This window comes from Rhinoderma darwinii, chromosome 12 (genome assembly GCF_050947455.1).
Source record: "Rhinoderma darwinii isolate aRhiDar2 chromosome 12, aRhiDar2.hap1, whole genome shotgun sequence".
In the NCBI taxonomy this organism is placed as follows: Eukaryota; Metazoa; Chordata; class Amphibia; order Anura; family Rhinodermatidae; genus Rhinoderma; species Rhinoderma darwinii.
In genome coordinates, this window is record NC_134698.1 from 30,640,814 (window position 1) to 30,784,992 (window position 144,179).

General features: G+C 43.4%; 1 protein-coding gene across 2 annotated transcripts; it reads left to right on the forward strand.

The window, feature by feature from the left end:
• The first annotated feature begins 10,882 nt into the window (after positions 1–10,882).
• IVD (isovaleryl-CoA dehydrogenase) lies at positions 10,883–108,129 on the forward strand. 2 transcript variants are annotated; one of them, XM_075843338.1, is made up of 12 exons: positions 10,883–11,176; positions 23,005–23,094; positions 31,902–31,953; positions 44,344–44,513; positions 51,021–51,114; positions 62,503–62,639; positions 63,618–63,714; positions 64,493–64,586; positions 67,845–67,926; positions 97,115–97,219; positions 98,302–98,374; positions 107,562–108,129. In XM_075843338.1, the coding sequence occupies exons 1-12, from the start codon at positions 11,039–11,041 to the stop codon at positions 107,693–107,695; spliced, it is 1,266 nt and encodes a 421-aa protein (XP_075699453.1). In that variant the 5' UTR covers positions 10,883–11,038; the 3' UTR covers positions 107,696–108,129. The 2 variants fall into 2 exon arrangements, with proteins under 2 accessions (XP_075699453.1, XP_075699454.1); XM_075843339.1 differs by lacking the exon at positions 10,883–11,176 and adding an exon at positions 20,653–20,750.
• Positions 108,130–144,179: the final 36,050 nt, after the last annotated feature.

Below are 144,179 nucleotides of genomic sequence, written 5' to 3' on the forward strand. Positions count from 1 at the left end.
AAAGTCCAATATGTCCAGCTGAACCTGCAAAACAAAAAAATTCATGCAAAAGGAGCCCCGACCAAGTATTGAGTGCAGATACTGTACATACTTTTCAGTAGGCCAACATTTTGGTATTAAAAATCATTTTTGAAATTGGGCTTATATATATAATATTCGAATTTTTTGAGACACTACATTTTGGCGTTTTATTAACTGTTAGCTATAATCAAGATTAAAAGAAAATAAATGTTGGAAATAGATCACTCTGTGTGTAATGAATCTATATCCTATACGAGTTTCATTTTTTGAATTGCTGAAATAAATTAAACTTTTGATGATATTCTAATTCATTGAGAAGGACATTGAGTAGTCCCTTACTGTAGGGTAAAGGATGCGCCAAGGGTCTGTTAGTTTGCGTGTGTAAAGTAGGCAAATTAGGCGCCGGTTTAGAGACCTAGGAGGGTTGGGATGTGACGTGGTAGTGTCTAGGGATGAGTCTAGTGGTAAATTAAAGTCACCCCCCAGTACCAGAGTCCCCTCACCAAACTCCTGAAGAGCCACATGGGTGTCCTCCAGGAGCGTCAGTTGACCAGTATTGGGGAGGTATAGGTTATCGAATGTAAGTGTGGAATTTGCGATCTTACCTTTGAGAAACAGTTATCTACCCGCCTCATCTTTGCGACACCCCAGAAATTCCCACGGTAGGGAACGTGATAATGGACACACCTTTGGTTTTAGAGTCCGGAGAGGTGCTGTGGTAAATATCAGGGAATCTAGAGTTACGCAAAGACGGTAATTGGTTTGAGCGGAAATGGGTCTCCTGAAGGAATGCCACTTGTGCCCTTTTCTTCCATAGGAGTTGAAGTAGGGAGGACTTCTTTTCCGGGACATTCAGGCCGTGAACATTCAAAGCGACAACAGTAAGGTTAGCCATGGTTAGACAACGTTAGCCAAACTAAGGTGTGGGAAATGTGGAATAAGAAAAGAGGGGGAAGAAGAAAAAAAAAGGAAGGGGTTGGGGAGGAGTAAGAGGGGAGGAAAGAGAAAGAAAAAGGAGCAGAAAAAGGTGGAGCCCAAAGACTCCAAGTGACAACTGTGAGTTGAGAGACCCTAAAAGTGGAAGACAGAAGAACACAGGTCATTAAGTGAGAACGTGGAAAGGCACAGTAGCAAAAAGGCCTGGAGACTCCGAAAGATAAAGTGCATGTACCGCTATTACAATTACAACAATTGTATATGCTATCATAAGAGTAGAGTGGGAAAACATGGCACCTGCTGAGTGGACTGTGAGCTAAGACCAGTATACATAAGCCACCATCGTGTACAATAAGCAAACAGTGAGGCTTGAACATGGGGTACCGGCCCTCTGAGACAAGACACTGGCCTTGGAGGTCGCGCCACCACATCTTGTCGAGCTGGTAATGGAGGAGGGGGTAGTGTCCAGTCTGGGACTGGGACAGGTTCCGCTTCCAGGAAAATGAAGGCATCAGCCATTCGAGGGAGGCCTCTGCTGGACGATCTAGCATTTTGTCATAGACGGATGTTACTGCGTCATGTAGGTGCTCCGAAGCTGTAGATTCAGGGATACACCGCAGTTTCAGGTTATTACGTCATCCCCAGTTCTCAACATCGTCGAGGTGAAAGGCAAGGTCCTTCATTTGCATTGCATGTGTACTCACAGTTGTGGCGAGTGTCGTGAGTTTGGAGGCAAACGACAGGTTGCAGTTCTCTAGGTGAGTGACCCATCATCGAGCAAGTGAACGGCCAGCGAGACTTCTTGTATGACTTTTGTAAAGGATCTGCCAGGCACTACGTCTGTGGATACTCCCAGGGTTAATCAGTCGACACCTGAGGCCAGACCTCTTAGACTGACACCGGCTCCCACCAATCAGGGTGGCAGGCTCAGGAGTGGGAGAGCCTATCGCGGCCTGGTCAGTCGGAGTTAGCTCCGCCCCCTGTCCATTTATACCTGCCGTTTTCTCTTCCTCGTTGCTTGTTATTCTTCTTGGATTCCTGGCCCCACTGCTGCCTTGCTCCAGCCTGCTTCTGCCTTGCTTCAGTTCCCGCTTATCCTGCTTCGCTCTGCCCCTGGCTTGCTTCCTGCTCCGTGCTCTCGTTGGTATACTCCACTACATCCTGATCCTGACTGGCTCGTTCACCACTCCGTTTCCTCACGGTGTTCCGTGGGCTACTGCCCCTTCCCTTGCTTGTTCCCTGTTTGTATCCCCTTGCACTTAGTCAGCGTAGGGACCGCCGCCAAGTTGTACCCCGTCGCCTAGGGCGGGTCGTTGCAAGTAGGCAGGGACAGGGCGGTGGGTAGATTAGGGCTCACTTGTTCCCTTCACCTCCTTCCTGCCATAACATAATAACAAGCCCATACCTAGTCTACCATTTCTCCTACGCTGACGCTATCATGGACCCCCTTGAGACCCTGACCCAGCAGATGCAGGGCCTCTCCCTACAGGTCCAGGCCCTGGCTCAGAGGGTCAACCAGTCTGACGCTGCCATAGTAGTACCCCTCACCTCACCTCTAGAACCAGACCTCAAGTTACCTGACCGGTTCTCAGGGGACCGTAAGACTTTTCTCTCCATCCGGGAGAGTTGCAGACTTTACTTCCGTCTAAAACCTCACTCCTCAGGTTCCGAGAACCAGCGGGTGGGTATCATTATATCCCGACTCCAGGAAGGGCCCCAAGAGTGGGCCTTCTCCTTGGCTCCTGACGCCCCTGAACTTTCCTCCGTCGATCGTTTTTTCGCTGCCCTCGGACTCATTTACGACGAGACTGACAGGACTGCCTTAGCCGAGAGTCAGCTGGTGACCTTACGTCAGGGTAGGAGACCTGTTGAGGAATACTGTTCTGATTTTAGAAAGTGGTGCGTAGCTTCTCGGTGGAACGACCCGGCCCTAAGTTGCCAGTTTAGGTTAGGATTATCTGACGCCCTGAAGGATCTGCTTGTTAGCTACCCCTCTTCTGACTCCCTAAACCAGGTTATGGCCCTAGCAGTACGACTTGACCGACGTCTCAGGGAACGCCAGCTTGAACGTTTCAATGTTTTCCCCTCTGACTTCCCTGCGATTCCCCCCGAGGTCCCGTCTCCTCGCTCTTCCACGGAAGACTCGGAGGTACCTATGCAACTCGGGGCCTCCATGTCCCCTCGATAACGTAGAGAGTTCCGCAGGAAGAATGGTCTCTGCTTCTATTGTGGGGGTGACAAGCATCTACTGAACACCTGTCCCAGGCGCAAGAATAAGCAGCCGGAAAACTTCCGCGCCTAAGTGATCATCGGGGAGGTCACTTGGGCGCACAGGTATTTCCCGTTAATATGAAACGCAATAACATTTTGCTTCCCTTTCAGGTCTCGTTTGCTGGCCGGTCTGCCACTGGCAGTGCCTTCGTGGATTCTGGCTCATCTGCTAATATCATGTCTGTGGAATTTGCTATGTCTCTAAAAATGCCTTTTATTGATTTGCCTTATCCTGTCCCGGTAGTGGGTATCGACTCCACTCCTCTTGCTAATGGTTATTTTACTCAGCATACTCCTGTTTTTGAACTCCTTGTTGGCTCCATGCATTTGGAGCAGTGCTCTGTACTGTTGATGCAGGGATTATCGTCCGATCTGGTATTAGGTCTTCCCTGGTTGCAGCTGCATAATCCCACGTTTGATTGGAATACTGGGGATCTCACCAAATGGGGTAGTGAATGCCTGACATCATGTCTTTTGGTTAACTCTATTTCTCCCCGTGAGGAGGTGAACACGCTACCTGAGTTTGTTCAGGACTTCGCTGATGTGTTTTCTAAGGAGGCCTCCGAGGTGTTGCCCCCTCATAGAGATTACGATTGCGCCATAGATTTGGTACCTGGTGCTAAGCTTCCTAAGGGTAGGATATTTAATCTTTCATGTCCTGAACGTGAAGCTATGAGGGAGTATATCCAAGAATGCCTGGCCAAGGGTTTCATTCGCCCCTCGACTTCTCCTGTAGGTGCTGGCTTCTTCTTCGTGGGGAAGAAGGATGGTGGTCTTAGGCCGTGCATTGACTATCGGAACTTAAATAAGGTCACAGTAAGGAACCAATATCCCCTTCCTTTGATTCCGGATCTTTTTAATCAGGTTTAGGGGGCCCAATGGTTCTCTAAGTTCGATCTACGGGGGGCATATAACCTTATCCGCATCAAAGAGGGGGATGAGTGGAAGACTGCGTTCAACACGCCCGAAGGTCATTTCGAATACCTGGTCATGCCCTTTGGGTTGTGTAATGCCCCTGCCGTCTTCCAGAATTTTATTAATGAAATTCTGAGAGATTACCTGGGAAATTTTCTTGTACTGTACCTTGATGACATACTGGTGTTTTCCAAGGACTGGTCCTCCCGGAAAATAATCTGTTTGCGAAAACCGAAAAATGTGTGTTTGGGGTACAGGAGATACCATTTTTGGGTCAAATCCTCACTCCTCATGAATTCCGCATGGACCCTGCCAAGGTTCAGGCTGTGGCGGAATGGGTCCAACCTGCCTCCCTGAAGGCGCTACAGTGTTTTTTGGGGTTCGCTAACTATTACAGGAGATTTATTGCCAACTTCTCGGTCGTCGCTAAGCCTCTTACGGACCTCACTCGCAAGGGTGCGGATGTCCTCCATTGGCCCCCTGAGGCCGTCCAGGCTTTTGAGACCCTCAAGAAGTGCTTTATCTCGGCCCCCGTTTTGGTTCAGCCCAACCAAAGGGAGCCATTTATTGTGGAGGTTGACGCGTCCGAGGTGGGAGTGGGGGCCGTCTTGTCCCAGGGTACCAGCTCCCTCACCCATCTCCGCCCCTGTGCTTACTTCTCTAGGAAGTTTTCGCCCACGGAGAGTAACTATGATATTGGCAACCGCGAACTTTTAGCCATTAAATGGGCTTTTGAAGAGTGGCGTCACTTCCTGGAGGGGGCCAGACACCAGGTAACGGTCCTTACTGACCACAAGAATCTGGCTTTCCTAGAATCTGCCCGGAGGCTTAATCCTAGACAAGCTCGATGGGCGCTATTCTTTACCAGATTTAACTTCTTGGTTACCTATAGGGCTGGGTCCAAAAATATTAAGGCTGACGCACTGTCACGTAGTTTCATAGCCAATCCTCCTTCTGAGGAGGATCCTGCTTGTATTTTACCCCCTGGTATAATAGTTTCTGCCACTGATTCTGATTTAGCCTCTGACATTGCGGCTGATCAAGGTTCAGCTCCCGGGAACCTCCCTGGGGACAAGCTGTTTGTCCCCCTGCAATACCGGCTAAGGGTACTCAGGGAAAACCATGACTCCGCACTATCTGGTCATCCTGGCATCTTGGGTACCAAACACCTCATTACCAGAAACTATTGGTGGCCTGGGTTGCCTAAAGACGTTAGGGCTTACGTCGCCGCTTGTGAGGTTTGTGCTAGGTCCAAGACCCCTAGGTCCCGACCTGCGGGCTTACTACGTTCATTGCCCATTCCCCAGAGACCTTGGACCCATATCTCCATGGATTTTATCACCGATTTGCCTCCATCTCAGGGCAAGTCGGTGGTGTGGGTGGTAGTAGACCGCTTCAGCAAGATGTGCCACTTTGTGCCCCTTAAGAAACTACCTAACGCCAAGACGTTAGCTTCTTTGTTTGTTAAACACATTTTGCGTCTCCATGGGGTCCCAGTCAATATCGTTTCTGACAGAGGAGTACAATTTGTTTCCTTATTTTGGAGAGCTTTTTGTAAAAAGTTGGAGATTGATCTGTCCTTCTCCTCCGCCTTCCATCCCGAAACTAATGGCCAAACGGAAAGGACTAATCAATCCCTGGAACAATATTTAAGGTGCTTCATCTCTGACTGTCAATTTGATTGGGTCTCATTCCTTCCCCTCACCGAATTTTCCCTGAATAACCGGGTCAGTAACTCGTCAGGGGTCTCCCCGTTTTTCTGTAATTTCAGGTTTAATCCAAGGTTCTCCTCCGTTTCTCCTGGTTGTTCCAATAATCCCGAGGTAGAGGACGTTCATCGGGAACTGTGCACTGTCTGGGCCCAGGTTCAGAAGAACCTAGAGGCGTCCCAGAGCGTACAAAGATTCAGGCGGATAGAAGACGTTCTGCTAACCACCGGTTTGTCGTCGGGGATCTGGTGTGGTTGTCGTCTAGGAACTTGCGCCTTAAGGTCCCGTCCAGGAAGTTTGATCCCCGATTTATTGGGCCTTATAAGGTCATTGAAGTCCTCAACCCTGTATCCTTCCGTCTGGAGCTGCCCCCATCCTTCCGCATACACGACGTCTTTCATGCCTCCCTCCTTAAACACTGCTCCCCGTCCTGGTCCCCCTCAAGGAAACCTCCTGTTCCCGTTCTCACCCCTGAGGGGGTGGAATTCGAGGTGGCCAAGATTGTGGACAGTAGGATGATCCAGGGCTCCCTCCAGTACCTGGTCCATTGGAGAGGATACGGGCCGGAGGAGAGGACTTGGGTACCTGCTCGAGATGTTCACGCTGGGGTATTGGTCAGGAGGTTCCACCTTCTCTTCCCCACTAAACCGGGTCCTCTTAGTAAGGGTCTGGTGGCCCCTCATAAAAGGGGGAGTACTGTAAAGGATCTGCCAGGCACTACGTCTGTGGATACTCCCAGGGTTAATCAGTCGACACCTGAGGCCAGACCTCTTAGACTGACACCGGCTCCCACCAATCAGGGTGGCAGGCTCAGGAGTGGGAGAGCCTATCGCGGCCTGGTCAGTCGGAGTTAGCTCCGCCCCCTGTCCATTTATACCTGCCGTTTTCTCTTCCTCGTTGCTTGTTATTCTTCTTGGATTCCTGGCCCCACTGCTGCCTTGCTCCAGCCTGCTTCTGCCTTGCTGCAGTTCCCGCTTATCCTGCTTCGCTCTGCCCCTGGCTTGCTTCCTGCTCCGTGCTCTCGTTGGTATACTCCACTACATCCTGATCCTGACTGGCTCGTTCACCACTCCGTTTCCTCACGGTGTTCCGTGGGCTACTGCCCCTTCCCTTGCTTGTTCCCTGTTTGTATCCCCTTGCACTTAGTCAGCGTAGGGACCGCCACCAAGTTGTACCCCGTCGCCTAGGGCGGGTCGTTGCAAGTAGGCAGGGACAGGGCGGTGAGTAGATTAGGGCTCACTTGTTCCCTTCACCTCCTTCCTGCCATAACAACTTTGAGCTGATTCTCCTCCAGGCGCGGCATGTGCACATCCATATCTACCCTGGTTGGGAGAGCTCTCACCATCTCCCACAGTTTGTTAAGGGTGCGAGCTGCCGGAGTACATGCGGTTGCCACAGCACACGAGGCCGCCACTGAGGCTGGTGGAGACGGACGGAATACAGCCGGACTGCCCTGAGAGAGTTTGGTGAGCGCAAGCACTCTGGGAGCAGGGGCAGCCGCCATCACCAGTTCACTTGGCGGGTCATCAGTAGCTCGTTGTTGTGTTGCAAGAACCAAGACAGGGAGAGTTCTCGTGAGGCACTGGTGGTTCCAGTCTTCCCTTTCCCCCTAAGCATGTTTAACAACGGGGGGTAAGTAGAGATATTAATAAAGTTCAGCTGTAAGCGTTCGGAGCTCCGGGAGATTGCTTCCTCATGCCGCCATGCCCAACCATTATCTAACTCGCATGGTAAACACTGTGAAAAATAAAGAATTTAAAACGCCCAAATCGCTGTTTTTTGGTCATCTTAGCTGTCAAAAAAGTACTAAAAAGTGATCAAAAAGTTGTATGTACCAAAAACTGGTACCAATAAAAACTACAGCTTGTCCACCAAAAAATAAGCCCCCACACCGCCCAATCGACCAAAAAAAAAAAAAAGTATTTTTTTTTAACAAATTGATTTTTCTTCGTAAAAGTTGCAAAATATAAAAAAAACCTATATGAATTTGGTATCACCGTAATCGAATTGAGCCACAGAACAGATTTAGGGCTTATTCAGACAAATGTATAATACGTCCGTGCAACGCGCGTGATTTTCACGCGCGTCGCACTGACCTATGTTAGTAAATGGGGCCGTTCAGACTGACTGTGATTTTCACGCGTGTCCGCTGCGTAAAACTCACGACATGTCCTATATTTGCCCGTTTTTCGCGCATCACGCACCCATTGAAGTCAATGGATGCATGAAAACCACGCACGGCACACGGACGAGCTACAGTAGTCAAAACTATGAATGAAAACAGAAAAGCACCACGTGCTTTTCTGTTTATAAACATAAAAACATACGAACTCCTCCCACAAAAAAATGAGCCGTCAAACAAATCTATTGACGGAAAAAGAAAAAAATTATGGCTCTTGGAAGGCTAGGAAGGAAAAATGAAAAAGCAAAAAATGGATCAGTCCTGAAAGGGTTAATTAATTTCTAATGTCCAAACCCCTTAAAAGGGTCACATGATCGCTCAGACGTCATTTTCTCTGCTTCTCTTTATTCAAAAATTACAATCCCCTGATGTCGCCTAGCAACACTCCCGTAATTATGGGTGCACACATGTAGCCATCCGTAATTACGAGAGACCCATAGACTTCTATGGGCCTGCCCGTGCTGTAATTACGGCCTGAAATAGGACATATTGTATATTTTTCAGCGGCCCGGGCACCTTCCCGTACGTAACCGGGAAGGTACCTGGGGCCAATAGAAGTCTATGGGCCCGTAATTACGGGCGCTCTTACGGTCATGTGCATGGGGCCTAATTCTAATAAATGCTGCAAAAGACCTATGGGGTCTAAATGCTCACTATACCCCTAGATAGCTTAAGGGGTGTAGTTTCCAAAATTTAGTCACTTTTGGGATGTCTCCACTGTTTTGGCCTCGCAGGGGCTTTGCAAATGCAACATGATGCTCGAAAACCATTCCATCTAAATGTAAGCTCCAAAAGCCAAATAGCGCTCCTTCCCTTCTGAGCCCTGCTGTGGGTTCAAACAGTAGTTTATGACCACATGTGGGGTATTGCCGTAATCGGGAGAAATTGCTTTACAAATGTTGGGGTTCTTTTTCTCCTTTATTCCTTGTAAAAAATGTTACGTTTTTTTCAGAAAGATTTTCATTTTTACAGACTAAGGCCTCATGCACACTTCCATCACTGTTTTCACTGACGTTTCTCACGGATCCATGTGTCCGTTATGGTATCCGTGTGTACTCAGTGTCCGTTCCGTGTTTCCGTTTCAAACAGAAGTTGTGCTTCTGTTAAAAAAACGGAAGGTATTGAACTTTATTTGAACTTGTCACATGTCCCAGTCTGTGAACTTTGGCACGCCCTTTCGTTGCTAGGGCAACGGATCTGTCAAAAACAGACGGCACACGGAAGCTTTCCGTGTGCCGTCCATTTTTTTGACAGACCCATTGACTTGTATGAGCCCCACGGTAACGGAATCACTGACAAAACTAGGACATGCTCTACTTTTGACGCAACAATGGATCTGTCAAAATAACGGAAGTGTGCATGGGCCCATTGAAATGAATTGGTTCAGGGTGCTATCGGTGAAAAATACGGATAGCACCCTGAAGGAAAAAACTGAAGTGGGCATGAGGCCTTAGGCCTCATGCACACGACCGTCGCAATGTGCACGGCTGTGATTTTCGGGTCGGATGGCCGCAGAGGCTGTGATTTTCGGGTCGGATGGCCACAGAGGCTGTGATTTTCGGGTCGGATGGCCACAGAGGCTGTGATTTTCGGGTCGGATGGCCGCAGAGACTGTGATTTTCGGGTCGGATGGCCGCGGAGGCTGTGATTTTCTATGTCACCCGCGGGCCGTGCATATGGCCGCGCCCTTTAATTTCTATGAGCCTGGACCATGGGCCAGGCACGGACCGTGGAAACCACAGTCGTGGGCATGGGTCCATTGAAATTAATGGGGCCGCAATTCACCCACAGACTTGCGGGTGAATTGCGGCTGCAAAAATAAATTTGTGTGCATGAGGCCTTATTCCAATAAATTTAGCAAAAAAAAATGTGGGGTCAAAATCCTCTAGGTGGTCCTTTTCTTCGGAGGCCGGTGTTTCAGTCCATAACCACACTAGGGCCACATGTGGGATATTTCTAAAAACTGCAGAATCTGGGCAATAAATATTGGGTTGCGTTTCTCTGGTAAAGATAAAAATTATTACGAATAAATTTTGGAAAAAAAATGATTTGTAAATTTCACCTCCACTTTGCTTTAATTCCTATGAAAAGCCTAGAGGGTTAAGACACTTTCTAAATGCTGTTTTGAATACTTTTAAAGGGGTGCAGTTTTTAAAATTGGGTGATTTATGGGGGTTTCTAATTTTTAGGCCCATTAAAGCCACTTCACATCTGAACTGCTCCCTGAAAACCATAGGTTTCTGTTTGCATCACCATTGATTTTCAATGGTGATGGATCTGGTGCAAATGGTTTCCGTTTGTCTCCGTTGTGTAACGGTTCTGTAGTTTTGACGGAGTGAATAGCGAAGTCGACTCCGCTATTGATTCCGTCTGAAAACCGGAAACCAGCCGGAATGGTGACGAACGGAAAGCATCAGCGATGTTTCCGTCACCATTGAGATCAATGGTGACTGAAACGGAAGCTGTGCTGTCACTTTCTGTTGCGGGGTTCACCCGACGTTACCCCGGAACGGAAATGAACGGTGATGTGAACAGGCAATAACATAAAGTACAAAAACAATCTCAGAATCGGTTGAATAGGTAAAAGCATTACCACATAAAATGTCCACAAGGCCAAAACTGGCTGTGTCCTGAAGGGGTTAAAAAGGCTGATTTGGTTTTTGAATGTGGGTAAGTATGTGAGAGAAGGGTGACTGGAACCATGTGATCACGGCTATTTATAAGGTAACTTGGTGACAGACGCCGTTGCCCATAGCAACCAATCATATTTTCAGTGCTGGATTGACCAATGACAGGCCGATGTGATGGTCGCTGTAGGCGGGGTATTAGTTCATAGCTGATGGTCGCTGTGGAGACGCCGTCAAGGACAAGCAGCACATAAGGCGGGTCCTGGGGCGCGTCATTAAGGCGGGAAGTACAGGATACGCTGCTCTCATTGGACGAGGCCTCTCCACCGCCACACGCTCCAGTGGTCTGAACTATAGCCCGTCTGTTACTGGATATCATGGCCGTGCTCCTCCGTAGGTTTGTGAGGGACCGCCGGCGGGACTGGCCGGTGCTAGCCCAATGCACCCGGTGGTGTTCTAGTGCAGGAGTGCCAGTGGATGACGCTGTGAACGGACTGAGTGACGAGCAGAGACAGGTGGGAGAGCGCGCAGGCTGTGACGTGTTGTCTGTGGTGCGGACGTAGATACGAGTCTGTCCGTATGTAAAAAGTGCAGCCGCTCGCATTGTATAGCGCGTTGTATTCTGTAAATCGTTCAACAGCCAAGTAAAAGGTGGCGCAAATCTATACAACCCAGATCTAGTGGCGGCGTTACCCATAGCAACCAATTACATTCCAGCAATCATTTCAACCAATCACATACCAGCTCTCATTTCAGGTGACCCTTCGGTAAGTTTCAACCTGATTAGTTGCTATGGGCAACACCATTACTTGTGTGAGTCTCTATTATTATGGACGCTAGTCTATAATAGTCTCCAAAGCAAGTGTGAACAGAGCCTATCTGCAGTTCCGTTAGATTAGATGACAAGAATAGCGCTGCATAACCGCGCTGGTATGTCAAAGCCACGACCAAACCCATTGACTTGTACTGCGGTCCGTCGTATGTAGACCGACAGTAGACCGTGATGGCCTATAGTTGTATCATTAATGATCGTTATGTGTAAATCTGGGAAAAAAACCTGAAAATTCTACTTTTCCCCTGTCCTGACAACCTACTCCCACTAAGTTTTGCTGATTTCCCACAAGCCACTGCTGAAGCTTATGCCAGGCATAGCTACCTGAGTTGCAATGTTTTGATTCTGTATAGGAAATAGCTCCCTCTGCTGGTAAGAGTGACATATAGACAATCTTGCAATGTTATACACTTTGCTCAAACTTCATGTGTCATAGGCATACATCAGACGTTTGGTCCAGTGGGGGGTTCGCGCGCCCGCGTCATCCGCTGTAATCGTCGCTCCCTATTGGTCTGAAGTCGGCTCACATAGGTCGTCTTCAGGCTGGTGAGGAGCGCTGGTCACAGCTGAAGATTCAGGACACCGCTCAGTACTTCTGCACCTCCGTTTCAGCAATGGTGGGGGTCTCCGCACCCAGTCCCTTGCGGCAGTCTTCTGGGGTGGAACGTCATTCCAGGAGGCCGGACTGCTAGCAGGCCGGTTAATGCAGCAGTTTTCCGCAGCGGACATTCCGGGAGAAAAACTGCACCACAGTTTGGTGCGCTATTTTGGCCGGAATTCCCTGCGGCGCACAGGGCGAATACGTTGCATGCTTTTACGCAGCGTACCGGCCCATGTGAACTCCGCCTTATTTTAAAAAATTAAAAATATATCATATTTTATCCACACCATCTATTTTGAGACCTTGTGCACTGTTAACCCTTTCCTGTCGTAAACCATTTTCAGATTTCAATTTTTTTCCTCCCCACTTTATACTTTTTTCATTTTTCCATCGTTCTAGTCCTACGAGGGCTTGTTTTTTGCAAGACCAGTTGTAGTTTTTCATAGCGCCATTTATTCTGCCTTATAATGTACTAGCTAACGGGGAAAATAATTATTTGTGAGGTAGAAAATAAGAAAAAACTGATTCCTCCGTTGTTTTTTGCGCTTCGTATTTACGGAATTCACCGTGCAATTAAAACAACTTCGTTCTGTGGGAAAATGCGATTACGGCGATACCAAATATATATATTTTTTCTATGTTTTACTACTTTTACAGGGGGAAAACGAAGTGTAAAAAATAAAATTTATTTTGATTCGCCAAATTCTGAGAGTCATAAGATTTTTTTATTTTTCCGTCAATTTTAAGCGGTGTGAGGGCTTAATTTTTTTTGTGGGAGATGAGGTGACCAAAAAATGATTCTGGCGTTTACTTGTTTTTTTACGGAGTACACTGTGCGGGTTAAATAATGATATATCGTAATAGTTCAGACGTTTACGGATGCGACGTTACCAATTATGTTCATTTTTTTTTTTTTTTTTACAATGCTTCAGTGGGAAAAGGGGTCTTTGAACTTTTATGTACATATTGAAACAGCTTTGATTTTACAATTTTTTTTTTTTTTTGTTAGTCCCCCTAGGGGACTCGAACCAGCTTTGATCGCTTGCACAATATACCGCAATACTGATGTATTGTAGTATATAGTTTTTCTGACCGGCTTCTATTAATGGTATGTTCACACTAGGGATGTCACGATACCAGAATTTGGACTTCGATACCGATACTTCGTTTAGTATTGCGATTTCGATACCAATTTCGATACTTTTGCCAACAGTAATAAAAAAAAAATTCTTCCGTTTTCGGATGTGAGGCGCGACGTGTGATGAATTTTGAACGCGCCTCACATTAATAGTAATCCCATCATGTTTCTCAGTCATATTGGGTTAATGTGCGAGGTACATGATGGGGTTAATTACTATTAATGTGAGGAACATGGAGGTTAAATTCATCGCACCTCGCGCCTCACATTAATAAGTGAATGAAAGCCGTGTTTATTTCATTTTTTTACAGCGTACCCATCATAAATGATGCAAAAAAATTGTTGTGCGCGCCATTACTGAATGTGTGAATATTTTATGTATTGAGACTTATTTTAATGTTTATTGTAAAAAAGGTGAATGTGTATTTTTTTTTTTAATTTAACAATACTTTGTTTTTACTTTTATTTTTTGTACTGACATATATCAGATATGTGCCAGTACATCAGCCTGTGGACAGATAGCACACAGGCTGTTGTTAGGACATACCTAAGTATGTCCTAACAACATGAAATATGGTAAGACAGCCCTGGGGTCCGTCAATAGACCCTGAGCTGTCTGCCCATATATGGTATGGCCCTCGATCGCGTCACAGGAATTCCCTGTGACGCGATCCAGGGGCATCCCCCCTGCTCATTTTCCCCTGAATGCTGCAGTCAGCTGTGATCGCAGCATTCAGGAGAATAACGGCGGAGATGAGAGGTTTCTCTGATCTCCGCCGTTTATAGAGCGGGGCTGCAGCTGTGTAATACAGCCATTGCCCCGCTCCTGACAGGAAGTGCGCGCACGGTCAGCATGAGGAGGTGCGGCCGGCGCTGCACTAATGAGCGGCAGTTCAGGCACTGAGGACAGAACACGGGGGTATTTTGTAGAGCGCCCGCCATGTTCTGTCTTCAGTGCCGCCGCTCATTAGTGCAGCGCCGGCCGCATCGCATCATCCTGACCCCGCAAACTTATCATGACTCAGGAGCGGGGCAGTGACTGTATTACACAGCCGCAGCCGCGCTCCCATACATTCATGTATTACTATACTGAGCTGTGCGGCTGCGCAGCTCAGTATCGAAATACAGGAAATAGCGGTATCGAACCGTTTAGGGATGCACAGTATCGAAACAGTATCGAAGTTTCGATGCACCGTGCATCCCTAGTTCACACGCTTAACCAAAAACGTCTGAAAATACAGAGCTGTTTTCAAAGGAAAACCGTTCCTGATTTTCGCGCATATTCCATCCTTATGACACGTGGTTTTGATGTTTAGAAAAAGAAAGAAATGAAGGAAAAAAATAAAAGCACTTCATTTATCTACTGTTGCGCGAATCACGCGGGACACACGGAAGTGCTTCCGTATGCTGTGCGTGATTTTCACATGCCCATTGACTTCAATAGATGCGTGATGCGCAAAAAACGGCCAAGTATAGGACATGTCGTGAGTTTTACGCAGCGGACATACGCCCCATTCACTAACATAGGTCCGTGTCACGGACGTAAAACACGTTCGTGTGAATAAGGCCTTATGCAGAAGCTTTTACCAGAGAAAAATAACTCCATATTTATTGCCCAGATTCTGCAGAAATATTCCACATGTGGCCCTAGTGTGATATTGGACTAAATTAAAGGGGCCTCCTTTTTATTAGAATATCATTTAGGCACCATGTCCGGTTTGAAGCGGACATGTGGTGCCAAAACAGTGTAGATGTCCTCAAAAGAGACCATTTTGGAAGTTACCCCACTTCCCCGAGGAATTTATCTAGGGGTATAGTGAGTAATTTTACCGCACCGGTTTTTTGCTAAATATATTAAAATTAAGCCGTGAAAATTTAAATTTTCTCATAAAATGTAGTTTTAGTTCAGATTTCTTAATTTCAATAAGGAATAAAGGAGAAAAAACACCTCAACATTTGTAAAGAAATTTCTCCCAAGTACTGCAATGCCCCATATGTTCTCCTTGGACGCACGGCAGGACTCAGAAGGGAAGGAGCGCTATTTGGCTTTTGGAGCACAAATTTTGCTGGAACAGTTTTTGGGTGACATGTCGCATTTGCAAAGCCCCTGAAGGGCGAAGACTGTGGAAACCCCCAAAAAGTGACGCCATTTGGAAAAGTACACCACTTCAGGACGTCCTCTATGGGTATCGTGAGCATTTCCACCCCACAGGTGTTTTGCTGAATTCATTTGAATTAGGCAGTGAAAATAAAAAAAATAATTTTTCTCTAATAAAATGTAGTTTGTTTTTTTTGTTTTTTTTTTGGGGGTTTTTGAAACCCAAATTTTGCTGGAATGGTTTTCGGGTGCAATGTCACATTTGCAGAATCCCTGAGGTAAGAGTACATTAAAAACCCCTGAGAAGTGACTCCATTTTGGAAACTACACTCCTCAGGGTATTGATCTAGGGGTGTAGTGAGAATATTGACCCCCACAGATTGTATTAAAATTAGGCAGTGAAAATGCAAAATTTAATTTTTTCAAAAAATATTTAGTTTTAGCTCCCAATTTTTTTTTCTTTGGTAATAGAAGAAAACAACCACTAAATTTGTTACTCAATATTTCTCGAGTATGACAATACCCTATATGGGGTCATAAATAGCTGTTTGGGCACATGGCAGGGGTCAGAAAACAATTCTTTTTTACTGGATTGCTGTTTGAGCGCCATGCCACATTTGCAAAGCACCTGAGATCCCAGTACAGTGGAAACCCCTGAGAAGTGACCCCACTTTGTAACCTACCTCTCAAGGCATTTCTCATATGCCTGGACATGTGACAGGGCTCAAGTGAAAGAGCCCCATGCCCATTTGAGGTCTATTTTGGTGGTTTTCACAGCATTGGCCCATACTTGCAGGGTTCAGAGGTGAAATAAACCTCCCCCAGAAGTGACTCCATTTTGGAAATGACACCCCTCAAGACATTTTTAAGAGGTGTAGTGCGCATTTTAACCCCACAGGTGTTTTATTAGAAACTAATGCACAGTGGATGGTGCAGAGTGAAAATTCAATTTTTACCCGCAGATATGTCATTTCAGTGCCCAATGTGGTGCCACTGTGAAAAGACAGCTCCCTAATTATTATGCTGTGATTCCTGGCTTTAGATACACCCTACATGTTCCCCTAATATTTTGCCTGGACGTATGACAGGGTTCAGAAGTGATAAAGCACCATGCGCATTTGAGGTCATTTTGCCGATTTATGCAGAATTGGCCGACAATTTCTGGGTTCTCAGGTCAAGTAGTAAAGCAAATCCCCAAGAAGTGCCCCCCCCCCCCATTTTGGAAACCACACCCCTTAAGGCATTTATCAAGAAGGGGTTAATGCGCAGCGGATGGTGCAGAGTGACGACTGTAATTTTCAATGTTATGCCACTGAAGTCAAATACCTCATAAACTGTTAATCGGGCGCCCGTTCTTATCCGCTTGTTGAACTCTGCACATTTTGTCTTTATATTCTGAGGCGCAGAACGTTTTTATCTTTTCTCCTCTGGAGCTGTGTGAGGGCTTATTTCTTGCCGGATAATCTGTAGATTTTATTGGTACCATTTTGGGGTACAAGCGACTTTTTAATCACTTTTTATAAAAATTTTTGCGAAGCAAGGTTACCAAAAAACAGCAGTTCTGATAGATTTATTTTTCTTATGCCATTCACCAAGCGCTACAAATAACATATTGACTTTATTCTGTGGGTGTCGATATGATTATGGTGATACCATATGTATATTGCTTTTTAATGTTTTACAGCGTTACCACTGTGGTCGCAACGGTACCACTGCGCCTCCATTTCTGTAGGTTCCAAATTAGAAGGGGTATATATATATATAATGCACGCGTGAGCTCGGTAAGTCAATCAGTCTGTCTGAGACAATGTTCTCAAAAACGAGTTCAATTTATTATCATATACAGCGTGTATTTATAAGGGCGGATTTACACGAACGTGGGTCGCACGGACCTGTGCTAGTCTATGGGGCCGTGCAGACTGTCCGTGATTTTTGCGCAGCGTGAGTCCGCTGCGTAAAACCCACGACAGGTTCTATATTTCGGCGTTGAAGTCAATGAGTGCGTGAAAATTACTCGCACCACACGGAAGCACTACCGTGGGACGCGCGTTATTCGCACAACAGCTGTAAAAAAATGAATGTAAACAAAAGCACCACGTGCTTTTCTGTTTACAAACATCCAAATGGAGTGTCATAATGGCGGCTGCGTGCTTTTCACGCAGCTGCCATTATGACACTCCATTTGGATGTTTGTAAACAGAAAAGCAGGTGGTGCTTTTCTGTTTACATTCATCCTTTTGACAGCTGTTGCGCGAATCACGCTGTTCGCACGGAAGTGCTTCCGTGTGACATGCGTGGTTTTCACGCACCCATTGACTTCAATGGGTGCGTGATGCGCGAAAAACGGCCAAAGAACGGACATGTCGTGACTTTTACGCAGCGGACCAACGCATATGTCTGCATGGCCCCATAGACTAATATAGGCCCGTGTGACCATATGAACATGACACACGGAGCTGTTAAGTGCCTTTTGCGCACGCAAAACGACGCGTTTTTTTACGTGCGCAAAGCGCACACGCTCGTGTAAATCCGCCCTAAGACACATAGAACAAAGACCATGACTCAGGGGGTAGTCTGCGAAGGGAGAAACCCTCCCTCTGACCTTGATGAATAAAGAAGAGTGAATTCCTTTTGTACTTGCATAAACTGTTTTACTGCCAAGAAGAAATAACTTATTAATCTGCAGAGCATCTGCAGATTATTACAAGGCAAACTAAAAAAACAAAAATGAATATTGCACTGTGCAGTGTATACTGACACAAAATACAGAACGTGGAATTTTGAAATGTATTCCTTCACACCACAATAAAATCTATTTTTTATTTTTTTTTAAATAGTTTAGTTTTTGAGTTGCCATATTCTAAGAGCCATAACTATTTTTTGCATTGACACGCCTGTGTAAGGGCTTGTTATTTTTCGGGACTACAGTTTTTATTGGTACCAGTTTGGGCTACATGTGACGTTTTGATCACTTTTCATTAAATTTTTTTGAGAGGTATGGAATCTAAAAAACAGTGATTCTGACAGTTTTGTATTTATTTTTCCCACACGGTGAACGCCGTAAAAAATGATGTTCTAGTTTTAATAGTTGGGGTGGTTACGGATGCGGCAATCGCAAATATGTGTACCTTTTTTTGTTTTTTCTATAATAAAAGATTCATTATGGGGAAAAAAATTCATTTTTTGTTTATGTAACTTGAAACTTTATTTTAATTTGAATTTTTTTATTTGTCCCACTAGGGGTCGTGCAGGCCTGAGGCCTTGGTCGCTATTCAATTACACTGCAATACATACTTTGTGTAGTGTATTAGAGCTGTCAGTCAAGCATATTATGTCCCGCATCTGAGCGGGGCCTACTAGGCTTCTGTACTTGGCAACCATGAAGCCATTGGTAGGTCTCCGGTTGCCATAGCAACCATTGGCACCCTTGTTAATGCGTCACAAGGGTGCAGATGGCGTACAAACCAACTAAATGCTGCTGTCACAATTGACTGCAACATTTAGGGGAAAATCGGCGGGGATCGGACCTCAGTCCTGTCCCTGCTGGTACAGCAGAGTGTCAGCTGTGATATACAGCTGACACCCGCTGGTGATGGAGCAGGCTCCACTTCTGAGCCTCCCGACGAATCCGGTCTATAGGCGAAACGCGCGTCAAGGCGCTTTTTTCATTTCTTTAGGGGACATGTTCGCGTTTAGGTTGTCCGCTTCTGAGCCTGCTCCATCACTATCCCGTACGGTTATGTGACTGCTCTAACCTTGGCAACGACCTAATAGTATGTGACACGTCGCTAAGGGCTTAAAAAAATCTCATCCATATACTGCAGAATATTTCTTCTCAGAAATTGACCTGCGGTGACTATTTTTAATTTGCAGAGTGTCTATTTATGCTGCAAAAATGTTGCATGTTTGTTGCAGACTTTCACCTTTTGAGCTCAATGGAAAAGTGAAAATCTGAAACAAATAGCAAATATTTTTATTTTTGCGGCGGAAAAGCGGCAAAAATCGCAAGCAGAAAAGGGGAAAAACCCCAAATATATTTCCACTTTAAAAAGTCAATACTCCCCTCCCCTGGCATCCTGTAGCGATGCCTCACTGGTCTGGCGTCTGTTCTGCCAGTATCCTGGGATGATTTTTGAGGAAGGGTTATTTTTTTAACAGGCATCCCATTGCAAAGCCTTCTTATTCTTATTGTTTTTAATAATTCCGGAGAATCCCTTTGTAATCAAACTATACTTAGAGGCTCTGTCACCAGATTTTGCAGCCCCTATCTGCTATTGCAGCAGATCGGCGCTGCAATGTAGATTACAGTAACGTTTTTATTTTTTAAAAACGAGCATTTTTGGCCAAGTTATGGCCATTTTTGTAGTTATGCAAATGAGGCTTGCAAAAGTCCAAGTGGGTGTGTTAAAAAAGTAAAAGTCCAAGTGGACGTGTATTATGTGCGTACATCGGGGCGTTTTTAATACTTTTACTAGCTGGGCGTTCTGATGAGAAGTATCATCCACTTCTCTTCAGAACGCCCAGCTTCTGGCAGTGCAGACACAGCCGTGTTCTCGAGGCTACAGTTGATTCTGCAGCAGCATCAGCGTTTGCAGGTAAGTAGCTACATCGACTTACCTGCAAACGCCGATGCTGCTGCAGAATCATCTGTAGCCTCTGGTGCCGATGTGTCCTCGCTCGTCTGACACGATGCAGGACCTGTGAGTGACGTCACCGCGTGATCTCTCGAGTACACGGCTGTGTCTGCACTGCCAGAAGCTGGGCGTTCTGAAGAGAAGTGGATGATACTTCTCATCAGAACGCCCAGCTAGTAAAAGTATTAAAAACGCCCCGATGTACGCACATAATACACACCCACTTGGACTTTTACTTTTAAACACACCCACTTGGACTTTTGCAAGCCTCATTTGCATAACTACAAAAATGGTCATAACTTGGCCAAAAATGCTCGTTTTTTAAAAATAAAAACGTTACTGTAATCTACATTGCAGCGCCTATCTGCTGCAATAGCAGATAGGGGTTGCAAAATCTGGTGACAGAGCCTCTTTAAAACCCCAAAAAAGGTATGACCACATTAAACCTTTAAGGAGTTTTTTTTTTTTTATAGGCTCCACTGCACATACTGAAGGACTGCTCTGTATCTGCCTGTGACATGGATGAAGACACGACACTGCAGCATAATATGGTCGCTTATTCTCCTCACCTTCAACTTGATGTAGTAGCCTGTGTAAGAGAACTGTAGCCATCTAAGGCTGGGTTCACATATAGCAGTTGTATCCGGCCAGATGACATTTTTGTGCACCTGTACGGCATCTATAGCCGGACGGAAAAAGCTGCATGCAACGTTTTTCTGCCTGGTGAAGGTAGAAATCTGGCATACCAACTGATGCATCGGATGCTGGAAAAGATCCCATAGACAAGTATGTGATCAGTTCTGGGATCTGTTTCTGCCGTATATATTTGGGAACCATGCCTTTATAAGTCTTGTGTAATGATGGGTTATCTGCGCAGTGTGACCAGTCCTCATCACTTCCATATACTATGTGATTACAGTAAACCCACGCGTTTCAGAAAGGGGTTGCTGACATTATTTAGGCCAGATTCACTCCGCATTTAGGCAAGTGGTTCTCCAAACAGGACTGTCTGCAAACGGTGAATGCAGTTCATCTCATGGGTCTCATTTGCAACTATTTTCGTTGCAGTTTGGAGCTCTGCGTTTTAATGAAGGAAATGATGGATAATTTTCCATGCATTAGTAAATGTTCTTCTCACAACTTCAGATCAGTGATCACTCCATATTAATAGCATTATCCTTGCTGTCGAACGTCATAGATCTTACCCCTCACCAGGGGCGTTGCTAGCACCGGACCTCCAGGGCCCAAGCCCCGGATCTTTGGCCCGGATCCCTGGGCGACTGGCGCTACAGGGGTCGCAATTGGGACCGTGCCGCGGCCCCTGCACCGCGTCTATAGAAACTTACTATAATAACTGGGCCCCATGTCATAAAATACACAGGCCCCCGTTACTATAGTAACGTCACAAATACTTGCCCTCCTTCCCGGGCGCAGCAGAAGACCTGACGTCTTCTCGCGTCATGACGCTGTGTGCCATGCATGATGTCACGACGCTGGATGGTGTCGCGACATCTGCTGCACGGAAGAGCTGAGTAAGTGTAACCTCATTACCGCCTGTTTGGGTCCTGTATCTAAGCCTGCCTTGTGGTAAGCTTAGATACAGGGTCCAACAGACCACATCACACATGGGCTTAGATACAGGGCCCATGTGTGATGCAATCTGTTGGACCGTGTATCTAAGCTTACCACAAGGCAGGCTTAGATACAGGACCTCAGCAGACAGTAATCTTATACAGTATAAGATTACTGTCCGCTGGAGCCCTGTATCCAAGCCTAGTATGTGGTAGGCTTAGATACAAGGTCCAACAGACATTATCACACATGGGCCCTGTATCTAAGCCTACCACATGTGTTACTAGTGTTTGTTTTTATTTTATTTTTTCATTGGTTTGGTCATTGGACTACGTCAGATTCGAGGACTACTTCGATGACTGCTTTTTTTATTTTCAATAAAATGGTTAATGAGGGTTCTATGGGGGGTTTTATTTCAATAACATATATATTTTTTCTGTCTTTTTTTTTGTATTTTCTTTTAAACTTTTATTACTACCGTCTTAGTAATTGGTTGATTGACAGCGGGTGCAGAGGCTAACACTGACCCCCATTATTACCCCGGTACCCACCGCCACCAGGGGTACCGAGAAGAGCTGGGTAGGATGCGGTACCCGACCATCTATAGGGATAGTTGGGTAGCTGCAGGCCGGTATTGTTAGGCTGGGAATTGCCAAAAACAGTGGCACTTCCCGACCTGGTAATGCTAGCCTGCTGCTGTGTTGCATCTGGCTGTTTTTTTTAATTTTATTTCTTTTGAATAAACGTGTGGTCCCTTCCATTTTTCATAACCTACCAGATACAACATAGCAGCAGCCTTACCAGAAGCATTACCAGGGTGGGAAGGGTCACTGGTTTTGGCCTTTCCCAACCTAATAATACCAGGCTGCGGTCGGGTACTGGATCGTACCCGGCTCTTCCCAGTACCCCTGGTGTCGGGTAATAATGGGGGTTAATGGTCGCCTCTGCACCGGCTATCACTAAGCCCCACCTTAGTAATGGATGCTGTCAATCAGCCAGCAGCTATTAATAAGGCAGTAGTAATAAAGTTTAAAAAAAATAATACAAGGACATAGAAAAAATAGTTTATTGAAATAATAAAAACCCACACAACCCTCTTTAACCATCTTATTTTGAATAAAGAAAGCCGTAATTGAAGTAGTCCATGAATCGGTAAAATATAGTAAAAAATATCAGCGAGCAGGGCCCTATAGCTAATCCTATCATGTGTGATACTGTCTGCTGAGCCACTGTATCTAATCGTATCCATGGCTATAGGTCGTAGTGCTATAGATGTGTGTGTGTGTATGTATGTATATATATATATATATATATACACTGTGATAACGTAACACACCAGAACCAAGAATTATGTATAAAAAAAATAACACCTCAGAACTCAAACTTACCTGTATTTGCACTTCTGTCATGATCTAACTGGCTGTGAGTTGATGGACATCTGTGTGCTAACCATAAGCTTTCCTTTTAGCTCCGCCATACCTTGCACAGGTTTCTTCAGGACCATCTGGCCCCTAAAGCACAAGAAATCGATCAGCAGAATGACTTCAAGGACATGAAGGTGAGTTGTTATAATGTTGGTATTTAATATGCTCCTTTTGCTGTAGAAGTAAAAGTTACTACTATATCCTGTACATGCTTGGGCCCCATGCAAACAACCGTAGATCTCATCTGTAATTTCGGATCGTAATTACGGTTCGCAATTACGGACCCATTCATTTTTATTGACCACGGACACCTTCCCGTATATTTACAGGAAGGTGTCTGGGTGTAGAAAGCTTCTGCAAAAGATAGGACATGTCCTATCTTGCTTTTTACGGACCGTGCTCCCATACTTTATATGGGTGCACAGGCGGAAAATGCGGCTTAGGGTCTGCTCACACGCAGTGTTCTCAGACATTTTTCGGGGTGTAAACGCCTCCAAACATCTGCCCATTGATTTCAATGGGAAAAACAGTGTTTTGTTCAGCCGGGGAGTCGATGGAAAAACAGCTCCAGAAAACACACACAAAAATTTGCTTTAAAAACGGCTAAAAATCAGAGGCTGTTCTTCCTCTGAAAACAGCTCCGTATTTTATAGCAGTTTTTAATTTAGAGTGTGGAGATGGCCTTAAAGGGGTTTTCCCATCTCAGACATTTATAGCATATCTAAAGCGTATAAATGAAGATCCGGCACTAAACAACTTTTGCTTTGAGTGCCGGATCTTAATTTATACCATATGGATTTGAACCCTATCAGAGTGCCATGGGTTCTTCAAGATATATGTACAGGGTATGTCATAAATGTTCAATAGATGCGGGTCCGACCTCTTGGACTCACACCTATCTCTAGATCGTAGTCGTCTTGTACTAGTCCTACCTTCTCCGGCTGTCGTAGGGCCGCCAGGTTTTTCCATAAACATCCAAACGCGTTTTGCTATGCTATACATAGAAGTCAATGGGAGTTCCGGAAAATGCGTAGCACTGATTCTATAGCTCCTGAGTTTGGGAAAGAGCGTAGATCAGCGTAGCTTGCTGTGCTACACTGTTTCCGTATCGCCCATTTACTTCTATGGTAGTTCTGGAAATATAGCTTAAACTTCCAGCATTCTTTGCTGCTTCTGTATCTGCACAGAGCTTAAAGTGGTGTTCACAGTTGGGCTTACATATTAAATTAAGGTCGAACTTCAAAATATGTATTTTAAAGATGTGAAAACATTTTGAAGTTTTATTTCTCTGTTGAGTTTCTATGCCACTTGTGAAAACTCCTGTTTTAGTTTTTGTTTTTCTCCCTATGACAACACTTCCTCCAACTGTACTCTGATGTTTTACAACAACTAGTCAGATAATTTTTTCATTTTCTTAAGTGTGTGAAAATATTAAAGTTGGATTCTGATTAGTTAAAGGGGTTTTCCCACGAGGGACATTTGTCATATCCACAGGAGATGTCGGATAGATGCGGGTACCACCTCTGGGACCCGCACCTATCTCTAGAACAGAGCCCTTTGGTAACTTTTGTGTGGGACTTAATGACAGCAAGCGTGATATCGCGAGATCACCCTGTAAATGACAGCACAACGTGATCTCTATGTGCTATGCTGTAAGTCCCACACAAACGTTACCGAAGTGTCGGGCTTGTGAATAGACTTCCCGTCCTGGCTGGAGGCGATGTCTATTCACTCTGAAGGCACTTCAGTAACGTTAATGTGTGAGTAAGTGACATCACGATGTGCTGAGTACATGGATGGAGAGAAGTGTGTGCTGATTTGTCAGCGTCATACACTTCTCTTTACAAGGCCCACTTGGTCAAAAAGTAAAAACACGCCAAGTTGTCTATTAAGAAAGTCATTAGCATAAATCTAAAATCGGTCCTAACTTGGTCAAAATTGATCGTTTTTCGAAATAAAAAACCACAGCTGTGATCTACACTACAGCGCCAATCACATTATGTAAGAGAGAGGGCACTTATAATGTGACAGAGCCTCTTTAAGCTGCATTTTGTGCCCGCAGTGCTCAATGACCGCGGCCAAAAAACGCAGCAAAAAAAGCGGCAAAGAGTGCAAGCAGGTCAAAATCTACCTCAAAATTCCTGAAGGAATTTTGAGGCAGATTTTTCCGCCTGCAAAAGACTGCACCTTAGGGCCAGTTCACACAGTTTTTTGATGCTGATTGAACCGCTGGGTATAATATATAGTTAGATATAGTGTGTGTATATGTATAGAGCTTCCAAAAGATAGCGCTGCTAACATCCAATAGAGGACAATCCAGTAGTTCAAAACACGATTACATTTATTGGAACAAACATAAAACGGACTACGCGTTTCTACACTGAACCGGCGTCTTGATCAGGTCAAATACCAACGGCGTAGAAACGCGTAGTCCGTTTTATGTTTGTAGTCTTGTTTTGAACTACTGGATTGTCCTCTATTGGATGTTAGCAGCGCTTTCTTTTGGAAGCTCTATTTTTTTGCATATATATATCTTCCATCTAGTCACTAGGAGGCATGATACTATGAAATAAAGCGGCTTCTCCTACAGGATATACCCTGCCCACAGACACTGAGTTATTCAGTCTTCGCTTAGGCCTCATGCACACGACCGTAGCCATGTGCACGGCCGTGATTTTCGGGTCGGCCAGCCGTGAGTGTCAGCCGTGAGCCGCCAGCAAATCGCCATTATTTCCTATGAGCCTGGACTGCAGAACACGGCCGTAATAAGGCTTGCCCGTTCTTTCTGCGGTCTAGGTTCCTGGGCCATGCACGGACCGTGGAAACCACGGTCGTGTGCATGGCCCCATAGGAATGAATGGGGCCGCAATTCTCCCATGGATTTTCGTGGGAATTGCGGCCGCAAGAGCACATTCGTATGCATGGGGCCTTGGTGTCATAGGAGGCAGACGCTTCTACTGACATCAGTAGAGTCTTTACCAAGAATTTTCTTTTTATTTTCTTAAATATTTTATTCTTTTCATCATGAAAAACTAGGGCACAGGGTCTCCCTGTGTTCTTCTTTCGGTAGGCACACCGTTTCATATGCTCAGGCACTGTTGTCCATACAGCCTATGAAGAACAGCAGCACAAGAGCGTCCGCTCATCTGTCACCCACCAGTCTAAGGATCACCTCTAACACTTCACCCACTAGTGTACCCTTCGAAAAGGTGGTAATACTGAGGGGGTGGTCCTCCTGGTCAGCATATCTGGGAAATGGAGAGCAGGGTGAGTGTTACTTAACACTCCCTCCAACCCGGGCCACCACTTGTTCACTGTAGCGGACCTCTGGACAAGCTTATTCCCTGGGACTTTCTTTTGGCCTATTCCGCACTCCCTAGCGCTTCTAGGTAGACTGCGCTATTTTTCCAGTGTGGCCGGTGCCATTACGAGCTTCACTACACAGCTAGGGGAGGGGCCATCACACTATCATCCCATAATGCTCCAGCGTGTTTTTCCTCTCTTCCCTCATGGGGGAGTCATGCCTCTCTCCTGATTGGCCAGTCTTCTCACATGACCGCCTGCGGCCAATCGTGGTGCTCCTCGATCAGGGGCTTCAGCGCTTTCCTCTGTTCTCCGTTTGGACGGATGCTACTGCTGCTGCTTCTTCTGACATCTTGAAAGCGGGTAGGATCAGCCCCTGCTTCTTTCTACTCCCCTACAGGTTCCCTAGCATATAGGCAATGAGTACATTTCCTGAGGGAACATACTCCTCTCCAACAGTGCCAGTTTCTGTTTAGTACACTTCTCTAGCAGCACTAGGTGAAGCAGCCAATAGTCCCTTAATAAAAGTACCCCTTGCTACGCAGCGTGAGTGATTTTATTATTTTTTTATGTTTTTTCTGCCTCTTCCTTCTTACTGCTTTAGTGTGAAGTTAAGTAACCCTCACTACTGCCGTGACTGACCCTTAGGGTATGTTCACACGCAAACGCAAAATACGTCTGAAATTACAGAGCTGTTTTCTGTCTAAAACCGCTCCTGAATTTCAGACGTTTTTGCAAGTACTCACGTTTTTCGCGGCGTCCATTACGGAAGGAATTGGAGTTGTTTTTCAATGGAGTCAATGAAAAACTGCTCCAAAAACATCCAAAGAAGTGACATGCACTTCTTTGATGTGGGTGTCTTTTTACGCACCGTCTTGACAGCGCCGCGTAAAATTACCTCATCTGAACAGAATATTGTAAAACCCATTGCAAGCAATGGGCAGATGTTTGCAGGCGTAATGGAGCCGTCTTTTCAAGCGTAATTTGAGGCGTAAAACGCCCGAATAACGTCTGAAAATAGGCCGTGTGAACATACCCTAAAGGGGAACCCTCATGCCAGACAATCTTTGCAATTTATTATGCCTGTTCCAAGTGCAATACTAAATTTCCTTGTGGTCAGTCTACTTCCTTATGTGATGCATGCCGGCCTCCTATCCAAATGCCTGCGGCCTCTTACACCTCTGCCACCCCCAGTGTTGCTCACTCCTGGTATGATGGATGTGGATCCAGAATGAGCGAACTCCCTTTTTCTGATGGTTGATAATCCGATGAACATTTCCCACTACATTCTAGGTGGCATGTCTTCCCGCCCTGCCAGACTTTTGTTCTGCCCTTCCTCACATGGACTCCCTGTCCATGTCTTCCCCTCATGGCCAACCCTGCAAGCTAACCAGGGCCTCTTGCATGCCTCCATTTTCAGTCTCCTCTTCTGTTTCACCTTCCACATGTGGACAGAATATTTTTGGTACCTGAAGTCCAGTCTGGTGCCTCCTCTAAGAGAAATTTTATCGGACGGTGAATTACCTGATTCCAACATGGATTCAGTTGGTAAGGGCTCTACCGCTCTTCCCACCTTGGTGGAGGTACTAATTAGAACTGTTCATGATACACTTCAGGTCACTGATTCTGCGCCCATCACTAACTCCATTTCTTTCCTTCAGCCCCAACATTCGCAGGCTGTTTTTCCAGCCCATTCAGAACTAGAGGGTATTGTCTTTAAGAGATGGAAGCAGCTGGACAAGTAGTTTTCCTACTCTAGCTGACTGGATGTTTTCTATTGTAATTCTTCCGCATGGGTGAGGACAGTGGTGGTAGATCCTCTAGTTTCTCGCTTAGCCAAGGCCGCTACCTTGTTGGTGGATTCCGCTTACTTCAAGGGTCCCTGGATCGCAGCATTATTTTTTTTAACTAAAACTATTTTTAAAAGCATCTGGTTATGCCCTTCGCCCAATTTTTGCATCTTTCTGCATTAGGAGAGTGGTCACTGAATGGGCACACAAACTCTGTCATGGCCTGCTCTGTTTCTCCTCAGGAGGAAGTAGTTGATCTATCTCCCCTTATCTCCAATGCATCCAAATATATCTGTCAAGCTGCCCTTGACGCTGGCTGACTGATGGTGCAGGCTTTTTCTTCCTCTGTAGCTATTCGCAGCCTACAGACGCTCCCTGACTGCTCTCCCTTTTCAGGGTATTGTCACTTTGAGCCTAGGTTGGACGAGATTATCTCTGAAGCCACAGCTGGCAAAAGCTCCCATCTTCCTCAGAATAGGCCTAAGTGCACTACTCCAGGCAAAAAGGCAGGTCTGCACTTACGTGGTTTCTATAACACCACATTCTCCCGGCCGCAGCCTCACCAGGATCAGAAGGCCAAACCTTCCTTCAAGTCTCAGCCCTCCTGGTCTCTTACCTCCACCTGCAATAATATGAACTGGCATCGCCACTTTCGCCTAAAGGTGCACCCCCACTCTATTTACCTCGGGTGGGGGGCAGGCTTCTGCACTTCAAGGATGTCTAGCTCTTTCAAATTTCGGATGCCTGGGTTCAGGAGGTAGTATCTTTGGGATATAAAATAGTGTTTGCCAGCCTCCCTCCAGTGTTTTTTCTTTCAGTCCGCTGTTCCACAGTCCTCCAGGGCGGTACCCTTTTTCGGCTAATCCACGGTCTGCTTCTTCATGGGGTCATTATTCCGGTACCCTTGAACCAAAGGTTCTGGGGCTTTTATTCCAACCTTTTTTTGCCGTCCCCAAAAAGGACTGTTCGGTTCATCCCATCCTGGATCTCAAATGCCTGAACGCGTGTGTTCAGGTCTGAGATCTTTGGATAGAATCTCTCCGATCAGTCATCGCTTCCATGGACCATGAGCGTTTCTTTTTCCTATGGACATCAAGGACGCCTATTTACACGTCACCTATCTGCACTACCCACCAGGCTTCCTGCGCTTTGCAGTACCGTCTCGTCATTACCAATTTGTGGCCCTTTCTTTAGGCCTGGCCACAGCCCTGAGAGTATTTTATGAAGGTTCTTTCTGTTGTGATGGCACTCCTTCGCACCAGGGGGGGGGGGGGGGTGTCGGTCACACCGTACCTGGACGACCACCTGATCAAGTTCCCCTTCAGGGAGGACAGCGAGATGGCTCTTCAGATCACTCTGGACACTGTCAGTTTGGTTGGCTCATCAACCGGGCCAAGTCCTGCTTATCTCCTTCAAAGCAGTTTTTTTTTTTGTTTTTTTTTGGGGGGGGTCGCATTCGACACTTGCTCGGCAAAGGTTTCCCTTCCTCTGGAGCATCTCCTGGTGCTCAGGACCACAGTGGACTCAATCGTTACTATTCCATTTGCGCAGTTCCACACGCGTCCTCTGCAGCAGGCGATCCTCTCCCTGTGGGACAGAACCTTGCAATTGCTAGATCTGAAGTTCATTGCACCCCTCTGTATGTCGCTCCCTTCAGTTGTGGATCAATCTCCAGCCGTTCCCTGGGGGCGCTCCTTTCTCCCGCTGAACTGGCTGCTCCTCTCCACAGATGCCAGCCTCAAGGGATAGGGGGGGGCGCCTTTCAGAACCTCACGTCTCAGGGGCTGTGGTCTCCACTGGAGTCTTCCCTTCCCATCAATCTTCTGGAATTTGAGTGTTTTTCCGAGCCTCCAGCACTGGACTCCGTTTCTGTTCGGACACCTGGTAAGGGTTCAAACTGACAATGCTGTGGCTTATCTAAATCACCAGGACGGCACTTTCAGTGATGGCCGAGGCTTCCAGGATTCTGGTCTGGGCGGAGGCTCATGTTTTGGCTCTCACAGTAGTTCCCTTTCCTCGGGTCAATAATTGGGTCATAGTCTCTCAGTCGCAAAATGGTGGATCCCGGGGAGTGGTCTCCACCACGAGGTGTCTTTGACCAAATTTGTCTCAGGTGGGGTCGCTCTGACGTGAACTTTATGGCCTCAAGGTTCAATTGCCAATCCCCCTGCTTCATCTCCCGAACTCGGTATACGGAGGCCTGCGCTGTGGACGCCCTTGTGGCACCATGGTCTGACTTCTTCAGTTTCCTTTACATCTTACATACTCTGCCACTTCCATGGCTCCTCCAGCAGCTCAAGGCAGACTAGGTTCCTGACATTCTTGTAGTTCCAGATTGGCCGTGCTACTGTTACGCGGACCTAGTTTCCCTGTTGGTCAATGTCCCGTTGTCTTTACCTCTCTGTCCTGACCACCTCTCTCAGGGACATCTTCCACCAGAATTTAAGATAGCTACATTTAACGGCGTGGCTGTGGAAGCCACTGTTCTTAGGGCTCGTGGTTTTTATGAGTGTTTAGCCTCACTATGCTTAAAGAGAAACTGTCACCAGCATTTCACCGATTAAACCAGCAATACCTGGTGGTAGTGGGTGAAAAATTTCTATAGAACCTATAATTATCTTCTTAGTCGGCGCTGTAGCTTTAGTATTCAGCTTTTGTGTTCCCACAGCGTATGCTAATGAGCTTGAGTCATATCTTCGTTCCTCAAGTCTTTCCGCGTTAATCCCACCTCCTTACTTTTGATTGACCGCTCCTCGCCTTCCCCCAGCACACACAATCCCGCGCTTGTGCATTGATGTCCTTTTCTGGTGTGTGCGCACAAAGGGACAACGGATTATTACTATAAAAGGCGCGAAATGTTGGAAGACCGTTATTTACAGTCGGAGGAGGAGTTTAGGAGAGGGGATAACGGTAATGAACATTTGATTGCAGCGGCCAGTGAGGGGTGAGTAGAGTTCAATAGGTGAATGCTGGCGACCGGTTCCCTTTAAGGCTAGGAAGTCTTCAGCACTCATTTACCATCGTACATGGAAGGTTTACCTTGGTTAGCGTGAGAATCGCAAGATTTCCCCCTTGCTTTTTTCCTTGTCCAGGATTCTATCCTTTCTACTGAGCGTCTTAGCTCCCTGAAAGGGCTGTGTTCTGCTCATTCCATCGTGTTCGGTATCCCGTTGACGTCTAAAGCTACCATTTAAGGCTTTTTTTTTGCTGGGTGTAGGCTCCGGTCCCTCCCTTATCGTTCTACCAGGTGCACACCTTCGCTTCTGCAGACTCTCTTCTATGGGTCGCAAGGCTTTGCAGGCGTTTGTGAAACAACGGTGTCCTGTCCCGCCCCTGGGGATTGCTCTAGGACCTGCCATGATCTGTGTCCCCTCCCCCCCCCCCCCATTGTAACGAACGAGAAAACAGGAGTTTGAGTACTCGCTGCAAAATCCTTTTCTCGTCCAGTTCATTGGGGGACGCCGCTCCACCCATTTGTTTCAAGGTTTTTCGTTTAGAGTTCTCAGTTTGAGGAATTCCCCTCGTGTTTTGATATCTCTTACCTTGTATTTGCTTCTCCTACTGCTTGCAGGCAGACTGAATAGCCCAGTGACTCTGGGCATGGTATATCCTATAGGAGGGGCCACCTGTTTTTTTTTTTTTTTATTTCATAGTGTCAAGCCTCCTAGTGACTACAGTATATACCCACGGTCTGTGTCCCCCAATGAACTGGACCTGAAAAGGATTTTATGGTGAATACTCAAAAAATCATATATATTTGCCTCAGCCTGACAATATCTTATGTAGTTTATTGTACTGACCATTTTATTTGCATTGTACGTGAATAATTATACATATTTTCCTCATAGAACTTTTGGAAGAAGCTTGGAGATCTTGGAGTCCTCGGTATAACCGCTCCTGGTTAGTACATAATTCACCCTTACATCAGCCCTTTATGGAGCATCATATAAACTTGCACAAGTTTTATGTTTAGTGATATGTTCTATTGTAGAAGTAAAATACGTGGTATGCAGGCTTTTAACATTGTTCAGTTTATAGATTCATGTTTTAGAGCATTTTATGTTGAGCTATTTTACATATATAATTCTGCAAAAGTTTGAAAAATTATACTTAAAGAGAATGTCTTATGTATTTTAATTTCTATTTGTAGCAGAAAATGTATCAAGTGGAATCATTTTATCCAATGTCTGAATTAAGGCTGGGTTCTCACGTCTCGGTTTAAATGCTTTTTTTTTTTTTTTTTGGCCGCAAATGGCGACCAAGGTCGCAGCATTTTTCCGTGATTTTACAGTCTTTGGGAAATAGTCCCGAGTAACTGTAGGTATAGTGTGGCTATTCTACCTTATCTAGACTTCCATCAGTACAATAGAGCTGTTTTTAATTTGCTGACCCTCTAATAATAAAATTATCATTTTGCGCATTCTGTACAACAAAGCCGACTAGTTAGTTAAGGCCCTTTTAGACGGGCCAATGATCCGACAAGCGAGTGTTCATATAATCGCTCGTTCCTGATCATTGCCTTTCTTATACAGGGCAACAATCAGCGAGTGACTGATTAAACGCTCCTCATCGGCGGATCGTCTATGCGGCATTAAATATTATGGTTGTCGACGGCACATCTCCCTGTATAAACAGGGAGATGTGCTGCCAACATGATGGAAATGTATGGGGACCAGCAATCGTAGCAACGAGCGCTCGTCCCCATACATAGCTAATCATTGTTTCTTGTGAAAAGAACAAACGAGCGCCGATCACCGAGCTGTCTCGTTGATCGGCGCACGTTTTGACAGCCCATATTGGCCTGTGCAAAAAGACCCTTATGGGCTTGTCCACACGTAACGGAATTGCTGCGTATTTTCCGTCCGGAATTGTGGACTGAAAATACGCAGCAAAATACAGTAGCCGCAAAGTGGGTAAGATTTATCAAAAATCATCCATACGCTGCGTAAAATTTGAGCAGAAATTCACCTGCAGTGCGTATTTTTCGTACCGCAGCAAGTCTATTCCTGCTGCGGAAAGTGGACGGAATTGCTGCAAAATCCGCACCGGTTTCTGTAGTAAAAACGCAGGAAATTTTTTGGGGTTTTTTTCCGCAGCGGAATTTCTGCTAGTTTCTGCGGAATTGCTGCAGAAATTGTCTGCAGTAATTCTGTTACGTGTGGACGAGCCCTACAGCAAAGAGGAAATATCAGCATATTGGGACTGCTGTAGTGGCCAGTAAAAGAACTTCAATATTTTTTTGTTCTCCTGTGTGTATAGTAACAAAATAAACGGCACAATTTTTTTTCAAAATGTTTAGAACAAAACCAAATTTAAATATGTAATTTTGTGACGATACATTCCCTTTAAAACTTGAAGTCTCCCGCTTAGATGCATGTTGGCGTCTCTTAAATCCACTTAGTAAACCTACAGCAGTACACATAAAGGGTAACAGAACACTTTGGACACTATATAAAACAATAAACCTTGTATTAACTCCTTCCCACCCACACCACGTAAATGAATAGCCTACGGAGCAGATCTTTGTGCCTGCAGCCTGTTAATTTACATGCTGTGTTTGTTGGCACTGTGCGCACCTGCATAAAATGCCATCGGCATGATCAGGCTGTCAGACAGCCCCATCCTGTTTTGTGACGGAACTGTAACAACCAGTTCCCTGTCACACGAAAACTCTCTAAACAGCGCTCGTATTGCGCACTTTGTTCCCAAATGCAGAAGCAACAGCTTCTGTTTTCGGACGGTTGCTAGGGATCCCTGTGACATCAGTTATGACATCACAGGGATTCCCTGTGCAGAGGGGGCTTAGAGGGATGTAGAAAAGATGAAGTGAGCTGCATGCCTGGCTATACAGATCACTGGTATTCGTGATCTAAGGGACCGTTCTCATTAGATCACGGTTATCAGTAAACTGTACATGGAGACAGCAGGGAAACGTATAGATAATGTGTTCCCTGCTAACCTGTGCCCCTATCGTTTTGTTTTTGGGGTAAATGTTGTACATTGAAAAAAATACCTTAAAACATAACATGAAAAACACTTCTTTTTTTTCCTTGTTGCTCACCATCTTTCCCTTTAAAAAAAAAACACCTACAAAATTAAGTGATATCCGCTACCATTTTAAACTGAGAAAGCCCTATGTGTTCTGCAAAAAAAGAAGCCAATCCTTTTGGGGTAGGCTAAGAAACCCCAAAAAAGTCACTTCCAAAATTTTTCCCAGGCCTTGGAAACCCAAAACACCCCCGGACATGAAAGGATTAATCATATTTAGGAAATTCATTTATTATGCATTATCTAAAATGTATAAGAAAAAAACAAACACAGTATGTACAAAGGATTGGCACAAAATTGTGTGTGTGTGTGTGTGAATCGGGGAGATTCGATTTTTGCTGTAATGGGGACAGTGGTCGGTGTCTGTGCGTACATTGTGTACACAGCTGCACGAGGTGCTGGCGCTATATAAATGTTAAGGAATCGCTACTTGAGCAATGTCCCGCAATGTGTGCTTATGGATTTACTTTAAGAGCAATTTCCTAAAAGTAGCAGGAAACTGTCTGGATCAGGCACGCAAGTAAATAAGCAACCTCAAATTTGTCACAACTCTGGTTGGAAGAGTCTAAGGCACCCGCAAGATTTTCACCAGAGACACTGTTTGACTGCTTGGGATCCGGGTTTGCGGCTGCAGAGTAAGATGGTAGACACGAGGTGCACTTGAAGACCAAACCAGAACAGAGAGCCAGACAGACCAAGGGAGAAGTTAAACTAGCCGAGTAATCAGGAGAGACAATGCAAGTCCCAATCAGAAAGCAAAGGGTTAATCCAAAGGAAAGCCAAAGTCCAAATCCAAGAATATGCAAAGTAGCAATGGCGTGCTTCAGGGAGTCTATCATAGCAAGGTCAGAAAGCTGAGAGACCAAGCCAGAGTTAAAGGAAAGGAAAGGTATTAATTTGTGTTTTTATTTAATACAATTTTATATGTACTTTAATAAAAAATAAAATAAAACATTTTATGTGAAAAAATAAATAACCATTTTTTACATTCCTGGGGGCTGCCATGTTTTATTTCATCTGTGTATGTGTCTCTTCACGACACATACACAGATGGAATACGGCAGCACAGTGCATAGGACATAACGAACGGGAGCAGTTTGTTACATCCTCTGTTTTTGCCGTCTCTCTCTACTGCGCATGCACAGTTAAGAGCGACCCAGCATAGAAGCTAGTTTGTAGGGGGAAAGCCGACGCCATTTTGGTGTAGCCGAGCGCACATGCTTGATGCATCGATACCGGAAGTATCGTGTCGCTACGCAACATAGTAAGTTGAGAGCGTGTTATGATCTCAGGATCCTCAGTGAGTATGCGTTGAGTCACGTTTAGTTGTCAGGCAAGAGAGAAGACATGTGGCAGCGTCGTGCTGTATCAATTGCATGGCCTCCAGTGCGCATGTCAAATCTAATCGCGAAGGCATCTAGTGTTGCCCAGCAACCGGCTATCAACTCAAGCGGATGAAAAAAATAGACTACGTAATGTACAGGATCCATACATCCGGGAAAGGGGGTGAATACACCACAACTAGATAAAGCAGTAAGCTATAGAGATATATAAACGTATAACCCAATTCAAGGATTATGGTTTATCACAATTGATTATATATATTTTGTTTGTCAAAGGTACGATACATACACACATACATACACACATACATACACACATACATACACGTATAGTCCACACGTGGACCGGAGGCCTCTGGCCACCCTTCTGTGGTCAGATCTCTTCAACCCGGGTGTGTGTAAATACCCAGTTCCACTTTTGTGTACCAGGATCATTACACAACAACCCAGAACGTGTAACGGACTAGCAGGTGCCTGCTACATAGCGGCTCAATACTGCGGCCATTAAAAGAAACCTTTATTTAAAAACTATATGGATGTAAATCTGTCTCCAGTGTGTTACCTCAATAAAAACTACAAAAAGACACAATTCTATCAAAATTCCCAATGATCAACAGGCCCAGAGCACAACTTGTATCGTAAGCCTTCAATATCACAATGAAGCATGATAATGGAGAGTGGTCCTGATATCCTACCATGGTGTACAAATATGAAACAAATTTTTTTTTAAATTACATGTGAATAAATGTACAACTGTGTGTCCAATATCTGTATATCACATATTGTACCAGAGGAGGATCTTACAAGGAGCAAGAGGGAAGGAGAAGGATGCAACTCCAGAAGTAATCCTAGCAACATTCAATTCAACAAAAACAATCCATTTCAATTCACATTTGTGTAGTAACTTATATCTTTCTCCGTTACGAAGCAGTGGGATATGATCCAAAATTATAAATTTAAAATATTTTTTTTTGTATGATTGTGTTCCGCAAAATGTTTCAAAACGGGCAAGTCCCGTTTCTTTCTCCTAATAGAGAATCTGATTGTTTAAACGCGTCTTAAAATCACAGGAGGCATTTCCCAAATACAGGACTGAGCAAGGACACCATAGTACGTAAATAACCCAATCAGAGTCACAGGTAAATGTATATTTAATATTGTACTGTCTACCAGTGTGCGGGTCTGTAAGCACGCTACCCCTACACATAAGGGGATCGGTAACGCATTTATGGCAAGGAAAATTGCCCAACTTGAGTGGTTTGAGTACTTTTTCGTTGTCCACTTTTAAGTACCCCCATCGTTCTGATCCTAACAAGTTTGTCACGGATATTTTGTGAACGTCTGTATGACGTAACAGGTGGATGACTAAAATTATCACTATGGTTACGGAGTTACATAGTTAGTACGGTTGAAAAAAGACACGTCCATCAAGTTCAACCAAGGGAAGGGAAAAGGGAAGTGAAAAATTTCTACACATAGGAGTTAATACTTTCTTGTTCTAGGAAATTATCTAACCCTTTTTAACCCCTTCAGGACACAGCCTGTTTTGGCCTTGTGGACGCAGGCGATTTTTTTCAAATCTGACGTGTCACTTTATGTGGTAATAACTCCGGATTGCTTTTACCTATCCAAGCGATTCTGAGATTGTTTTCTCGTGACATATTGTACTTTACGTCTGTAAAAAAATGTAGTCGATAAATTCAATATTTATTTGTGAAAAACACCAAAATTTATAGAAAATTTGCAAAAAATTGCATTTTTCTAAATTTGAATGTATCTGCTTGCAAAACAGATATTAATACCACACACAATATTTACTAGTTAACATTCCCCATATGTCTACTTTATGTTGGCATCGTTTTTTGAACATCCTTTTTATTTTTATAGGACGTTACAAGGCTTAGAACTTTAGCAGCAATTTCTCACATTTTCAAGAAATTTCCAAAACCTATTTTTTCAGGGACCAGTTCAGTCCTGAAGCAGCTTTGAGGGCCTTATATATTAGAAACTCCCCATAATTCACCCCATTTTAAAAACTTCACCCCTCAAAGTATTCAAAACAGCATTCAGGAAGTTTCTTAACCCTTTAGACATTTCACAGGAACTAAAGCAAAGTAGAGGTGAAATTTACAAATGTAATTTTTTTTGCAGAAATTCATTTGTAATAGAAAAAATTCTGTAACACAGAAGGTTTTACCAGAGAAACGCAACTCAATACTTATTGCCCAGATTCTGCAGTTTTTAAAAATATCCCACATGTGGCCCTAGTGTCCCAATGGACTGAAACACCGGCCTCAGAAGCAAAGGAGCACCTAGTGGATTTTGAGGCCTCCTTTTTATTCCAATATATTTTAGGCTCCATGTCTGGTTTGAAGAGGTCTTGTGGTGCCTAAACAGTAGAAACCCCCAAAAAGTGACCCCATTTTGGAAACTAGACCCCTCAAGGAATTTATCTAGTTGTATAGTGAGCATTTTAACCCCACAGGTTTTTTGCTGAATTTATTGGCGTTAGTCTGTGAAAATGAAAATCTACATTTCTTCTGAAGAAACATAGACATTTTTTAATTTTTGCAAGGAATAAAGGAGAAAAAGCACCCCAACATTTGTAAAGAAATTTATCCTGATTACGGCAATACCCCATATGTGGTCATAAACTTATATTTGAACACATTACAGCCCTCAGAAGGGAAGGAGCGCCATTTGGGTTTTGGAGGTCAAATTTTGCTATAATGGTTTTCGGTGCCATGTCCCATTTGCAACGCCCTCGAAGGACCAAAACAGCAGAAACCCCCCAAAAGTGACCCCATTCACTATCAGAATCCAAGAGAGCAAATGCCTCTTCAGTGGTATATAACTTGCGTGCCATTTTTTACGTATTTTTTTTTTAACTTATTTTTTGTAACAGTCCACTAATCCATTGATCAATAAATTTATGAACAACCCTAAGGCCCTGTTCACACAGTTTTTTTTACAAGTTTTTCGGCGTGGAAACCGCTCCGCAAAACTCGTCAAAAACCGGCCGAAAATGTCTCCCATTGAATTCAATGGGAGTTGGATGAGCTTTTTTACCGTGAGCAAAAAAACGCATCGCAGTAAAAAGAAGCGACATGACCTATCTTGAGGCGGTTTCCGCCTCCAAAACCCCATTTCAATCAGTCAGAAGGGTAAAAAAAACACCTCGACGAGTGTTTTGACGAGTTTTTGGCAAACCACTGTGCAAAAAACGTAACGTCCGGAGCAGTTATTGCAGGAGGAATTTTCCTCCTGCAAAAAATTCTGTGTGAACACAGCCTAACAATGAATCAATGTATTTAGAATTTACAGACGTGTAAAATATATGAAGAGATTTATATAAGTATATGTGTGTATACGTATATATTACATGTACGTATATATCTATATGATATAGATATACAACATCCCTAATTATTAATTTTTAGTATTAACAAATTTCAAATATATGTCTATATATAATATATATTACGTGTGTGTGTGTATATATATATATATATATATATACACACACACAGTATATAAATATATATCTATATAATTTTATAGATGTAAATATATAGAGAGACAGATCTCTATCTATCTATCTATCTATCTATCTATCTATCTATCTATCTATCTATCTATCTATCTATCTATCTATCTATCTATCTATCTATCTATCTATCTATCTATCTATCTATCTATCTATCTATCTATCTATCTATCTATCTATCTATCTATCTATCTATCTATCTATCTATCTATCTATCTATCTATCTATCTATCTATCTATCTATCTATCTATCTATCTATCTATCTATCTATCTATCCACACACACATTATAAGCCCTAATTGATTATTAACTAATTAATTGTCCTAGTCTGAGTACTATCTACCTAAACTATAACTAGCTGCCTAGACTAAACTATGTGGAGGTGTTATTTGTGTGTGTTTTTCACAGTCATTGTGTCTTTATAGGAGACACACAGCAGCTGCTCGGCACAGCTTCTTCTCCCCCACTGTCTCAGAACGATCTGACAGGGAGGGAGGAGAAACAGTGTAACAAACAGCACGAAAGTTTGTTGCTGCAACAAACTTTCCTGTGAACACCATGATAGCTTTATCATGGTGATCACGTCATCAGGACCGACACCAATCCGGCCCTGATGTCTTCTCTCAGCACTTAGGCTGCTAGTAGCAGCGTGTGCTGAGAGATTCAGAGCAGAGGGAGAGCGCTGTGCACTCTGTTCTGTCACCACGTGAATTAACGGGCTGCAGGAGAAAAGCCCAGCACAGCAGCACGTTAATCTACGTGGGCTGGTCGTGAAGGGGTTAAAGCCATCTACTGTCCCTGCTGTGACCAGCTCCTGCGGTAGGCTATTCCATAGATTCACAGTTCTCACAGTAAAGAAGGCTTGTTGCCTCTGCAGGTTGAACCTTTTTTTTCCAGACGGAGGGAGTGCCCCTTTGTTTTTTGAGGGGGTTTTACATGGAACAGGATTTCACTATATTTTTTGTATGTGCCATTAATATATTTATATAAATTAATCATGTCCCCCCTTAGTCGTTTCTTTTCAAGGCTAAGTAGGTTTAAGGGTATGTTCACACACAAACTCAAAAACGTCTCAAAACACGGAGCTGTTTGTTCGAGAGAAAACAGATCCTGATTTTCAGAAATTTTTTTTTAAGCCGCTCGCAATTTTCGCAGCGTTTTTTACGACCGCTCCAAAAACAGCTCCAAAAACGTCCCAAGAAGTGTCCTGCGCTTCTTTTTCGCGGCCGTTTTTTTACGCGGCCGTTTTTCAAAACGGCTACGTAAAGAAAACAGCCCATCTGAACAGAAAGCGTTTTTTCCCATTGAAATCAATGGGCAGATGTTTGGCGGCGTTCTGCTTCCGATTTTTCCAACTGTTTACAGCCCGAAAATAGTTTGTGTGAACATACCCTAACTATGCTGGATTATAGACCAGTGTTTGTTCAAAATTTTTGAACTCTCCACTAAGATCATTGAAAGTGGAGATAAAAGGGATTTGTTTGGGATTAGATCGTTTGGACAAATGAAATCTCTCTAGGAATAGTTTTAATCTTGTTCTTATATGCTTTTAGTAGCTTTCTAGGGTAGGCTCTATTTAAAGAGGCTCTGTCACCAGATTTTGCAACCCCTATCTGCTATTGCAGCAGATCGGCGCTGCAATGTAGATTACAGTAACGTTTTTATTTTTAAAAAACGAGCATTTTTGGCCAAGTTATGACCGTTTTCGTATTTATGCAAATGAGGCTTGCAAAAGTACAACTGGGCGTGTTGAAAAGTAAAAGTACAACTGGGCGTGTATTATGTGCGTACATCGGGGCGTGTTTACTACTTTTACTAGCTGGGCGTTGTGTATAGAAGTGTCATCCACTTCTCTTCACAACGCCCAGCTTCTGGCAGTGCAGCACTGTGACGTCACTCACAGGTCCTGCATCGTGTCGGCACCAGAGGCTACAGATGATTCTGCAGCAGCATCGGCGTTTGCAGGTAAGTCGATGTAGCTACTTACCTGCAAATGCTGATGCTGCTGCAGAATCAAGTGTAGCCTCTGGTGCCGACACGATGCAGGACCTGTGAGTGACGTCACAGTGCTGCACTGCCAGAAGCTGGGCGTTGTGAAGAGAAGTGGATGATACTTCTATACACAACGCCCAGCTAGTAAAAGTAGTAAACACGCCCCGATGTACGCACATAATACACGCCCAGTTGTACTTTTACTTTTAAACACGCCCACTTGGACTTTTGCAAGCCTCATTTGCATAAATACGAAAATGGTCATAACTTGGCCAAAAATGCTCGTTTTTTAAAAATAAAAACGTTACTGTAATCTACATTGCAGCGCCGATCTGCTGCAATAGCAGATAGGGGCTGCAAAATCTGGTGACAGAGCCTCTTTAAGAAATTGGATGTCATAATATCAATTGAGTGATTTATAATCCGCCTGATCATCAACCACACGTTTCACCCTAATCATCTGACTATACGGTAATGATCGTATCGTTCCCTTGGAATGGCTACTTTCAAATCTCAGGAGTGTGTTTGCATGATCAGGCTGATTATTATCACTCAATTTTACACCCTCGTACACGAAAGTGGAACTGGGTATTTACACACACCCGGGTTGAAGAGATCACAGAAGCGTGGCCAGAGGTCTCGGGTCCACGTGTGGACTGTACGTACGTGTGTGTGTATGTATATGTGTGATATATATATATATATATATATATATATATATATATATATATATACATAGTGAAGGAAATAAGTATTTGATCCCTTGCTGATTTTGTAAGTTTGCCCACTGTCAAAGACATGAACAGTCTAGAATTTTTAGGCTAGGTTAATTTTACCAGTGAGAGATGGATTATATTAAAAAAAACAAAACAGAAAATCACATAGTCAAAATTATATATATTTATTTGGATTGTGCACAGAGAAATAAGTATTTGATCCCTTTGGCAAACAAGACTTAATACTTGGTGGCAAAACCCTTGTTGGCAAGCACAGCACTCGGACGTTTCTTGTAGTTGATGATGAGGTTTGCACACATGTTAGATGGAATTTTGGCCCACTCCTCTTTGCAGATCATCTGTAAATCATTAAGATTTCGAGGCTGTCGCTTGGCAACTCGGATCTTCAGCTCCCTCCATAAGTTTTCGATGGGATTAAGGTCTGGAGACTGGCTAGGCCACTCCATGACCTTAATGTGCTTCTTTTTGAGCCACTCCTTTGTTGCCTTGGCTGTATTTTTCGGGTAATTGTCGTGCTGGAAGACCCAGCCACGAGCCATTTTTAATGTCCTGGTGGAGGGAAGGAGGTTGTCACTCAGGATTTGACGGTACATGGCTCCATTCATTCTCCCATTGATGCGGTGAAGTAGTCCTGTGCCCTTAGCAGAGAAACGCCCCCAAAACATAATGTTTCCACCTCCATTCTTGACAGTGGGGACGGTGTTCTTTGGATCATAGGCAGCATTTCTCTTCCTCCAAAAACGGCGAGTTGAGTTAATGCCAAAGAGCTCAATTTTCGTCTCATCTGACCACAGCACCTTCTCCCAATCACTCTCAGAATCATTCAGATGTTCATTTGCAAACTTCAGACGGGCCTGTACATGTGCCTTCTTGAGCAGGGGGACCTTGCGGGCACTGCAGGATTTTAATCCATTACGGCGTAATGTGTTACCAATGGTTTTCTTGGTGACTGTGGTTCCAGCTGCCTTGAGATCATTAACAAGTTCCCCCCGTGTAGTTTTCGGCTGAGCTCTCACCTTCCTCAGGATCAAGGATACCCCACGAGGTGAGATTTTGCATGGAGCCCCAGATCGATGTCGATTGACAGTCATTTTGTATGTCTTCCATTTTCTTACTATTGCACCAACAGTTGTCTCCTTCTCACCCAGCGTCTTACTTATGGTTTTGTAGCCCATTCCAGCCTTGTGCAGGTCTATGATCTTGTCCGTGACATCCTTAGAAAGCTCTTTGGTCTTGCTCATGTTGTAGAGGTTAGAGTCAGACTGATTAATGGAGTCTGTGGACAGGAGTCTTTTATACAGGTGACCAGGTAAGACAGCCGTCTTTAATGCAGGCACCAAGTTGATTTGGAGCGTGTAACTGGTTTGGAGGAGGCTGAACTCTTAATGGTTGGTAGGGGATCAAATACTTATTTCTCTGTGCACAATGCAAATAAATATAATTTTGACTATGTGATTTTCTGTTTTTTTTTTTTTTTTTTTTTTTTTTTTATATAATCTATCTCTCACTGGTAAAATTAACCTAGCCTAAAAATTCTAGACTGTTCATGTCCTTGACAGTGGGCAAACTTACAAAATCAGCAAGGGATCAAATACTTATTTCCTTCACTGTATATCTCTCCATATCATATCTTTGACAAACAAAATATATATATCAATAGTGATAAACCATAATCCTCGAATTGGGTTATACGTTTATATATCTATAGCTTACTGCTTTATCTAGTTGTGGTGTATTCACCCCCTTTCCCGGATGTATGGATCCTGTACATTACGTCGTCTATTTTTTTTTCTTCATCCGCTTGAGTTGATAGCCGGTTGCTGGGCAACACTAGATGCCTTCGTGATTAGACTTGACATGCGCACTGGAGGCCATGCAATTGATACAGCACGACGCTGCCACATGTCTTCTCATGACTCGACGCATACTCACTGACGATCCTGAGATCATAACACGCTCTAACTTACTTGTTGCGTAGCGACACGATACTTCCGGTATCGATGCATCACGCGTGCGCGCTCGGCTTTCGAGAACGCCAAGCAGAGTAAGCGCGCTTTGATAAAACACCTGTGGCTTTACTAGACCAATTATGCCGTCTGGATTTCGATTGGTGAGTGGTCCTGGAGTCCCCACCTTTTACAAACCTGCACATTAGTCAATTATTTGATAATTACGTCATTTTTGTATTCGATACATTCTTGCATGTATTTCTATTGATTCACTTGCACTTTCCATATCAACTGTATGTTGTTTGATATCTTAATCATGATTTCATCATGTCTTTATGAGATGTTTCACTTTTTAATGAGTAGTATGATATTGAATATGCTAATTAATGTATGCTATATAATTCACTGCGAAGTTGTATATCATTATACTGAAAAAGGTCCTATTAGAAAACTGTAATTCCAACTCTACAAAAAAAACAACTAGATAAGCCCTTTAAATATCCCACCCAGAACCAGGATTGGATGCAAAAAACCCAGCAGCTATGCTAGTAGTCATAGAAACCTTAAAGTGACGGTTGTTTCCGAACCATAGATAACTGGAAATCAATAATAAAACCATCAGTCTCATTAATTCTATTCTCATTTTCCTTTTATTTACTTATTCTTGTTTCAGTGGAGTATGGTGGTTCTGCCTTGGGTTACCTGGAGCACGTCTTGGTAGTGGAGGAAATCTCACGTGTGTCGGCTGCTGTTGGCCTGAGCTATGGCGCCCATTCCAATCTCTGTGTCAACCAGCTGGTGAGAAATGGAAATGAAGCCCAGAAAGAAACGTATCTGCCAAAGGTACTGCCCATAAGTGTTATTGACAGGCACTTGTTTCCTTGCATATTGTGGCTTCTCTTCTGTTCATGCTTATTTTATGTGTCTGCATGTGATGAATGTAGTTCAGTAACATGACCATATTTTTCGGACTATAAAACACACCCATGTTTTAGACCATAAAAAAAAAAAAATAGGAGTAAATTTAATATTTTACTACTCTTACAAAGAAAAAACTATTGGCTAAAAATAAAAAATAATTAGTTTTGGTTTCACCACATTTTGAGAGCCATAAATTTTTTTTTTTTTTTTTTTTTTTTCCCCCCCCCTCATCGTTTGAGCGGTGAGAGGGCTTATTTTTTGCGGGAGGAGCTGTGGATTTTTTTATTAGTACAATTTTTTTTTTATTTATTTTTTTTTTATATTATATTTCATTCTTTTTAGTGCTATGGTAACCAAAAAACTGTTCTGGGGTTGTACATTTTTTTGTATTTTTTTAAGCCGTTCACCGTGCGAGTCAATGCTATGTTGTAATAGTTTTGGACTTTTAAAGACGCAGCGATACCAATTGCGTTTTTTTTTTTTTTTTACATTGTGCTTGAGGAAAAATGGAAAACGTTTTTTGTTTACATTTTCAGGAGTGTAAAAAAAAATATGAATCTAAATTTTTTTATTTTTTATTTTTACATATTTTACTAGTTCCCTAACCAGCGATCACTGGTATAGTACACTGCAATGCATGGATGATTTACGGAAACCGCGTAACTTGCTGAGCTACGCAGTTTCTGTAACTATCACAGTAGTGAATGGCAGTTACAGAAGCAGTGTAGCATGCGGGCTACGCTTTTTCCGTAACTACTATTCAGTTCTATGGGAGTTACAGAAACAGCGTAGCTCAGTGAGTTACGCGGTTTCCGTAACTTGACCATGTTTGCTGTTTTCGTAGGTACCGAGTTCTGGAAACGACATAGCACGCGATGCTACGCTGTTTCCGTAATTCCCATTCACTCCTATGGGAGTTACGGAAACAGCATGTGAGCCCACTCCAAACCTCATCCCCTCCCCGCTCCATGATGTGCCGACACATCATGGGTCGGGTAAGTTTTAAGTAAGAAGCGTTCAGAGGGCCCGGCACTGCCAGATCCCTTGGCTGCCGACTATAAGACGCAAGGATTTTTTTAGCAAGATTTATTCTTGCTAAATACTGCGTCTCATAGTCCGAAAAATACGGTGAGTTGTCTGCAAGATGCCATAGTGTAAAGTAGCCTAACCATAAGTTTCATAACAATTCTACCAAATGCAGCCCTTTGTCTAGCGTTGGTTGGTTTCAACCCCCAAATGCTCATTGTATCTAGAAATGCATCAGTGCTAAAGTAGATTATCTCTGGAATCCACAGATCTATTCGTTGCTGCAGTTTGAACTATACGCTTGGTATTATCACTCATAACAAATAAACTATGGCACAATGTATGTATACCACATGTAGGTTTCCTCCTGGTACTCATGTTTCCTCCCACATTCCAAAAATCTACTTACTCTGAAATTATTCCTAGTGTTTTTATAAGCTAGGAAATCTAGGTTGTTCATGGCAACAATCTCTGTACAGCGCTGCAGAATATGTCGGTGCTATATAAGTAATATGAATAAAAATAGAGGGCCCACAGTCCCCTTTGCAAATCACAAGGAAAAACATGACGGTGTGTGAAAAACAAAATTGTATCAAGATTTCATAGAGGCAAAAGAATCTCTTGTTACATTGGGGGAAACCGACCGTGGGCATATGCTGTTGCCACTAGGGGGCTTGACACTAGGGCTCATTCAGCTGACCATAATCCTCGTCCGTGAGCGGTCTGTTGAAATAACGGACCCATTCATTTCAAAGGGGTTTTCAGACATGCGTGAGTGTCTGTTATGTGAAACGAATTGCATGTCCTATATTCGGGTGTTTTTTCGCACCTTGTTGCCCATTGAACTCTATGGGTGCGTAAAAACCACAAGACAGCACACTGACGACATCCCTGTGCAGTCCGTGTTTCACGCATTAGTTGGTAAGGAAATGCAGACCATTTAAAAAAAAATGAAAAGTGCTTACACAGATGTGAAAAAACGCATGCCACACGCAGAGCACACTGATGCCGCACGCAGGGCGCACGCACATGAAATGCATGAAATACTCTGCGTGTTTTATGCATGTAAATCGGACACGCTCGTGTGAATTATAATCTATATATAAACTCCAAAAGCAGTTATGTTAATGGCTGGGTAATGTTTATAATACCAACATCCCCCCATAATTTACCCTACAGGCAGCTCCATAACTATATAGACCATACAAGAAAGAACTAGAGAATATAGCCAAAAGTGTTGGTTCATATCGTTGTGGTCGCTGTAAGGCTTGCACATCTGTCCTCAAGAGCAAGACCTTTAAGAGCAATGTAACGGGGGAGGTGTTTTGACAATAGGGCTTTTATCAACTGCCTTACAAAAGGGGTGGTGTACCTTATTACCTGTAGCTGTGGGTTGCAATATGTGGGCAAAACTAAAAGAGTTCAGACGTAGAATCCGTAACCACATATGCGACATTAATGGCAAAGTTGATACCACGGTCTCAAGGCATGTTTGGGAGTGTCACTCTGGAGACTCCGCTGTCATTATGTTTAAAGGTATGGAATTGGTCAAGGCACCCACCAGAGGAGGGGATTGGGACAGGCGTATTTTGCAGAAGGAGGCACGGTGGATTTTCAAGATGCAGACTGTTAAAGAGGCTCTGTCACCAGATTTTGCAACCCCTATCTGCTATTGCAGCAGATAGGCGCTGCAATGTAGATTACAGTAACGTTTTTATTTTAAAAAAACGAGCATTTTTGGCCAAGTTATGACCATTTTTGTAGTTATGCAAATGAGGCTTGCAAAAGTCCAAGTGGGTGTGTTTAAAAGTACAAGTCCAAGTGGGTGTGTATTAGGTGCGTACATCGGGGCGTTTTTAATACTTTCACTAGCTGGGCGCTCTGATGAGAAGTAACATCCTCTTCTCTTCAGAACGCCCAGCTTGTGACAGTGCAGATCTGTGACGTCACTCACAGGTCCTGCATCGTGACGGCCACATCGGCACCAGAGGCTACAGCTGATTCTGCAGCAGCATCAGCGTTTGCAGGTAAGTCGATCTTACCTGCAAACGCTGATGCTGCTGCAGAATCAACTGTAGCCTCTGCTGCCGATGTGGCCGTCACGATGCAGGACCTGTGAGTGACGTCACAGATCTGCACTGTCACAAGCTGGGCGTTCTGAAGAGAAGAGGATGTTACTTCTCTTCACAGCGCCCAGCTAGTAAAAGTATTAAAAACGCCCCGATGTACGCACCTAATACACGCCCACTTGGACTTGTACTTTTAAACACACCCACTTGGACTTTTGCAAGCCTCATTTGCATAATTACAAAAATGGTCATAACTTGGCCAAAAATGCTCGTTTTTTTAAAATAAAAACGTTACTGTAATCTACATTGCAGCGCCTATCTGCTGCAATAGCAGATAGGGGTTGCAAAATCTGGTGACAGAGCCTCTTTAAGCCACTTTTCCCTGATACATCTTTGTGTGGGTGCGACTCTATTTATTGTCCCCGTTCTCCACCTTGAATTTGGTCTGCGGTTTGTCTGTGCGGTTTAGGTGTATCCATTCTCGGGTATCTATTGCTATACTCGGTGTGGTGCTGTCCCCCCCCTTTTTTTATTGGGGGGGGGGGTTTGCTCACTTTATCGGCCTGATTCGTGCTTTCTCTCTGTGACTCGTCTGATCTCCGCCTATGTTACTATGCAGTGTATTTGCTGCATTTTAATTGGATCCTGATGTGCGTACTTTATGTTATGTTTGTGCCTTGGCGTCGGTGACTGATGCCGGCGTCTGTCGTCCTGGCTCTCTACTCTGTGCTGTACGCGCATCCATTTACGGCCTTCGGGCTGTCATTTTCCGATTCTGTTTCCCTTGCTGTATCACAGCGTTCAGTTTGGTGCTATGTCGTCTTGCTGGGTTCGGCCACCTTTGGCTCCCCCCATGTTACTAACGATGCTGTTTGCATCGATCCCTTTGGCTGAGTGGTTACCAGGGGGCCGGCTGATCGAATGGGCGTCTGTTCTGACGTCTTGTGTTTTGATTGGCGCGGCTCGATCACGCCTCCGGCCAGGGAGGTGGGGCTTGATGTGCATAAGATCCCAGTGTTCTGCTGGCGCGTGTTGGGACCGACATCAGATGTCTCATACGTGCCGTAACTGAAATTTAAACAGCATAATACATGCTGACCGGCCCTTTACCAATAAAGATTAATAAGACCAGATATACCCCTGAGGAGGCTCCCCTACTTGGTGCAGAAACGCGTTGGGAAGTGGTCTTTTTATATCTGTGGCAGGCAAACCCATTCAAATATTTTGCCAGCACACCTAGCAGCTGTGAATGTGTGGGGTGTTTATTACATGCTAGGCACTTCTATTTTGGTGCTGACTACATGTTCACACCCCGCAAGCTATTGTGTGCAATCCGGATTTGCTTGCCAACGCCTGTAGCTGATTTCTTTGGCAACTTTTGCCCTACATTTTTTAATAATGAATTATGTTTAATAAAATTTGTTTTAAAACGTTTACACAGGCAGTTATAAATATAATGTGGGATTATGTGACAGCACAGCGTGATCTCGTGAGATCACGCAGTACTGCGATTACAGCTAAAAATGAATGGAGAGAAATGTATGACGCTGATTGGTCACAGTCATACACTTCTCTTTACAACACCCACTTTGTCAAAAGTTAAAAATGCCCAGTTGTCTATTAAGAAACGAATTAGAAATAAATCTAAAATTGTTCATAACGTGCTCAAAATTTATTGTTTTTCAAAATAAAAACCACTGTCACCTACATTACAGCGACGATCACATTATGTAGGAGACAGGGCACTTATAATCTGGTGACAGAGCCTCTTTAACCCCTTCCCATCATCCGCCGTATATATACGGCGCAAGCCGGGTGGGGGAATATGGAGCGGTCTCACGGGCTGAGACAGCTCCATAGAGCGAGTGTGTCGGCTCGAACACCCGACACTTTCGGGTAACGAGCGGGCTCTCGCTTGTTTAACCCGTTAAATGCCGCGTTCAATAGCGTTCGCGGCGGTTAAATGACTAAAAACTTAGGGGCGACACCCTGTAACGTACCAACGGCCTCTCCCGTGGCGAGATCGGGTGGAGCCGTTGGTTGGCACGGCTGCCTGGGGGCCTGACTTAAGTCCCCCAGGTCCGCCATCTTTTTACTCCTATGAAGCTCTGCCTCCGGCAGGGCTTCTTCGGAGACTGTCAGAATCGCAATATACTGCAATACATTAGTATTGCAGCATATCGTGCAAGCAAACTAACGATCGCTGGTTAAAGCCCCTTAGGGGGACAAGTAAAAAAAAAAAAGAAAATGGTAAAATAATTTTTTTTTTTTTTTTAACAAATATAAAAAAAAAAGAAAAAAATTAAAACCTCATAAAACCCCCATTTTTTCCCCCTCAAGCACAATGTAAAAAAAATTAAAAGCTAACATAACTGGTATCGACCCGTCCGTAAAAGTCTGAACTATTAAAATATATCATTATTTAATCCGTACAGTGAACGGCGTCAAAAATTAAAAACATCAGAATTGCTGTTTTTTTAGTCCTTTCTTCTCCCACAAAAAAATGAAATAAAAACACTCACGTTCCCCAAAATGTTACCAATATAAACTGCAGCTCGCCCCGCAAAAAATAAGCCCTCACACGGCTAAAAATGTTACGGCTCTCAGAAAATGGCGACAAAACGCAAGTTTTATTTTTAACCAGTTTTTTCCTTGTAAAACAAAGAAAACAATATGAATTTGGTATTGCTGTAATCGGATTGACCCGCAGCATAGAGTTAACATGCCGTTTTTACTGTATGGTGAACGCCGTAAATACAAAACCACGCAAAAGTTGAGGAATCGCTGTTTTTTTTTTTTTTTTTTTTTGTTTGTTTTTTCCCCCTATTCCAGCCACATATATTTTTATTTTCTAATTTCCCACTACATTATATGGTACAAAAAATGGTGCTGTGAAAATCCACAACTCGTCCTGCATAAAACAAACCCTCATACGGCAATATTGATGGAAAAATAAAAGTTATGGCTTTTGGAAGGTGGGAAGATAAAACCAAAAGTGAAAATCCGAAAAATGGCTGCGGAGGGAAGTGGTTAAGTCCCATGTCCATATGTTACTAGCCATTTGTGTAATTTTTTTCTTATGGCGATCTCAGGCCCTGGCGTTTGCAGGGCACAGTGAACCTAGGGGCAGGTAGGACGTGACACTTGAGACGTGTCAGGCTTGTTTGGAAGAATGAACATCCGCCATCCAGCAGAGTATAGGATGGATAATCACATGTTTGAGCTTTTTGCCACTATCCTGCCAATCCTCTGTTCTCTGTACAATTGTGTTTGTCATCTATTATATTATTGACAATATTCCACGATACTCATTTTTCTTTATTTTTTTAATCAGCTGATCAGCGGAGAACATGTAGGAGCGCTAGCCATGAGTGAACCAAATTCTGGTTCTGATGTGGTCTCCATGAAGTTGAAAGCAGAAAAGAAAGGTACAGTAAGTGCTCATGTGTATAATGAGATGGGACCTGTTTTCTCTGTGGTAATCGTAGTTTAACCCCTTAGGCGGGATTCACACGAACGGGTCGTTCCCGTGCCCGAGTGCCGGCCGGTAAAATCGGCCATTCTGCCCGGCCGGTTTGCATAAAGTTTTGCATCCGTGCCGGGCCGGGCAGATCCGGACAGTGACATCAGCGGCAACTCCTGAAGGGGAATCCCCATGTGTTCGGGGATTCCGCTTCAGGAGTTTCCCCTGATGTCACTGCCCAGATATGGACAGAGACATCAAGCGCTCTGTCCAGGAGCGGAATCCCCGAAAACACGGGGATTCCGCTCCTTCAAGGAGCTAAAGTGCGGCTAGCACATAGCAGAGCGGGGAGATACCTCCCCGCTCTGCTATAGTGGCGTCGCTACAGTAGAAGTAGCAGCAGCAGCTGCTGCTACTAGCGGCGCCATCGAAGGTGTCTCCGGGCCAGGAAAACAAGCAGGGGACGGGAGCCAGCGCTCCCTTCCACCTGCTGTACACCCCGGCCCTGCCACACAGTGTACAGCGATGCCATTCGTCAGAATGGCATCAACTCCTCCTCCTCACATGCACTCTGCGCTGTGAGGAGGAGGAGATAGAGCGCAAGCTCCGGGAAACCCGGCCATCACTCGGAACACATTCCGGTGATGGCCGTGTAATACCCGGCCCCATAGACTTCTATGGGGGCCGGGTACCCGGGCGAAGATGGAGCATGTCCTATTTTTTGACGGCCGGATTTCCCGGCCGTCAAAAAATCGGTCGTGTGAATAGCCCCATTAGGGGTCTATTATTCCTAATGCAGCCGGGTGCCGGGCGATTTTATGAACGGCCGGCACCCGGCCGGGAAACCCTGCCGTGTGAATGAGGCCTAAGTGACCAGCCTATTTTAGGCCTTAAAGGGAATGTGATACTAGAAAAAAATTTATTTTTTTTTTTTAGTTAAACATTGTTCTAATTTTTTTTATTTTTTTTCACGAGTCAGGAAATATTATAAATGAGATTCTAATTTATAACATTTCCCAGTGCTGGTCACTAGATGGAGCAATTCCCAAAATTGCAGCATTGCATGTGGTAAAGCAACCACATTGCTTTATGCTGCAAAATTTGAGAAAACTCACTCACTCTAGTGAGCTCTCAGAATCCCCCCCCTCCTTTATCCTGGCTAGTGCCGTGAGAAACGAGGGGATTGAACGGTCTAACCTCCTACACTGTGTGTCGCCATTTTTTGAGCTAACACACAGTGTAGTAGGTTAACATACACTAGTAATCACACACTAAAACACGAACATACATAGAAAACCTGCTCCAGCCGCCGGTCCATCCGCTCCGTCTGCTACCGCCGCTCCAAGTCCGGAAGTAGTAATCTTACTGTCCGGCCGTGACTTCCGGTCTACAGGAAAATGGCGCCGGACGGCGCACAGTTCAACTTGGACTGTGTGGGAGCGGCGCATGCGCCGTTCCCACACAGACGGCGTACAGCATAGTGGATGGAACGGGCCCTGTTTGCATTCACTATGGGACTGTATGTGCCGTATTCCATGTCTGTATGTGTCGTTAATCGACACATACAGAAATGGAAAAAAAATGGCAGCCCCCATAGGGAAGAAAAAGTTCAAAAATAAAAGTAAAACACAAACACACAAATATAAAAGTTTTTAATAAAACACTAAAATCAAACTGATGTAAAAAATGTGTTTTCCGTGACACTGTTCATTTAATGACCCAGCTATTTTCCATCGTCTCATTACAAGAGCTATAACCTTTTTTATTTTTGCGTCTACATATCTGTATAAGGTCTTGTTTTTTGCGGGACAAGTTGTATTTTTTAATAGCACCATTTTGGGGTACATAGAATTTATTGATTAACTGTTGTTAACCTTTTTTTTCGAGGGGGAATAGGAAAAAAAAACCTTTTTTTTTGCGTCCTAAATCTACACCGTTTACCGTGTGGTATAAATAACACAATAACTTTATTCAGCGGGTTGTTACGATTGCAACGATACCAAATTTGTATAGATTTTGTATGTTTTACTACTTTTGCAAAAAAAGTATTTACTGTGTAAAATTATTTGTTTTTGTGTCTCAATATTTGAAGAGCCGTAACTCCCCCCCGCCGATGCAGTTGTATGATGGCTTTTTTTTTTTTTTGCGGGACGACTTGTAGTTTTTATTGGTACCATTCTGGAGTACATGCGACTTCTTGATCGCTTTTTATCACATTTTTTTAAGGCAGGATTCACAGAAAACAGCACATTTTTCCATTGTTTTATTTTTTAAAACATTGCAAACAAAGCATTGGGATAAGGATCACATTTTTTACAGAAAAACAAAAAAGAAACCTACAAACAAAACTCCGGATCCAGACTCGGCAAATTGACCACATATTCGACTAAGGTAATCCTAAGAGTATGTCGGAGTAAGTAGAGTCAGTCCACTGATCCCATAAGGAAGTACGAGCGTAGGACCCTTGAATAGAGGCTAAAGCGCGTTCCATAACACAATTATTGTTAACATATAAAATCACTTCACTCATACTAGGCACTTTTGTAGATTTCCAGTATTTTGCAATCAATATTTTTGCAGACCGCAATACATGAAAAAGTACGTTTCTGACACCCGGAGAGAAATCCACCAATCCCACATGCAGTAGGGCTAGAGCAGGGGCGAGCTGAATGTCAACCCCTAAAAGAGATCGTAAGAAATCTTCTACTTGCTGCCAAAAGCTGGACAATACCGTACACTCCCAGAAAATGTGGAGGATGGTACCCTTAGAAGTGAGGCACCTCCAGCACCTATCTGATGATGTTGGATATATTCGCGACAAACGACTAGGAGTGTAATACCACCTATACATTATTTTCCTAGATGCTTCCAAATGTGTAGCGCACTTAGAGAGAGAGCAAGCTAGATTGTAAGTGGCTTCCCAATCCTGCGTACTTATAGGGATTCCCAGATCTCTCTCCCAATACCCCAGACAAGGAAATTCCTCCCGAAGCAAACCCTCACACAATACCTTATACATTTTTGATATCCCTTTGCATGTTTTATCCAGATTAGTGAATGACAATTCAAAAGGCGTTTTAGGGGAATCAATCAGAGGATCGCTTTTATAATACACTGCAATACTTTTGTATTGCTGCCTGTCTGTTTAAAATGGACAGGCATCTGCTAGGCCATGCCTCTGGCATGACCTAGCAGGCATACACTACAGGCAGACCTGGGGGCCTTTATTAGGCCCCCGGCTGCCATCGGAGACACATACACTCGGCGATCTTATCGCCGTGTGTCAGTGGGATGAGAGGGAGCTCCCTCCCTCTCCAAAACAACTCTGATGCGGCGTTCGCTATTGAACGCTGCATCTGAGTGGTTAAACGGGTGAGATCGATACTGATATCGAACTCACCCGTTCGTGCAGGGATGCCCTCCGCAACCTCTGGTAGCTGAGAGCAGGGAGATTTAACGGCTCCCTGCTCTGTTTATTTATTCTGATGCAGCGCTGTGAAAAGGCTTATGCATTAGAATAAATTCCATTAGTGGCCGCCGTGAAAAGATGTATTGGCGGTCACTAACAGGTTAACGTTCACTTCTGTTTATGTGAGAAACTACATGTGGCTGATTGAGCAAATTTTTGGGTCATGTACTTGTATGCATAAAAACACATGGCTGCTTTACCCAAAAGAGGTCATCACTTTACTGCTATAAGCAAGCATACATACAAGGACAGAAGGATCTATGGGTATAAATAGTTCTCCAAGCACCCTAACTATTGTAAAACAATTTCTCCCAAGTACAGAAATACCCCATGTACGGTCATAAACTTCTGTTTGGACACTCGGCAGTGTCACTCGGCAGTGTTTAGAATGGCAGGGGCAATATTGTGCTGGATTGGTTTTTGGCTACTGTCACATTTTCAGAGCCCCTGAAGTACCAGTCCAGTGGAAATCCCTTAAAAGTGACTCTTTTTGAAACTACACCCCTCTGGGCATTCATTTAGGGGTATAGTTAGGTGTTTCTTTGAGTTGGGCAGTGAAAATGAGAATTTATGAAAGAATTATGTAGTTAACTCCCAAGTTTTCATTTTCACAAGGGATAATAGGGAAAAAAACACCACATAATTTTGTTACTAAATTTCTCATGAGTATGGCTATCCCCCATATGTGGCCCTAAACTTCTGTTTGGGCACATGACCGGGGTCAAAAGAAGGAGCGCCATTTGGCTTTTGGAGCACAGATTTTGCTGGATTGGTGTTGTTGCAGAGCCCCTGAAGTACCAGAGTACAGTGGAAACGACCAAGAAGTGACCCCATTTTGGAAACTATGACAGGGCTCAGGAGTGAAAGAGCATCATGAGCATTTGAGGTTTATTTTGGTGATTTTTCACAGCATTGGCCCAGATTTGCAGGGCACTGAGGTGAAACGGTAAAACAAGCCCTCAGGATAGGACCCCATTTTGGAAATTACACCCCTTAAGGCAATTTTTAATAGGTGTAGTTAGCATTTGGGCCCAACAGTTGTTTTTTCATTAGCAATTAATGCGCACGTGATTGTGCAAAGTGAAAATTAAAATTTTCCACTGATATGCCTTTTTAGTGCGCATTGTTATGCCCAGTTTGTGCCATTGATGACCAATACCTCATAAGCTGTTAAGCAAGTTCTCTGGATATGGCAATGCCATACGTGTGGTCATAAACTGCTGATGGGGCAAACTGTAGGGCACAGGTGGGAGGGAGCGCCATTTGGATTTTATAGCGCAGATTTTGCTTGGTGTTTTGGGTTTTTACTGGTATTTCAGTTTATAATGTGGGGCAAAGTACACCAGGGCATAAGAGACTATAATAATGCGGTAAATCCACAGATGTGTGGCCAGTGATAAATGGTGCCCAATCTTATCCCCCTTTTTGGAACATTCTCTGCACCTTTTTGTCTCTCCTAATTCTGTGATCCTGAACTTTTTAAAAAAAAATTTTTTTTTTTAATTGATGGAGCTTTGTGAAGGCTTTATTTTTGTGGGACGATCTGTAGTTTTCAATGGTACGGTTTTGGGCTACATCAGCGTTTTTGATCACTCCTTTTTGTTAAATTTTTTGAGAGGGATGGGGACTAAAAAAACTGGGATACTGTTCTGACCAGCAGGTTTGTGAGCCCACTGGGTTATTCCACCGGTTTGGCTTAGGGCCACCTCTAAATGGTGTTATCTGAGTAGCCTCCCATGTCTATATAGGGATCTGGTCTTCGCTGCAGGGAGGCTAGCTCTTGAGGTGGTCCAGACTGAGTAGCTACTGGCCAAACAGACTAGAAACTGGCATTGGCAAATGGTACCTTTTGAAAGAGGCTCTGTCACCAGTTTCATACTTCCCTATCTCCTACCTAATGTAATAGGCGCTGTGTTGTAGATAACTAATTTTGTTGTTTTTTTTTTGTTAAACTTTTATTATTGACAAAGTTCTGATCGTTTTTAAATTTATTTAACTTTTTCTAAATGCCGAACTGGGTGTTTTTTTGTTTAACAAAGCGGGCGTTGTAAAGAAAAGTGTATGACGTTGACCAATCGGCGTCATACACTTCTCTTCTTTCATGCCCAGCTTTGTTCAAAGCACAGCGTGATCTCGCGAGATCACGCTGTGACGTGACTTCCTCCCACAGGCCTTCACCGGAGCGAACGGAGAATGACCAGACATCGCCTCCAGCCGTGCCAGGACAATTAGCCTTCTCAGTGATGTCTGGTCATTCTCCCGTTGCTTTGCTGAAAGAACTGCGGGAGGAAGTCACGTCACAGCGTGATGTCGCTGTGCTGTGAATAAAGCTGGGCATGAATGAAGAAGTATAGGATGCTGATCTTCACAACGCCCACTTGGTTAAACGAAAAAAACAAAACGCTCTGTTGGGCATTTAGAGAAAATTAGCATAAATCTAAAAATGGTCAGAACTTTGTCAATAATAAACGTTTTAGAAAGACAACACCGCATCAAAGCATTTATTAGATTAGGTAGGAGATAGAGAAGTATTAACCCCTTCCCGACATTTGTCGGAAGTATACGTCATGGAAAGCCAGTGCTTCCCGCAAATTGTTGTATACTTCAGACAAATGGATGGCACCGGCTCAGAAGCGGAGTCGGTACCATCATCCTTGGATGTCAGCTGTATGTTACAGCTGACACCCTGCTGTAATTATGGGGACCAAAGTTAGCTTCGATCCCCGCCATTAACCGATCGCTTTTGACTGCTGCATTTAAGGTATTTGCAGCTCATCGGCGCCCCAGCAATGAAATTGCCAGGATGCCGGTGTCTGCAATGACAACCGGAGGCCTAATAGTGGCCTCCCGGTCTGCCTGGTACAGAAACCTTTGGGCCCGCCAGGAGGCGGGGCCTAAAAGGCTTCTATAGCCGTCGGCTAGATGTCATGAGCGGTGGATGTCAGCTGTATGTTACAGCTGACATCCAACTGCAATGCCAGGAACTGGAGCTAGCTCATTCCTGCCATTAACCCCTTAGATGCAACGATTGAAAGCGATAACTGCATCTTCGCGGTTGGCAGCAGATTGGCAGCTCTGCCCTGCAATCGCAGGGCTGCCGACTGCTGCTATGGCAACAGGAGGCCTAACAACGGCCTTCTGCTCTGCCATTTTGGAAGCCGTTTAGGTCTCGCCCGGAGACGTAGCCTAATCTGCTTGCTATGACCAAAAGGGGGATAAGAAAGGAGACCATTTATCAGTGCAATACTGGCCTGTGCAGAAAGTATTTCTTCACAGCGTAACGCACATCTATGGATTATTTTACCCCATAATTATACCACCTGACTATGCCCCTTATATACTCTGCCCAGCTTACATGTACCCCCACATTATAAACTGAAATACCAGTAAAACTCCAAACAAAACTACTACCAAGCAAAATCCACGCTCCAAAGGCTAAATGGCGATCCCTCCCTTCTGAACCTTACAGCATGCCCAAAAAGCAGTTTACTTCCACATATATGGCACCACCAAACCCGGGAGAACCCTTTTAACTATTTTTGAGGTGTGTGTCTCCAGTGGCACAAGCCGGGCAAGAACATATTTGCAGCTGAAATGGCATATCTAGGGAAATATGAAAATTTTTACTTTTCACCAACCGCAGCGCATTAATTTATGCAAAAGACGTGTCTGGTTAAAAAATGCTCACTACACCTCTTATTAAATGCCTTGAGGGGTGCAGTTTCCAAAATGGGGTCACTTCTCAGGGGTTTCTTTTATTATTTCACTATTTTAAATTGCCAAATTAGGCCTCAACTTCGCATGGTGCTCTTTCACTCCTGAGCCTGGTCGAATGTCAATGCAAAAGATTGGGTCCACATGTAGGGTGTTTCTAAAACCGGGAAATACCGTATAATAATTAGAGAGCTGTCTTATTATGGTGGCACAAGCCGGGCACCACATATTGGCATATCTATGGAAAAAAATCCAATTTTCACTATGCAGCATCGAGTGCACACTAATTTCTGCAAAACACCTGCGGGGTTAACATGCTCACTACACTCCTAGGTGAATACCTTGAGGGGTGTAGTTTTCCAAAATGTGGTCACTTCTGGGGGGTTTCCACTGTTTTGGTCCCACAGCGGCTTTGCAAATGCGATATAGCGCCCAGAAACCAATCCATCAAAATCTGCACTCCAAAACCCAAATGGCGCTCCTTCCCTTCTGAGCCCTGCCGTGTGTCCAAACAGCCGTTTATGACCACACGTGGGGTATTTTTTTACTTGGGAGAAATTGCTTTACTAACGTTGCAGTGCTTTTTCTCCTTTTAGTCCTTGTGGAAATGAAAAAAAATTAGCTAAACCTTCATTTTCTTTGAAAGAATGTAGATTTCAATTTTCACGGCCTACTTCCAATAATTTCTGTAAAAAACCTGTCCGGTCAAAATGCTCACTATACCCCTAGATTTCCTTGAGGGGTGTAGTTTCCAAAATGGGGTCACTTTTGGGGGATTTCCACTGTTTTTGGCCCTGCAAGAGTCTTTCAAACCTGACATGGTGCCTAAAATATATTCTAAAAAAAAGGAGGCCCAAAATCCTCTAGGTACTCCTTTTGATTCTGAGGCCTGTGCTTCAGTCCGCTAGCATACCAGGGCCACATGTGGGATATTTCTAAAAACTGCAGAATCTGGGCAATAAATATTGAGTTGCGTTCGGTGTTAAATTTTTTTTTAAAAAAATAGATTCAAAATGAATGTCTGCAAAAAAAATAAAAATAAATTCACTCCTAATTTGCTTAATTGCTGTTTTCAATACTTTGAGGGGTGAAGTTTTTGTAAATGAGGTGACTTATTGGTGGTTTCTAATATATAAGGCCCTCAAAGCCACTTCACAACTGAACTGCCCCCTGTAAAAATCGCCTTTTGAAATTATCTTGAAAATATGAGAAATTGCTGCTAAAGTTCTAAGCCTTGTGACGTCCTAGAAAAATTAAAAAAAATGTTTCCAAAAACGATGCAACATAAAGTAGACATGTGGGAGATGTTAAGTAGCAACAATTTTGTCTGTCTTACAAGCGGATACATTCAAATTTAGAAAAAAATTTTTGCTAAATGTTGGTGTCTTTCACAATTAAATACTAAATGTATTGAGCAAATTTTGCCAGTAACATAAAGTCCAATGTGTCACGAGGAAACAATCTCTGAATCGCTTGGATAGGTAAAAGCATTCCGGAGTTATTACCATAAAGTAAAACATGTCAGATTTGAAAAATGAGGCTCTGTCAGGAAGGTCAAAAGTGACCAAAGCGGGATGGGGTTAAACTGGTGACAGAGCCTCTTTAAAGAATGGTAGCTGGTCATGTATATAACTGGTCCTGAGTAGCGGGTAGCTGTACACAGGCGGGAAGCTGGCCACTCGTGGGTAGCTGGACACTGGCAGGTAGTGGATAACCGAACACAGGCTGACCACAGATAGCAAAAGCGGGCTGGATGCAGGCTGGTAATGGGTAACCAGATACAGACTGAGCACAGATGGCAATAACGGACTAGATACAGATGCACATAGGAACCTTCGCAGGATAACACTAGGTTGTTCCAATGTTGCTCACACACCAGGTGGAGGTGGCTTAAATAGTCCTGAGAGCAACAGGGATTGGTTGAGTGACTTTTGAATTTCGCACGCGATAGCCCTTTGAGACGGCTAAAGCATGCGCACACCAGGGACAATGAGACCGTGAGCAGAGGACAACAGAAGATGCCAGCAGCCTTGAAGAGAGGCAGGCCACCGGAGGAGGTACGGGACCTGGCGGTTGGGACAGTCGGCAGATTCTAGCATTGTTTTTTTTATTTTTATGGAATTCACCTTCAGCGAAAATAAACGTCATAGTGTTATGGTTAGGGAAGTTCCAAACTGGGTTCTACCAAATATGTATACTAATTTTAAAATTCTAATTGTCATTCACCTGTAAATCCTGTACAAGGTTGGATACATTTGTGACCAAAAGTATTCGGGTATGTTCACACGCAGTGGTATCAGACATAATTCGGGCGTTATACGACTCGAATTACGCCTAAAAAAGCCCCTAATACGCCTCCAAACATCTGTCCATTGCTTTCATTGGGAATTACGATGTTCTGTCCCCATGAGACTTTATTTTACGCGTCGCTGTCAATATACTGCACTTAAAATGACGGCTCGTCAAAAGAAGTGCAGGACACTTCTTGGGACGTTTTTGGAGGCGTTTTTCATTGACTCCATTGAAAAAATGGCCGTAAAAAACGCGAGTTGTTAACAAAAAAAACTTCTGAAAATCAGGAGCGGTTTTTGTCTGAAAACGGCTCTGTATTTTCAGACGTTTTTGCTCACTGCGTGTGATCATACATTAACATCATGAGTGATATTGGACAAACAGCAAATTTATGACCGTATTCAGTAATGTTTCTAGTTAACCCCTTGGCGACATCCAAATGGCAGTTACGGCAGATGTGTGCTGCCACTACATGGCATGGGCTCAAGAGCTGAGCCCGCGCCATTATACAGCAGGTGCCCGCAATGTCAAACAGCTAACACCCGCCTTCAACGACCGGGATCAGAGATGACTCAGATCCCGGACGTTTATCACCTTAAATGCCGCAATCAATAGCCCCCCAAACCCAATTCCTGTGACAAAATCACGGGGTGCTGAATGGTTGCCATGGCAGATGGAGGCCTATTGAAGGTATAGGTTTGCCGTCAGTGCCCTACTGATAAGACTTGTAGGAGGCAAGGCTTAAAGGGGATTTCCCATAATTCATATTTATAACCTATCCACAGGATAGGGAATAAGTACTGATCGGTAGGAGTCCGACTGCTGGGACTCCCACTTTTCCTGAGAACAGACTTAACTGGCATCCCTGTGCGCCCCATATGAAACTAGCCCTCACACCGTTCAATTGATAGAAAAAAAGTTACGGCGTTGAACGTATGGCGAACCAGGACTATTTTTTATTTTATTTTTTCTTTTGTAAAAGTAGTACATCCGGAAAAAAAATATTTACATAAGAAATTTGATACTTCCGTAATTGTATTGACACGCAGAATAAAGTTAATATGTCGTTTTTACTGCACGGTGAATGCTGTAAAAAAATAAAAACTAAACCCAAAGAACAATGTAGGAACCCCACAATTATTTTTTATTTCTTCAGTTTCCGAGTACATTATATGGTATGTTAAATGCTACCATGAAAAAATACTGAAAGTCTTCCCGCAAATAAAAAAAAACCACCATACGGCTATGTAGATGGGAGAAATGTAAAAGGTAATGGCTCTGGAATGCAACAATGGAAAAGCTAATATTGTCAGTCTCCAAGGGGTTAAAGGGATTGTCTCCTGAAGACCACAGTTTTCTAAAAAGAAGCCGGCGTAGCGATTTGCTGATCACTGCGGGTCCGGCTTCTCTCTCCCCTGGTTGTTGGCTTTAATTGCCGCTGGAGGCATCAGTATTCAAATAGCCGTCCATGTAATGCATGTACAAACTGGGTTGGTAAAACGGCTCTCTGTTCTGGCACGTAGAATGGGGTCCCAGGTTTGTGGTGCGAGAACCCCTTTAATCTTTAACAGTGTTATTATTGTAAAGCTTTTGTCTGATTTAACAGACCGCAGTACGGTCTGCAGTTACGGACCCGCTAGGTTCTATTGGCCGCGGACACCTTTCCATATCGCTACGGATAGGTGTCTGTGCCGCAGAACCGTACCGGGAATTATGGTGCATATCCTGCTTTTAGTTTTTTACGGGCCGTGCTCCCATACTCTGTATAGGAGCGCAGGCCGAAAATGCGGCCTGCGACCGGCCGTGCCCGCAATTGCGGGCCGTGATTACGGGCACGGCCGTGTGTATGAGGCCTTACGGTACATCTTATCTTTCCAGGTGATTACTATGTCCTGAATGGAAACAAGTTTTGGATTACCAATGGGCCTGATGCTGATGTGCTTATTGTTTATGCAAAGACCGACTCCAATGCTAATCCAGCGGCACACGGGATTACTGCGTTTATCGTGGAGAAGGTGATGCTATACGGTCTTAGTATGTATGTATGTATAAATCTATCTATGTATGTACCAGATACATAGTCAGGATCCCTGGCCACAATGACATGTACCCTACCCAAACACTCTTACACTATACACTCGTGATCTTTACTAGTCGGCTCAATATTCCTGTACACTTTTGCTCTGGCCACAGCCACGTATGTAGTTTACCTGCTGTGCTCAGGACAACCAGAAATGTCGTGTTTTTTTTTTGCCATACACATTCATTGGAGTACCAACACCTCTTGTTACTGGTCTTTGGGATTGATTAATTGATCATGACACTTTTGTATGATGTTCACTGCTATATAAGGGTATGTGCACACACACTAATTACGTCCGTAATTGACGGACGTATTTCGGCCGCAAGTAGTGGATCGAACACAGTGCAGGGAGCCGGGCTCCTAGCATCATACTTATGTACGACGCTAGGAGTCCCTGCCTCTCCGTGGAACTATTGTCCCGTACTGAAAACATGATTACAGTACGGGACAGTTGTCCTGCACAGAGGCAGGGACTCCTAGCATCATACATAAGTATGATGCTAGGAGCCCAGCTCCCTGCACTGTGTTCGGTCCGGGACTTGCAGCCGAAATACGTCCGTCAATTACGGACGTAATTAGTGTGTGTGCACATACCCTAAGACTTGTATTGGTATCCGTTATCTGTATATTTGATAAAGTCTTACACAAGACGAAACGTCGCTCACTGGAATAAACCACTGGTGACTCAGGTCCACCTCTAGTGCTGCCTACCTTCTTTATCTTCTCTGTGTAGTATGGGGGAAGTTGGGATCATGCCCCCAGTTTGGCGTGCACCATAGAACCCAGAGGATTTACAAAGACTGCTGTTCCTATCTTTGCTTTCTACTCTACTCTAGTCTATCAGTCTGGGATGAGCAGCAACACATTCTCTACGGCTGCCATGACTTTATTTTTTTTTTTTTTTTTTTAGGGAACACCAGGATTTAGCACTGCACAGAAACTTGACAAGTTGGGTATGAGAGGGTCCAACACATGTGAACTTGTATTTGAGGACTGCAAGATTCCAGGTGAACTCAAGTAGTATTGAGAAAACCCATGTATCACATAGAATAAGGGTATGTTCACACTGAGTTTTTATCAGGCAGAAAAATCTGTCTCAAAATTCATTCAGGAATTTTGAGGCAGAATTTGACCCACCTGCACTTACATGCTGCATTTTTCGGCTTTCTCTGTCTCCCATTGATTTCAAACCGCGGGAAGATAGAGCATGTTGAAATCAATGAGAGGCAATTTCAGACTTTTTTTTTTGTGTGTGCAGTTTCCACATCAAAAACAGCGCCAAAAAACTGTGTGAACTAGGTCTAAGAGTTGTATGCTTTGTTTGGTATGTATAAAGGGGTTGGCTCATCGGGATGGCTTGATATTAGGAGGTAACCATTCAGTTTATCAGACAGCAGAGATAGTAAAATATGCTAGCCGTGTTATTTATGTAGTACTGAATGTCAGATTTACAAAGAGAAGACAATTGGCCCTACTAATCTATATATGTTAATTAAAAGGGGTATTCTGACTAGAGACATTCATGGAAGATCCATAGGAAATAATTGTCTGCTAGGTGGGTGTATTTGCCTGATTGGAGTAACACTCTCCATAAGTCTGTAGGGAGTTATGGAAACAGTGGAGTACTCCGGTTGTAAGGAGCAGCAGGGGTCATGGGAGAGAAGCTCTACTGATCAGTAGCGGGGACCTCACCTGTTGGACCTTAATGGCATATACATGTCTATTGTCGGAGTACCCTTTTAACTGCTTAGTTATTGTTTTTCTTAAAATAAATTTTTCTTCCAGAGAAGAACATGCTTGGACACATTGGTAAAGGAGTGTATGTACTGATGAGTGGTCTGGATTTTGAGAGGCTGGTGCTCTCTGGAGGCCCATTGGGGTAATTTTTGTAATAAAAATAGTTCCCTATACTATATGATGTTCCGTTCAATGAAATCGAGAGTTTAATACAGCCTAGAAGAATGATTTCTCTAAGACCCTTGCTACTAGTTCAGTAATCCTACGCGTTTGTGTCCCCTGGTTTATGGGGTACGTCATCAGGGATTATAATGCAATCATTTTAAGCCGGTTAGCACTATTTTCATCTCCCAGCGTGTGCAAGCTCTGATATATTAGCGGCCAGCAGTCGCCGGATATTTACGGGCTTGAGCCCTCCAACCGACTGACGTCAGTGCGGCCGCCAACCAATCCGAATTCGGCACGTCATTGCTGACGTCCCGGATTGTGACGAGCCATCAGTAAGTCAGCCAGTCAGTGTTCCTGCACGCTGGGAGATGAAATAAGCACAGAAATAGTGCTAACCGGCTTAAATGATTGCATTATAATCCCTGATGACGTACCCCATAAACCAGGGGACACACAAACTCGTAGGATTACTGCACTAGTGGTAAGGGCCTTCGAGAAATCGTATACTATAAGGAGAGCTAGTGATCTGTGGGTGGATGTATATCTATCACCTGCTGACCCGTCTCATTCTCTGACCGCTTGCTTTTGCCTATACCTAGACATTAATGGGCTCATTAGCCAGTTTTTACATTAAGAAATCAATAAAGATCAATACTTTTACTATAAAATCACCATGTTAAGCCACGCCAAGTCTGTTTCTTCAGGGTTCTGTTTTTGGTGGGCAGAGTAGTGTAGCCCGCTATGGCATTTTACTCATGTAAAGTGACTGTCCACATTTTATCACCATGTTATTTTTAGGACCAACGCTCAATGCTGATTTCTTGATAGCAGTTGGAGACTCATTTCTTTGATATAGTGCTTCAAATCTGCTGTATAGACGTAGGGTTTCATTATAAATTGTCTGGCTGTAGCGATCATGAGGGGCAGCTTATTGCATACGGTATTTTTTTTAGTAAACTCAATATATAAACAGTATGACATAAGCTCCCTCTAGTGGTGGCTACAGGCAGATGTAATTTTAACTCTGTAGGCCTCACAATTGAAAAACTACCCGAGTTGCACAATACCAACCAATCGTAGTGCAGCTTTCAGCTTTTTCCCAGAGCAGTTTAAGAAATGAAAGCTGCTCTGCGATTCGTTGCTACGTCCATATAGGACTAGTTTATTCTTAGACCGTTTTGATAAATAAGGACTAATGGGACAGGGATAACTATGATGCTAGGGGCCCGGCTCCCTGCACGGTTAATATCACGGACCAAATATGCTCATGTGAATTTTCCCTGAGTCTGTGCAAGGTGTATTAGAGGCCCCCCCTGCCATTGGGTGTTTGGAAAATAATATTTTATCCCATCATCAGAGTATCTTTATCAGGGACTGCCTCTATGGCAAGCAAGGCAATTGCATTATGTTGTATGGCCCCATCCTACACTTCTAGATCAATATGGGTCTAATCCATGACACCATTCCTTATATCAACACCGCAAGTGCCCCAACGAATTTGATAGGGTTTGGGCTTCCTGGTGTGCCTCACGTGAAACTCTTTGCCCATACATAAATTTATTTTGGAGGCAAGAGTGTATTGATAAGTGCCTGTATAAGCCGTAATGATTGGCCCTGTTCACACAGAGTTTTTTCAGGCAGAAAAATCTGCCTCAAAATTCTTTCAGGAATTTAGAGACAGATTTTGACCTGCCTGCACTTCTTCCACGTTTTTCCTCTGCGTTTTTTTGGCCACAGCCGTTGAGCGCCGCTTACAAACTCTTTCTCTGCCTCCCATTGATGTCAATGGGAGGTCAGAGATGGAATCGCCTGAAGAAAGGGCATGTCACTTCTACCCGCAAGCGTTTTTTTCCACTCACGAGAAAAAAAGTGCCTCCGCCTCCTATTGAAATCAATGGGAGGCGATTTCGGACGTCTTTTCAAAACAGCGCAAAATAACAGTGTGTGCTAGGCCTTAGGATTGTGTCATTGTTTGTACCATGATATGTCTGGAAGCAATCAGTTTCTTATATTTTTACTCGTATTTTTCATATGTTTATTGTCTTGTCATTGCTTTATCTGAATAATCTAAAATAAGCAGAATAAATAAAATTTAAAAAAAAACGCTTTAGTAAGATGTGCCTAATAAAGCTGCACGCCTCTTAATAAATTAGGCACATCTCTGTCCGTCCATGCAGCTGAAAGGGAAATCTAGCATAGATTTTAGCTATAGTCTGGTGTGGGGTCTGTAGCAAGGGATAGTCTGGTCTGGGGTCTGTAGCAAGGGATAGTCTGGTCTGGGGTCTGTAGCAAGGGATAGTCTGGTGTCTGTAGCAAGGGATAGTCTGGTCTGGGGCCTGTAGCAAGGGATAGTCTGGGGTCTGTAGCAAGGGATAGTCTGGTCTGGCGCCTGTAGAAAGGGGTAGTCTGGTCTGGCGCCTGTAGAAAGGGGTAGTCTGGTCTGGGGCCTGTAGAAAGGGGTAGTCTGGTCTGGGGCCTGTAGAAAGGGGTAGTCTGGTCTGGGGCCTGTAGAAAGGGGTAGTCTGGTCTGGGGCCTGTAGCAAGGGGTAGTCTGGTCTGGGGCCTGTAGCAAGGGATAGTCTGGTCTGGGGCCTGTAGAAAGGGATAGTCTGGTCTGGGGCCTGTAGAAAGGGATAGTCTGGTTTGGGGTTGTTGTGAGAAGGAGCATGGGGTCTTAATAATACAGTATGCAGTAAGCTCTTGTGCTCCATCTAGTGGTGGTTATTGGTAGTACGCGTGTTTGATTTTTATTCTGTCTATACGGTGGTTTTTGGAACTCTTTATCCAAAAAACTGAAGTCCAACTGCTATAAAGCTGTAAGAAATTAATCAGCACAACATTTTTAACCTGTTAAAGGATGGATATTGACTTGAAGCTTCTTTTTTAATTTGATTAAAACTGATCCATTAGAAAGGGAAACCTTGAACAGAGCCTCACACAAACATGGTACATAGATATATTATAAAAACTGTTAAACATGGCCACATTAAGTTGTGTTTGGCTTACGCATTTCAAGTTTTACAAAGAAATAATGAAATGTCTTAACGTGTCTAGTGCTCACACACTGGCTGGCTAGATGCAGCTTGTTTGTGTAACCCCCTCCCCCTTATAAGACGCACAACATGGCAGCTGAAGCAAAACTAATTCTACAGAGCCAAGGGGGTCTCCTGATCATTCATGTTGGCGATTCCGATTTTAATTTTGTAATCCCATATCTCTCCTCTTTATTTAGCATCATGCAGGCTGTTTTGGACCATGCGTTCCCCTATCTACACACAAGAGAAGCCTTCGGTCAAAAAATTGGATATTTCCAGGTAAAAATCACACAAATGTTTGGAAGGGGGAAAATAAACGTGACTGCATTTTCTACTTGGTATATAACACAAAAATTAGCTAGGTGTTCTAAAACATAACAGGGGAAATGATCAAAACTAAGGCAAGGAGTCGGCAATCCATCAATTTCCAAGGAGAATTCTGTGTGGCAACTCCTCCACTTTTCCCTTGCCCTAGTTTTGAAATCTCCCTTCTTGCTGGATGATTTAGATATTCTAGAAAGCATGATGCGGGTCATGAGCATAGAACCACCCACATAAAAATACTCTACCAACTCCAAGAAGCTGCCATTCTGGGCTGTATGTACCAGTGTTAGACCAGTGTTTTGACAACCTTACCGACCCAAAGCTTCCAGTATAATGGGCATGTGTCCTTAAGAGCCCCTGCTCTTTACAATAAAGGAGTATTCCCAGTATAGAAATGTTTCACCTATCCATAGGATAGGTGATAAGTGTTTGATCGCTGGGACCTTCACCACTGGGATCCCAACTGATCACTAGAATGGGGCTCTCGAGCCCCCCTGTTTCTCCTCACTGCACCTTCCACAGTCAGGAGGAGCTTGACTGGAGTGACAGTGGAGCATGCATACTGACCGATACAGCGGAGTGCTGTACAATGCGGTCTCCATCAATCGAGCAGCACCACGCCATCGTTCAAAGTTATTCTCACTGCACTCATGCAGGAAGGAGGAACGGAGGTACAGAACCCCCGTGTTAGTGATCGGTGGAGGTTTGAACAATTTCGCTGTTCCTGGCAGTTTAAAGGGCTTGTGCCATAAAACACATGTATCCCCTATCCACAGGATAGGCGATACATGTGTGATCGATAAGGAGAACGTGACCGTAAGTTACCAGGAGCGCTGCACGAAAAGCTGTGACTTCTGCGTTCTGTGTCCAGCAGCTTCATAGAGATCAATGGGATTCGTCCGCGCATCCGCGAGCGGCTCCCCATTGATCTATATGGAGCTGCGGAACAGATAATTCTGACACAGAACCCGGAAGTTCAGGCTTCTCATGTAGGTCTCTTGGTAACTTTCGCTCCCCTGTTCTCCTTATTGCTGGGGGTCCCAGGGGTCGGATCCCCAGCGATCTCACATGTAGCCCCTATCCTGTGGATAGGGGATAAATGTGTTTTTATGGCATAAATGTCAGAGAGATGCAGGTCCGACCTCTGGGACCCGCACCTATCTCTAGAACGGGGCCCCCTAAACCCCATTCTAGCTTTCTGTGCTCTCCCGGCCACTTGATTTATATGTGGCGTTACTGAAACAGTGTAGCTCGCTGAGCTACGCTGTTTCCGTAACTCCCATAGAACTGAACAGTAGTTACGGAAACAGCAGAGCTCGCACGCTACGCTGCTTCCCTAACTGGCATTCACTACTATGGGAGTTGGGGAAACGGCGTAGTTACTCTGTTTCAGTAACTCCACATGTAACCAAGTGGCCGCTGGTTCAAGTTCCCTAGGGGAACTATTAAAATGTGTAAAAAAAAAAACTAGCCTCTAGCCTAAGGAGCGCCTCTAAGGGTATGTTCACACGCTTAGCAAAAAACATCTGAAAATACGGCGTTGTTTTTCTAGGGAAAATAGCTCCTGATTTTCACATGTTTTTTTAAGCAACTCGTTTTTCACAGCGTTTTTTACGGCTCCAAAAACGGCTCAAGATGTGACATGCACTTTTTCGCCGCCGTTTTTCAAAACGGCCGCGTAAAAAAACGCCCCGTCGGAACAGAATGCCGTTTTTCCCGTTGAAATCAATGAGCAGATGTTTGGAGGCGTTCTGCTTCCAATTTTCAGGCCGTTTTTCGGACGTTTACGGCCTGAAAAACGTCCAAAGATAAGTAGTGCGAACATACCCTTACACTTCTCCCACCAGTGTTCCCTTAGTAAATGATGTAACACTGAGGGGATGCTCCTGCTGGTTGTTCATCTGGGAAATCGCTTGTATGTAGTGTAAGTCTGTTGGACCTGCCCATCCATATCATGTAGTTTGGGGTTCTTTAGCACATTTTGTCTGCGGCATAATTTATTTAAATAGGGCCAGCACCATTTACGCCTGCGACGCCATTTTCAGCTCCATAGTACAACTCCCTTCCAATCACGCTCCAGTGCGCTATTTTGTTATGCATTTGTAGGGACACGGCCTTCTCCTCTTATTGACCGGTCTCCTCACATGACCGCAAGCGGCCAATCGTGGCACTCCGTAACCACTCCAAGTAACCAGCAGCCATTGCCATTATCAAAACTGTCCTTTTAGACTGCCAGTTTTCTCCCTGAAGAGCCGGTATAAGAGGCTGGTGAAACATGTTTGAGCAGTGAAATGAATATAGGGACTATCTACCAGAATAGTATAGAAGCTCTGAGTCTGGAGGCGGCCCTTGTCAGAGCAAACCAGCAGCCTCCAACATATACAGAGGAAAGGACTAGAACTACCACACAAACAAGGGGACTTGTGATCAGGGTCCAGGCTAATGTGGGAATTGTATAGATGTTAGTCGGTCCCTAGTGCACACAAACTGAAAATGACACTAGTGGATACAGTCCTGAGACTCTAACTCTGGTCAGAATTTTATTTTAACCTCTTCCCGTGCTGCGCCGCAACTATACGTCCTGGAGAGGGTTTGCTTCCCGCACCAGGACATACAGTTTTGGAGCGGTTCCCGGCGCACACTATCTTAACGAACAGTGTCCGGGAACCGGGAGGTCCGCTGTCCCTGACAGCGGACACTCCAGTTTTGCCGGTCAGTGGACCATCGCCGCCGATTTCAGCAATTAACCCCATAAATGCGGCGACCGATTGCAATCGCCGCATTTAAGTGGTTTGAAGCACATCGGCAGCCTCCACAAAGTGATTGTGGGGGCTGCCGATGCTTGTTGTGGCAATCGGAGACGAGACAATGACCTCTGGGTTGCCATGTACGGAAGCCTCGGAGGAGCGGCCTCCGGCCGGTCCTCCGAGGCTTCCTCTCAATGTGACGGTCACGTCACAATGACAGTTAGAACACATTACACTACATAGGTAGTGTAATGTACTCTAGCATCGATCAAAGCTGCAAGTTTAAATGTGACAAGTGAAAAAAAAAAAAAAAAGGGAATAAAAATGTTCTAAAAAAAAAGTGTACAACTAAAAGTTATAAGTTATATAAACAAACAATTTATTTTTTTCCTATAATAAGACTTTCATTATAGGAAAAAAATGAACACATTAAAAAAAGTACACATATCCGGTATCACCGCGTTCATAACGACCCCAACTATAAAACTATAATGTTGTTTTTCCTGCACGATTAACACTCCAAAAAGAAAATCAATAAAAAAAAACGACACCACCCCTCCCAAAATAGAGAATAAAAAGCGATCAAAAAGTTGCATGTACCCGAAAATAGTACCGATTAAAAACTACAACCCGTCACTCAAAAAACAAGCTCTTAGGCCTCATTCACACGGCAGGGTTTCCCGGCCGGGTGCCGGCCGTTCATAAATCGCCCGGCACCCGGCCGCATTAGGAATAATAGACCCCTAATGGGGCTATTCACACGACCGATTTTTTGACGGCCGGGAAAACCGCCCGTCAAAAAATAGGACATGCTCTATTTTCGCCCGGGTACCCGGCCGCCCGGCTCCCCTAGAAGTCTATGGGGCCGGGTAATACCCGGCCATCACTGGGATGTGTCCCGAGTGACGGCCGGGTTTTCCGGCTCTTGCGCTCTATCTCCTCCTCCTCACAGCGCAGAGTGCATGTGAGGAGGAGGAGTTGATGCCATTCTGACGAATGGCATCGCTGTACACGGTGTGGCAGGGCCGGGGTGTACAGCAGGTGGAAGGGAGCACTGCGCTGGCTCCCTTCCCCTGCTTGTTTTAAAAGCGCCCTGGCCCGGCGACACCTTTGATGGCGCCGCTAGCAGCTGCAGCAGCTGCTGCTGCGGCTGCTACTACTTTAGCGACGCCACTATAGCAGAGCAGGGAGGTATCTCCCCGCTCTGCTATGTGCTAGCCGCACTTTAGCTCCTTGAAGGAGCGGAATCCCCGTGTGTTCGGGGATTCCGCTCCTGGACAGAGCGCTTGATGTCTCTGTCCATATCTGGGCAGTGACATCAGGGGAAACTCCTGAAGCGGAATCCCCGAACACATGGGGATTCCCCTTCAGGAGTTGCCGCTGATGTCACTGTCCGGATCTGCCCGGTCCGGCACGGATGCATAACTTTATGCAAACCGGCCGGGCAGAATGGCCGATTTTACCGGCCGGCACTCGGGCTCGGACGCGACCCGGTCGTGTGAATCCCGCCTTACACAGCTTTTTTGACTAAAAAATAAAAAGTTATGGCTCCGAATATGGTGACACAGAAAATAAATTATTTTATAAAAAAGTGATTTTTATTGCGCAAACGCTCAAAGAAGCCTATATATATATATATATATATATATATATATATATATATGGTATCGCCGTAATCGTACCCATCCGCGAAATAAAGTAAAACGGTCATTTATAGCGCACAGTGAACTCTGCAACAAATAAGCCCTCACACAGCTCCGGTGGAGAAAAAATAAAGTTCTGACTCTCAGAATATGGCGATGCAAAATGTGCAGTTTTCCAAAAGCGGATAAGATCGCGTGCCATTTATCAGTGCGGCACCGGCCACATGTCTGCGGATTATTATTTATTTACCCCATTATTATATCCTCTTATTATGCTCTGATGTTCTCCGCACAAATTACACATACCCCCACATTATAAACTGAAATACCAGCAAAACCCCAAACAGAACTATTACCAAGCAAAATCTGCACTCCAAAAGCAAAATGGCGTTCCCTCCCTTCTGGGCCCTACAGCGTGCCCACATATATGGCATTGCCATACCCGAGAGAACCCGCTTAACGTTTTATGAGGTATTTGTCTTCTGTGGCACAAACTGGGCATGACATATCAGTGGAAAATTACAATATTCACTTTGAACCTTCCGCTGTACATTAACCCCTTTGCGCACTATGACTTAATTGCACGTCATGGTGCGGGGGTTGCTGTATGGAGCCGGCTCACATGCTGAGCCCGCTCCATACGCTGCGGGTGTCAGCTGTGTATTACAGCTGACACCCGGGACTAACTGACAGGTACAGCGATCGCTCTGTTACAGAAGCCTGTAAGAATAACAATATACTGCAATACATTAGTATTGCAGTATATTGTACCAGCGATCCAATGATCGCTGGTTCAAGTTCCCTAAGGGGACTAGTAAAATGTGTAGAAGAATTAGTTTTTAGTAGTGAGAGAGAAAAAAGAAAAAAAACTTTTTTCCAAATTTCTTCTAAATTGGTATAGCTACGTCCGTAAAAGGCCGAACTATTAAAATATACCATTATTTAACTCACGGTGAACACCGTAAAAAACGTTTTAATTTAAACCGCCAAAATCGCTTTTTTTTTTTTTTGTCACCTTCGCTCTCAAAAAAAAAGTAATAACTTTTTGATCACTTTTTATGTACCAAAAAATGGTACCAATAAAAACTACAGCTCGTCCCGCAAAAAATAAGACCTCCGACCGCTCAATCAACCGAAAAATAAAAGTAACGGCTCTCAGAATGTGGTGAAACAAAACCATTTTTATTTTAACAATTCGATTTTTACTTTGTAAAAGTAGTATAATATAAAAAAATATATATAAATTTGGTATCACCGTAATTGTATTGAGCCGCAGAATAAAGTAAAGTTTTCATTTTTACCGCACGGCGAAAGCTGTAAAAACGAAGCCCCCCCAAAAACTGGAATCCAATTTCGGTCCGCAAATTTTTTTTTCAGTTTCCCAGTACATTTTATGGCACTTTAAATGGTGTCAATAGAAACTACAATTCCTCCCGCAAGAAATAAGCCCTCACATCTCTCCTCTGACGGAAAAAGCAAAAAATGGATCAGTCCTGAAAGTATTAATTCATTTCTAATGGAAAAATGTATGACCACATGTGGGGTATTTCCGTACTCAGGAAAAATTGCTGTACAAAAATTTTTTTTTTTTTTCTCCTTGTGAAAATGAGAAAATTCAACATTTTAGTGGAAAAAATGTATATTCATTTTTGCGGCCTTATCTAATAAATTCTGCAAAAAACCTGTGTGGTCTAAATGCTAACTATAACCCTAGAAAAATTCCTTGAGGGGTGTAGTTTCCAAAATGGAGTCACTTTTGGGGGTTTCCACTGTTTTGGTCCTTCCGGGGCGTTGCAAATGCGACATGGCACTGGAAACCATTTCAGAAAAATCTGTGCTCCAAAACCCAAATGGCGCTCCTTCACTTCTGAGCTCTGCCATGAGTCCAATCAGCAGTTTATGGCAATACCCCATATGTGGAAATAATCAAGAGAAAATGCTTTACAACTGTTGTGGTTCTTTTTTTCCTGTATTCCTTGTAAATATTAAAAATTTCTGTTTTTTCAGGAAAAAAGTAGATTTTAATTTCTGCAGACTAATTCCAATATATTTAGCCAAAAACCTGTGGGGTCAAAGTGCTAACTATACCCCTAGATAAATTCCTTGAGAGGGGTGTTTCCACTGTTTTGGCACCACAAGACCTCTTCAAACCTGACAAGGTGCCTAAAATATATTCTAAAAAAAAAAAAAGGAGGCCCAAAATCATCCTCCAGGTGCTTCTTTGCTTCTGAGGCCGGTGTTTCAGTCCATTATCACACTAGGGCCACATGTGGGATATTTCTAAAAACGGCAGAATCTGGGAAATAAAATATTGAGTTCCATTTCTCTGGTAAAACCTTCTGTGTTACAAAAAAAAATTTTTTTTATTAGAAATGAATTTCGGCAACAAAATAATTGTGTAAATTTCATCTCTACTTTGCTTTAATTCCTGTGAAACGCCTAAAGGGTTAAAACACTTTGTGAATGCTGATTCGAATACCTTGAGGGGTGCAGTTTTCAAAATGGGGTGATATATGGGGATTTTCGAATATATAAGGCCCTAAAAACCACTTCAGAACTGAACTGGTCCATGAAAAAAATGGCCTTTTGAAATTTTCTTTAAAATATGAGAAATCGCTGCTAAAGTTCTAAGCCTTGTAACGTCCTAGAAAAATAAAAGAGCGTTCAAAAATCGATGCAAACATAAAGTAGACATATGGGAAATGTTAATTAGTAACTATTTTGTGTGGTATTACTATCTGTTTTACAAGCAGATACGTTTAAATTTAGAAAAATTAACATTTTTGCACATTTTCTCAAGTTTTGGTGTTTTTCAGAAATAAATACCAAATTTATCGACCAAATTTTTCCACTATCATAAAGTACAACATGTCACTAGAAAAAAAAAATCTCAGAATCGCTTGGATAGGTAAAAGCATTCCGGAGTTAGTACCACATAAAGTAACACATGTCAGATTTGAAAAAATCTGCTGTGTCCTGAAGGGCAAAACAGGCTGGGTCCCGAAGGGGTTAAACCAGGGTGTTTTTTATTTTTTTGTATCTTTTTTTTCTGTAAAGGTTACTTTTTAGATTAAGGGTCACGTCCTGCCTCTATTGTATATTATTAATCTGTTTAGCGCTTTATATTATGAGCTAAAGTTGTATTTCATTTTTTTTTTTTTTTAAGAGCTAAAGTGACAAAACAACGATTTTGGCGGTTTAAATTGTTTACGTTTTTTACGGTGTTCACCGTTCGAGTTAAATAATGGTATATTGTAATAGTTCGGCCTTTTACGGACGTAGCGATACCAATTTTGTTTATTTTTTTTACATTCCTTTAGAAGAAAAATGGGATAAGGCAGGTTTTTTAACTTTAAACTCTTTACTGTCTCACTACTAATAACGTTAATTCTTCTACACATTTTATTAGTCCCCTTAGGGGACTTGATCCAGCGATCATTGGATCGCTGGTGCAATACACTGCAATACTAATGTATTGCAGTATATTGTTGTATTTACAGGCTTCTGTAACCACACGATCGCTGTTCCTATCCGTTAGTCCCGGGTGTCAGCTCTAATACACAGCCGTCGCCCGCAGCGTATGGAGCGGGCTCTGCACGTGAGCCGGCTCCATACATCAACCCCCGCACCATGACGTTCTATTAAGTCATAGTGCACAAAGGGGTTAATGCACAGCGGATGGTGTGAATATTGCAATTTTCCACTGGTATGCCATTTTAGTGCATAATAAGTCGTGCCCAGTTTGTGCCACTGAAGACAAATACCTCATAAAACGTTATGCGGGTTCTCTCGGGTATGGCGATGCCATATATGTGTGCGCAAACTGCTGTTTGGGCACGCTGCAGGGCTCAGAAGGGAGGGAACGCCACTTTGCTTTTGGAGCGCAGATTTAGCTTGGCAGTTTTTCTGTTTGGGGATTTGCTGGTATTTCAGTTTATAATGTGGGGGCATATGTAATCTGTGCGGAGAACATCAGGGAATAATAAGAGGATATAATAATGGGGTAAATAAATAATAATTCATAGATGTGTGGCCGGTGTCGCACTGATAAATGGCGCCTGATCTTATCCAATTTTGGACACTCTGCACATTTTGCATCGCCATATTCTGAGCGCCAGAACTTCTTTATTTTTTTCACCACCGGAGCTGTGTGAGGGCTTATTTGTTGCAGGACAATCTGTACTTTTCATTGGTACCATTTTGGGATACATGCGATTTTTATTTTATTTTTTTTTTAAATCACTTTTTATTCAATTTTTTGCAAGCTGGGTGACCAAAAAATTTTGACCATGTTTTTTAGTTTTATTTTTTGCAACGTTCACCGTGTGCTATAAATGACAGTTTTACTTTTTTTGCGGGTCAGTACAATTACGGCGATACCATATGTATATAGGTTTTTTTATGTTTTGCAGCATTTGCGCAATAAAATCACTTTTTTATAAAATAGTTTATTTCCTGTATCACCATATTCTGAGAGCCATAACTTTTTTTATTTTTTAGTCAAAAAAGCTGTGTATGGGCTTGTTTTTTGCGCGACTGGTTGTAGTTTTTTATCGCTACTATTTTTGTGTACATGCGACTTTTTGATCACTTTTTATTCTCTATTTTGGGAGGGGTGGTGACCAAAAAATAGCAATTCTGGCGTTTTTTTTTTTTGTTTTTTTTTTTGGCGTGTTCATTGTGCGGGAAAAATAACATTATAGTTTGGGTCGTTACGAACGCGACGATACCAAATATGTGTACTTTTTTTTTTTTCCTGTGTTTTTTTGTTTATATAACTTAACTTTTATTTTTACGCTTTTTATTTTTTATTTTTTTTAAAAACATTTTTATTACTTTTTTTTACTTGTCCCACTAGGGGACTACGAGACTTGCAGCTTTGATCGCTGCTAGAGTATATTACGCTACACACGTAGTGTAATGTATTCGAACGGTCATTGTAACGTGACAGTTACACTGACCGGAAGGCTTCCGTACATGGCAACCCAGAGGTCATTGTCTGGCCTCAGATTGCCACGACAAGCATCAGCAGCCCCCACAATCACTTCGTGGGGGCTGCCGATGTGCTTCAAACCCATTAAATGCAGCGAAAGCAATCTGTCGCCGCATTTATGTGGTTAATTGCCGAAATCAGCGGCGATGGTCCGCTGACCGGCAAGACTGGAGTGTTCGCTGTCGGGGACAGCTGACCTCCCGGTTCCCAGACACTGTCCGTTAAGACAGTGTGCGCCAGGAACTACTCCGCAAATGTACGTCCTGATGCTGGAAGCGAACCCTCTGCAGGACGTACAGTTGCAGCGCGTGAAGAGGTTAATGATAGATATCAACAATACATGGTATCACAACAATGGATATATAGAAACTGGATAAAAGAGGTCATATACGGAGAGCTAAATCTGTACGGTTTAGATGTTACTATACCCAAGTGTTAACAAAACAACCCATCTCAAAAATGGCGTCCCATGCACCACCCCACCACTAATACATAGAAAATGCTGCAACGCAACACGCACAATTGCTAAATGCTACAATGCAAAACTATAGATACGATGAGTAGAATACCACTAGTAGTGAATATATATAGCAAAACCTGAATACAGTGAATACTCGAGGCGGTCTATTGTGCCACATCTCCCAGCCTTTCCCTCCTTCCTCCACCATGACTTTGGGTACGTCTCCTTTTTATATTCTTCTGGTTGTTTACTGCCAATGCCACTAATTTGGTTAGTTCTGCATTCCACTGTATTCAGGTTTTGATAGATAGATAGATATATCCACTGTTTTCAGGATTTGCTATATATATTCACTACTAGTGGTATTCTACTCATTGTATCTATAGTTATGCATTGTAGCATTTAGCAGTTGTGCATGTTGCATAACAGCATTTTTTATGTATTCGTGGTGGTGTGGTGCATGGGAAGCCATTTTTGAGATGTGTTGTTCTGTTAACCCTTGGGTATATGAACATCTATACCTTACTGATTTTGCTCTCCGCATATGACCTCTTTTATCCAGTTTCTATATATTTATTGTTGTGATACCATGTATTGTTGCTATCTATCATTAATAAAGATTTATATTTTTTACATTACTTGGTAGTTCTATATATTTCTTTGGGTGCTATGTGCCCTGTGCTTTTGTGCTTATAGGTAGTCTGTCTATAATACCCTTCAGGTCACTAAATCTGCACCTTCAACTGACTCCATTACCTTTCTTTAGCCTCAAAGTTCCCAAGTGGTCTTTCCAGCCCATTTGGAGGATATTGTCTTTAAAGAATGGAAACTCAAAGTTTTTGCACTCTAGCTATCTGGATGTCACTTTTACCTTTTTCAAGAAGGAAATTGTTCCAAATCGGTCAGGTCTCCGGCGGTGGAGCCTCCTGTTTCTCGTTTAGCTAAGGCTACTACTTTGCCTATGGCGGACTCCACTTCCTTCAAAGAGCCTCTGGATCTCCATGTGGACTTCTTTGCTTAAAGGGAATGTGTTGCCAGAAAAACATGTTTGTTTTTTTTTTTAATTAAACATTTAGTGTGTAGGTGATTTAAACATTGTTCAAATTTTTTTTATTTTTTTCACGAGTCAGGAAATATTATAAATTAGATTCTAATTTATAATATTTCCCATTGCTGGTCACTAGATGGAGCTATTCCCAAAATTGCAGCATTGCAAAATTGGGTAAAAAGCCCTCGCTCTAGTGAGCTCTCAGCATCCCCCCCTCCTTTATCCTGGCTAGTGCCGGGATAAACGAGGGGTTTGAACGGTCTATCCTCCTACACTGTGTGTCGCCATTTTTTGAGCTAACACACCCCTTGAGGAAGCATACCGCGAAACGCGCGTTGGGGTTTTCCATACGTCCGTCAGGCTCCAAATACACTGCACTATGGGTAAGATACACCTTTTCATTTGGGTCATATTTGCAAACGTTAACTATCTTGAGATGGAGTGTTGACTGCTATACTTTGCCTACTATGGGATACGACTCGGAAACCTGCACATGCATTAATGTGTTTCTGTTTTGTATTCCTACATTTATATTTATATTTATATCATGTCATGCTCTTCAGTATCCTTGTTTGCTTTTGCTCACACATGTTAGTGGTAATCTTCCTGTATGTTTACATCTGACTTATTGAGCCTGCCCGTCTGTATTGGAAACTTCAGAGTCACTCTTTCCAATTGTACCTTTTTAAAATTCTTCTATGTAATGTGTATATTCTATGCAATAAAGGTTTATTTTTATCCTAAGGCTTCTATACTCCCTGTTCTTCCCTGTGTATAACACACAGTGTAGTGGGTTTACATACAGTAGTAAACGTACACAAACACGAACATACATTGAAATCTCTTACCTGCTCCTGCCGCCGCGGCTCCCTCCGGCCCGTCCGCTCCGTCTGCTGCCGCTGGTCCAAGTGCACAAGTCCGGAAGCCGCGACCGGAAGTAGTAATCTTACTGTCCGGCCGCGACTTCCGGTCCACAGGAAAATGGCGCCGGACGGCGCCAATTTCAAATTGGACTGTGTGGGAGCGGCGCATGCGCAGTTCCCACACAGACGGCGTACACAGAAGTGGATGGGACGGGAGCCGTTCGCAGTCCCTATGGGACTGTGGCTGCCGTATTCCATGTCTGTATGTGTCGTTAATCGACACATACAGAAATGGAACAAAAAATGGCAGCCCCCATAGGGAAGAAAAAGTGTAAAAATAAGAAAAAGTAAAACACTAACACACAAATAAATATAAACGTTTTTAATAAAGCACTAACATCTTTAACATATGAAAAAAAAAATTGTGATGACACTGTTCCTTTAAACCACTTTGGAGGTAACTGGCTATGCCCTTTGCCCAATTTTTGCTTCTGTCTGGATTAGCATAGCTATCACTGAATGGGTGCACAAACTCAGTCATGGCCTGCTCTCGGGCCCTTCTCCGGAGGAACTGATGGATCTGACTCCCCTTATGTCCAATGTTTCCAAGTATGTATGGGAGTCTGCCCTTGACGCTGCCCATTTGGTAGCTCGGGCCTCATTCTGGGTGGCAAGAGCGCCCATCTTTCTCAAAACAGGATCAAACCAGCTACTTCGATCAAAAAGGCGGGTCCTTATTTTTGGTCCGTTCATGGGTTCTCCAACATAACGTCTTCCAGACCACAGTCTCACCAGGATCAGAAGGCCAAAACTTCCTTCAAGACTCTCCCCCTCCTTGCGACCCCAGCCTCCACCTGCGAAGCCTGGAGCCAGCAAGGCCACTTCTGCATGAAAGTGTGCACCCGCTCGATTTATGTCGGGTGGGGCGCAGGCTTATGCGCTTCAAGGACATCTGGCTCACTAACATTTCGGGCACACGGTTTCAGGAGCTGGTATCTTTCAGTCCGCATTTCCCCTCTAGGACGGCAGCCTTTTTTCGTGTAATAGACGGTCTGCTCCATCAAGAGATCATCATTCCGGTACCCTCGAACCAAGGGTCCCGGGGTTTCTATTGCAACCTTGTCATTCCCAAAAGTGATGGCTCGGTTCAGCCCATCTGGACTTCAAGCGTCTCAACGTACGTGTTTGAGTTAGTCTGGAGAGATTCCATCTGAAAATGACTGTCATTGCTTCCATGAAATAGAGGGAATTTTTTTATTCGATGGACATGTATCTGCATATTCCTATTTGCTAGACTCACCTGCATTTTGCATTACTGTCCCGTCATTACTAATTTGTCCCCTTCCCTTCGGTCTGGCCGCAGCCCTGGAAGTCTTTATGAAGGCTCTCTCCGTCGTGGTGGCGCTTCTTCGCACTAGGGGGGGTGTCTGTCACCCCGTACCTGGATGAAATCCTGATCAAGTCCCCCTCCAGGGAGGACAAGACGGCTCTCCAGATTACTCTGGACACTGAGTCAGTTTGGTTGGATTGTTAACCGATCCATCCCAGCAGATTATGTTGTTGGGGGTCACCTTCGACGCTCGCTCTGTGAAGGTTTTCCTTCCTCCAGAGCGTCTATCGACTCTTCAGGACGGTATTTGTTCCTTGCACACAGCTATTCTTACTTCACTTCGCCTCTGCATGCGGGTTCTTGGGACTATGTTTGCCTCAATCGAGACCATTACCTTTGCGTAGTCCCATACACGCCCTCTTAAACAAGCTATCTTTGGATTTTCCGTTTTCTGAATTTCATCCTTCCCTTCGCAGTCTGTCTCTTGCTTCGGTGGTCTCCTCTCCAGAAGTTCCCCAGGATCGTTTCCTTCCACTGAACTGGCTGATTCTCTCCACGAATGCCAGTGTAAAGGGATCGGGGGGCACTTTTGGAACCTCATGGCTCAGGGGCTATGGTGCCACAGGAATCCTCCTCTTCCTTTCAACCTTCTGGAATTCAGAGCCATTTTCCTGTGCCTGCTGCACTGGACATCGTCGCGATCAGGACATCCGGTGTGGGTTGAAACTGACAATGCAACATCATTATCTGAATCACCAGGGCGGCGCTCACAGCGTGGCAGTGATGGCAGAGGCCGCAAAGATCGTAAACTGGGTGGAATTTCACGTTCCAGCTCTGACTGCAGTATGTATTCCCGGGGTTGACAACTGGGTCGCAGACTCTGTCGCGAAAAGTTGGATCCTGGGGAGTGGTCTGTACACCAGGAGGTCTTCGACCAAATATGTCAAGTGGGGTCACCCAGACGTGGGTGTGATGGCCTCCAGGTTCAATCACCAGGTCCCCTGCTTCATCTCCCGAGCACGAGATCCAGAGCCCTTTTGCCATGGACGCCCTTGTGGCGCCATGGTCCGACTTTAGTCTCCTGTACGTCTTTTTCCTTCTCTGCCTCTCCTGCCACGGCTCCTCCAACTCAATGCCCCAGATTGGCTGTGCCGTTGTTGGTACGCGGACCTCGTGCCTGTCGGCCAACGTCCCGTGGCCATTGCCTCTCCGTCCCGTGGCCCTTGCCTCTCCGTCCCGATCTTCTCTCTTAGGGACCGCTCTTCCACCAGGATTTAATAATTAAAATAATGGTTTGCAAGGCTTATCGTGTTCTGGGTAAGGTTTCCCCTTTTCGGGTCGCTGCCCACTCTAACAGAGTGGTTGGGGCTTCCTGGGCTGTGCTCCATCAGGCCTCTGCGCTTTAATTGTACAAGGCAGCCAGGAGGTCTTCTGTTCCCACTCCTGGGGACTTCTCTAGAACATCCCACGGTCTGTGTCTCCCAATGTAACAAACGAGAAAACAGGATTTTTTGATTACTCACCGTAAAATCCTTTTTTGTCCAGTTCATTGATGGACACTGCTCCCACCCATTTGTATTTTCAAGGTTTTTGTGGTTCATCGTTGGTTGTTAGTTTTGAGGAATTCTCCTCTAGTGTTTGACATACCTCTCTTACCTTGTATCTGCTTCTCCTTCTTGGGGATAGACTCAATAGCTCCATGTCTGTTTTACCAAATTTTTGATAGTGTAGCTACACAGTTTAAGTGTAAATTTACAAGTTTTATAGTTCGCGTCAGTCAGTGACGGAAGTTCAGTTTATTTTTGTCTTTTTTTACTGAAGTTAATTTACTAAATTTTGATAGCGTAGCTTTACAATTGTGGCTCAAATTTAGTGGTCACTTGAAGTTATATATATATATATATCATTAGGGTTAATTTGTTAGGTAGTCAGGGCTTTTTGTACAAGTTTTATATTTAGATTGTATATTGGTTCAGTAAAAAATGTTATACAAATTTTTATTTTCCCTCCAATTTATTATTATTTTTTCTCTGAAATTTTATATACACATGTAAAAGCACAACACACGCAACGCCCTGTGTAAAAATTTATTTGCAGACAAGGCATATGCCCTCCTGGACACTTTTACAGCCAGCGGTGGAGAAAAGGAATATGCCCCACAATTTTTATCCCAAAGCCCAATTTCATCGTATGCTAGATGACCCCCGTAGATGCGGTGGAGATGACATTTTGGAGTCTTGTGCTACACAAGGGGCTAGTGAAGAAGCCACAGATTTGGCATACGAATATTTTATATACCGTATTTTACACACCTGACTATAAGATGCACCCAGGTTTTAGACCACAGAAACTAGGGAAAAAATGTCATATTTTACTACTATTACAAAGCAAAAACTATTTGTTACACAAAATAATTTGTTCTGTTTCTTTTTTTTTTAACTTTTTAATATTTTTTTACACTCCTTCAAATGTATCAAACTTTTTCTCTTTTTTTTTTTTTTTACATATTTTATTTGTTCCCCTAGGGAACTTGCATCAGCGATCATTAGATCGCTGGTACAATACACTGCAATACATGGATGAGTTACGGAAACAGCGTAACTCGCTGACCTATGCTGTTTCCGTAACTCTCATAGTAGTGAATGGCCGTTACAGCAGCAGCGTAGCATGATAGACTGTTTCCGTAACTACTATTCAGTTCTGTGGGAGTTACGGAAACCGCGTAGCTCAGCGAGCACTCTGCTGTTTCCGTAACTCCCGACCACCTAAGGAGGAAGTGGCCAGGAGACAGCGGAGCAAGTAAGCTAGAACCGGGTTTAGGGGGCCCCGTACTAAAGAGATGCGGGTCCCAGAGGTGGGACCCGCATCTATTTGACATTTGATATATCCTGTGGAAAATGTCCTTCATGGGAAGACCCCTATAAATGCTGCGATTGCTATTGATCGCGGCATTTAACTAGTTAAACGGCCAGGAACCGCACCATCGCTGTGCCTGGCCGTTAGAGCAGCGTGCTTGCTGTAAAACACAGCTGACGCCTGCAGTGTATGGAGCGGGCTCAGCACATGAGCCTGCTCCAAACATCATCCCCATCCCCGCTCCATGATGAAGAATCGGTTAGGGGGCCCGGCACTGCCGGGTCCGTTGACTGCCGACTATAAGACGCAGGGACTTTTCAGCTTTTATTCTACATTTACCACGTGGCAATGACACGGACACGTTTTGAAACCGTTCAGAAATGTTTGCATTATAATGATCATGCACAGTGCCCGCCCTGTGAAGACCCCACACATGACCGCCTATTCAAAATCAGGCAAGTCATTGATCATCTCTGCACCAGATGTCAACACGTTACGACCTCAAAAAGAACATTGCTACTGAACATGGTGTTGGTCAAGTAAAAGGACGAGGGATGTCCTTATGTTGACCGCAATACACGGTAACGGCAGCACCGCTGTCCGAGATACCACTACATTATCCCCAAAGCCAGATTGCATCCTGGGCTATATTAAGTATAAGAGAGGGGTTGATCTCTCTGAGCAAATACTGAAGCCGTACAGTGGCATGCAGAAAACAAAGGTGTGTCACAAAAAGCTGGCCTTGCACATGGTACAGATGGCATTGTATAACGCTTACGTGCTATACCAATGTGCAGGTCAGACAGGGACATTCCGTTTTTGTTTCAAGAGGTGGTTATCAAGAACTTTTTATTTTGAACCAGGAATAGGAGGGCCCGAGTACTTCTAGTAGCGATGGTCCACGTATTGTACAAGGGCACTTTAGCAGCGAAATCCCCTCCACTTGTAAAGAAGGGAAGGACCCAAAAAAAGGTTCAAAGTGTGTTACATAAAGAGAAGAGATGCCATTTATCAGTGTGAAACCTGGCTTGTGCATAAAGTGCTTCAAAATATATCACACATCCATGGATTATTAAATTTATTATTTATTTACCGCATTATTATTCCAAAGCGTCATGGCGCCCACAACTCAATCGACCAAAAGCCAAATGGGGTTCCTTCCCTGTGTCCAAACCGCAGTGTATGACCACATATGGGGTATTACCGTACTCTGGAGAAGATGCTTTACAAATGTTGGGGTGCGTTTTCACCATTATTCAATGTGGAAAAATTCTAAGTTTTGTTGGAAAAAAATTGGATTTTCATTTTCACAGCCCAATTCAAATAATTTCAGCAAAAAGCCTGTGGGGTCAAAATGCTCACTACACCCATAATTTAATTAATTTAGAGGTTTTTTTTGTGGTGTTTTCTTTGTTTCGGCACCACAAGACCTCGTTAAACCTGACATGGTGCCTAAAATATAATCTAATGAAAAGGCTCCAAAATCTACTAGGTACTCTTTTGCATTGAGTTGTGTTTCTCTGTTAACACTTGTTGTGTTACTGAAAGAAAAAAAAAATAGATTAAAATTGGATTTCTGCTACAACAAAAAATTACATTATAAATTTCACCTCCACTTTGCTTTAATTCCTGTGAAACCCCTAAAGGGTTAAAAAATAAATAAAGTGTCCGTTAAAAATAGATAAACAGTCAGTTTTTCTTGGCTGTTTTGCATCCGTGTGTGTCTAAAAGTTCCTCAATTTCCAGGACATCTGAAAATTTTTAATGGCTGTTTGTCATTCATTTGCAATGCGTTTTTCATGGCTGTTAAAAAAATATATTAAAAAAAATCATTCCCACTGTAGATTGTGCCATACACAATGCCCATATAGATAGCGCCAGTGTCCAATGTAGATAGTACCCATATAGTGCCAAGGGCCCATGTAGTTAGTGCCACACCCCACATTTAGTTAGCGCCGTTGGGACTCCGGCTAGTTGAGGAATCCCCGGCCAAAGCGCTGGCTACGCTCTGGCCAGGGATTCCACTCCTGGAGGAGCTCCTGACGCCACTGTCCATATATGGACAGTGACGTCAAGGGCTTTCCCAAGCCAGAGAGCTTGCGATGCTCCGGCCGGGGACTTCATAGTTGAAAGCCCTGACATCACTATCCATATATTGTCTGTGATGTCGGAGGCTTTTCCGGGCTCAGCACTTTAAAGTGGCGCTGAGCACGGAGAGTCCCCTTGGGATCAGTTTTTAACGGCCGTCACAAGGATTGATTTCTGAAAAACATGTGTTAAAAACTGATCTATTGACTTCTATGGGGGCTGTCGGGCCGTGAAAACAGTCAAAAATAGAACATTATTTTTTAACGGCCAGTATTCACGGCCTGTTAAAAGAAACAAAAAAAACGTCCATGTGAGTACAGCCATAGAACTTAATTGTGTGAATACAGCCTTAACCCCCTTCCTGCTCCGCTGAGTACTTTTACATCGAGCTGAGCGCATCGTTCGTGCTCGCCTCGAAATAGACGTTTGCGCTGTAACACAGCGGCATTCCCCCTGCCGACCCATTTATGAGCTGTGATAACTGTGGTCTCATACAGCAGTTATCACGGCTCATACCACGGGGACCGATCACAGTGGTCCCTGTCAATTAATACCTCAAATGCAGTTATCAATAGTGACCGCCGTGTTTAACCCAATCTGCGCCCCTGCGACTCTATTGAGGGGTGTCGATTGTTGCTACAGCAACTGAAGGCCTTATTCACACGACGGGCCGTTATTCCCGGTCATCTTGCATCCGTTTCGATTCCGTTCCCCGGCCGTGTTGCCGTTTTTAACGGCTGATTTTTTGACCCGTTTGCATCAGTTTTTTTTCCCTGTCCGTTTTTAAAGGGAATGTGTCGCTAGAATTTTTTTTATTTTTTTTAGTTAAACCGTTGTTATATACTTGATTAGACATTGTTCTAATTTTTTTAATTTCTTCACAAGTCAGGAAATATGAATTAGATTCTAATTTATAACCTTTCCCTATGCTGGTCACTAGAGGGAGCAATTCCCAAAATTGCAGCATTGGCATGTGGTAAAGCAACCACATTGCTTTATGCTGCAAAATTTGAGAAGACACACTCTCTCTAGCGTCCTCAAACAATGCTAGTGCCAGGAGAAAGGAGGGGATTGAATGTTCAAACCTCCTACACTGTTCGCCGCCATTTTTTGAGCTAATACACAGTGTAGTAGGCTTACATACTAAAACACGAACATACACAAACATAACTTACCTGCTCCAGCCGCCGTCGCTCCCTCCGTCCGTCCTCTCCTAGTGCTTGCTTCTAATCACATGTCCGGAAGCCGCGACCGGAAGTAGTCATCTTACTGTCCGGCCGCGGCTTCCAGTCCACAAGAAAATGGCGACGGATGTCGCTCGGCCGAAGACCTTCCATTTGGACTGTGTGGGAGCATTCGCATTCTCTATGGGGATGTATGTGCCGTAATCCATCTCTGTATGATTCCTTAATCAACACATACAGAGATGAAAAAAAAAATGGCAGCCTCCATAGTGAAGAAAGTTAGAAAAAAAAAAAAGAAACACCAACACACAAATAAAATGTATTTAAATAATTTTTTTTCGCGACACCCTTCCTTTAAAGAGGCTCTGTCACCACATTATAAGTGCCCTGTCTCCTACATAAGGAGATCGGCGCTATAATGTAGGTGACAGTAATGCTTTTTATTTAAAAAAAACGATCTTTTTTCACAACGTTAGGAGCGATTTTAGTTTATGCTAATGAGCTTTCTTAATGCCCAAGTGGGCGTACTTTTACTTTCGACCAAGTGGGCGTTGTACAGAGGAGTGTATAATGCTGACCAATCGGCATCATGCACTCCTCTCCATTCATTTACACTGCACTAGCGATATAGTTATATCACTATGTGCAGCTACATATACAAGCCCTAACATTACTACAGTGTCCTGATAATGAATACACATGACCATCCAGCCTGGACGTCATGTGTACTCAGAATCCTGACACTTCTGAATCTTTTCTGTGAGATTCCAGCAACGGATACGCAATCCATTGCCGAAGCTCACATGCACTTTGCACTGTTGGGAGAAGGAAGAGAGCGAGCGACGGAAGACACGGCCGTCACTTGGAGCACATTCAAGTGATGGCCGTGTATTACCCAGCCCCATAGACTTCTATGGGAGCCGGGTGAACGGCCAAAAATAGGGCATGTCCCATTTTTTGACGGCCAGGTTTCCCGGGCCGTCAAAAAATCGGTCGTGTGAATAGCCTCGTTAGGCATCTATTGTTCCTACTGCGGCCGTGTGATGGCCGTTTTATGAATGGCCATCACCCGGCCGGGAAACCCTGTCGTGTGAATAAGGTCTAACGATGGCCTCCTGGTCTGCCATGTATGGATGGCGATTAGGCCCTGCCAGAAGCCGAACCTAATACGCTTCATGCCAGAGTGAGACTGACCTGTACAATACCCTGCAAAACATAAGTATTGCGGGGTATTATAACAGCGAGTAGACAGCTGGACCTTCGAGTCCAAAAAAAAAATTTATTTTTTTTTTTTACAAAAATAAAAAAGTTTGTTTCACATAATAAAATGTAAAAATCGCCCTTTTTCCCTTATTGCGTCCTTTAATAGAAATAAGCTATACATAATTGGTATCACCGCGTCCGTAACTGTCTGAACTATTTTGTTCCGTGCGGTGAACATTTTAAAAATAAATAATAAAAAACAATACCAGTATCGCAATTTTTTTTTGGTCCCTTCACCTCTCAAAAAATGTTTTAAAAAGGGATCAAAAAGTCACATGTACCCAAAATGGTACCAAACAACTGTAGTTTCGTGGTACAAACCAAAAACTACAGTTCGTTCCGCAAAAAACAAGCCCTCACACAGCTTTCTTGATGAAAAAATAGTTATGGCTCTTAGACTATGGAAACACTAAAACTACATTTTATTTTTTCTAAGAGTGATTTTATAGTGCAAACGCCGTAAAACCTAAAAAAAAAAAAACGATGTATTTGGTATTGCCGTAATCGGATCTAACCGCAAAATAAATAGAATGTAAATGTCATTTTTAGCAAACGCCGTAAAAAAATAAAATAATATATAGCAGAATTGCTGTTTTTTGTCACCACGCCTCTCAAAAAATAGAATAAAAAGTTGCATGAACCCAAAATTAGTACTGATAAAAACCTACTGATTGTCCCGCAAAAAAATAAGCACTCACACAGCCCCGTCGCAAAAAAAGTTTTGGGTCTCAAAATGTGCAGTGTGTGTTCCAAAAGGGGGATCGGCCACCATTTATCAGTGCGACACTGGCCACAGAGCTGTGGATTATTGTTTATTTACTGCATTATTATACCCTCTTATTATGCCCTGATGTTCTCCACACAGCTTACATGTGCTCCCACATTATAAACTGAAATACCAGTAAAACCCCAAACGAAATTACTACCAAGCAAAATCTGTACCCCAAAAGCCAAATGGCGCTCCCTCCCTTCTACGCCCTACAGAGTGCCCAAACAGAAGTTTACGTCCACATATGTCATTCCAATACCCGGGAGAACCCGCTTAACGGTTTGAGGTATTTGTCTTCAGTGGCACAAGCTAGGAACAACATATTGTGCACTAAAATGGCTTATCAGTGGAAAATTCACTGCACATTATTTTCTAGTAAGGCCTCATGCACGGCCGGCCGTGGACGCAGCCCGCATTTTCGACCCGTTCTCCCATATGGGAGCACTGCCTGTCCTATCTTTTGTGGTACACTTCTACAGCACGGACACCTATCCGTAGCGATACGGAAAAGTGTCTGCGGCCAATAGAAGCGAATGGGTCCGTAATTGCGGACCATGTTACGGTCCCCAATTATGGAGAATTTTTATGGTCATGTGCATGGGGCCTAAAAGTAGTATTGGGTCAAAATACTACTTAATAAATGCCTTGAGGGGTATATTTTCCAAAATGGGGTCACTTCTTGGGGGTTTGCGTTACTATTTGACCCCTGCAATCTGGGGCCAATGCTGTGAAAAATCACCAAAATATACCTCATATGCGCATGGTGCTCTTTCACTCCTAAGCCCTGGGTGTAGTTTCCAAAATGGGGTCGCTTCTCTTGGCTTTGCACTATACTCTGTTACCTCAGGGACTTTGCTAGTGTGACATGGAGCCTGAACACAAATACAGCAAAATCTGTAACAAATTGTCTGGTTTTTTTTTTTTTCTCCTATTACCCATTGTAAAAATGAAAAACTTGGAGCCAAAACAACATAGTTATGGAAAAAAAAAATATATTTTTTAATTTTCACTGCCTAATTCTAATAAAATGTAATGAAACACCTGTGGGGGTCAAAATGTTCACTACGCCCCTAAATAAATGCACTGAGGGGTGTCGTTTCCAAAATGGAGTCATTTCTCAGGGGTTTCTACTGTACTGATACCTCAAACACAAATGCGACATGGCAGCCAAAAAACAATCCAGCAAAATCTGCATGTCAAACAGCGCTCCTGCCATTCTGAGCCCTGCCGTGTCCACAGTTTGACCGCATATTGGGTATTGCCGTACTCGGCAGAAATTGCTTTACAAATTTTTGGGGTTCTTTTTCTCTTTTAACTCTTGTGAAAATTAAAAAAAAATCCTACATTTATTATTTATTTAATGAAGGCACTTTTGGGGGATCTCCACTGTTTTGGTCCCTTTGGGGCTTTGCAAATGCGACATGACAACTAATAAACCATTCTAGCAAAATTTGAGCTCCAAAATGATGCTCCTTCCCTACTGATCCCTGCGATATGTCCAAACAGCAGTTTGACCAGATATGGGGTATTATTGTACTCTGGAGAAATTGATTTACAAATGTTGGGATGCTTTTTCTCATTTCTTTGTGAAAATGAAAAAATTTGATCTAAAACTACTTTTTGCGTGAAAAATTTAGAATTTAATTTTTATGGACTAATTCCAAGACATTCCGCAAAACACATTGGTTAAAATGCTTACTATACCCTTAGGTGAATTTCTTGGGTGTAGTTTCCAAAATGGTGGTTTTGGGGTGTTTCCTATGTTTCAGCACCACAAGACCTATTCCGTCATGGAAACCATCCCGTTCGCGCTCCGCTCCGGAATATTACGTCACGGGAGTAACGGCCATTTTGGGCTGTCTTGTACAGCGGTTGCCGCAGCTCCTATAGCGGGGACGATCGATGTGTCCCCACTGATTAACCCCTTAAAAGCCGCATTCAAAAGCGATCGTGGCTTCTTAGGGGTTAAACCACCATCGACGGCCCGCTACGTGATGGCAGGCGGCAATGGTGGCTATGGCAACCGGACGCCTAACAATGGCGTCCGGCTATGCCATCTACAGGAAGCCTAGTTTGCTGTCAGTGAGTAGCTGACCACTCTAATACACTGAACTACGCATGTAGTGCAGTGTATTGGAATAGCGATCAGGGCCTCCTGCCCTCAAGTCCCCTAATGGGATAAAGTTTAAAAAAATGCTGTGTAAAAATAAGTAAATAAAAGTTAAAATCCCGCTTTTTCGCTTATCAATCAATCCTTTATTAATAAAGATATATAAATGAACAAATAAATTATACATAATTGGTATCGCCGCATCTGTAACGGCCTGAACTAAAATTGATTTAGTTATTTATCCCGCGCGATGAATGCCGTAAAAGAAAATAATAAACTGCACCAGAATCACAATTTTTTGGACACTTCACCTCTCAAAAAATTGAATAAAAAGAGATCAAAAAGTCGCATGTACTTAAAAATGGTCACGATCGAAACTGTTCGTTACGCAAAAAAAGAAGTCCTCGCACGGCTTTCTTGATGGAAAAATAAAGTTATGGCTTCTAGAATATGGTTGCACAATAAAATACTTTCATTTACTTTTTGTGTTAACGCCATAAGACATAAAAAAAAACTATAAACATAAGGTATCGCCTTAATCGTATCGCCCCGCAGAATAAAGTGAATGTCATAGCGCACGGTGAACGCTGTAAAAAAAAAAAAAAAAAAGCTGATTTTTTTTTTGTCATCCTGCCACTCAAAAATAGAATAAAAACTGATCAAAAAGTCGCATGCACCCCATGAAAACTACAATGAATTCCTGAAGGGGTCTGGTTTCCAAAATAGGGTCACTTTTGGGGGTTTCCACTGTTTTGGCACCACAAGACCGCTTCAAACCTGACCTGGTGCCTAATAAAAAGGCCTCAAAATCCTCTAGGTGCTCCTTTGCTTCGGAGGCCGGTGCTTCAGTCCATTAGCGCACTAGGGCCACATGTGGGATATTTCTCAAAACTGAAGAATCTGGGCAATAAGTATTGAGTTGTTTCTCAGTTAAAACCTTCTGTTTTACAGGGGAAAAAATAGAATAAAAGGGACTTTCTGACAAAAAAAATAAATATGGAAATTTCACTTCTACATTGCTCTAAATTCCTGTGAAACACCTAAAGGGTTAATAAACTTTCTAAATGCTGTTGTGAATACTTTGAGGGGTCTAGTTTCTAAAATGGGGTGTCTGATAGGGGTTTCTAATATATAGGCCCCTCAAAGCAACTTCAGAACTGAACTGGAACCTAAAAAAAAGAAATAAATTAGGCAATACTTCGCTTCTTACATTATACTGATAATGAGCAGTGCCCATCCCGAGATGACCCCAGTTTTGACCGTTTGTATAAACATAGACCCCTATTAAATTGTTTCAGTGCCCGGTTTTCCCAAGCATTCATCCCCGAGAACTGTAGTTCTATTGATGAGTCCTTGGTACATTTTAAAAGGAGGCTTCAATTCCGCCAGTACCTGCCGAGTAAGAGGGCAAGGTATGGCGTGAAGATGTATAAGCTGTGCGAGAGGGCATCAGGGTATACCTACAAATTTAGGATATATGAAGGGAAGGACACCAGTATTCAGCCCCCAGAATGTGGGATTTGGTGCACCCACTGTTGGACCAGGGTTACCACCTCTATCTGGATAATTTTTATACCAGCGTCCCACTCTTCAAGTGCCTCGCTTCCAGATGTACTGCGGCATGCGGCACTGCTAGAAGAAATCTGAGAGGCCTCCCTAAGACTCTGCTTGGGCAAACAAGAAGGGGTGAGAGCAGGGCACATTCTAGCAGCAACATATTGTGTGTCAAGGACAAGAGAGATGTCCTTGTATTGACAACAATACATGTCCACACCAGTACCCATGTACCTGTACGAGGTACCAGTACAGAGTCCCCCAAACCAGACTGCATCCTGGACTACAATAGGTACATGGGAGGGGTGAACTTGTCAGATCAAGTCCTGAAGCCCTACAGCGCCATGCGGTGTGGTATAAGAAGCTGGCCGTGCCGCATCATACAGACGGTATTGTACAATGCGTACATGCTGCGTCTATGTGCAGGCCAGAGGGGACCTTTCCTGGAATTTCAAGAGGTGGTTATCAAGAACCTAATCTTTAGGGACCAAGAAGGGGGCACCCAGTACTTCTTGAAGCGAGGCCACACGCATCGCACCAGGGCAACACATTCCAGGAGAAGTTCCCCAAGCTGGCAAGAAGAGAAAGTCAAGAGGTGCAAAGTCTGCTATAAGAGGGGGATAAGGAAGGACACAATATATCAATGTGACACATGTCCCGAAAAACCAGGGCTCTGTATGAGTGTTTTAAGATTTATCATACATCCCTTTGATTTTAATCTACCCCAGTTTTACTTACCCTGATGCACTCCGCACAGCTTATCCCCCCTCGTCTTTCCCTTCTGAGCCCTGCTGTGTGCCCAGGCAGCTGTTAACAGCCACATTGAGGGTATTGCCGCACCAGTGAGAACCCACATAAGTTTATGGGGTGTATGTCTCCGGTCAAAATGCTCACTACACTTCTAGATGAATGCCTTAAGGGTGTAGTTTTTAAAATGGGGTCAACTGTACTGATACCTCAGGGGCTTCTGCATACATGACTTCGCACCAGAACATCCCCAGTAGGCCAAATGGTGGTCCTTTCCTTCTGAGCCCTCCCATGGGCCCAAACGGCAGTTTATCACCACAAATGGGGTATTGCCGCACTCAGGACAAATTGGGCAACACAATGGGGTATTTTATTTCTTGTGAAAGTAAGACATTTTGAGCCAATTATTGGAAAAATTATGGGGTCTAAATGGTCACAACACCCATAAATGAATTCCTTGAGGGGTGTAGTTTCCAAAATGGGGTTACTTCTGGTGGGTTTCCCTTGTTTTGATACCTCTGGGGCTCTGCAAATGTGACATGGCACCTGAAAACCAATCAAGCTAAATCTGAACTCCAAAGAACAAATAGCGCTCCTTTCCTTCTAAGCCCTCCCATTGGCCCAAACGGCAGTTTATCACCACAAATGGGGTATTGCTGCACTCAGGAGAAATTGGGCAACAAAATGGGGTATTTCCCTATGAAAATAAGAAATTTTGATATAAAATGCCAACTTTTTGGAAAAAAAATGTCTTTTTTGTTTTTTATTTCACAGCCCAATTCAAACATGTGCTGTGTAAAAACTGTGGGGTCAAAATGGTAACAACAACCATAAATTAATTCCTTGAGGGGTGTAGTTTCCAAAATGGGGTCACTTTTGGGGGATTCCTACTGTTTTGGCACCTTAACACTTCTTCAAACCTGGCATGCTGCCTAAAATATATTCTAATAAAAAAGAGGCCTCAAAATGCACTAGGTGTTTCTTTGCTACCGGGGCTTGTGTTATGTCCACGAGCACACTAGAGACACATGTGGGACATTTCTAAAAAAAAAACTGCAGAATCTGGACAATACATATTTAGTAGTGTTTCTCTGGTAAAACCTTCTGTGTTACAGGAAAAAATTTAATAAAATTGAAATTCAGCAAGAAATTTAATTTGCAAATTTCACCTCCACTTTGCTTTAATTCCTGTGAAATGCTTAAAGGGTTAAATAAACTTTCTAAATGCTGTTTTGAATACTTTGAGGGGTCTAGTTTTTAAAATTGGGTGTTTTATGGGGGTTTCTAATACATAGGCCCCTCTATGCCACTTCAGAACTGAACAGGTACCTTTAAAAAAAAAAAAAGACGCTTGAAATTTTCTTAAATACGAGAAATTGCTGTTTATGTTCTAAGCCTTGTAACGTCCAAGAAAAATAAGTGTTCAAAAAACGATGCCAATCTAAAGTAGACATATGGGAAATGTGAACTAGTAACTATTTTGGGTGGTACAACCATCTGTTTTACAAGCAGATGCATTTAAATTCAGAAAAATTCTATTTTTTTTCTAAATTTTCTCTAAATTTTGGAATTTTTCACAAATAAACACTGAATTATATCGACCAAATTTTACCACTAACCTAAAGCCCAATGTCTCACGAGAAAACAATCTCAGAATCGCTTGGATAAGTTTAATCATTCCGACGTTACCACATAAAGTGAAATATGTCAGATTTCAAAAATGGGCTCTGAGCCTTAAGGCCCAAACTAGGCTGCGTCTTTAAGGGGTTAAACCTGACTGTGCCTAAAATATATTTGAATAAAAAGGAGGCTCCAAAATCCACTAGGTGCTCCTTTTGCTTCTGAGGTCTGTGCTTCAGTCCATTATCACACTAGGGCCACATGTGGGATATTACTAAAAACTGCAGAATCAGGGCGATAAATATGGAGTTCTTTCCTCTTTTTTTTTTTTTCTGTAAGGCTTAATGAGACATACGTTACAATGAATTTCTTAAAAAAAAAAAAAAAATTTTTAATTTCACCTACACTTTGCTTTACTTCTTGTGAAACTCCTAAAGGGTTAAAAAAAACCTTTCTAAATGCTGTTTTAAATAATTTGAGGTGTGCAGTTTTAAAATGGGGGGGTTTCTAATATATACACCTCCAAAACCACTTCGGAACTGAACTGGTCCGTATAAAAACAGGATTTTTCTTAAATATGTGAGAAATTGCTGCTAAAGTTCTAAACCTTGTAACGTCCTAGAAAAATAAAGCCATGTTAAAAAAATGATGCAAACACAAAGAAGACATATGCGATTTGTGAACTAGTAACTATTTTGTGTTGTATTACTACTATCTGTCTTACAAGCAGATGAATTCAAATTTAGAAAAATTAACATTTTGCAAAATTTTCTGTAAATGTAGGTGTTTTTCACAAATACACTGAATGTATTGACCAAATTTTACCACGAACATGAAGTCCAATGTGTCACAAGAAAACAGTCTCCGAATCACCAGATAAAGTGACAGAATTGAAAAATGAGGTCTGAAACTTACCTTAAGGCTCAAACTGGGCTGCGTCTTTAAGAAACTTTCTAAATGTGGTTTTGAATTCTTTGAAGGGGCATAGGGTGATTTAAGGGTTCTAATGTATGGGCCCCTTAAAGCCACTTCAGAACTAAACTGGTCCCTAAAAAAATAGAAATTGCTGCTAAACATTATAAGCCTTGTAACGATGCCAAAATAAAGTAAACATATGGGAAATGTTGATTAGTAACTATTTTGTGTGGTCTTACAAGCAGATACATTCGCATTTAGAAAACGCTAATTATTGCTAATCTCTAAATTTTGGGGGTTTTCAGAAATAGACAATGAATGTATCGACTAAATTTTACATCTAACATAAAGTATGATGTGTCATGAGGAGACAGTCTCAGAATCGCTTGAATAGGTAAAAGCATTCCCAAGTTATTACCATATAAACCTGTCTGGAAAAAAAAGAGGCTGTCAGGAAGGTCAAAACTGGCTGCAGCAGGAAGGGGAAAGAAACCCTCCTGGAAAAACTAATACACAGTAGGGTTTGAGGGGGCGGTGCATGTCTGAGATTCAAAGAGCACCATGAGCCCCCTCCTCAGGCCCTGCACTTAGTATAGGTATAACACAGTGTATCCGTTTTTCCTAGAGTTTTTCCCACCTTATAAACATTATTTTATTGTCCTTCTCTTTTTTTTTTTTTTTTCCTTGATCCAATGAAGTTAAATCAATAGTCTCCTCATCTTCCGTCTTGGTCCAACATAATCCAGAAGGAGTAAAGCAATTAAATCAATTGTTTAATAAAACTCTCCAGAGGGGACTATGAGCCTTTTGTTTGTTACCATTTAAGGAGTGTTCTACTGATCAGTTTACAAGCAGGAACTATTGCCTCTGCAGGGTTATCGGACCTTGATTGTATATGTGTATTATTGTCCCTATCCTAGACCGTTATTCTTATTTCTGATATTCTTTGTCAGCTTATGCAGGGAAAGATGGCTGATATGTATACACGTCTGACCGCATGCCGTCAGTATGTCTATAATGTGGCCAGAGCGTGTGACCAGGGACATTTCAGTGCTAAGGTAAGTGACATGGTAGCCGCCTGATTTTATCTGGGTAGTAGATTCATTTAATAAAATTAAATGTCCTTTTCGGTACTTCCCCATTAGAGGTCAATGGATATTGAATTCAAAGGCTATGTACACCTTTGCTAGCAATTTTTGTTTTATTATTAAATCAATGTATTTGATTATTAACGTTTCTTAAAAACACTCTTTTGTTGAGTTTTATTTTTACTATTGAAGACACCGGTTCTATGTATCCTGTACATAGAAGCTGTATCGTTTAGCCTCTGCCTGGTCTGTCTGTTCAGCTAAAATGACGGCTCGGCTGAAAGCGGGTCCTGTGTGTCCGACACACAGGATCCAGCTAATAGCGATCGCATCAAAGTCCAGTGTCCAGTGTATACGGGATGCATAGAAGCTGTATCTTAAAGTAAAAAAAAAATAATTAAGCAATTTTCAAAATTGCTTATTAAAGTGTAAGTAAGCTTTTTTTTTAAAAAAAACTTTTGACGTGTCAGAAGTTTTAATCAGCGGGGGTCCGTCAGGTGAACGCTGTCACTTCGTTTCTGATGGCGCTCATAGTTTTAGCGATTTGGTGGTGGGGTGGTCAGTGCTCGGCCCCTTACTGATCAGAACTCTGACATGTCACTATATGTCAAGACTTTTAAAACTTTAGTTACTCTTTAAAAACACTAAATACAATAATTTAATAAAAATAATAATAATGACAAGGCTGTGTTCACATCAGCGTTGCTTTTCAATTGAGGTGTTCCATCTGAGCTTTCCGTCATTGCTCATGGCTTCCGTTGGTCACAACAGTCGACTGTGCTCTTTATCCATCAAAAAAAGCGGGACCCGGTCACAACGGTGACAAACGGAAAGGATTAGCAAAGTTTCCGTCACCATTGAGTCCATGGTGATGGAAACGGAAGCTAAGGTTTCAGTTTGCCTTTCCATTGAGGGGTTAACCCAACTGAAAGCTCCAACGGAAAAGCAACGCTGATGTGAACATGCTATAACAAAGGTGTACATAGTCTTAAAAGGAACGTTGTTTTGACATTATAATATTTTGTTATCGGTAATGTTTAATTTTTATACAGGACTGTGCTGGAGTCATCCTTTACTCTGCAGAATGTGCTACTCAAGTGGCTCTTGACGGTATCCAGTGTCTAGGTAAGGTAATAAGTGACTTGCACAAATGTTTGTTTTTATTTGAGCACCATGTGTAGCCTTTAACCCCTTAATGACGGGACTGAAAAGGCCTTAATGACCAGCTAACTTTTCCTGTTTTTGCCTCCCTGCTTCCCAGCAGCCATAACTTTTTTATTTTTATTTTTTTTATTTATTATTTTTTTCATTTACGTACGAAAAATAATCACCAAGTTATAGAATTTATTTTTACGGCGTGAATATAGGAAAAAGCCGTTTTCTGCAGTTTGTTTTTTTTTTTTTTTTTTTTTTTTTATCCCGTTCATGTTTCACCCTAAATAACCTGTTAAATAAATTCTTCAGACTATTACGGACGTGTAGATACCTAATATGTGTACTTTTTTGTTTTTATGTAATGTGAAATAAAATGTATTTTATGCAAAATAATTTTTTTTTAACTTTTTTTTTTTTTTTTGTTCCATCAAGGGATAACTTTTTTTATAACTTTATTTTTTACTTCTAATATATTAGCATACTCTTGTATGCTAATACATGATCTTTTGTGTCACTATGACACATGCCGCTGTTGGGGCAGCGCATAGTGTGCCGTAACTGCAGGCATACTGAGCAGACAGCCCTGGGTTCCTTTTGTAGTCCCCAGGGCTGACTGCCGACGGATTCCCCTGTCTTCGATCATGTTGCCGGTGACTCGATCGAAGAGGGGAATCCCCTTTGATCGTGACACGGACCGCAGCGATCAAAGGGTTAAGCAGCTGGGGTCGGAATCTTTTTGAGCAGGCTGCTCTAAGCAGGAGCTGTAACTTACAGCTCCTAAACTTAGAGGACAGTGTCTGGGAAGAAAAAAGAAAAAAAAAAAAAAACGTACACAGCACCACATGGTGCAAGATAAACCTGATAGTTAATTAGTAGTGGTGGTAAGTTATAGCACTCACCTAAAGAAGTATGTACTGGCAGGTACAACTTAGGGATGTAGGCAGTAGAAAAATAGGTTGCAGCTTTCAATATCCAGATGCCGGCATCAATTGTATTGTGCCGTGAGAAAGGCCATATAAAAGGTGTATATTTTTTGAGAAAAAAATATATATAGATATAGGAAAGCGCTACACAAAGGAGTAATAATAATGCGTGGATTTATTTTGCAAAGAGGGGCAACGCGTTTCAACAAAGAACCTGCGTCTTCATCAGGCAAAAAATGAGTAAAAGCATGGCACAACATACAGCTTAAATACACATGTGGACAAGGGGGAGGAGGTCAAAGTAAAAAACCGCCAAACAATTGCACTAAACAAAACTGATGTAAATGACGTCATCAAGGTTACAATCAAAGTTAAAACAAAGACAGTGGAAAAAAATGTAAACAATGATGATGGAAAGATGAACCTCAAAGCCTAAATACATGACTACAATGTAACAAGTTAGATGAAATCTATGATAAACACATATTTTCAGAGCGTAAAACAGACATCGGCTAGCCCAAAAAAAACCACTAAGGAAAGCCTTGCAGATGATGTAAGGAATTTACCGTAATTCAGAAGAACCGGGCTAAGTGAGGACGTGGAACAACCAGATGTAACTGCAGGGGAAAATACAAACGCCGCAAGCGGACAGCCGGCGTCTGTAGTCAAGGAAACCAAAGGAACTACGGTGGCCGTAGAGGTAAAAAAAGGGGCAAAAGCTAAACAGATCCGTCATACTGCCGGAGCAGAGAGAAATGCAAATGAAGGGAGCATATAGACTGAGTAGAACCAGATAAAAGATTTGAAAGTTACGGAAGCCTATTGGGTCCTGACAAAGTAAGGACCCACTATGTTGTGTTGTCAACGAGCAACTGACAGCTCTAATACACTGCACTATGCATGTAGTGCAGTGTATTAGAATTGCGATCAGGTCCTCCTGCCCTCAAGTCCCCTAGTGGGACAAAGTAATAAAGTAAAAAAAACTTGTATAAAAATAATAATTTTAAAAGTAAAAATCCCCTTATCAGTCCTTTTATTATTAATAAAAATAAACAAACTATACATAATTGGTATCGCTGCGTCCGTAGCGGCCTGAACTACAAAAATAATTTATCCCACATGATGAACCCATAAAAGAAATTCATAATAAACCATACCAGAATCACAATTGTTTGGTCACTTCACCTCCCAAAAATGGAATAAAAAGAAATCAAAAAGTCGCATGTACCTAAAAATGGTGCTGATCGAAACTACTGTTCGTTACGCAAACAAGTCCTCGCACGGCTTTCTTGATGGAAAAATAAAAAAGTTCTGCCTCTTAGAATAAGGTGTAACAAATACTTTTTGTAAAAAATAATTTACTTTTTTATTGTGCAAATGCCATAAGACATAAAAAAAAAAAACTAACATATGGTATCGCCCGCAGAATAAAGTGAATGTCATTTATAGCGCACGGTGAACGCTATAAAAAAAAAAACAATAGTAGAATTGCTGTTTTTTAGTCACAAGCCTCTTAAAAATATAATAAAAACTGATCAAAAAGCCAGATGCACCCCATGAAAACTACAATGGATTCCTCAAGGGGTCTAGTTTCCAAAATAGGGTCACTTTTGGGGTGTTTCCACTGTTTTGGCACCACAAGACCTCTTCAAACCAGACATGGTGCCTAATAAAAAGGGGGCCTCAAAATCCTCTAGGTGCTCCTGAGGCCGCTGCTTCAGTCCATTACTGCACTAGGGCCACATGTGGGATATTTCTCAGAACTACAGAATCTGGGCAATAAGTATTGAGTTGCGTTTCTCTGGTAAAACCTTCTGTTTTACTGAAAAAAATTGAATAAAAGATTTTCTGACAAAAAAAAAATATGTAAATTTCACCTCTACTTTGCTTTAAATTCCTGTGAAACACCTAAAGAGTTAATAAACTTTCTAAATGCTGTTGTGAATACTTTGAGGGGTCTAGTTTCTAAAATGGGGTGTCTGATAGGGGTTTCTAATATATGGGCCCCTCAAACTTCAGAACTGAACTGGAACCTAAAAAAATGAGGCAATACTTCGCTTGTTACATTATACTTATAATGAGCCGTGCCCACCCCGAGATGACCCCAGTTTTGACCGTTTGTATAAATGGAGACCCCTATTAGACCGTTTCAGTGCCCGGTTTTCCCAAGCATTCACCCCCGAGAAGTGTATTTCTATTGATGAGTCCCTGGTACATTTTAAAGGGAGGGTTCAATTCCGCCAGTACCTGCCGAGTAAGAGGGCAAGGTATGGCGTGAAGATGTGTGAATAATAATCAACAAATCTACTCCAAAAGCAGTTCTGTAAAGGGCTGGAAAATGTTTATAGCACCAACATCCCCCCATAATTTACCATATAAGCAGCTCCATAGATACATAGACTATCGAAAAAGAACCAGAGCATATAGCCAACCGTATGAAAAAGTACAACAATTTTTATTATACAAATACAACAAACAATTTGTTAAAATACATATAAAGACACGACTCTAGTACAGTTTTGCTGGATAGCATGTAAGCGATATATTTAAGGCTGTACTAGATATCTGCAAGTTTTTCATTCCAACCCAAAGTGGGGATTCAAAAAATGATTAACTCAAATCCCTGTAAGCATATGTGAACTTTTAGGAAAAAAAAGGGAAAGAGGAGAAAAATGTCAGTGCCTGCAGATTTAACATGAGACAGCCTTACCCATAACAGCAGACCAAGTGTTGCTCCACCACCAGACCCCAACGCGCGTTTCGCTATATTTGCTTTTTCAGAGGGTGTGTCACTGACATTTTTCTCCGCTTTCCCTTTTTTTTTTTTTTCCTAAAAGTTCACATATACTTGCAGGGATTTGAGTTAATAATTTTTTGAATCCCCACTTTGGGTTGGAATGAAAAACTTGCAGATATCTAGTACAGCCTTAAATATATCGCTTACATGCTATCCAGCAGAACTGTACTAGAGTCGTGTCTTTATATGTATTTTAACAAATTGTTTGTTGTATTTGTATAATAAAAATTGTTGTACTTTTTCATACGGTTGGCTATTTGCTCTGGTTCTTTTTCGTATAGTCTATGGCAGGGGTCTCAAACTCAGCGGGGTAAGTGGGCCGCATATAGAAGAAATGGGATGTTGACGGGCCGCATTACTTTCAAACTTGATACAATACAAAATTATTATTACCGTATTTTCCGGACTATAAGGCGCACCGGATTATAAGGCGCACTTTCTATGAGCGCCTTATAAGCAATCATGTTTCATATATAAGGCGCACTGGATTATAAGGCGCAGCACATTACCGTTAAATAAACCATTGCTCAGACTGCAAGTCAAAATTTATTACACTTTTTAACAATAACTTGCAACTGGTTCAGCTGTAATTGCAAATCAAAACGTTTAGGGTATGTGCACACACACTAATTACGTCCGTAATTGACGGACGTATTTCGGCCGCAAGTCCCGGACCGAACACAGTGCAAGGAGCCGGGCTCCTAGCATCATACTTATGTACAACGCTAGGAGTCCCTGCCTTGCTGCAGGACAACTGTCCCGTAGTATAATCATGTTTACAGTACGGGACAGTTGTCCTGCAGCGAGGCAGGGACTTCTAGCATCGTACATAACTATGATGCTAGGAGCCCGGCTCCTTGCACTGTTCGGTCCGGGACTTGCGGCCGAAATACGTCCGTCAATTACGGACGTAATTAGTGTGTGTGCACATACCCTTACCGTACTTTTTCAGTTCATTCCTAGGCGCACGGGGGGGAGGAGCATGGTGTGTGCTGTGGTATGCCGCCGCCGACCCCTGCCGCCCACGATAGAGGTAAAGGATCCTGTATGAACCCCTCTCTTTACTGTCGGGTTCATATATAAGGCGCACCGGATTATAAGGCGCACTTTCTATTTCTGAGAAATTCTCAGCATTTTATGTGCGCCTTATAGTCCGGAAAATACGGTAATCAATTAGTTGTTTGAACTACAATAACACTGTTACTATAATAATACTACATTACTATAATAATACCGCTAGGTTTAAAATTTGAGATTTCTCCTTCTGCTTATTTCAACAATCCAGTTTTCCAGTTTGTGTCGCTAAATGCAGTCCGGCGGCTCAGTTAGCAGCGTTTGGCAGACACACATGTCAAGATTGGGCATCCCCTTTTTAGATGCTGCCGCAGTGCCCTCGGTGGATGCTGCCGCTGTGCCCTTTGGAGATAATGCAACACACCCCTAGATAAGGCCACAGTGCCCTCCGAAATATGCTACCACTGTGATGTCAGGGTCTTGCCCAGAGCTGGAGTCCCGGAGCAGAGCCGCTTCTAGCACTCGAACTACATTAGATTTGTGACTGCAGCTCTGGATTTGTTTGGAGTATGGGACCTGATGTTACAGTACAGTTGTGACTGCAGCACTGGATGTGACTGGAGTATAGGACATGATGTTACAGTAGAGTTGTGACTGCAGCTCTGGATGTGACTGGAGTATAGCACATTATATAATAGAGTTGTGATTGGAGCTCTGGATTTGTTTGGAGTATAAGACAAGATGTTTGCATCTACTGATCTTGCAGTAGAGTTGGGAGTGTAGCTGTGGATGTCTCTGGAGTATAGTACATGATGTTGCAGTTGAGTAGTGACTGCAGCTCTGGATGTGACTGGAGTAAAGTACATGGTATAATAGTAGAGTTGTGAGTGCAGCCTGGGATTCCAGCTCTGCTCCTGACATCACTGTCCATATATGGACAGAGATGTCAGGGGCAACCCCAGAGCTGAGTCCCGGGCACTAGTAGGCTCTTCCTGGGACTCTAGCTGTGCTCCTGACATCACTGGGACTCCTGCTCTGGGGAAGCCCCTGACATCGTTGTCGCTGTATGGACAGCGATGTCAGAGGCTTCCCCAGAGCAGAGCCTATACTAGCGCTCTGCCCGGGACTCCTCTCTGAGGAAGACCCTGACACACTGTCCATATATGGGCAGCGATGTCAGGGAATTCCACAGAGTCCCGGAGCAGAGCCGATACTAGCGCTCTGCCCGGGACTCCGGCTCTGGGGAAGCCCCAGACATCGCTGTTCATATGTGGACAGCGATGTCAGGGAATTCCAGAGTCTCTGAGCAGAGCCGATACTAGCGGCTCTGTGTCCCGCGGGCCACAGATGACAGCCCCAGGGGCCACATGCTTGAGACCCCTGGTCTATGGCGTGAATAATGTATAAGCCATGCGAGAGTGCATCAAGGTATACTTACAAATTTAGGTTATATGAAGGGATGGACACTAGTATTCAGCCCCCAGACTGCCCCCCCCCCCTTTACTGGGTGTTGGTGTTGATGCAAAAATTGATTTTAAATTAAATTTTTGTCCAGTTTTTGACGAGTTTTGCGGAGCGGTTTCCGCGCCAGAAAGCTCGTCAAAATACTCTGTGTCAACAGGGCCTTAGGCAGAAGCCCTGTTTTCAAACTACCTCTCTAAATAATGAAATCTTTATTATTGCTATTAGAAGCAACAAGAGACGAACCACATGAAATGTCAAAGATTTAATGATCATGAATGACCTGAGGGCACAATGCCTAAAATAGCATAGGCTTAGTGTAATGATAGTATTTGCATGTGTTGCCACCAGAGGCTGCAGTTACGCCATGGCAACACAAACTAGTGCTCTATGATACGTCTATCAGCGAAACATTATCTTTTAAATTTCATGTGGCTCGTCTCTCGTTCTTTCTAATAGCATTAATAAGATTATTTAGAGAGGTAGTTGAAAAACCAGGGTTTCTGCCTTAAGCAATTAGTAGTATTTGTTCATATGTCCAACATCTATCAAGGGTCTTTCATTGTTGTTGTGAGTCCAGTAGCACACTGGGTCCACATGTTGAATAATTCTAAAAACTGCAGTGTCTGGGCAATAAATATTGATTTGTATTTCTCTTGTAAAACCTTTTGTGTTACACTACAAAATGGGTTAATTTAATTTCTGCAAAAAAATAAATTTTGTAAATTTTACCTCCACCTTGTTTTAATTTCTGTGAAATGCCTGAAGAGTTAAACTTTCTGAATTCTGTTTTGAATACTTTGAATACGATCTGTCTTACAAGCTAAAAAAAAAATACAAATTGTATCAAATTTTCGCATCATTTTGGTGTTTTTTACTAATAAACATCAACCAAATTTTACCACTAACTGAAGTACAATGTGTCACAAGAAAGCAATCTCAGAATAAGATAAGTAAAAGCATACCAAAGTTATCACGTGAAGTGACACATATAAGATTAGAAAAAAAAGAGGCTTTGTTCACGAGGCCAAAACTGGCTTTATCTTCAAGGGGTTCATTTTAAGTCAATAATTTCACTAGTGGCTTAGTACTAATAAAATCCATTTCTCCTAAAAATGTGTAAAGCAGATATTCTCAAACACTGACACTGAAGTGCAATAAGAATGTAAGAGCCATTATTTTAAGATTACCTGTACATGTTGAGGACAACTGAGAAACAGATATATAATGTAGTTAGATTTTATAAACGTTCCTTTTTGCAAACTTTTACTGTTTGCTTAAAGGAACTCTCCAGGCACAAGCAATACCTTGTCATATAGAGCTGAGGGGAAACAGGGCTTCTCTTTGGTGCCCTTTGAATACCTGTGATGTGCTGCCTCCTCTAGGCGGAGCACAATGGGGAACATTTGAAAAGCAAAATGCGGCACAATTATATTGTGAAATGCAGCCAAAAAATATTTGTCTTTTAGACCCTATATATGTCTACCTCGACCGTTTTGAACGTATCAATAAAGAGAGACTGTCCTGATTTTCTTGTGCAGAATTTTGGTAAAATAGATGTGCAAAATTTATCATGTATTCTATTTTGATAGATTTGGCCCAATTTGTGCTGACAACTCAATGCAGAAATCTTACGACACTTGATAAAATTTGTTGTGCCTACAGTGGTCCTTTAAGCAACCAGCATGCCATAAACAGGAAAGTAGACCTACACTATATGGACAAAAGTATTGGGACACCTACCCATTACACCTAAAAGAGCTCTTATGATATCCCATTCTAAATCCATAGGCATTCATATGGAATTAATCCCCCCTCCTTTGCAGCTAAAACCACTTCCATTCTTCTTGGAAAGCTTTGTACAAGATTTCTGTCTGTGGGAACGTTTGCCCAGTTACCCAGAAGAGGATTTGTGAGGTCAGACATGATGTTGAACAAGGCTTGGCTCACAATCTCGTTTCTAGTTTATCCCAAAGGTTTTCGATGGAGTTGAGGTCAGAACTCTGTGCGGACTAGTCAAGCTCTTCCCCACCAAACCCACCCAACCATGCCTTTATCGACCTTGCTTTGTGCACTAGGACATAGTCATGCTGGGACAGAAAAATGCCTTCCTCCAAACTGTTTCCACGAAGCTGGAAGCTACAATTGTCCAAAATGTATTGGTATGCTGAAGCATTAATATATCCCTTCACTAGTACGAAGCATTATCCCTCCTCCACTAAATTTTAAAGTCGGCACAAGGCAGTAAGGTAGGTAATGCTCTCTTGGCATTCGCTAAACCCAGTAGAGAAGCGTGATTAGTTACTCCACAGAATTTGTTTGCACTGATCCAGAGTCAAGTGCTGGTGTGCTTTACACCACACCATCCGACGCTTGGCATTGTGCTTGGTAAGTCTTGGTAGCAGTTTTTGTGCTACTGTTCATGCCACAGAAGGTTTGGAACTCTGCAATTTTTGAGTCAGCAGAGCATGCACTATGCGCCTCTGCACTCTGCTCTAATTTTACGTGGTCTGGCAAGTGGCCGAGTTGCTGGGTTTCCGAAATTCTTCCACTTTATAATTATACCACTCAGTTGATCGGTGAATATATAGGAGGGACAAAAAATGACGAACTCACTTGTTGCAACGGTGCCATCCCTATTACAGTACCACGCTGGAATTAAGTGAGGTCTTTGCAAACATTTGTGAAAGAATAGGTCCTTCTAAAGACAATGGGACTGAATGAAACACCTGAATTGATTAGGTTGTGTGTCCGAATACTTTTTCCCATATAGTGTATAATATATGTAAATTAGGGCAGGAATAATCTTCTTCTACTTTTTGGGTTTCACTGTTCATATGCATTCAAATTTATATTGCGTATCCTCAAATAGCAATGTGTTCGGTTCAGACTGCAGCTTGTACCTGTACTGACGATGGTTTAATCTTTTTACTGATCTTATATACATGGTTTTTCTCTGCAGGAGGCAATGGCTATATTAATGATTACCCATTGGGTCGATTTCTTCGTGATGCCAAACTTTATGAAATTGGGGCTGGTACTAGTGAGGTGCGGAGACTTATCATAGGCAGAGCCTTCAATGCTTTATACAAGTAACCAGCTGTCCTTGGAAGGGAGGTCGTGAGATCACTAACCACATCACTTCTACAGTGTGGCAAAACTCAGAACTCGATCCACAGATATCTGCAGCCATTTGGATGAAGATTGTGCTGCACTTACTGTCTAGGAGCATTACCTCATAAGCTGTGGGGCACATGGCGACACAAATGCCAACAATGTACTTCTGGGAGAATGGACTCGTCAACTGATCTGGGTATGCCAAGTTCACTGTCCCCAATGTATGTATGCGAATGGGATAGTTTCTAATGGCGAGGGATGTAGAAATATGAACTTTATCATTTTAACCGTGAAATTTGCTGCTCTGATCACTGCCGCTGACCGTTATCCAGAGATATTTATGGAATCGTTATTGGGGTTTATGTATTATGTATATTGTTTGCTCCAGGGACAAATAAATCATACTTTAATCATCTGGTTGGTGACTGTGTACTTTTCTGTTTTTATCTCTGGATGGTGTATTTGCTTTCTAGATGGGCATCCTAACCTGTATCCAGAATCCTGTCACAGAGTAATGTGTTCTTTCACTTAAATTACTAATTCTATTATTTACTTTCAGATTGTTGTTTTTTTTCAGTAACTTCATTGATTTCAAACAAAAATGTCTTACGGTTTGTGTCAGTTAGAACTGCTGATATTACTTGGACATTGTGCCTAAAATCCTGCCAAAACTTCTTCACTAAAAAAACCACACCAAAACTCTAGGGAAGACCACTTCACCACCAATGCTAAGAGAAAGTACTCAGTTTTTGCCCAAACATAATCAAGACATGTTTTCAGCGTCAGGAAATATCATTCCGGTTTACCTTCTAACAGCAAGCAGAGATCTTGGAAATTGAGAGCAATTTAAATATTTATATTAGAAAGTTGCATAGTGGTTGAGCTTTTTTTAAACTTCTGTAGATCTTGTTCTGTACAACTACCTTTACCTATGACAGACTAGTTTTGACACAGATGGAAACCAGTTTACCAGGCAAAGCACGTGCTCATAATGGAAGAAAATACTGATATTACCTTTTCAATCGTTATATGGGCCTGTTAACATCACCGTTCGCTTTCCGTTCCGGGGTTCCGTTGGAGGTTTCCGTCGGGTGAACCCCGCAACGGAAAGTGAAATCACAGCTTCCGTTTCAGTCACCATTGATATCAATGGTGACGGAAACTATGCTAATGGTTTCTGTTCGTCACCATTCCGGCAGGTTTCCGGTTTTCAGACGGAATCAATAGCGCAGTCGACTCCGCTATTGATTCAGTCGGAAAAACGGAAAACTGCCGGAATGGTGACGAACGGAAACCATTAGCGCTTTCCATCACCATTGATATCAATGGTGACTGAAACGGAAGCTGTGGTTTCAGTTTCCGTTCCGGAGTTCACCCGACGGAACCACGGAACGGAAAGCGAACGGTGATGTGAAAAGGCCCTTATTTCTTTTAAAAGTGTTTACAGAATCCTATTGCAAAAAGATATGCCCTCTTATGCGTTTCGAACCCTGGACATGTTCTAAAGTGGTTTAAAGTGTAACTGTTGTTTTAAGGTGACTTTTCAGAATAAGATGTCATGTGTGTATACTTGAGGAATAAGACTATAACTGACCATTATGTGAATTGTATCCTGCAATTATCCGTTTTCCCCATTGTATGCTCTTTCTAATTGTTGGTTTTCCCTCTGCTCCAGAGTGGTCATAGACTAAGACCGGATTCACACGAGTTTGTGCGTTTTGCGCGCGCAAAAAGCGCGGCGTTTTGTGAGCGGAAAAGGCACTTAACAGCTCTGTGTGTCATCACCTTATGATGCGCAACTGCGTGCTGTTCGCGCAGCCGCCATCATTATGACACTCTGTTTAGATGTTTGTAAACAAAAGCACGTGGTGCTTTTCTGTTTTCATTCATAGTTTTACTGCTGTTGCGCGAATCACGCGTGTCCCACGGAACTGCTTCCGTGTGTTGCGTGTGATTTTCACGAACCCATTGACTTCAATGGGTGCGTGATACGCAAAAAACGCAGAAATATAGGACATGTCGTGAGTTTTACGCAGCGGACTCAAGCTGCGTAAAAACTTCAGTGGAAGAGCAGGATTGCACTCGTTTAACCCCTTAGATGCCACGGTCAATAGAGCACCTAAGCCGTTAGAAATGTTAGTAACTCTGTATACCCCCTGTGACGCAATCGTGTGGTGCTGATGGTTGGCATGGTAGCCTTGGGGGTGGGGGGGGGCTAATGAAGACTGTTAGTATAGCGATATACTGCAAGCAATCCATCGATCACTGGTCCAAGTCCCCTAGGGGGACTAATTGAAAAAAAAAAACTTAAGTACAGTTAACCCCTTCCTGCTCCTGGACGTACTATTAGGTCATGGCAGCTGTATCGTTCGCGCTCCATGACCTAATAGTACGCCTCGGGAGTAACGGCCGTTTCGGCCGTCCTCCCGACACATACAGGAGATGTGACAGCTGCTGTCTCGTACAGCGGCTGTCACAGCTCCTACAGCGGGGACCGATCGCTGTGTCCCCGCTGATTAACCCCTTAAAAGCCGCTTTCTATAGAGATCGCGGCTTTTTAGGGGTTAAGCTGCCATCGCCGGCCTGCTACACGATAGCGGCCGGCGATGGTGACTATGGCAACCGGACACCAAACAATGGCGTCCGGCTATGCCATAGACGGAAGCCTAGTGGGTCCTGACAACGTCAGGACCCACTATGCTTGCGGTCAATGAGTAGCTGACAGTTCTAATACACTGCACTACGCATGTAGTACAGTGTATTAGAATTGCGATCAGGGCCTCCTGCCCTCAAGTCCTCTAGTGGGACAAAGTAATAAAGTAAAAAAAAGATGTGTAAAAATAAGAAAATAAAAGTTTTAAAAGTATTAAAGTAAAAATCCCCTTTTTTACCTTATCAGTCATTTATTATTAATAAAAATATATAAATAAACTATACATAATTGGTATTGCCGCGTCCGTAACGGCCTGAACTACAAAATTATTCCGTTATTTAACCCCGCACGGTGAACCCCGTAAAAGAAAATAATAATAAACCGTACCAGAATCACAATTGTTTGGTCACTTCACCTCACAAAAAACGGAATAAAAAGAGATCAAAAAGTCGCATGAACCTAAAAATGGTACTGATGGAAACTACAGTTCGTTACGCAAAAAATAAGTCCTCGTACGGCTTTATTGACTGAAAAATAAAAAAGTTCTGGCTCTTAGAATAAGGTAACACAAAAAGTGAATGATTTTTTACAAAACGTATTTTATTGTGCAAACGCCATAAGACATAAAAAAAACTATAAACATCTGGTATCGCCCCGCAGAATAAAGTGAATGTCATTTATAGCGCACGGTGAACGCTGTAAAAAAAATAGAATAATAAAACAATAGTAGAATAAATACCTAAAAATAGAATAAAAACTGATCAAAAAGCCGCATGCACCCCAAGAAAACTACAATGGATTCCTCAAGGGGTCTAGTTTCCAAATTGGGGTCACTTTTGGGGGGGTTTCCAATGTTTTGGCACCACAAGACATCTTCAAACCGGACATGGTGCCTAATACAAAAGAGGCCTCAAAATCCACTAGGTGCTCCTTTGCTTCGGAGGCCGGTGCTTCAGTCCATTACTGCACTAGGGCCACATGTGGGATATTTCTCTAAACTGCAGAATCTGGGCAATACGTATTAAGTTGCGTTTCTCTGATAAATCCTTTTGGGTTATAATAAAAAATGGTATAAAGAGGATTTTCTGACAAAAAAAAATATGTAAATTTCACCTCTACTTTGCTCTAAATTTCTGTGAAACACCTAAAGGGTTCATAAACTTTCTAAATGCTGTTGTGAATACTTTGAGGGGACTAGTTTCTAAAATGGGGTGTTTGATAGGGGTTTCTAATATATAGGTCCATCAAAGCAACTTCTGAACTGGAACTGTAATGATGGGGGTAGGGAAACGGACAAGTGAGCCCTAATCTACCCGCCACTCTGTCCCTGCCTACTTGCAATGACCGCCTAGGCGAAGGGGTACAACTGGGCGGCAGTCCCTACGCTCAGTAAGTGCACGAGACAAACAGACAAGGGTACACAAAGCTAGGGGAAATGGGGCAGTTGCCCACGGCAACACCGTGAGCAACAAGAGAGGTGAACGAGCCGAGTCAAACCAGGAGTGTACGAGGTACCAAACGCAGAGCAGGAGAGTAGTCAGTAAGCCAGGGTCAGTATGGAGCAGGATCAAATAGTCAGAAGCTGTAGCAAGGCCAGGAAACCACACGAGAAGAATCACAAGCAACGGAGGAACAGGAAAGGCAGGTATAAATAGACCGAGGGCGGGAGCTAGCTGAGTCTGGCCAGGCTGCGATAGGCTCTCCCACTCCTAAGCCTGCCAGCCTGAGTGGTGGAAGCTGGAGTCAGTCTCAGAGACATAGATTCAGGTGCCGACTGATTACCTATGGGAGTTAACCCCGAAGCTGTGCCTGGCAGATCCTTTACAGGAACATAAATAAATTAGGCAATACTTCGCTTCTTACATTATACTGATAATGAACCGTGCCCATCCCGAGCTGACCCCAGTTTTGACCGTTTGTATAAACAGAGACCCCTATTAGACCGTTTCAGTGCCCGGTTTTCCCAAGCATACACCCCCGAGAAGAGTCCTTGGTACATTTTAAAGGGAGGGTTCAATTCCGCGAGTACCTGCCGGGTAAGAGGGCAAGGTATGGCGTGAAGATGTATAAGCTGCGAGAGTGCATCAGGGTATACCTACAGGTTTAGGATATATGAAGGAAAGGCCACCCCCAAACCAGACTGCATCCTGGACTACAATAGGTACATGGGAGGGATGGACTTGTCAGATCAAATCCTGAAGCCCTACAGCGCCATGCGGTTTGGTATAAGAAGCTGGCCGGGCACATCATACAGATGGCTTTGTACAATGCGTACGTGCTACGTCGATGTGCAGGCCAGACGGGAACTTTCCTGGAATTTCAAGAGGTGATTATCAAGAACCTAATCTTTAGGGACCAAGAAGGGGTGGGGGGCACAGTACTTCTGCCACACGCATCGTACCAGGGCGGCAACACTTTCCAGGAGAAGTTCCCCAAACTGGCAAGAAGGGAAAAAGTCAAAAGAGGTACAAAGTCTGCTATAAGAGGGCGATAAGGGATGACACAATATATCAATGTGACACGTGTCCCGAATAACCAGAGCTCTGTATGAAAGTGTTTTAAAATGTATCATACATCCCTTGATTTATAATTTACCCCAATTTTACTTACCTTGATGCACTCCGCACAGCTTATCCCCATTGTCTTTCCCCTCTGAGCCCTGCTGTGTGCCCAGGCAACTGATAACAGCCACATGTAAGGTATTGCCATACCCGGGAGAACCCACATTACAGTTTATGGGGTGTAGGTCTCCGGTCAAAATGCTCACTACACCTCTAGATGAATGCCTTAAGGGTGTAGTTTTTAAAACGGGGTCACTTCTTGCGGGTTTCAACTGTACTGGTGCCTCAGGTGCTTCTGCATACATGACTTCGCACTAGAAAATCCCCAGTAGGCCAAATGGTGGTCCTTTCCTTCTGAGCCCTCCCATGGGCCCAAACGGCAGTTTATCACCACAAATGGGGTATTGCCGCACTCAGGACAAATTGGGCAACAAAATGGAGTATTTTATTTCTTGTGAAAATAAGAATTTTTGAGCTAAAATGACATATTATTGGAAAAAATATATATTTTTTTTTAATTCCCAGCCCAATTCAAATAAGTACTGTGAAGAAACTATGGGGTCTAAATGGTCACATTACCCATAAATGAATTCCTTGAGGGGTGTAGTTTCCAAAATGGGGTCACTTCTGGTGGGTTTCCATTGCTTTGATACCCCTGAGGCTCTGCAAATGCGACATGGCACCCGAAAACCAATCCAGCAAAATCTGGACTCCAACAAACACCTAGCGCTCCTTTCCTTCTGAGCCCTCCCATGGGCCCAAACGGCAGTTTATCACCACAAATGGGGTATTGCCACACTAAGGACAAATTGGGCAACAAAATGGGGTATTTTGTTCCCTGTGAAAATAAGACATTTTGATCACAAATGACATTTTATTGGAAAAAAATGTCATTTTTTTCATTTCACAGCCCAATTCAAATACGTGCTGTGAAAAAACTGTGCGGTCAAAATGGTAACAACAACCATAAATGAATTCCTTGAGGGGTGTGGTTTCCAAAATGGGGTCACTATTGGGGGATTCCTACTGTTTTGGCACCTCAACACCTCTTCAAACCTGGCATGCTGCCTAAAATATATTCTAATAAAAAAGAGGCCTCAAAATGCACTAGGTGCTTCTTTGCTTCTAGGGCTTGTGTTTTATTCCACGAGCGCAGTAGAGCCACATGTGGGACTTTTCTAAAAACTGCAGAATCTGGCCAATACATATTTAGTAGTATTTCTCTGGTAAAACCTTCTGTGTTACAGAAAAAAAATTCATAAAATTTAAATTCAGCAAGAAAAATGAAATTTGCAAATTTCACCTCCACATTGCTTTAATTCCTGTGAAATGCCTGAAGGGTTAAAAAACTTTCTAAATTCTGTTTTGAATACTTTGATGGGTCTAGTTTTTAAAATGGGGTGTTTTATCAGGGTTTCTAATACATAGGCTCCTCAAAGCCACTTCAGAACTGAAGAGGTACCTTAAAAAAAAGGCTTTTGAAATTTTCTTAAAAATATGAGAAATTGGTGTTTATGTTCTAAGCCTTGTAACGTCCAAGAAAAATAAAAGAATGTCCAAAAAACGATGCCAATCTAAAGTAGACATATGGGAAATGTGAACTAGTAACTATTTTGGGTGGTATAACCGTCTGTTTTACAAGCAGATGCATTTAAATTCTGAAAAATGCAATTTTTTCAAAATTTTCTCTACATTTTGTAATTTTTCACCAATAAACACTGAATATATCGCCCAAATTTTACCACGAACATGAAGCCCAATGTGTCATGAGAAAACAATCTCAGAATCGCTTGGGTAGGTTTAAGCATTCCGACGTTATTACCACATAAAGTGAAATATGTCAGATTTGAAAAATGGGCTCTGCTTTTCAGACGTTTTTTTACCAACTCGCATTTTTCGCGCCGTTTTCGCGGCGTTTTTTACGTCCGTTTTTGGAGCTGTTTTCATTGGAGTCTATGAGAAAACAGCTCCAAAAACGTCCAAAGAAGTGTTGTGCACTTCTTTTGACAAGGCTGTATTTTTACGCGTCGTCGTTTGACAGCTGTCAAACGACGACGCGTAAATAACAGGTCGTCTGCACAGTACGTCGGCAAACCCATTCAAATGAATGGGCAGATGTTTGCCGACGTATTTGAGACGTATTTCCAGACGTAAAACGAGGCAAAATACGCCTCGTATACGTCTGAAATTTGGCCGTGTGAACATACCCTTACTGAGCAGAGCTGGAAGACCAGGTCAAGTGAATGCCTGTCTTCATGTGTGGAAGAGTTAGTAAGTTGTCTCAGACCTAGGGAGGAGGATAAAGATTGGGTTATCAATGGGGGTGTTAGTCACCCATGACCAGAGTGAGGGGTTTCAGAGGATAGGAATTGTGGAAGCCAGGCAGCAAAATGATCAAGGAATTTGCGGGGTGAGCCTGGGGGTGGCAATAGACAAGCGCCACTTGGATGGAAAAATGGCGAAAGAGTTATCATAGTCGAATGTCTGTGGCTTTTTTAGATTATGGGTACTCTCAGAATCCGATAATATTTCGTTCTGCTTTTACAGACGGGTTGCATAAATTACTCAGGGAGGAATTACTTAAATCCAAACCTGAAGTCAAACACATGAAATGGGAGAACGTGTTTACTAGTATTGCGATGCTCTGGCAGGGGATTTTGCTTTCAGAGTTAGGGTATGTGCACACACACTAATTACGTCCGTAATTGACGGACGTATTTTGGCCGGAAGTCCCGGACCGAACTCAGTGCAGGGAGCCGGGCTCCTAGCATCATAGTTATGTACGATGCTAGGAGTCCCTGCCTCTCTGCAGGACAACTGTCCCGTACTGTAATCATGTTTTCAGTACGGGACAGTTGTCCTGCAGAGAGGCAGGGACTCCTAGCATCGTACATAAGTATGATGCTAGGAGCCCGGCTCCCTGCACTGTGTTCGGTCCGGGACTTGCGGCCGAAATACGTCCGTCAATTACGGACGTAATTAGTGTGTGTGCACATACCCTTAGAGGAAAAAAATGAGAAAATACCACGGCGCCACATGGGAAAATACAGGTAAAAAACAATGGTGAAGATTTTGCTCACCTTTAGGAGCTGTGCGAGTAGTAGGCACAACTGTACTTTCGGCAGGTAATGTTATTGAGTGATGAAGCTGCAGCCAGGTCCAAACCAGTGGTACAAAGACAACCGCTCAATGAGACATATAAGGAGAAAAATTGTGAACCAAAGTACAGCGCTGCTAACATCAAATGCAAGTCCAGACAAGGAGGTAATAAATTCCTTTTATTGGGTCTTTGGGACACTGGCGCTATCTACATGGGCACTGTGCGTGACACTATCTTCAGTGGGAGCTGTGGCACGATCTACAGTGGTATTGTGTCACTACATGGGCAAAGTGTGGGTTTCAGGTGGCTGGGACAAAAAAAACAATTTCCTTTAACGTCCATGAAAAACGCATGGTAAATGGAGCTTAAAAACAGTCAGACGGCTGGGAAATGGATTCAAATTTTGAGACACATTGATGCAAATTAGCCATGAAAAACTGACAGTTGATCCATTGTTAACTTCTCTTTTTTTCACGTTGTGTGAATATAGCCTTATAGCCCTCTTCACTCTCTCACAGCGATCGAGCGTCACAGAGAGGGAAGAAGATTTAGGGTATGTTCACACGCAGTAGCAAAATACGTCTGAAATTACGGAGATGCTTTCAGGCGAAAACCGCTCCTGAATTTCAGACATTTTTGCAAGTACTCGCGTTTTTCGCTGCGTTTTTTGCGGATGTTTTTGGAGCTGTTTTTCAATGGCGTCAATGAAAAACTGCTCCAAAAACGTCCCAAGAAGTGACATGCACTTCTTTGACGGGGGCGTTTTTTTTTTACACGCCGTCTTTTTACAGCGACGCGTAAAATTACACCTCGTCTGAACAGAACATCGTAAAACCCATTGCAAGCAATGGGCATATGTTTGTAGGCCTAATGGAGCCGGTTTTTCAGGCGTAAATCGAGGAGTAAAACGCCCGAATTACGTCTGAAAACACTGCGTGTGAACATACCCTTAGGCTGGATTCACAAGAGCATGTTCGGTCCATAAAAGACGGAATGTATTTCGGCCGCAAGTCCCGGACCGAACACACTGCAGGGAGCCGGGCTCCTAGCATCATAGTTATGTACGACGCTAGGAGTCCCTGCCTCTCCGTGGAACTACTATCCCGTACTGAAAACGTGATTACAGTACGGGACAGTTGTCCTGCAGAGAGGCAGGGACTCCTAGCGTCGTACATAACTATGATGCTAGGAGCCCGGCTCCCTGCAGTGTGTTCGGTCCGGGACTTGCGTCCGAAATACGTTCCGTCCTTTGCGGACCGAACATGCTCGTGCAATCCAACAAGCCTAATTGTTACAGAGCTGCAGCAGCGTGTGTATATATATATATATATATATATATGTGTGTGTGTGTGTATATATATATATATATATATATGTGTGTATATATATATGTGTATATATATATATATATGTGTGTATATATATATATATATATATATATATGTATATATATATATATATAGATAATTATATAAAAAATTACAAAAAGGGAGTGTTTTTTTCAAATTTTTTGTGATTTGTCTGCTCATAATAAAAATGTAAAACATGGGATTAATTAAACTATCAGAACATGAAAGCCTCATAATTGTAAAAATAGTTGTGATATTCAAAGCGGTTGCAAAGATATTATCATTTAAATTAGTGCATATCAGTAATGGAAAATTTGACCTGGACACAGGGGCATCAATGACCCTCGGTCATGAAAGGATTAAAGAGGGTTTGTCACCACTGGAGATTGAACCTTTTTTTCTCAAGATGGATTGAGCACCCCCTTGTCTTTTGAGGGGATTTTACATAGAACAGGTTTTTTTTTATATATCTCTCGTCATTCATATATTTATATAAGTTTATCTTGTGTGCCCCCCCACTCCTTAGTCGTCCCTTTTCAAGGCTAAGTAGGTTTAATTATTTTAATCTTTCCTCATAACTTAGATTCCCCAGGCCCCTTATTAGTTTATTTTATACCTATAAGGAATACAAAGTCCCTTATCATCTAAATAGTGGTATACCAACCAGAACAAATGCCTACAAATGTATACCACAAAACCGTATAGCAAAACGACACATGGTCAATAGCAAAATATCTTTATTAGTACAATCAATACGGACAATATAATATGGCTCTCTCTTAAAAACAATTAAAATCGTCTAAAACAGAAGATATCCGTGGTGGTCAGAAAATACACAACATCAAATATATAGTTATTTATATGGTACAAGCAATGTATCACAACTCGGTTTGAGGACTCAAAAGTCACAAAGTAGAGAGATTTCCCAAGTGGGACAAAAAATATTTTACTGGGAACAAAATCCCCTATAAGGCTAGATAAACTACTAAAAAAAAGACTTTCACAAAAAATATATATATGGGACACAAGCCTCAAGTACGTGATGACATAATAAACATGTCCAAAGGACACATAGAATAAAAAGCATCACTAGACTGACCCACAACTGGTCCAAGATACAGCAACAAATGACCACCACCACATGACTCCCGACGCACGTAAGTTAGTTTAGTTGCTCTTTGTATTTTTTCCAACTCCAGGGCATACTTTTTATGAACTGGAGCCCAGAACTGAACTGCATATTCTAGATGAGGCCTCACTAATGCTTTGTAAAGTGGTAATATTATACATCCCTGTCCCGCGAGTCCATGCCTCTTTTTATACACGACAATATCTTGCTGGCCTTAGAAGCAGCTGATTGACATTGCATGCTGTTATTTAGTCTATGAGCTACAAGTACACCCAAATCCTTCTCAACAAGTGACTCTCCCAGTATAGCTCCCCCTAGGACATGTCGCTGTCAGTATATTAGAAGGTGCTGGGCAGCCGGCCTTGTCTAATATAATGAGCGTGACTAATAGGCTGTATGCCAGCATAGTTCACTACAGGCACCCATGTGACTGACACTCTTATAAAAGCTACATTTGTGTGCAATGATAATACTAAGCAGCCACCCCCCTCATGAACAGTAGGCGTGTGAGTGGGTGTTTTATCGGTATATTGCACTTTTGTTATCTCCCTCTATGTAGAATTGTGTTTTATCTGCGTCCTGTTGGGAGTTGATGTATGTACCTGCCCCATGAGGAAGTATGGCCTGTTCAGTAATTTAAAATTAATTTACAGTAGTTCTTTTTCAGTGATTTGTTCCTCTAGGACAGGGGTCTCAAACACGGCCGGGTAAGTGGGCCGCATATAGAAAAAATTGGAAGTTGACGGGCCGCATTACTTTCAAATTTGATACAATACAAAATTATTGTTAATCAGTTCGTTATTTGAACTACTATAATACTATATTACTAAAATAAGAATACTACATTACTATAATAATACCGCTAGGTTTAAACTTTGAGATATTTCTCCACATGCTTATTTCAACAATCCAGTTTTCCAGTTTAAGGGTATGTTCACACGACAGCGTCCGTAACGGCTGAAATTACGGGGATGTTTTCAAGAGGAAATATGCCCGTAATTTCAGCCGTAACGGCATGTGCTGGCGCTTGAACGCCGCATCCATTATGGACGTAATTGGCGCTGCTATTCATTGGAGTCAATGAATAACGGCTCCAATTACGCCCAAAGAAGTGACAGGTCACTTCTTTGACGGGGGCGTCTATTTACGCGCCGTCATTTGACAGCGGCGCGTAAATATACGCCTCGTGTGAACAGACAAACGTCTGCCCATTGCTTTCAATGGGCAGATGTTTGTCAACGCTATCGAGGCGCTTTTTTCGGACGTAATTCGGAGCAAAAACTCCTGAATTACGTCCGTAATTAGTGCGTGTGAACATACCCTAAGTGTCGCTAAATGCAGTCCGGCGGCTTAGTTAGCAGCGTTTGGCAGACACACATGTCAAGATTGCGCAGCCCCTTTTTAGACAGTGCCACAGTGCCCTCGGTGGATGCTGCTGCAGTGCCCTCTGTGGATGCTGCCACTGTGCTCTCTGTGGATGCTGCCGCTGTTCCCTCTGTGGATGCTGCCGCAGTGCCCTCTGGATGCTGCCGCAGTGCCCTCTGGATGCTGCCGCAGTGCCCTCTGGATGCTGCCGCAGTGCCCTCTGTGGATGCTGCCGCAGTGCCATCTGTAGATAATGCCACAGTGCCCTCTGTAGATAATGCAACAAACCCCTAGATAATGCCAGTGTCCTCTGTACATACTGCCACAGTGCCCTCTATAGATGCTGCCACAGTGCCCTCTGTAGATGCTGCCACAGTGCCCTCTGTAGATGCTGCCACAGTGCCCTCTGTAGATGCTGCCACAGTGATGTCAGGGGCTTGCCCAGAGCTGGAGTCCCGGAGCAGAGCCGCTTCTAGCACTCTGCCTGGGATTCCAGCTCTGCTCCTGACATCACTATCCATATATGGACAGAGATGTCAAGGGCAACCCCAGAGCTGGAGTCCCGGGCAGAGCGCTAGTAGGCTCTTCCTGAGACTCCAGCTGTGCTCCTGACATCACTGGGACTCCTGCTCTGGGGAAGCCCCTGACATTATGTGTCCAAACAAGGACACCGATGTCAGGGAATTTCACAGAGTCCTGGAGCAGAGCCAATACTAGCGCTCTGCCCGGGACTCCGCTCTGGGAAAGACCCTGACACACTGTCCATATATGGACAGTGATGTCAGGGAATTCCACAGAGTCCCGGAGCAGAGCCTATACTAGCGCTCTGCCCGGGACTCCGCTCTGGGGGAAGACCCTTACACACTGTCCATATATGGACAGCGACGTCAGGGAATTCCAGAGCAGAGCCTAAACTAGCGCTTTGCACGGGACTCCGGCTCTGGGGAAGCCCCAGACATCGCTGTCCACATATGAACAGCGATGTCAGGGAATTCCACAGAGTTCTGGAGCAGAGCCTGTACTAGCGCTCTGCACGGGACTATGGCTCTGGGGAAGCCCCAGACATCGCTGTTCATATGTGGACAGCGATGTCAGGGAATCCCAGAGTCTGTACTAGCGGCTGTGTGTTACGTGGGCCGCAGTTGACTGCCCCAGGGGCCGCATGCGGGCCGCGTAATTGAGACCCCTGCTCTAGGACATATGATGCATGCAGATTGTTGGTAACCAGATGCATAAATTTACATTTATCTACATTAAACCCCATTTACCAAGTGTGTCCAAATCAGCTTGTAATTTGTGGACTTTTATAGACTGAACAATACTACATAGCTTGTTGTCATCTGCAAAAATAGAAGCAGTGCTATTAATCCCATCCTCTATATCATTAATAAATAGGTTGAATAATAGTGGTCCCAGCACTGAACCCTGGGGTACACCACTTATAACCGAGGACCATTCAGAGTTGGAATCATTGACCACAACTCTCTGGATACGGTCCGTGAGCCAATTCTCAATCCAATTACAAGCTATACTTTCTAAACCTATAGTTCTTAATTTACCCATTAGACGTCTATGAGGGACAGCGTCAAATGCCTTTGCAAAGTCCAAAAACACTAAATCCACAGCGGCCCCTCTGTCTAGGCTTCTGCTCACCACTTCATAAAAACAAATCGGTTGGTTTGACAACATCTGTCCTTAGTAAAACCGTGCTGGCTGTCACTTATAATACTATTCATTGTCACATAATTATGTATATAGTCCCTCAATAGCCCCTCAAACATTTTCCCCACAATGGATGTTAAGCTTACTGGTCTATAATTACCCGGGGAAGACCTAGAGCCCTTTTTGAAAATAGGCACCTCATTTGTCTTGCGCCAGTCCCTTGGCACTATACCAATCACTAGAGAATCTCTGAATATTATGAAAAGGGGGACAGAAAAAACTGAACTAAGTTCTTTAAGAACCCTAGGGTGTAACCCATCTGGTCCTGGAGCCTTGTTCAAATTTAGTTTATTTAACTTCGCTTGGACCAGATCTACATTCAGCCAATTCAGTATATTAATTGATATATTAACAGTACTGGCACTGCCTACATCAGCTGCTCTTTCTTCTGTTGTAAATACAGGGCATACAATAGCATCCAAGGACAAATTACAGTATTGCCAGAGCACAGTAAAGTTTTTGGGGCATTGCATTTCCCATGCTATCAGACACATCTCCAGAGAGGGTTGACGGCATTCAGCAGATTTCCATGCAGCAACTATGCAGCTCAGAACTTTCCTTTCCGTTACTGTACAAAATAGATTCCTGCTGCTTCTGCTTTGCTACAGCCTCTTTATAATGCCTTGTCTGTTATCTTACATCAGAGGACACAGATTGCTTTTATGCTCTGAAGAACGCGATTACCTTTTCGCCAGCCCTACGTCTTCCCAACTATGAGAAACCCTTCACACTCTTTTGTCACGAAGTGCAGGGACATGTCCAGGGAGCTCTCACACAAACACATGGAGGTAAACAAAGACCCCTGGCATACTACTCATCTCATCTGTCATCAGAGGCGCACCCTTTTGTGTTAGAGCAGTAGCAGCTTAAAGAGGCTCTGTCACCAGATTTTGCAACCCCTATCTGCTATTGCAGCAGATAGGCGCTGCAATGTAGATTACAGTAACATTTTTATTTTTAAAAAACGAGCATTTTTGGCCAAGTTATGACCATTTTTGTATTTATGCAAATGAGGCTTGCAAAAGTACAACTGGGCGTGTTGAAAAGTAAAAGTACAACTGGGCGTGTATTATGTGCGTACATCGGGGCGTTTTTACTACTTTTACTAGCTGGGCGTTCTGACGAGACGTATCATCCACTTCTCTTCAGAACGCCCAGCTTCTGGCAGTGCAGACACAGGCGTGTTCTCGAGAGATCACGCTGTGACGTCACTCACAGGTCCTGCATCGTGTCAGACGAGCGAGGACACATCGGCACCAGAGGCTACAGTTGATTCTGCAGCAGCATCAGCGTTTGCAGGTTAGTAGCTACATCGACTTACCTGCAAACGCTGATGCTGCTGCAGAATCAACTGTAGCCTCTGGTGCCGATGTGTCCTCGCTCGTCTGACACGATGCAGGACCTGTGAGTGACGTCACAGCGTGATCTCTCGAGAACACGGCTGTGTCTGCACTGCCAGAAGCTGGGCGTTCTGAAGAGAAGTGGATGATACTTCTCGTCAGAACGCCCAGCTAGTAAAAGTAGTAAAAACGCCCCGATGTGCGCACATAATACACGCCCAGTTGTACTTTTACTTTTCAACACGCCCAGTTGTACTTTTGCAAGCCTCATTTGCATAAATACAAAAATGGTCATAACTTGGCCAAAAATGCTTGTTTTTTAAAAATAAAAACGTTACTGTAATCTACATTGCAGCGCCTATCTGCTGCAATAGCAGATAGGGGTTGCAAAATCTGGTGACAGAGCCTCTTTAAAGAGGCTCTGTCACCACATTATAAGTGCCCAATCTCCTACATAAGGAGATGGGCGCTGTAATGTAGGTGACAGCAGTGCTTTTTATTTAAAAAACAATCTGTTTTCACCACTTTATTAGCAATTTTAGATTTATGCTAATGAGTTGCTTGATGCCCAAGTGGCCGTGTTTTTACTTTAGACCAAGTGGGTGTTGTACAGGGGAGTGTATGACGCTGACCAATCAGCATCATGCACTCCTCTCCATTTATTTAGGCAGCGCATAAGGATCCTTTTAGATCGCTATGTGCTGTCTTATATTAACACATTAACGATACTGAAGTGTTTAGACAGTTAATAGACATTTCACGGGATGTCTATTCACAATCTCTGCACTTTGTTACTGTTTCTGTTGTAGTTACAGCAGAGGAAGCGTAATCTCGCGAGATTGCGCTGTAGATGACAGGTTACAACGAGATTACGCTTCCTCTGCTGTAACTACTACAGACAGAGTAACGAAGTGCAGAGATTGTGAATAGACATCCCGTGTCTATTCACTGTCTAAACACTTCAGTATCGTTAATGTGTTAGTATAAGACAGCACATTGCGATCAAAAAGGATCCCTATGCGCTGTCTAAATGAATGGAGAGGAGTGCATGACTCTGATTGGTCAGCGTCATACACTACTCTGTACAACGCCCACTTGGGCATTAAACAACTCATTAGCATAAATCTAAAAATCGCTAATAAAGTGGTGAAAATAGATGGTTTTTTTAAATAATAAACACTGCTGTCATCTACATTATAGTGCCGATCTCCTTATGTAGGAGATAGGGCATTTATAATGTGGTCACAGAGCCTCTTTAAAGACACAGCGATTGATGAGCTCACTATAACGGTGCCTCATGCTGTCAGTGAGATTTTGCATCAGGCCCAGACTAAACATCCTTCAGCAGCACACCTCACAAAATATGAGGTATCACTTCTTGCTTCATCACACATAACAATCAAAAGGTGTGGTGTTTTGAACCCAGCTACATTGCTTCCACTGGGTTCAAAAAGAGGGGAGGAAACTCGGGATGGGTATGATAATCTTGGGTATGATAATACTTAAGAGGATTTTGGTTTTGAAGTCTCCCTACATTATTGTTTAGAATTGATTAATAATAAAACACAAGGTCTTGAAAATGTAAATGTAATGCAGATCTTGAGTATCTTATAGATGATCCAGATACCATCAGGATGGAGAATACAAAACTGGACAAGCCCGGTAACTACCAATGAGGTAATACTACAACCACTGCTTCCTCATGGATGATCAGTATTGGAAGCGGAGCAGATGGCACTCACTGATGTGTGTAAGCTTTCTGAACGTAAGATGGCAAAGTTGTACAGAGACTCGAGGTATGCCTTTGGAGTTGCCCACTATTATGGGCCTATTTTGCGTAGCAGAAACTTTTGTGCGGTCCTCGGCAAACCATTTAAGAATGCAGACTTAGTGTCCAAGTTGTTTGATGCTCTTAAGCAAGCAGCCATTATCAAGGTCCAAGCACACACTAAGGAGATCACTCCCGAGGCCATAAGTAACAGGAGGCTTGATGAGGGGGCCAAAGCTGCTGCCCTTTTGCCCCTTAATCCGGTAAACATACAGGCAGTGCAACTGGCAGAGCAGGGGTGGGTCTGTCTCTGTTATGTGTTTTACAGCAATTAGCTCTCTAGACTGAAAAGTCAGAATGGAGGAAGAAAGGAGTCAACCAAACGTGATGATGCCATATGGTAGAATGGTAACAGAACCTGCCCGCCGAGAGCCTTATATCCAATGATGACTCACTTAGCCCATGGACCGACATATCAGTCATAAGAGGTAACCCCTGCTTCCAACAATGCAGCAACAAGGTTTTAGCAGGGTTGCATGATATGTGCCAGTCATAACCCAGGTAAAGGTACCTCTCTGGTGTGAACCCTGGCCAGGCTACCCATTTCAGACCCTGCAGATTGACGAAATCCAGTTGCCAATGGTGGGTAAGCACGAGTATGTCCTGGTGTGTATTGATATTTTATGAGGTTGACTAGAAGCGTGGCCTGTAACACCAGCCAATGCCAAACCTACTGCCAAGAAACTCCTTAATGAAGTAGACTGCAGGTATGGTGTACCCGAGGTAATTGAAAGTGATAAGGGTACATATTTTACAGGCAAAATACTCCAAAATATCATGACAGCCCTAGGCGTTATACAAGCTTTCCAAACCCCCTATCACCCCCAAATATTGGAAAGGTAGGAAGAGTAAATGTAATTTGAAACTAAAAATTTAGAAGGCAAAAGAAGAGACAGAGAAACCCTAGACTGAGTGCCTGCCTATAGCCCTGTACTCCGTACTACTCCCTATAAGAAAACAGGCCTTAGAACATATCAAATGTTATTTGGGGCGGCTCCTAAAACAGGCCTAGATTTTCCCCAACAGTTGCAAGCACAACTTGGTGATCTTACAGGGTATGTCAACGCTCTGCAAAAACAGCTTGCAGTGACTCATAAATGTGTTTTTATCTCGATTCCAGACCCAGACTCCCAGGAAGGATCGTATCAACTCCAACCTGGGGGTTTGTTGGTGCATAAAATACATGTGAGGAAAAGCCAGGAACCACAGTTTGAGGGTCCTTACCAGATGCAACTGACTACACCTCCGTCTGTCAAGCTTGAAGGGAAGAATACCTGTGTCCATGCCAGTCACTGCAAGAAGGCTACTTTCCCGGAGATAGAATGAATCTCTCTTTGTAGCCATTGGATGCAGATGTTCATCCTATGATGCAGACCCACTTATCTCCTACGCCGAACCGTTACAATAGAGTTTAGTCCTTTGTGTGCCACAAACTGGAATGGTCTGAAGAGGTTTCCAGTGACCCATCCTGGAGGCTGAAGTACATATGATGTGGTGCAAGGGGACTATGAAGAAATATAAACAAAAGAGGGGTTATGTAATAGTATATTTAGTGTGTTTTTCTATTGTATTCACATGTATCTAGTGTATTTCTGATGTATACATATGTATAATGTATATCTATTACATACATGAGTAAATATTAGCCTGAACTTTGATTCACCTAAATAGTCATGAGGCACAAAATATTGGACAAGACTAGTCCAGGTGTCACGTTGGGTTCGTGGACCCACTGGGCTGTACCACCTTGACGGTATGGCAGCTGGCCAACAGGGCGCAGGTCACAGTCTATAGTTCGTATAATGTACCTGTGGCAGCTCGGACAGCAAAGCAGGCTTGGCTGGGATTAGGCAGCAGGTAGATGTCAGGCATGGAGTAGCAGGACAGGCGTGGAATACAGCACAGCACGACTACAGCTCAGCACGGCACTTGACCAGGATAGCACAGGATACAGGTACTGAGAACTGGAAAACACTAGGAGACCATTTGCATAGACAAACTTAGGATACGACAAACAATGCTCAGGCAAGGGAGGAAGGGGCTGAGCCCTTCTTATAGTCCAGGGTACTCATGGGTTAATTTTAACATTATCTTAACGGGTGCGCACGCTGGCCCTTTAAGAGCGGGCATGAGCGTGCTTGTGCACCCTACGGGACTCGGCCGAGGTAAGTGGAAGTGAGCGCAGGCGTCTCCTAAGGAGCAGACTGGGGCCAGCGCTTGCAGACCAACGGCTGTGGCCGTCAGGATGTGAGTGAACCTGACGGCCCGCGGCCATGGACATGACACCAGGCTGGTTCTATCTGGTATAAAGGCGTTATCCGGGGACCAAAAATTGCATTGAATTCATATTTTTATGTAAAAAGAAGTCACTTACTAATGTACTTTAATTTAAAATCCGGTACTAAATCGTGCAGCTCAAACCCGGTGAATTGTTCCCAGAAGTCCTGTAGCTTTTCTAATATTGATGACGCGCCGACACCGCCCCATGTGACTGACGGCTTCCTTCTTGTGCTGTTCGTGTCGGCGTGTTATTAATTGCATGATCACAAGGGACTGTCACATTGACTATTGCTGGAGTCCCCGATTAGAGCATCAGTTAGCGCTTTGCCCAGGACTCCAGCACTGCTCCTGACATTTGGTCAGTGACTTCAGGGGTTTTCTATCGCTGGGGTTCCCGAGCAGAGCATCAACTGATGCTCTGCTTGGGGACTCTAATACTGCTGCCGACGTCACTGTCCATATATGACCCTTTGGCCGGAGACTCTACTTCTAGAGGGAGCCCCTGAAGTCACTGTCCATATACGAACAAAGAACCCCCAGAAGGGGATTGACTTCCACACCAACTTGTGTGCTTGTCTCTTTTTCCAACAGCCATTTGGTTCAGTTCACTCTGTGATTCTAATTAAACACATGGCATTGATATTGCCTCATCGATTGGTCATGCTTTATGGTGTTGCCATTGAACCTCTATAGTGAAAATTGGACAGTCTGTTAGTACTTTGATACCAGTGTTGATAGTGCTTACATGTTCTCATTTGTTGCTCTGGGTTACATTGGCGCAGGATTTGTATATGCCATTTGTATATGGTTTGCACTTTGCACTTTTACCTATTTGGCCTCTATGTTTGTATAAATAAGGTTTATATTGCAGGGTGTTGCATCCCTGTGTATTTGGGTGGTACATATTTTGGTCACTGTTGACTGGTCATATTGACGGGTCTTTACTATATTGTAACTTTTAATAATTAGGTTTATTACACTAAATAATGAAAATATATTATTTTTTCTTTATATGAATATTTTTTGAGTATGTATTGGTTGCATATATTTTTTTCAGGTGTAGGCATTATCACATTTTTTATTCATTGAGTGTGTTTGTATATACATGTCATCTATATATATATATATATATATATATATATATATATATATATATACACATACGGGCATGTATAGATCACATGTATGTATAAACGTGTATGAGTTTGCATATGTATGTGTATACGCGCTTATATTTATGTTCACATATAATTTTCATTTTCCCTTAACCAAAATGGCGGTCGTGAACCGCATGTAAATGGTGCATGCGCTATTCCGGCTACTTCCTTTCCGGGCTGTGTGTGTGATGCAGACGCGCATGGACATGCGCAGCTTGCACCTTCCGGACACCGTGATGGGAGGGTCGGGACAGCTATCTCCTAACATTAGAGGTGATTTTTATGTATTAAATGTGTGTTATAATTAGACTAGCTCCACCTTACAAAAAACTCCTATAAAAGATACACCCATCCCACCATACAGTACCCATTGAAAAAGCTGACGGCGAAACGCGCATCAGGGCTCTGTGGTGGTGGTCTTGTTTCATTAGGGGCACATTATGCAGCACAGTGGTCAGTATTGATTCCTGGTATTATCTATGATGTTATTTCTTTTCATCTCTAGGACAGCACTGGTATGCAGTAATTTACTGGGTGTATACTTCATGTCTTTGATGTAATATGTATAGTTATTACAAGTAACATTCTGTGTTTTTTGATCAAAGTAGATTCTGATATCCTGTTCCGTGTATTCTGGTCCCCTAATCACCACCATGTTATTTTAATTCGTCTGTAATTTTTGCTTGATGGCCATTGTGTTTTTTACTCTGGAGAATAATAATAAAAATCTTTTGTATGGTACAAATGGTGTGCTATTAGGTTATTCTAGTATTTACATGGTAGTATTTTCTTCATATATAGGTATTGTATTTATGTATTGATATACGTATTGATATACGTAGATCATTATATAGGATTTTGGCCTGGATTGGTTTAGGTATTGATAATTAACCAGTTCAGGACCGGGCTATTTTGATCCTTCAGGACCAGACACCGTTTAGCCATTTTTAGCACTTGTTAGTTAAACGGCTATAACTTTTTTATTTGTTGGGCAAGCAACGTGATTTTTGCGTTGGTTTTTTTCTGCAGACAATGCAGGTTTATTTTTTTTATCATTTTTAACACATCCTTTTTGCTATTTTAGAATTTTTAGGCTTAAATTTTGAAAATAATAGCTAAAAAGTAAAAAAAGCTTATTTATTTTTACTATTTTTTTCTGGTAATAACATAGTCTTACCCTAAAATAGACCTTTTATTTGTGATAGTCATTGTCTACCGTAAATTTTAATATATTACATGTCTATTTTAGGGTAATTGGCTCAGGGCTAGCAGTAGGACAATGATTGGCAGAGGGAAAGTTTTTTTGGGGGTGGGTATTTTATGTGTATTTATTATTCTTTTTTTTTTCACTTTATTTTACTTTTATTTTTTTATTAGTATGGTCTGTCTCTCAAAGGTCATAAAAGACCTTTGGGGGACTTTATTTTTTTTCTTTTTTCTTTTACACCATGTTTTTCCTCTGTAACGGGGGCTGCACAGCAGTCCCAGTTACAGGGGAAATAAGCCCTCTCATAGTGACTATTGTCACTAATAGGGCTGTGCTGGGTCTAGTAAGACCCAGCAGCAGTCTGCCACTAACGGCATCCCTGCCGCTGCCTCTGTTCATATACAAAGCGCTCATTGAGATCAGAGAAGACCATTGAGATCAGAGAAGATAGAAGCAGCAGAAGCTGCTTCTATCTTCTCCTTAGGGTCCCCGGCAGTCACTGACTGCTGGAGACCCGATATTCAGCTGCCCAATCGCTCGGGCAGCAAGCTAAAACCCGCGCCGTAAATAGTCTATGGCACAGGTTTTAAGGACCGTGACCGCTGGCCGTAAATACACAGCCAACTGTCGGGAACCAGTTAAAGACATAGCCTTAGTCAATCATCTAAAAGCAAAGCTACTACAACAATTACAGTATATGGTACAATAAATGGTGTAGTGAAAAACTACAACACGTTCCAAAAAAAACAAGCCATCATGAGGCTATATCGACTAAAAAGTTATGGCTTTTGGAATGCGGGGGGGGGGAATGAAAAAAAGCTAAAAATATTAGGGTTAAACGGATCTTTCCACAGTATAAGTGATAAATGTATGATAGATGGGGGCCCCACCACTGGGGACCCCCAACAATGACTAGAACGGGGGTCCCAAGCCCAGTGAGGAGGATTTTGAATGGAGAGGCGATCGTGCATGTGCCCTGATGCTTCATTCGCTCCAGGGCGTTTTTAGATCAGCAGCATGTCAATTTATTCTGCAGAATGGCTGCATATTTGTTTTAGACTTTTCCCATTGAGTTGAATAGGGAAATGAAATTGCGCAACAAATAGCAAGTCTAGCGAATTTAGCTCTTGAAAACCTGAGAATTTGCAGCAAAAATCTAAAGCAAGACGTTCCACTTTAAAAAAATAAAAATAATAATTGACACCGCGTTTGGCATTCCCATAGAGATGCCTTGCTCCTCCTCTTCTAGTTGCTGGCCTCCTGGGATGACGTTTCTTCCACTGTGACCGCTGCAGCTAGTCACAGGCTGCAACAGTCACATGGGAAAAAACGTCATCCTAGATGGCCAGCAGCACTGACCGTAGCCTTGCGAAGACTGATGCGTCGCTATAGGAGACCAGAGGGAGGTAAATATTGACTTTTTTCTCCCCTCATCTGGTGTCCACAGCAGAAAATCCAGCCGAAAGTCTGTATTAAGTCAAAAATTATTTGGTGCAGAATTTTGGACGGATTTCCCTGCGGTATCTGGGTTGGATTTGCTATGGAGTTTGCACTCAGTTGTCTCCGTCGGCCCCATAGACATTGAATGGTGAAGCAGGGCACATGCGCGACTGCCGCTCCATACATAATCCTCCTCACTGGGCTTGGACTTTCTGACGGATTTGCCTCTGTGTACATCAGATGAGGGGAGAAGAAAAAAGTTAATTACCTCCTTTTGGTCTCCCATGGTGACGCGTCACTCCTTCCAGGGCTGGTGTCAGTCCTGGCGGCATCCAAGGATGACGTTTTCTACCATGTGACTGCTGTAATGTCATTGGCTGCAGTGGCCACATGGGATGAAACCGGGAGCAGACACAGACAGCTGAGGGCCCCTGTGCAAGAACAGCAAATGGGCTCCCTGCTCTCCAATATTTTATCATAAATCATCCCCTTATGTCTCTCTCTAACAGTCCATCAGTGTTTGTTAGCCATAAAATTCATAATATCAGGCATTTACATGGAATCTAACAGACAAAAGACGACTGCTTTAAGGTAGCAGTGAGCCTCCTTATCTACTGGGCTCCTGTGCAGCTGCACAGGTTGCACCAATGGTATGTCCGCCCCCGGATTGAACGTCATTCCTGGAGGTCGGCAGCACTAAGACCAGACAGATGGAGTAGTGAGGCATTGCTATGGAAACGCCAGGAGCTGGAAGTATCGATTTATTTATTTTTTTCAACTCGCAAGACTTGTTACACGTATTTGTTGTGGAATTTCACTTCCCCAATGAACTCAATAAAGAATTGATTGACAGGGCAAGTCATTCTGCCCTGCCAATCAGCGTCATTGAACGACGCGTGGTTCAGCTCCAGCAGACCTGCACAGAAGAGAGCTATACGTGGAGCACTATCTATAGGGGAAGCTATATGTAGGGCAGCATGGTGGCTCAGTGGTTAGCACTATTGCCTTGCAGCTCTGGAGTCCATATGTGTGCACTATCTACAGATAGTGGGACACTATCTACAGGGGCTTCTATGTAGGGCACTATCTACAGAGGCTCTATGGGGGTCACTATCTACAGGGGGCTATGGGGCACTATCTACAGGGGGCACGGTGTGTGTGACAGTGTATGGTACTATTATAATCAGGGACACAGTGTATGGTACTATTATAATCAGGGACACAGTGTATGGTGCTATTATAATCAGGGACACAGTGTTTGGCGCTATTATAGTTTGAGGTGCAGTGTATGGTGCTTTATTATATTTAGAGGTGTTGAGAATTTTAACTTCGTTTATAGGTGCAGAAATGTTTTAAAAGTGAGAAGCCGAAGACATCTGAGCGGAAAACTGCAGAAATGGGTCATGGCCGGTAGAAATCCATCATAGAGGTCTGGACCGGAGGGTGAAGAAAAGAACTAGAATCTGAGACGTCACCGGTGAGTCACTTAATGTAAATATTTATTCTGCCTCTAAGTAGCACTGTAGTCACTGTATGATCTGCAGCGAGATGATGGGTGGAATGAATTTTTTTGGGTGAAACCGCATCACCCAGCATATTCTCACCATTGTTTGGGCCATGCTGGGAGCTGTAGTTTTATGCCGTCCTACCCTTTACGGCAGGGGTTGCCCTTAATTCAGCTGGATTTGTTCTGGTGTTGTATATATGTACTGATCTTTGTTCTAATGCTGTATGTAAGTACAGAGCTTTGTTCTGGTGCTGTATATACGTATGTACTGAGCTTGGTTCTGGGGATGTATATACTGTAAACAGTCAGTAGGAAGACTGGTAGAGGGTAGGTATGCGCCACTGAGATTTCTTATCGTTGCTCAGCAAGGTTAGTTGGTGAGCAGGAGTTTTTTAGGCTGGATTTCAGGGTCTGGGATTTAGGAATGGCTGTAGAGATTCTGGGTGGGATGGCCATTCCCATACCTCCACTCCAGGTTTTGATTTCTAGAGGTTCTGAGTCTCAGCTGGCCCTGATTAAAAGGGAAGCTGACAGTGTGAAGAGAGAGAGAGAGAGTGAGGAGGAAGGAGGTTGTTATTCCTCCAGGGAGACTGCTATGACCGAAGAACCTAACAAAGGGGATTTGCACACTCAGGTGGTGGCTGCTACAGGGTGAGAACTTTAAAGATTGTTTTTCAACAAAGTTATATTGTTTTGTTGGTTGCTTTACCCAGTGGATGCAAACTCTGTACAAAAAGGATCTGTTTGTTTGGTGCAAATAAAAAGTACCCGCTGTGTCTGTTTTACCCTGTTTCCGTGTGCGTGACTGCCCAATACAGCAACCCAAGGGGGACGCCAGCTCACAATATGTATATACTGAGCTGTATGTATGTATGTACTGAGCTTGGTTCTGGGGATGTATTTATGTACTGAACTTGGTTCTGATATTGTATATACAGTGAAGGAAATAAGTATTTGATCCCTTGCTGATTTTGTAAGTTTGCCCACTGTCAAAGTCATGAACAGTCTAGAATTTTTAGGCTAGGTTAATTTTACCAGTGAGAGATAGATTATATTTTAAAAAAAAACAGAAAATCACATAGTCAAAATTATATATATTTATTTGCATTGTGCACAGAGAAATAAGTATTTGATCCCCTACCAACCATTAAGAGTTCAGCCTCCTCCAGACCAGTTACACGCTCCAAATCAACTTGGTGCCTGCATTAAAGACAGCTGTCTTAAATGGTCACCTGTATAAAAGACTCCTGTCCACAGACTCCATTAATCAGTCTGACTCTAACCTCTACAACATGGGCAAGACCAAAGAGCTTTCTAAGGATGTCAGGGACAAGATCATAGACCTGCACAAGGCTGGAATGGGCTACAAAACCATAAGTAAGATGCTGGGTGAGAAGGAGACAACTGTTGGTGCAATAGTAAGAAAATGGAAGACATACAAAATGACTGTCAATCGACATCGATCTGGGGCTCCATGCAAAATCTCACCTCGTGGGGTATCCTTGATCCTGAGGAAGGTGAGAGCTCAGCCGAAAACTACACGGGGGGAACATGTTAATGATTTCAAGGCAGCTGGGACCACAGTCACCAAGAAAACCATTGGTAACACATTACGCCGTAATGGATTAAAATCCTGCAGTGCCCGCAAGGTCCCCCGCTCAAGAAGGCACATGTACAGGCCCGTCTGAAGTTTGCAAATGAACATCTGGATGATTCTGAGAGTGATTGGGAGAAGGTGCTGTGGTCAGATGAGACTAAAATTGAGCTCTTTGGCATTAACTCAACTTGCTGTGTTTGGAGGAAGAGAAATGCTGCCTATGACCCAAAGAACACCGTCCCCACTGTCAAGCATGGAGGTGGAAACATTATGTTTTGGGGGTGTTTCTCTGCTAAGGGCACAGGACTACTTCACCGCATCAATGGGAGAATGGATGGAGCCATGTACCGTCAAATCCTGAGTGACAACCTCCTTCCCTCCACCAGGACATTAAAAATGGCTCTTGGCTGGGTTTTACAGCACGACAATGACCCGAAACATACAGCCAAGGCAACAAAGGAGTGGCTCAAAAAGAAGCACATTAAGGTCATGGAGTGGCCTAGCCAGTCTCCAGACCTTAATCCCATCGAAAACTTATGGAGGGAGCTGAAGATCCGAGTTGCCAAGCGACAGCCTCGAAATCTTAATGATTTACAGATGGTCTGCAAAGAGGAGTGGGCCAAAATTCCATCTAACATGTGTGCAAACCTCATCATCAACTACAAAAAACGTCTGACTGCTGTGCTTGCCAACAAGGGTTTTGCCACCAAGTATTAAGTCTTGTTTGCCAAAGGGATCAAATACTTATTTCTCTGTGCACAATGCAAATAAATATATATAATTTTGACTGTGATTTTCATTTTTTTTTTTTTTATATAATCTATCTCTCACTGGTAAAATTAACCTAGCCTAAAAATTCTAGACTGTTCATGTCGTTGACAGTGGGCAAACTTACAAAATCAGCAAGGGATCAAATACTTATTTCCTTCACTGTATGTACTGAGCTTGGTTCTAGTGCTGTATTTATGTACTGAGCTTGGTTGTGGTACTGTATATATGTCAGAGCTTGGTTCTGGATCTGCAATTATATAGGATATATTTATAATAACAAAATTGCAGGGCAGATGGAATTGTTCTCAATTCATTGTATATTTAATGGGAATCCGTCAGGTAGTTTTAACCCCTTGAACCGCCACCATGCAATAATACATAACCTGACAATATTTCCAAACATTCCCTTGTATGTTTTTTTCAGATGCAGCAAAATCTTTAAAATCCACTTTTAAAACGGCTCAAACTATATGCTAATTAGTCATTAGAGGGTCTTGTGGGGGTGCCGCTATCCTGAAGAGTCACATAGTCCTGCCTCCAAACCCAACTTGAGCAACTCCATGTTTGAGTGACATCTCCCTGGCTGATACAACTTTCTCGGATGCGCCATTGCCTTGTGGCACTATAGACAAGGGGGGGCTGTGTGACACTTTACACAAGGGGGACCTGTGTGGCACTATACACAAGGGGGACCTGTGTGGCACTATACACAAGGGGGAGCTGTGCGGCACTATACACACGGGGGAACTCTATGGCACTATTTACAAGGGGGGGCTGAGTGTGGCGCAATCTACAGGGACTGTGTGGCACGATCTACTAAGGGGGGGCTGTGCTGCACTATCTACTAAGAGGGGGCTGTGTGGCACTATATACAAGGGAGGGGGCTGTGTGGCACTATATACTCTGGGAGCTGTATAGCGCTATATACAGTGGGGGATTTATGGCGATATCTACAGGGGGCTGTATGGCGCTATCTACAAAGGGGAGGTGGGGGCGCTATCTACAAATGGGATGTGACACTGTCTATAGGCGAGTCTATATAGCACTGTCTACAGGGGGGCTGTATGGCACATTCTACAGGGGGCACTATTTATAAAGGCGGCTGCTTGTGGCACCCGGGGAGGGCCTGGTCAAGAGTTTTCTATGGGGCCCAGTCTTTCCTAGTTACGCCCCTGTGCCCAAGCATACACCCCCGAGAAGTGTATTTCTATTGAAAAGTCCCTGGTACATTTTAAAGGGAGGCTTCAATTACGCCAGTACCTGCCGAGTAAGGGGGCAAGGTATGGCGTGAAGATGTATAAGCTGTGCGAGAGTGCATCAGGGTATACTTACAAATTTAGGATATATGAAGGGAAGGACACCAGTATTCAGCCCCCAGAATGCTCCCCCTTACTGAAAGTTAATGCAAAAATTGTGTGGGATTTGGTGCACCCACTGCTGGACCAGGGTTACCACCTCTACCTGGATAATTTTTATACCAGCGTCTCACTCTTCAAATGCCTCGCTTCCAGAAGTACTGTGGCATGCAGCACTGCTAGAAGAAATCTGGGAGGCCTCCCTAAGTCATTGCTTGGGCAAACACTCAGAAGGAGTGAGAGCAGGGCACATTCTAGCAGCAACATATTGTATGTCAAGTACAAGACAAGAGAGATGTCCTTGTATTGACAATATATGGCCACACCAGTACCCATGTACCTGAACGAGGTACCAGTACAGAGACCCCCAAACCAGACTGCATCCTGGACTACAATAGGTACATGGGAGGGGTGAACTTGTCAGATCAAGTCCTGAAGCCCTACAGCGCCATGCGGTGTGGTATAAGAAGCTGGCCGTGCACATCATACAGATGGCATTGTACAATGCGTACGTGCTACGTCGATGTGCAGGCCAGAGGGGAACTTTCCTGGAATTTCAAGGGGTGCTTATCAAGAACCTAATCTTTAGGGACCAGGAAGGGGGGGGGGCACCCAGTACTTCTGGAAGCGAGGCCACACATCATACCAGGGCAACACTTTCCAGGAGAAGTTCCCCAAACTGTCAAGAAGGGAAAAAGTCAAAAGAGGTGCAGCTGTTAACAGCGACATGTAGGGTATTGCCATACCTTCGAGAACCCACATTACAGTTTATGGGGTGTATGTCTCCTGTGGCACATGCTGGGCACAATATATAGGATACTGAAATGGATATATCCTCTTTCCTTGCCAGAGACTCAGTCCATGTCCACCTATGTTAAGGAGAACTTGGAGAGGGGCTTCATACGGAAGTCTTCTTCCCTGGCAGGAGCCGGGTTCTTCTTCGTCAAGAAAAAGGATGGTTCCCTTCGCCCCTGCATCAACTACTGGGGTCTCAACCAGATCACGGTAAAAAATAGAAATCCGTTGCCATTGATTTGTAAACTGTTTGATCGCATACGAAGAGGCAAAAATGTTTCTAAGCTAGACCTGCGGGTGGTCTATAACCTAATCCAGATTCGCCAGGGTGACGAATGGAAGACGGCATTTAACACCCGTGACGGACACTATGAATATCTAGTAATGCCCTTCGGCCTGTGTAACGCTCCCGCGGTCTTCCAAGAGTTCGTTAATGACATCTTCCGTGACCTCCTTTATGTTTATGTTGTGGTCTATATTGATGACATCTTGATTTTCTGTCCAGATCCAATGACTCATCAGAGACATGTCCATCAAGTTTTGCTGCGATTAAGGGAAAATCGCCTGTACGCCAAGTTGGAGAAGTGCGTGTTTGAGAGAAATGCTCTACCCTTCCTGGGCTACATCATCTCAGATCAAGGCCTCAAGATGGATCCTGGGAAGGGAAAGGCCATCCTGGAATGGCCACGCCCTCAAGGCTTGAGGTCCATACAGCTCTTCCTGGGATTCGCCAATTTCTACAGACAGTTCATTCCAAACTTCTCACTGACATCTCCTATCTCTACCCTCAATAAGAAAGGCATGAACGCCAAGGTGTGGACTTCAGAAGCGGAATACGCATTTAATAGCCTGAAGAGTGCCTTCACATCAGCCTCTATCCTCCATCATCCAGATGTATCTTGACAGTTTTCGTTGGAGGCGCAGCTGTTCCAGAGAGGTTCCAAGGGCAAGAGAATGGTATGTGGCTATTACTCTAAACTCTTCTATTCCGCAGAACGCAACTACTCAATTGGAGACCGGGAGTTACTGGCCAATCAAATTGGCCTTGGGGGAATGGAGACATCTGCTAGAGGGCGCAGTTCATCCCATCTTGATAGTCACTGACCACAAGAACCTCACTTATCTCCAGACGTCCCAAAGGCTGAACCCTCGTCAGGCCAGGTGGTCGTTCTTCTTTGCCCAGTTCCAGTTTGATCTCCACTACCGTCCGGCCGACAAGAATGTGAGGGCCGATGCTTTGTTCAGGTCGATCGAGACAGAGGACACCATGAAGTCTCCACAAAGTATTATTGACCCATCTTGTATTGTCTCGGTCAACCCTCTGCAAGTTAGACACATCCCTCCAGGGAGGACTTTTGTGCGCTGGCAGGCGGAGGGAGAATCCTCCGCTGGGCACCCAGCTCACGCGGATACCCGTAAGACCCGAGACCTGAATGCCCGTCATTTCTGGTGGCCCACGCTCCCCAAAGACATCATGGACTTTGTTACATCCTTCTCGGTGTGCGCAGCTAACAAGGTTGCTCACTCCAAACCTGCTGGCCTGCTCCAGCCGCTGCCTGTGCCTGATGTTCCCTGGCAGCATATAACTATGGACTTTGTTACGGACCTGCCTCCCTCTGCAGGATGCAGTGCGGTCTGGGTGGTGGTGGATTTTCGAGGATGGGTCACTTCATTCCGCTGACCGGTCTACCTTCTGCTTCTCGACTGGCCGCCCTCTTCATGCAACACATCTTCCGCCTGCACGGCTTGTCTCTGCATATTGTGTCTGATCGGGGGGGTTCAGTCCACCTCATGGTTCTGGAGAGCCCTCTGTGAACTCCTCAATGTAAAGTTGGACTTTTCCTCAGCCTACCATCCTCAGTCCAATGGTCAAGTCAAGAGGATCAATCAAATCATGGAGAACTACCTACGACACTTAATCTCCAAGCAGCATGATGACTGGGTGCAGCTTCTTCCTTGGGCCGAGTTCTCGTATAATAATCAAACTAGTGAGTCCATAAGAAATACACCATTCTTCATTGTCTACGGCCAACACCCACAAATTCCTTTCCCGGTGTCCGTTATGTCTGAGGTAGTAGCAGCTGATTCTGCTTTTAGGTTCTTCCTGCAGATCTGGCAGTAGACTCGATCCTCCATTCTGCTGGCGGTCGACCGCATGAAACGAAAGGACACAAGGAGAAGAGAACCTCAATTTCTCCCAGACACGCACCAAGGTCTGACTAAGAACGCAGTGTGCGTTCGAAACGCGTAGGCTCGGGTATATTCCCTGCTTACTCTTGCCTTGAGACTGCGTCTCGCTCCATAGATTTTAATATATTTCTCCAATAAAGATGGGAACTGTTCCTCCCTTTTAAATACTACCACTGGCGCTGGATCATCTTTCTCTTTCCCTGCAATATATGCCGCGAGCCGTCGCGGGGATCCGAGCGACATCTCAGCAGACGCAGAACCGGTGAGCTGGAGGTTTTCTCCCTTTCTCTACATTGTCACGCACCAAGGTCTGGCTGTCCTCCAGGAATATCCGACTGAGAGTGCCATCATACAAATTTGCTCCCAGGTTCCTCGGACCCTTCAAGATCCTACAGCATATCAATCCTGTCTCCTACATGCTTCGGCTGCCTCCTTCCATGTCTCCCTCCTGAAGCCAGTGGTCCTGAACCGCTATACCAAGATTCCTAGCCCTGCAGTTGCGTCCAGCAGTTCTTCTGAAACCAACGAGTTTAAGGAGATCTTGGACACCAAGAGAGAAGGAGGAAGAACTTTTTATTTGGTGGATTGGAGGGGGTTTGGTCCTGAAGAGAAGTCCCGGGAGCCAGAAGAGAACCTCAATGCTCCTACCCTCCTGAAGAAGTTTCTCTCTCGCTTTGGTCCCAAGAGGAGGGGGGATACTGTAAGGTCCGTGGTCGCTGACCACGAACTCCTCCCATTCAGTCGACGCCCTTCTCTCCAGAGATGTCTCGAGATCACGCTGTGTGTGCAGTGAAACAAGCTGGGCTGAAATGATGAGAAGTGTATCACGCTGATTGGTCAGCGTCATACACTTCTCTTTACAACGCCCAGTTGATAAAATGTTAAAAAATGCCCAGTTGTCTATTAAGAAATGAATTGGCATAAATCTAAAATTGTTCATAACTTGCTAAAAAAATGATTGTTTTTCAAAATAAAAACCACTGTTGATATCTACATTACGGCGCCGATCAGAATATGTAGGGGATAGTGCACTTATAATCTGGTGACAGAGCCTCTTTAAAAATTGCATAGAGACCTGACGAAGTGTGGGCTCTGGTTCAGTATCGGAATCCATTCCACTGTGTGAGTGAGGATCTTCTTCCCTATCCTTGGTATGAGAAGATCTGGTTTTGCGTGGGGACGAATTGTCATCATCCTGTTCATTACGAGCAAAATATTTCAATTTGTCCACAGCCCACTGGTGTTTTTATCTATGTATGGTATACAGCAGAGTATATAGCAAAATAGCAATGGAGGAAATCAATGATCCTTTCTATAGCAGCAGATCAACAATGCAAATAAAGTCTCTTGTATTCACAGTATAGCCCAATAGTGTGGGAGATGATGCAAACAGCCAAATCTGACAGAAAACCTAGAAAGTAACCAGGCAGTCCAGTATAAGATAATGAGCACTATGGTGGAAGCTAATGGGTCCCAACGATATAGGTTGTAACACAGGGTCACGCCAGACCCTAGCTCAGCACCCTTATATCTCGAGGGTGGGAGTCCCAGGGTTATAGTGGTTATGGGTCGCAGTCTTGCCAGCAGGGATGTTCCAGACCCTGACTGCATGGTGGATGTGAAGAAGCAGCACGACCTGTACCTGTATGTCACATGCTGCAGCTCATGAAAAGTCTGAGAAGGAGAGCTCCTCACGGAATCTGACGAAGAGTCAAGATGTGTCTGGAGAACACGAAGGGGTTAGTGCAGTAAGAATTCACCGCGTCACCATAGGGAAATACAGCCGCTTTCACACCGTCCGGAGTCTGCACAACGAGGCCGGAAGTAGGTAGGTATCCTGATATAGGCCCCAGCCTGTCACGCGGCCCAGACAGCAAGCACAGCCTTGATCAACCAGCATGTATAGTATGTTACAGAAGTCAAGGGAGGGGTGCAGTAAAGTTCAGAGTCAGTCCGCCTGCAACGGAGTTAGAAATGTGCCAGATTGTTGCAGGATAATAGTAGGATCATATACAGTCCCCAGGAGCTCCTTTCAAACACAACCATCCATGTTGCCCGTTGGCCACGCCCCCCACGAAGACTGATTTTAATATAATCTTTCATGACCTGTCTTTCCGAGTAGAAAGATTATAAATCCGCCCCCTAAGGAAGCTTAACATTAGGGATGAGTACAATAGGGTAATCATATGGCCTATGAGGCGGGAGAGATTCACAACAGATTTCAGAAAAGACATCCTCAAAATCTTGAATCTACTCAGGCAACGATGTTGCATTGCAAGATACATTAGTAGTAGACAGAGACATGCAAGATTCATGACATTTAGAATTCCAAAACAGGATTGTGTGCTTGTAACCATGGAATATTACCTCAGTAGGCAAATTTTCTAGGATAAATAAAGAGATTAGTTCAGTATGCAAGGTACCCACTTCCAAAGTAACAGGCAGAGTGGAGAACTTGACTGACCCCTGATAATGGTATTATCTACAGCAGACACTTTGACATGGTTCCTCAGTTGAACAATGGGAATAGACAATTTTTAAGCAACCTAAAAATCCCCAAAATTACCCGCAGAACCACAATATACAAAACCCTGACCATCTAGGCTCTGAAGTTTTCCAGAGCCGGACGTTTGGAACAGTTCTTGAGAAGACATCATGGATTCCATCTGCATGGGCTCCTGTGAGACAGATGGAGGGATCTCATCGCAGGGAAGTAGAACGTCAAGTCAAGAAGCATAACGAGAGTCATGGTATCCCCTAAAGTCAAGAGCGGAGGGTAATTTTCTAGAAGATCTTTTAAGGCTTCAGAAAGGGCTCAGTGGAATTGACAACCGAGCGCTGTATCATTCCACTGTAGAGGGATCTCAGCGCAGGGAAGTAGAACGTCAGGTCAGGACGCATAACTAGAGTCATGGTATCCCCTAAAGTCAAGAGCGGAGGGTAATTTTCTAGAAGATCTTTTAAGGTTTCAGAAAGGCCTCGGTGGAATTGACAACAGAGCTCTGTATCATTCCACTGTGAAGTGACGGACCACCGTCTAAATTCCGAACCGTAATCCTCGACGGGACGCCGTCCCTGCTGGAGAGATAACAGATTGGCGACAGCCACTGCAGAGATATCTGGTTTACCATATAATAAACCTAGGGCTGCAAAGAGGGTCTCAACAGAGAAAAATTCAGTTGCTGCTCAGTTCAAGAGGAAGAAGGCCTTAAACGAAAATACAATTTACAACTCTCATGAAAGTTAATGAAAGACTTACAATCACCAGAAAATGATCAGGTAAGTTCATTTTATGTTCAACCGGAGTTGCAGCTGGAACGACTGCTTGGACCTGCGCAGTTTCATGGTGTTGAATACTTTCGGCCAGATCTTGTACCAGCTGAGTCAGACTGTTCATCTGCTCCACCAGGCCGTTCATAGGTTCAATAGTGGAAAAGACCATTTATTTTTGCTTGTGATTATGTCAAGGAATCACTACTTGAGCAATTCCCCTGAGTGAAAGTTTATGGAATTGCTATGCGAGCAATTCCCCAAAGGCAGCGGAAGCTGTCTGGATCAAGCAAACAAGTAAATCAGCTACCTCAAGTCTGTCACCAATCTAGTCAGCAGAGTCTAAGGCTAATCTATGGTCTTCACCAGAGCCCGCCACGAGGCAGGATGGATTTGGCCACATAGAACCCAGGTTGCTTTTACCGAATAAGGTTGGACAGGAGGTGCACTTGCAGGCGATACCAGAACCGATAACCAGAATGCCAGAGGGGTAGATCCAAAGACAAAGCGGAAGTCCAGTTCAAAGTGTCCAAGTAGTCAAGATGATTCAGGGTGTAACCAGGAGCTTGATCAGACTCCTGCATTCGCAAGAAAATCACAAGCAACAATGAAAAACTGAACAGACTCAAATACTCCACCCTTGGCCCTGATAGGTTGCAGACAGAGAACAGAGATTGGCTCTGCATCTCAAACCAGGGCCACCCAGAAGCTTGGCTAGTAGTCATGACAACCTAAAAAGTGACGGACGTTTCCTAACAAAATACATTCAAATTTAAGGCAAAAAAGGGAAAATAAAGAGTAAAAATAAAAAAGTAAAAGAATCAGAAGTCAGCATAACAATAATAGTTGGAATCACTATATTGGACCACTGGGTATATGGTCCTAGTATTGATGATATCCTATTGTTACATAATAACGTATTCTCTGTAAAGTCCTTTAGGATGTAGTGTCTGTAAAGTATGGATCTAATAAGCCTCTCTGCATTTTAATGTTTGTATTCTATTACCCCTTCTTCTTGGTACAGGTATGTGTTCCAGCACCTAAAAGCGCAACTGCGATATGTTGTGTTTCTGTTCTTTAAAACGTTCAGAAATTGGGGGGAGGGTATTGCCACAGCATATGGTGGACTTGTTGCTTGATGTGGTCCCGGATCAGTTGGGTGGTTTCTCCCACATATGCTAAGCCGCATGGGCATCTAATGATGTTTACTACATAGTTGCTGTTACAAGTAAAGAAATCATGTATCGGAATCCCTCATCCTGTGTGCGGGTGATAGATTTTGTCTACACAAATTGTATTTTTAACAATTAGTTTCTTCCTTGTAAGAGTACTAAAACATAAATAAAACTATATAAATTTGGTATCGCCGTAATCGTACTGACGTGTAAAATAGAGTTAACATGCCATTTTTACCATATGGTGAAAGCCGTAAAAATTAAAGCTCTCAAAATATTGAGGAACTTCTGTTTTTTTCCTATAAAACCCCAAAAATATTTTCTTTTCCAGTTTCCCAATACATTATATGGTGCAATAAATGGTGCCGTGAAAAACTAAAACTTGTCCTGCAAAAAACAAGCCCTCATAGGACTATATCGACCAAAAAATAAAAACGTTATGGCTTTTGGAAGGTGGGGAGGAAAAAATGTAAATGAAAATCCCCAAAATGGCTGCATCCTGAAAGGGTTAAGGGAGACCCCACATTTTCATATATGTTAATCTATAAAACTTTAACAAATGTATATATATATAGGACTGTAGATAACATCCACTACATTATCTGTACTCAGAGAGTTATCACTGTGTGTTATCTGTGGAGTTACGAAGGACTGCAGGTAACACTACTACAA

Coding starts and splice junctions, on each gene's coding strand:
- IVD (XM_075843338.1), top strand. CDS start 11,039: ATGGCCGTGCTCCTCCGTAGGTTTGTGAGGGACCGCCGGCGGGACTGG. Junction 11,177..23,004: donor TGAGTGACGAGCAGAGACAG/GTGGGAGAGCGC, acceptor CTTTCCTTTTAG/CTCCGCCATACCTTGCACAG. Junction 98,375..107,561: donor TGACGGTATCCAGTGTCTAG/GTAAGGTAATAA, acceptor TTTTCTCTGCAG/GAGGCAATGGCTATATTAAT.